A 144,179-nucleotide genomic window follows, 5' to 3' on the forward strand; every position below is an offset into this window, starting at 1 on the left:
AAGGATTAAGTTGAAATATATATTCGAAATGACTTGTCAACATTGCAAACCAATCGGTTAAACCCTTGATAAAGGACGTCTCACTGTATATTTTGGTGTGTATCGTGATTGTACTTTTGTAATATCTTGATGTTAGACTACTGTATCGAATAAACGCTTTATACTGATTACCTTGGTTTATCGCTAGTGGAACCAATACACACGCAATAATTGCAGCTTTTAGACATGATCGAATGTGCGCAATAAATTGTCACACGTCTTGCGGACACGTGGGAGATGACTTTCGCTTTCGATTCATGGATGATCCAATCACACAAATATACATGCGCTTCCAATTTTCGGTACGCACTAATAATTCAAAGTACATACTTACATCGTAATGCAACGTAAAATCTATATGACAGAGTATGTGCAACATCATACAAGAAACATGTTCTTAAGTACAAGGTGTTACATACACATATTAAACTGTCAGAGTGCACACCCATAACCGTGTTAATTACGTTTCATTTTTTGTCAAGGTTGGAAGTCACAGACTTCACTACATCGGTGAAGAGGACGACAGAATGCTACATCCTATTGTTGTCATTTCAGGTACTGAGATTTACCGGAAGTATTGACTGACGATGACCAATCACTTCCTGGATTTTGTGAACAGGCTAACGTGAACATCAATTGCATGGACATTGACTATCAGGTAACCATCGAAACGATACCAGTCCATGCTTTATTTGAGGGGACAATCCGAATGGACCACGTCAACAACGGAGAACAGCGTTATGATGTGAGCCAGGATATTAATATCCGGAAGTATTGCTACTGCAAGGACATTATTTCGAAGTGAATGACAAGAGGCGACTCATTGCGCCCTCATGTGACAATATTTAACTGTATTGCCACGTGTTACATAGCGTTTTATGGCGATTGCAATGAGCTCTATAGATAAAATGTGTACATAGAAAAGAGTACTGAAGAAATCTATATAACTCATGAGTTTAAAAAGTATTCACTTCGATCAAATTACACTTAAAATACAATATAAAACAACAGGAGGACTTTAATTACTTCGTGTAAACTGTTTCCATATTTTAGAATGAATTGGATTATGTCTAAACGTTGTAAAAGACATAGGGAGGCATCCCGCTATAAATAGTGATTTATTTATCACGGTTTTCAAAAATGTTATGAATGATGATTTTTACAAAACATGGTATCACGAACCGCATCAAAGGTACAGATGGGCTATGAAATAAGTATTTAATTTGTTTCTTTTTAACAATTATTGCGTATAGTACTATAAATTATAACCGTAGCGATCTATGTTATCCATTGTATGACATATCTTGCTATACACATACATCTTTCTAGTCAGTGACGTTCTTTTGTATATCATTAATTTGCTCACGCATTTACAACCTTGAACACAGATGAATTGCCTCTGTTTTGTGTAACATTTTCCAGGGCTCGGCTGACTTCTACGCACACTTTTGCGAGAACACGCCCAACTTGTAACTCGCGATCGATGTTGAAGTAACAGTTAACAGAACTTCGAGTAATGGCCAACGTACATTATTCGTTTAGTTGAACGTTCACATTTAGTAACTCGAACTTTGAATAACAGTTAACCGACCTTCGAGTTGAGGGCAACTGTTTTAGACGTAGGTTTGTTGTTTTGTTTAACGTTCAATTTCAATAACTAAAATTTACCTGAACGGGATATGGGCTACATACAACGTGGTTTTAGCAAAAGTCGGCGTGGTTTCTTACATATGGGAGTGGTCATTTTTGTCATATTAATAAATAGATATTCATGCAACAACTTGCCGTTTTTTTTACAAATAAGCTTAGAACAATTTAATTTCGGACTCAATTACTCCGAGTAGTGTAGGAATGGTCATATCATATATATAGGACAGGAACAGTAGTTTTGATCCGTAAAAACAAAAGTATGTTCATAATACAACGCTAGGTGTAAGCCAGAACATTAGTTGTATCATCTGTCACCGTGACGCCATTAGTTTCAGCGTGCCGTAATTTTGCGGTATTTTACGGGGTATTTTCATCCTACCATATTAAGAAATGCGAATTCCCAATATGGAATGATTACGCGCGTAAGCGTTCTCTAATAACAAAAACAAACGTGGCTGCCACCAGAGTTTGAACGAATTCAACACAAAGAAGTTCGCTGATTCTGTTCTAAACATGTTGGATTTCGGCATTCCCATGATGTATCGTTGGAAGAAAAAGACGTATAATAATAAGGTTATTACGAGGATACCTCAAAATATGCACGAAGACAGTACAACGGATCTATCAACCGACGCGTTCTGTCTCATAGAATTATTAGTATTGGAAAAACACCAAACTTATTATGAAATTCGTACGCTTGATTTAATATGAAAACCCAAACAGTCCCATTATTACACTTGTGCACAGTTCAAACTTAATTAAATTATGAATGATGTCGTCTTTCATTTCATGTGACACATTGCTCAGTAACTTATATATATCGTAGTTGAAATAAAGACTCACAGTCGTTCCTCTGTGTTCGATGTAATTAAATATGAATTAGCAGCTTGATTGATGGGTTCAGAACTGTTTAGCTTTGGATTGATGTGCTTAACCAACTTGGTTTCGGCAATACAAAAGAGACAGCTGGGTCTTTTAGCTGTTTGGGGTTTTCAACTTTCCGATAACCGACAGTTTCCAAGAGATGAGAACAGTCCCCGGTGTCTTCTATTTTTTTCGCAAGCCCATAAGTCATTTTCTGTCGCCATTTTTGTGATACTTCTTTCGAGTTTCGTTTAGTTTCCCACGCATAGTATGGGCTATTGGAACCATCGGTGTAGTTCGTGTTCTCCTTTATCCATCTTATTACATTATCATGGACATCTGTGCCCAGAAAGTTGAAGATTGTGTCTGCCGCCTTGATTGGATTTTCTGCCATGTCTTCATATCTGACTGCCATGTAGTTCTCTTTTGGTAACCATTTTGCATGATTGCTCACAAGAACGTTACGTAACATCGTAGAGCAGTATAAACTTAGCCTCTGTGACAGTGCATCGTCGAAGTGCTTCTCTTCTAGTTGAATGTCGATATCTTCCTTTTTTATCAGCGATGCATACTGTTTTAGATGAACAGGAATAACCGACGCGATGACGCCCCTCGGGTCTCTGATTAAGTTAACCACCTTAAGATTTACAGTAGAGTTCATCATGAGGTGAAACCATGGATAAATGTCGTAGATACGTATCACCTTGGCAACAACACCCTTAAAAGAACGACAGGATTCGGACGCCATTGATGGCGACATTGGTGAACATTTAGCATAAATTTTAGCTTGGTCGCTCCATCCGGAGCAGTATTTTTCATTGACCCATGCCGGGACAACATTTCTTCTAGCTAACGGTGCGACAGGATTAAACAGATTGTCCAGTAATGGTTTAGAAAAAGGCGACGTGAAATCACAGTTGTATATGTCTGTTAGCATTTGCACTCCGTTTACGGTCAGCATTGGGTCGTAATCCTTTAAACGTAGTCCTTTAGGAGGCTCGAAAATGTACAAATAATCCGGGTGTTGTCGGAACATTTCACCGAGAAAAGAGGACCCCGTGCGCATACTCGCCATCAATAATACATTGACTCTCGCCTTCGCCTGGGACTGGATGTTCCATTTAGATATGAAGTTGTTTAGCTTAGAATTGGCAGAAATAATGGATTGGTTCATATGCTGCAATTCTTCATATGTATTAGAGATATTGGCCAGTATGTTAACCAGTAGTTGCTCGTTAAGTTGTTGCCTGCTGCCAATAACGTCCAGCTTATGACCATTACTTTGATGATTTGCTATCAACAGCGCCCGGATGTGTTTTATAGTGTCGTTCAATCCTTTCAGCTCGTCAGAATATGTCGGTACGTCGACCGTATCATAAAGCTGTTTACGGCGGGGTAAGAACATATCTTCATGGCGATCCCCTTGCGCGGCAGCTGTCAGTGTACTGTCTTTCTTGCTCAAAAAACTAGTGGTTGGCCAGCCGAACACAATGATTAGTAAGACATTTATAACTGCGAGTAACGCCAATATAACTGTTAAGTTTTTACGTCTCATTACGTCCACGTCGTTAATGATTCAATCGTCAAGCTGACAACAAGTAGTAGTGCAATATGGCGGACGAGCCCTAAAACTGACGACACACGTAAACTCTGCACTTCCTTATAGCGATGTGTCTTTATACCTAGGTGTTACACTATAGTAAGCATGAGTTGTCTGCGCAGCATAATACAGCGATGCGACAAAAAAAACACTAGGCAATGTGTTGTACCACCTTATCCAAGCTTCACAATACATACACCATGCAGCGATATAGTACCGAGGAAAAACGCCTGGGATGGTCACGGTTCAAAAATCACCAGGTTGAAAACACTTCTTTACATCACCAACACGCACACAACCAGGGTGAAATGTACCGGAGTGTGGACTGTGTAGGAAATGGGAAGGAGAATGCTCTTCTAAACCGCCTGATTCAATCCATGTTGATACAAATGCTGTAGTAGTTCTAATTCGCCGCGGCTCATAAGAATGGTGTGCTATTTCGGGCAGTACGGTCAAATATACTGGTTACCATTCAATCGACGGCGAACATTAAAACAAGGCAATTATTCCATTTCCGGTAAAGCAACAGGTACGGCTTCAGATCATTCCATTATCTGCTGAAAAAAAATGTGCGTCATTCGGTAGAGTTGATTAGCATTAACACATTTTTGTTTTCGAGGGGGGTGTGGTGATGGTGGTAGGGGTCACGCACGCTGCAAAGCTTGTCATTATCAATCAATCACACTTAGGAATGGAATATTTGCGTTACCACTATCGATGTCGATAAGCACTATTCATACTCACTGGTCTGCCTTGTTATAGTAGGTACCGCCTTGTAATATAATCATGACGGTCCAAGGGTCCGCGTTTGAATGAGGGCCGATACTAACATTCGGTCGTCCACGGTCCACTATACACACATGTCAATATCACTCGGCCCAGCCAACGATCAGGGCTACCTTCAACAAAAACAGACAGACTGGCTGACTGACTGAATGGATGAATGAACTTTAATTAATTAATGAGTTCCCTGTGCGACGTTGTTGTGTCCCGTGTGGGACGACTAAACTATTGTGTTGCATAATGGCTGAATTGTGTACGAGTCAAAGTCCTCTTCCAAACATCATGATAAGGCTGTAAACCATTCAGTTCCCCCCCCCGAAGTCTACGTTATTCAACCGTGGGATGAAAAATTAATGTTGTGATGCAGCTTAGTTTAAGTGCAGTCTATAAATACATGCATATTCTTTTACATATAACAAAGGATTTATAAGATAGGGGTATGTAACTGGTATGATATTATGTGATGAATGATCTTAATACCAAGTCATGCGCACTTCGAGATAATCACAAATCACAAGACATGCGCACTAGAAACATTAACCAATACAAAGATTAGTCTGACGACAAACTGATCAGAAAAAAAATACGCGGGTTTACATCGTGTGAATATATATATATAAATTTATTACACAACATGTATATATTTGCCAATTTAAAGATTGTATATTATTAACTGAAAACAACCACTTTGAAAAGGTTATACCCCGGGCGATTGTATCACGAGGGCGTTCTCTCGGACTCATGGTCATACCTCCGATGCTATGTAATAATGACGTCATTTTCTTGTTACGCTCTGCTCATCAATTAATGACGTCATTTTCTTGTTACGCTCCAGCATCTACCCTCTTACAAAGATGTAAATCTGTTTTTATTGTTCTAGTGTTAAATGCAGCATGTTAACGCATGCGTCATCATCGTGGCTAATAATATGCCGGTGACATTAAAGCGCGGTGGGCGTCGCGCAGCGCGTGTAAGAATTTCATGTAAGTAAATAATGTATTTTACACGCGTTGTATGCGTCGCTATGAGTCCCATATTAAACAGGACGCGGCACGACGACTGCCGCCCTTTAATATTCATCAACGATATTGTTCAGACATGTTGCAGAAGTTGCAAGTTGACATTTTGAACCCGGGTTCGTCTCTCAGTAGAGATAATAGATATGTTTGTATTCAGTTATTAGTGACAAATCTAATTATTGTCCATAGGAGAATGTATTCAGGTTACAACCGAGCAGAGACAAGGCGCCGAGTAATTACAGTACAGTGTTTCATTGTTTATTATCGAAAACGTGTGAACACTCAAATTCTTTATCGATCGCTTAGCAACCAGCAACCCTTCGATAGCTCAGTTGGTAGAGCGGAGGACTGTAGTGGTCATGTGCTGTTATCCTTAGGTCGCTGGTTCGAATCCGGCTCGAAGGATGCGATTAATTTTGTTGCATGGGGTAATTGATTTTGAGCAGTTTTATGTATCTACGTCGATTTATAGAGAGCAAACAGAGCTCCCATTCAACTTCAACATTCAAACAAATGAAACAGGTTTTCATCGAATAAACATTTGTTGGACAAGCGGTGGCGCTGTTTGGGTTCAGCCGCATGCGTGCAACGTGGAGCTAAAAATAGATCACTTAGCTTATTGTGATCTATTCTTAGCTCCATGCATGTACACATCGACTATAAATGGGATAGGAGCTATTTCTCAAATCGCAATTATTCAACTGGACCGCTGAATAGATTACACCATATTGTCGGGTCTGTGGGTTAGTAGGAAACATTTTTGACGCTTGAAACTCAAAATTGTAACCCGAAACTGAATGTTTTAGTTCCATAATTACAACAAAACGAAATGTATGACGAAATGCAAACGCAGATTAAAAAATAAGTGAAACATTTGTCTTCATAGTTTATTGCTATTGTAAATAAGGGCATTAATGGATAGGGATGAGTCATTTGAATCCCGGGGGGCAAAACACTGCTGCTTCCTTGTTGTTCAACAACCGCCACATTGTGGAATCTACGAAATCGGCGTTACCGAGCGGCAGTTCATCAGTTGATTTCAATTTCAATAGCACCCGATAAACAACGTTCAATATCTGTCCTTCCCGCGATTACAAATGGGCCAACGCATATATTTTCGACGAGTGAGCAATCAGTTGGTAACCCTTCGATAGCTCAGTTGGTAGAGCGGAGGACTGTAGTAGGCAACAGCTGTTAGTTATCCTTAGGTCGCTGGTTCGAATCCGGCTCGAAGGACGCTTTTTGTTTGTACATCCCGGTCTGGTATTAACACATAATGATATACAAAACCTCATGAATTCATCTTCGCCTGAGGGATCCGATAACGCATAGACCTTAAGGTAGACTGGCAAAGTCGGGACTTCTTTTTTTGTTTTTCAAAAAGAAAAAAAATAATTGTTCTTTTAGTCCTTTTAGCCTGATCGCGAAAACTAAACTGACCGCTAATACTTTCGCTGTCGACACGTTAGTTTTCGCGATCACGTTAAAAAGGCTAAATTGTATTTTTTTTTTTGTAAAACAAAAAAGAAGTCCCGACTTTGCCAGTCTAAACTTAAGGTCTACTGATAACGTAACCGGGTCACTGTGTCATGTTTATAATGAACCAAAGTTCAATCAAAGGCACAATATATCTCAAACACGTGCATAGTTGATTTTCTGGTGGTAATGGTATCAGCACCGCTATGGTATTGGGAAGTTTTGTTACGTGAACGATGACTATTCAAAATCCCACTGAAATGTACATGTGTTTCGATTTTTATTTTTTATATCCGGATTGACCACAGTAGCCCGAGGTCGATAAATATGTAGCAGTAATCTTCCCACGTAAACGTGTATCTAGAACGGTTGTCTTTTTCTTCAATACAGCGGTATATATATTTCAACATTTCAGAGATCTCAGTTTTTAAAAATGCACATTACCTTCTACCTAGTCCATGTATTTCAAATTGTCAGTCTTTATTTATTCCAGGGTGATTTTGGCTAATTGCCGACAATGATTACTTATCCGATTTGATGAGAACAATTCTGCTGACTTCCACATGTTTGCCTTCCCACCCAAACACTCGTCTCCGTTTGAAAGACGCATGTCATTAAAAAGATGCGTGGCATTAGACGGATACGTGGCGTTTGATAGAGACAAGACGAAATTGTTTATGTCAAAGTGTTTACATTTATTTATTTATTTATTTATTTATTTATTTATTTATTTATTTATTTATTTATTTATTTATTTATTTATTTATTTATTTATTTATTTATTTATTTATTTATTTATTTATTCATTTATTTATTTATTTATTTATTTATTTTTTGATGTAAATCAGATTCATCAAAATTTCATGTCATATGCAGTGGATACAAATCGAAGCAAAATGGACAGATGCAGAGGCCTAGAGACCTGGCTGATAAAGGATAGAGAAAAAAATAAAATAATTACTTACAGAACGTAGATGTCTATTTAGTGTCAGAATATTCACGTCTCAATAAAAACGTTTACCGGGCCGCATTGAAAGTCTCGTCTGTTTTCGCGTCATTGTTATTGTTGTGTTTGGCGGAGAGCGCCATCATGAGTCTGTAATATGCTTGAGGTCAAAGGTGAATTGTTATATTTCACGTGGTGAAAGCACGTTGTTAAACCAGTTCCAGAAACGGTGAGTATAAACACAGTTCCAGAAGGGACTGTGGCATGAACGGATGCATATCCCTTAGTTTCGGATAATACTATTCGTACAGTTAAATTAACTAATTTATAGGATGTCTGCCAGTGTTATGAGCAGTCGGAACTCCAGTCTAGGATGTTTCAGTTGACATCAACTACACAGTAGTAATACTAGGCTGAGATAATATATAGTATACATGTCTGTGAATATGGAGAACTAGGCTGCCGTGAAGTCCCAATATGAATATTCGTACAACCCCACACTTGTCTGAGCTACAACATCTATGTACGAAGGGTTACAACTAAACCAATCCCACTCTGTTCAATGGCCGATATTTACATTGGAACTTATCACCAATATTGAGGTTATTGAAAGCATGTGTACATTAGCTTTTTTCATCAATTCAATTAACAAAAACTATTATAACAGAATTGTACCTGAGTGAAATTCATAAATAGTAATTCTCATAATCACTCCGTCTATATGTCTTGACTTTTTATTATTTTATTAATCGTTCACCCTTGAGGTGTGACACCATTAAAATGGACTACCAAACAATAATATATTAAAATGTCCACTAAAAGAAACAATCAAAATGAATTTAAATTGGATAGAAAATGTAAAAAACGTGGAGTACTGGTACCTCAGCTTCATGAATAGCCATGTACATGTAATAACATAATTACACAAGTGAAAATAAAACTAATAAACACTGAGTCATGGGAAGAACAAATGAACGACTGTAACCATGGTAACAAAAAAACAACAAACCTTAGAACATACAGATTATTTTGAATTTGAAAATTAATTAATGAATTATTTTGGATTAAGAAAAATATTGGCACAGATCTAGAAGCAGTACCTACACACGAATTGGTGACGTCATAAAATACATGACCTTCAATCGGGGTCGTTTCCTCGGTATATACGAATTGGTATATACAAATTACAATAAAGATACTTAAGACATTACACATAAGGTAAAACAAATCACGTGACAATATAATGATAATAACGGTAATAAATCCTAGCTTAACAGTTGAACAGAACGCTCATATAGTCAGTCGGGTGACGCCGAGGGTCACGAACTGTGTTGCAAAATGGCCGTGTGGTTGAAACTGGGTCATGGCGTGACGGGTGAGGAAGACATCATTAAACACTCAAAATCACAATAAAACGGGGAAGTGGTTGCATATTACGGCGTAGCCAACATGGGAAATAAAAAAACGCCCAATACAAACGACATGGGTTCGAATCACACTAGATACACACTCACCAGAACCGAAGCAATCAGAAACCAGCAATCGTTTTGGCTTTTCCGTTCAACTCATCGGAACACTGGAGTAGTTAGAAAAGTGAACACCACTTAACGACCAACGTCGTGGCGTGGTACACAAGCGTGCCATCAAAATAAAACAATATTAGCTTGAAAAGACAGTGGGTTCGAGTCCCGCTCAGAGCTACCGTAAAAACGTAAATCAAATAAACTGAAATCTCTCAAACCGTAAACAAGTAAACAAAGAACGTCGCAAAAAAATAATAAACCTCACAAAACTCCACTATACAGAACTGAATGAATAAATAATAAAATAACTAACGTCTTAAACTGGACGACGCGCAATTTGTTCAACAGTTTCCAGATTGTGACAAGAGATAAACAAGACCCAAGTCAAGGTAAGTTTTGTTAAAGTGTCGATGGCGTCCCCTATATTACGAAAACAATTCAGGCAACAGACGAATATCTTCTGTGGTGTTGTTGAATTTATACTGTGTCTGCGGAATTGTTGATTGAGGGTTCGAAGCCAGCAGTTAACATTTTGTTAGAAAGTTTCACAATTATATCCAATGATACCAGTATATTTATTTCATTATTTTAACAACTTGCAATGGTGGAAGTTGGTCAAACACGAGTTCTTACACCTAAATAAGTATCAAATATTTGTCGACACATTTATTCTCTCAACCTTGTAGAGGTGGAAATTAATTAAACAACAGGTATTTACTCACAAATATAATGGTCAATATTTGTCCATACATTCATTCTGTCAATTTAAGAACTTGTAATTGTTGGAATTAATCAAATGAGAGTTGTCTACACCAAAATAAGTTTCAAATACTTGTCCACACATTTATTCTCTCAATTTAACAACTTGTAATTTGTGGAAGTAAATTAAATGCGACTTTTCTACACCAAAATAAGTCTAAAATATTTGTCCACACATTTAGTCTCTCAATTTAACAACTTGTAATTGTGGGAATTAATCAAACGCGAGTTGTTTACACCAAAATAAGTCTCAAATATTAGTCCATACATTTATTCTCTCAATTTAACAACTTGTAATGGTGTAAAATAATTAAACGAGAGTTGTCTACACCAAAATAAGTCTAAAATATTTGTCCGCACATTTATTCTCTCAATTTAACAACGTGTAATGGTGTAAAATAATTAAACGAGAGCTGTCTACACCAAAATAAGTCTAAAATATTTGTCCGCACATTTGTTCTCTCAATTTAACAACTTCTAATGGTGTAAAATAATTAAACGAGAGCTGTCTACACCAAAATAAGTCTAAAATATTTGCCCGCACATTTATTCTCTCAATTTAACAACTTGTAATGGTGTAAAATAATTAAACGAGAGCTGTCTACACCAAAATAAGTCTAAAATATTTGTCCGCACATTTAGTCTCTCAATTTAACAACTTGTAATTGTGGGAATTAATCAAACGAGAGCTGTCTACACCAAAATAAGTCTAAAATATTTGTCCATACATTTATTCTCTCAATTTAACAACTTGTAATGGTGTAAAATAATTAAACGAGAGCTGTCTACACCAAAATAAGTCTAAAATATTTGTCCGCACATTTATTCTCTCAATTTAACAACATGTAATTGTGGGAATTAATCAAACGAGAGATGTCTACATAAAAATAAGTCTAAAATATTTGTCCGCACATTTATTCTTTCAATTTAACAACCTGTAATTGTGGGAATTAATCAAACGTGAGTTGTTTACATCAAACTAAGTATTAAATATTTGTTGAGACATTTATTCTCTCAATTTAACAACTTGTAATGGTGTAAAATAATTAAACGAGAGTTGTCTACACCAAAATTAATCTCAAATATTTGTCCACACGTTTATTGTCACAATTTAACCACTTGTTAATAGTGGAAATTACTTAAACGCGACTTGTTTAATCAGTTGACATCAATGCAACTTACCCGCAGACAGTGCACAACAGAGTATCATTATTGAGCAATTATAAACAGGAACGTGTCTTGGCATTAGGGTTAGGGTCGGGTCAGGTATGGGCAACGGAATTATTAACAGGAACATTATATAACAGGAACGTGTCTTGGCATTAGGGTTAGGGTCGGGTCAGGTATGGGCAACGCAAATGGCAAAAACCCAATTGGCAAGATGTACACTAACGGGTTATGGCATGCATATAGTTTAGACAAGTAAAAACACCAAATTGGCAATTTTTTGGACAATTGTAACTCAATAATAGAAATATGTTGTATTTCTATATATATACACACTATATAGTCTTATCAAATGCAAACACATCCAGTCAATCCATTGTGGTCTTGTGGGTCAGTTCTCTACATAGTGATCAGGAGGACCTGGGTTCAATTCCCTTGCTTGCCCATCTTTTTCTCGCAAACACCATTTGGCAATAAAGCTAAATATGACAACAAATTATTTAATTTGCATGACAACCCACATAGCTCAGTTGATTTGTACTATGTCAGCAATGTGAGCGATCGCTGGTTCGAATCCAGTATGTTTAGTTAGATTTTTGAATGCTAGTGAAGACAGTGCTCCTATGAATAGGACTTAAATCCTAACTCCTGTGTGAAGACACTCGTGGTACAGTGGACAAGACAGTGCGCTGGAAACTCAAAGATCGCAAGTTCGAATCACGGATTGGACACTCCTACAAAAGACATGAAAGACGTTAAAAACATAAACAGCGGATTCAAAAACTCAAGTCAGGAAAACAGAACACAAGAATACTACCCCACATGGAAGCCAGTCGAAGTCGTCGAAGAACGAACACAGTCGAAGAACGAACACAGTTGACAGCTGTAGGTCACGTGCAACAACAAACACGAGGAGCAAGGCTGCTCTCCAAATGGGTCCCTTCTTTTGTATTGACCCCCTAAGGATTGCTAATCCCCCTTTCTAACTCTTCCCCCAAAAATAATATATCGCCCCTTTTAAAATGTATTGACCCACAAATTAATGAATATTCATGAGCACAGAAACTGCTACGTCATGAATAAATTAGCATAATTTTTAAAAAAATTGCATAAAGTGTAGGTACTCCTTCTGGAGCTCTGCCAAAATATTATATAAATTTCAGCTAAGTTTCAACATGGAAGTAGAATTAGATAGATGAAGTAAACCCAAAATTGACGATGGCAAAACATTACATATTAGATTGTGTTTATTTCAAAAACACCTGCTCTATTACATTTCATAAAAATTATGTTAAAAAGTTTGTCAGTTTCTAGATACCAGAATTATAATTAAGCACTAAGCATATCTAGGTCTTGAAAATGTTTGCATGCTAGATCTAATATATATGCTCTAGAAATTGCTCTCCTAATAACCGTATGCTATTAAAATCTCTTCAATTGGCCTGAATTAGGGGACTTAATGGGTGATGGGTGAGTGCAATGTGACGTCATTTTCTTCAATTTAATATCCTGATTATCAAATGAATTTTTCCTGAAAGGTTTTTACCCCCCCCTATCATTGAATTGATCATTTTAAATAATTAATAATTAGTTTTTTTCACGTTGACAACCATAACTAAAAACATGCATGAACAAAAAAATATAACGACTATTCTTTTCCTCATAAATACCATAAGTAAGTAAATTATTATAGTGACCTGCAGCTCAGAGAACTGCCCAGCCCAGTTGACTTTAAGTCACCTTAAATAATAATGATTACATTTACAAATAAAGGTTATGAAAGAGAGCTTGAAATAATATATCAACAATACAATCGTGTAGTTCATTAAATTCAGACGTACAACAAATTTCTTCGTTTGTAAATAATTTTCTGTTGTATGAACTAGTAAATGTTTTATTTATTTTTTTCTGAATTTGCTTTACAGCTTCTAAAATGAAACGCAAGTCTGGAGCCCAAGAGAAAGCACGGAAGAGACTGCCAACTAATGTTGAGAGTGCTTCAGATGGTCCAGTGAATGAAACCCCACCACTGTCAGATGGCAGCCATCTTGATTCAAGAGTAGGGAGCCATCTTGATTTCATATCCGAGAATTATCGTGATACTGATTCAAATACTATTGACTCTGCAACAGATGGACATTTTAACTTTTCATCTCAAGCACTGTTACTGGAATCTATAATTTCTCCGGTGAAATTAGAGAATTTTTTCCAAGACTACTGGGAGAAGAAACCTCTAATACTACATGGGGAGGGTTCCAAGCGAACTGCATACTTCAAAGAGTTGTTTTCAATGAAGCAACTGCGGGTTATCTCAAAGAAAAATTCTGTTCGTTTTGTGGAAGATGTAAACTGTTGTCGATATGTAAATGGAAAGAGGGAATCATTGAATGAAGATGGTGATGCTACCGTAGAAAAAATAAACAGAATTTTCAGCGGGCTGAAGGGCACTTTGCAGTTTCACCAACCACAGAGATTTCAGGTGCAGTTTTTACCTTATACACTGTAATACATTGTAATATTTTGAAGACCTATTGTCACCTATTATGTAAATTAGTAAAATTTTAAAAAATGTTAAGCGGAGGAAACACCATGTAGACAGAATTTTATTTTATTTTTCAACTTCTGACATTATTATTATAATTTAATAATTGTTTTAATACAGATATTAGAAATGATTTTCAACTTATGAAATTATTACATAAACATGAGTAATCTGCATGAAACTTTTTCTTTTTGGTAAGTAGGGCTACTCAAAGAATATGTTTTTCCTAGCCTCAGTATGTAACCAAATTGAAAATTGATTCATTTTGTTTTTTTTATCAGGATGAATTATGGAAAATTCAAAGTAACTTGGAGTCATTATTCGGTTGTTTAGTTGGAGCTAATGTTTACATCACTCCAGCAGAGTCGCAAGGGTTAGCCCCACACCATGATGATGTAGAGGTAAGTAACGGGGTAAATTTTGACCCCCCCTTCAAATTGTTGTTCGACTTTGTAGATGTTGATGCCTTGATCACTTAAATACCAAGTCAAGAATTTACGAATGTATAATTAATCATATTTGGGACATGTGATTGACACTTTGAAACAAAAGATGTTGTTTCTTTCATTGTAATAGTTTTTGGTATATTTATATTTTGTAAATCTTGCTTACCGGTATTACTATGTTAAGCCAACCTTGCATCAAATCCATAACAATTGAACATTTTGGGCATTATTCAATCATGACCCTTCTTCGAATTTTTTTAAATTAAGGACTTGTGTGTATGTGTGTTACTTTTGTGACAATAGTTCTTTTTGTTTGTTTTAGGTGTTTATTTTTCAGTTGGAAGGTGAAAAGCATTGGAGACTTTACAAGCCGTCATTGGATCTACCTCGAGATTACAGTAGAGATCTGAGTCAGAGTGAGATTGGTGATCCAACGCATGATTTCATACTTAAGGTATACATTTTTGTATTTTTCACATTCTACTTATGTTGAGGATTCCGTATGTCTAAAAATGCCACAGGAAAGTTTAAATTATGAAGGAAATAATTGACTATTCTGAAAGACATTCAGTTGGGATATTTAGGCAATCTGCTCCAACAGCCTCCATGAATTTTGAGCCCAGTACATTTTTTGATGTGAAATCTAAAAAAAAAATATATTTTTATGATCCTGAAACTTGCTGTAACACTATACAGTCTGGTATATGATTGTTTTAAAAGTAAACTAAGCCAGCTTAAAGCCTAATTATGCTCAGACCACGCTTACTAAAAAAGACGGTTAGGAAACAAACCACGTTCTCTTCATTGGATGCGTGTCGCGGGTAAACATTTGAAATAAAAGACGCACTAGTCTGTGATAAAGATAGGCTAATCATTAACATAAAATGTAGACAAGGAAATCACGCAAATATGACGTCATTTTTCCCAGAGTTCATTGCAATCAACAACTGCACACCTTTTATTGTTTATCTGTGCATGGAGCTAAAAAAAGAAGGAGAGTGAACTCCCTTTGATGCTCTTGTTACCATGACTACTGCCGACTATTTGGTCAACAGATAACACTTGACGGGTTTATGGGGGGATTAGTAGACGTGAATATTTAATAAGTCATGATCAGACGTTCTCGGATGAGTTCGGTCGTTATTACAAAGCAGGGTGAGGCACGAAAAAAACTTTAAAATGACTCAAGTAGGAAAAAAAACATGGCCAGAATTACACAGTAACTTTTAAATTGGTGATGTTTAATACACAAGTAATTGTGATGGAATCAATGTAGTAGGGAACAAAGTATCGTTAACTTCCAACTCGCCACAATGTAACTATCCCCCTATCCCTTAATATGAGCTGTCAACACAAATCAAAGCAACGCAACACACGCAACCGGTTTGGCCGTGATATGCCGCTATTGGCACCTACCCTCGCATGACGTAGAAGAGGTCAGTTTACTATTTAACTAGATTTCGGCGTCCGCAGGGAAAGATTTTACGAAAAAAATAGAATTTACCGAAGCTCAAATTTAACGCGTCGTTTATCCAAAACACGTGTTGTCTATGAGGGCCCACACAGGAAGTAGGACAGATGAACAGAAATTAAAAACGTGATTGTGAATTTGGCCATGGGAGCTCGAACTTCAATTCAAGCTTGTTGGAAAGTACATGGAAAATACTATATATCGGTGGTAATTTTATCGTCTGCCGCCAAGTATTTTATTTTAAAATCAAATTTTTGTGAGCAATGTTTTCGACATTACGACATTGTAATAACTTGCTGAAAACCTGTCCGATTTCCATGACTCAAACGCAGACCTGTAGAACTGACGACACTCTTCGGTAATTACCGCTACGCGCATGTTCACCGACCTTTAATGTCAACTGCGCAGAACAAAAATGATCGTTACACCTCAGGAAGGCAGTGACGGCAGCCGGCAGAAGTCATCGACATGAAAGGCGTGTAAACACAAAAGAATAATCAGCTTAAAACAAAAGACTCAAGTAGGATTAAAACCAGTTCAGTCTCCTTCTTTTTTTAGCTCCATGATCTGTGTCGATGCTTTAAGTTACTAAAGTGCAAGTTGTTCCGGTGAATCCTGACAAAACCTCTCGCTCAGTTTAAACTCTCAATACAAATTTGCCTGTCTTGTATGGCATTTTTGTTTCTAAAGAACAAGATCAGCAGAAAACTGAAATAAATCAACCAACAACACATGATCAGAAAGAAAGTCGTCAAAGAAACATACAAATGTTTATATTTCAGCCATGCAAAAGTTTTAATGAGGAGCCATGAAACGACATACATTTTGTTTGAAATAAACAAAATATGTGATATGATAACTGAAATGACCCATCCATGGTCTACAAAATGCATGTAAGCACACAAAATATGCAACAACAGGCAGTTCCAATGAAATTAAGAATGGTTAAAAAGGGTTTGAAAAATTGATTTGCCGAAGAGACTGCTAGAAAGTTGTACCAAGAATTTATTGTAGCATTGTCAAAAACCGTATTTAACGGCACGTATTTATTGCAACATAAAAATTTGCCAAAAAACTGAAACAAGGACAGACAAGAGCAATTAAACAGGCGTTTTATGAAGCTGACGGAAAATTTTAATAGACTTAAATAAAATGGCTGATACAGTGACACGAAAGTACAACAGAATTTACTTCAATAATCCCCCGAATCACAGACAACTGTCATAAGTACGCACAGTAGTATACTAAAAATATATTTGGTAGTATTTTTTATAATATAATGTATTTTAAAATAATGACTTTGGGGTTAGAATTTTCGTCACTTTTTCTTCTGGGACCCAAGCTTACTTTCATGACAACAGTGGAAACGATAAATGATGATTCTCGATTCTGAATGTTATCACAGTCGCAAAGAGTACTCATCCGAAATGTGCATATAGATCTTCGTAGAGCTTGTGCATTAAACGTGAATGTTCTATCGAAAACAAGCTAAAAATTTCAAATTCGTGGGAATCAAGTGATCGACGCAAGAAAGAAACAAAATGGTGGGTCTTGAAATCTCAAGTGATAGAGGGCATACACAGCAACACGCATCCTTGAGGGATTAGGCAGATTCACAATTAACAATAGCATTTCCTAACCGTCTTTTTTAGTAACCGTGCTCAGGTTATTACAAGAATTTAAATTACATGTACTGTAAACCATTTTATTTTCATCACTAGTGATTTTTCACGATTTGATAATACAAGATCATTCACTATGATTTTGGGCATATGATTATCATTGTGAGAACCACAGCTGTCATTAAATGTCAAAATGGCTTTGCTTGTCAACACAAAACATGATTTCCTCATATTTGCGAGTTCTGGTAAAAGTTCAAATTTTTTGCTAATGTGTGAGATGTACTTTTACTTTAAAATAAATAAATTTAGACACGTTTCGATCTCAACCAAAAACATTCAAAAACCTTTTCTTGGCTGGTATTCTGTGATTATTACCTGGTTTTGCAATGAACTGATATAATCCCAACATTTTTTTCTCCTGAAAATGGAACTTTTGCTGAAATTAAACCAAATCCATCATTGTGCATGCCTTGAATTTTTAGTCCCCGTTCGGACGCAGTCCGAAAACGGGGACTTATGTTTTGACCTCCGTGTGTCCGTGCGTGCGTCTGTGCGTGCGTCCGAACCTGTATCTTAGAAATGCCTGGATCAATCACAATCAAACTTCACACATCCATCATACATGATATTATACATATGCACGTCAATTTGTTTCACGATCTGATTCAAGATGGCTGAATGGCGGCCATTTTTGTGCTAAAAATCATCAAAATCAAGCATTTCTCGGCTGTTTACAGATGGATTTTGTTCAAAATTGGTATATACATTAGACATTTTAGGACCTTGATGCACATCATTTTGTTTTACGATCTGATTAAAGATGGCCGAATGGCGGCCATTTTTGAGCTAAAAAATCCAAAAAATCAACCATTTCTCGGCTGTTTACAGATGGATTTTGTTCAAACTTGGTATATACATTACACATTATGGGACCTTGATGCAAATAATTTTGTTTTTCAGATAAGATTCAAAATGGGCGACTAGCGGCCATTTTGTTATAATGAATGTGGTTCTTGTGCCATATCTCTGACTTGCTTTCACTGATTATGTTCAGATTTTAAATATTCATTATACATCATGTCATAGATAGACAGATATATTGGTGTGACAGTCCTATTCAAAATGGCCAAATGGTGGCCTTTTTTGTGCTTAACAATCATCAAATATCAAGCATTTCTGGCATTTATAGATGGATTTCGTTCAAACTTGGTACATATATTAGACAATGCAGGTTTCTGATGCACATCATTTATTTTTCAGATCGGATTAAAAATGGCTGTCTGGCGGCCATTTTGTTTTAATTAATTGGCTTCTAGACCCATATCTCCGACTTGTTCTGACTGATAACATTTTCAAATTTTAAATATTCATTATACATCATGTCATAGATAAACAGATATATTGGTTTGACTATCCTATTCAAAATGGCCGAATGGTGGTCATTTTTGTGCTAAAAAATCATCAAATATCAAGCATTTATGGGTGGATTTCGTTCAAACTTGGTACATACATAGACATTACGGGTTCCTGATGGATTCAAAATGGCTGACTGGCAGCCATTTTCTTTTAATGATTGGGCTTCTAGAGCCATATCTCTTAAATGCTTTGACTTATTATATTTAAATTTTATATATTCGTTGTACGTCATGTTATATACATTGTATATACATGTATTTAAAATGGCTGATTTTGAATGCTGTTCCAGAGCAATATCTCTCAATATGGACAAGTACATGTTTGACGATCAGATACAAATGTCAATCATTTTAATGTTAAAAAATCATATTCCTGACATATATTACTATAAACAAAACTATATATCTTAAATTTGATAACTAACGGGGACTGTGCCATGCATGGCTTGTTATTGATTATTTTGAGCGACGAGATTAAAATTCTGACATGAGCTTGTCAACATGGAGCAGGTTTACCACAGTCTGTAACTATCGGACCGTAAACTCAAAAGTACCTTTATTAGTGTATACAATTAATCTGATCTGTTTTATTTTACATCATGTTGTAAAATATGAATGTGATAATAAATTGGTATTATTTAATAATCATGAGATAAAATGCCAGCAAAAAAGAAATGTTTTCTTTTTTTTTAAATTCATGAGGATTTTCTGTACAATTATCTGTGTTCCTATTTTCAAAGCATCCCATGTTATAACTTAATTTTCCCAATAGACAATTTCCCGTGTACAGCAATATCCTGTGTTACATGTATGCATGAAATTAAATGTAAAAACAGGACCAACAAAAGTTATAGCATAGCATTGTAGTGACGTCAAAACATGGTGTGCGATTTGACAAACGCTGAAACTATTTTTTGGGTATTTCCAAACTCTATTTAATAATACGCTATACCCACTTGATGTTGGTGTTGGTCAAGTGATTGTATATCAATGCAATATTCCTCCTGAATCCATATTGTAATAGGAATTTTGACATCGAGCTATAAAAAAGAGAAATTCATGTGCAAAATCAAAGCATTATAAACCAGGTTATTCATGCATTATATGAAATCTCTCAGTGCATTGAAAATCAATTATTAGGAAAGGTTTTATCACACATTTCAAACAAAGCTATAAAACAAGACTTCTGGGGGGGGGGGGTATAGTAATTTATTATAATCCAAATGGTGCGGTGGAACGCTTATTTTATTTTGGAAATTAATTAATGTACAATTTTATTTCTGAAGCCTGGTGACGTGATGTATTTCCCACGTGGTACGATACATCAAGCAGACACTTTATCATCAAGTACTCATTCCACCCACATCACTATGAGTACTTACCAGCACAAGTAAGTAATTAAAATGATTGTGTTACTACAAATTATTATACATCTGTCACTGTAACGCCATAAGTTACAGCGTGTCGTAATTTTGCGATATTGCATTGGGTATACTGTAGAATACTTTATTTTCGCTTGGAATTTATTTTCGCTATTTTCGCTGAAGGGATGATTCCGTGAAAATAAAATCCAGCGAATATACTTTTTTTCCTATATTTCACATTAAACTCATCAAAAATCAGTGAAAATAAATTCCAGCGAAAATAAAGTATTCCACAGTATTCATTCTACCATATTAAGAAATGCGAATTCCAAATATGGAATGATTACGTGCGTAAGCATCCTCTAATAATAAAAATAAACATGGCTGCCACCAGAGTTTGACCGGACTCCACACAAAGAAGTTTTTTGGGTTTCAGCATTCCCATGACGTGTCCTTGGGAGGAAAAGATGTATAATAATAAGGTTATTACGAAGATTCAGCAAAGTATGCACTCAGACAGTACACTGTCGCATTGACCTCCATTGCGTGTCGGTAGATACTCCCGTTGTACTGTCTTAGTGCATACTTTTTGGTATCCTCGTAATAACCTTATAGTATGCACAAAAACAGAAAAGCAAGAGTTATCAACTCTCGCTGTCTGAAATCTTTGAAATACATTTTAATCCTTTCGTAAAAAAATCAATCAATCAATTCCACTGAATGCTGCCACCAATGGCTGTTATTTATTTTTCAGTACTTGGGGGGGACTTGTTATCAATCCCACTGCATGCTGCCACCAATGGCTGTTATTTATTTTTCAGTACTTGGGGAGACTTGTTATCCGTAATGATGCCAAATCTACTGGAGAAGGAAATGGATAAAAATAAAGAATTTAGGCGAGGAATTCCTGGAACTCTCATCACACAGGTAGATTGCATCATATCCATATCAGTGTCAAGTTTCTGATGTAACAAACAAACTCGTACACATGATGCTGTCATTAATGTTTGTTTCTTCCAGTGGTAAAATTGAAACAAATTTTATAATTATTTCTAATGAAATTAACAAGTCTCATAAAATATAATCTGATTGACTTTCATATGTGTATCTTCAAAACTAAAAAAAAAAACTAATTTAAAACTATTTTAAATTTGTCTACCTACGTTCAGCTGTTCATCAGCTTGACATGCTTTCTCCACCCTCTGATCAGGCATGCTTTTGAATTGCCTCGAACAAATGATATCAACAAATTTTGTTACAGGGAATATCAAAACCAAATGGTGAACATCTCAAAATGTTATTGCACCAATTAGCTGAGAGTATTGAGTCATGTGATGATTCTTCAGCCAATGAAATGAAACTGGATTTTATTAGCAATCGTCTGCCACCCTATCATAAAAACACAGAAGAATTACAGTCTCCAAAACGTAAGATTCTTTAAATTCTTTCTGATTTTGTTATTGCCTTTTAAGCTCTGTTATAATTGATGTAGAATTGACTGACAAACAAATCAAGATTCCAGCTTGATATTATTTTTATTCTTACATGTTTTTAGTCTCAGTTCAGACAGGGATTTAATATAGATTTAACTCTTTGTGTCTGTTCGTGCCCACCTCTGTCTTGGACATGTCTTGCCCAATCACATTCATACTTCATGCATGCACTTTTGTTTCACGGACGGTCTGTTTCAAGTTGGCCGAGTAGCGGCCATTTAAATGCTAAAATTCTAAATCAAGCTGTCGGGTACAGATGGATGTTGTACATACATGTATCTTGGACATAATGATACATTGATGCAAGTCATTTTGTTTTTTAGATCGGATTGAAAATGGCCAATGGCAGCTATTTTTTTTTTACCAAATCCTGTTCAAGAGCCATATATCTGACATGCCTTGACCAATCAAAACTCTGAATCTTCAGATTTTTTGAGTGTGAATTGTAATATAATAGCTTGGGACATACGATTACAACACTCATATAAGATACCCAATAATAAAGCATTGCTATAACTTTCATCAGCACCAATGCCCAGTAATAAATCATCAGTGAGGTTGAGATTTCCTGACCATACTCTGATTATTAATGGAAATCCAAACGATGAAGATGATTCTGACGAGGAGGAAGATGATGAGGATGATGGGGAAGATGAAGAATGCGTTTATGTTTATCACTCTTTACAAAACAATAGAAGGTGTCATATGATGTCAGCAGAAAAAACAAAGGTAAGATAATCATAAAAATTCACAATGTTGTAATTATAAGGCAGCAGGTTTGAAATGATCACAGATCTTTGACTGATTTGACAATATTTTATTTAGTATGGATTACGGACAATGCATGACGCAAATTTCATCTGGAAATTCTGCAGTGTGTTCTCGCAATAACAGGTTTAGTCATTTTTACAAGGTTCGCGATTTTTTGTTGTCACATGGTACTTATGTAAACAATGACTATCCAGTTTGTGCAAACTTGTCTCTCTATACTTAGGCTTTTGGATCATATACGCTAAATTACGGTTCTGAATGAAACAACAGACAGAGAATACTTTATTCAAAAACGTCATCAAACCCTTCTCGCTACCTTAATTGACTTTTCGATTGGGCGTGTTATTTCTAATTTGGTAGTAAAGTAACTGTACCTATTTGAAAGTTTACCTCGGTACATGTATATTTTTTTTTTGTATGATCCCATCTCCTATCATTGTGCATCTTCCATAATGCATACAAACCATAAATCACATTTGTTGTTAACTGAATCATTAAAATATTATTTATTATAACCATAGAAACGCCTGTAATTTACCTAAGCCAGATACATTACTAATAGAAAAAATACTGTATTGATGTTCAGTCACAATGTGATGTAAAACATAGTAAACAGTTTTTTATTATGTTTTGTTACTTCTGGTATACTTATTATAAATGTTTTCTTGCAGCCAACTGGTTTAAAATTCAGTATGGATCATATTGAGGCTTTGCAACAGTTGAAGACTGCAGGCAATCAATACATAAAAGTAAAACAGATCAAACTTCAAGACAAACCGAGGAAGGACATGTTGCTCTCATTGTGGTCTGAAGGGTTACTGCAGTGCAAGGAATGATGTCATTGTTTTATAAAGTCTGAATATTTGAATTTAAAAATTATGAACAGCATTTCATAGCATTTTAATTATGAATATTTAATAACGCATTGATTGCCAGTCAATTTTGTCACAATTGACAAATCAAAGTGGCAGAAATTCTGATGTACACTTTCACCTATAGCCAATTAGAAATAATGTCCATTAGGCCCAAATGTAAAACAAGAAATTGTCGGGGAAAAAAAAAATCATTAAAATGTGCAATGTGATACATTCGAATTTCATTTGAAAAAGGTGTGCCACACATATGATGTAATGGCGCCATCAATTGATCAGATTGTGTTATTAATACAAGATCGTAAGTGGTCTTTATGTATAAGTTATGAGATACTGTAAAATGACTACTTTTCACTGGGTTTAAATTTCACTGATTTACCATTTCAGGCATATTCAGTGGGTTTTAAATTCACTGTTTCGTCATTTAGATAATGTGTTCTATACTAAATTTTACATATTCACTGGGTTTTAATTTAGCGCATTTTCCAGTCAGCGAAAAAATGCTAAATTAAAACCCAGTGAATAATTACCCCCTTTACAGTATTTATATCATGGATTACCCTCATAAAACATTACATGCATCCCTAAATAATAAACTATTCATTTGTATATCTCATTACCACAAAATGAAGTGGTTTATTGTAGGTACCTGCATGTGTGGTATCGTATTTATCATCAATGTTAGTGGTGGCAATATTATTCAGTTTATTGTTTTTAAAATCTGCAAAATGAATTAAGCTGTGCCCCACCCCAGATTTTGCATGTATGTGAATCAATGAACATAAATTCTATACAATATTATGTATTCTACTGTGTCCATTTTATTCATGAGTGTTCTTGTAAAAATAGAATAAATATTTTCATATTGCACATCATGTGTGTGTACTTAATCACAATTGTTCTTAGCTGCAAATGGGTTTGAGTTGAGAGAAAACTCTTCTCTTCCCATCATGGTTACATAGATCAGTGGAACAGAATATTAGTAGGGGGAAATAGAAATTTTGTGGCTTCCTTATATCGGCAGCCAATTGCCTCTTAAGATCTAAAGTCGTATTTGAAATTTTATTAAAATACTTCAGTCTGCAGCAGCTACTTGTATATCATAATGGGAAATTTATTGAAATATAATATCTTTGACGAATCGTTCAGTGTACATTTTAATACATGTACGTGTTGTGTGTTGACTGAGTATATATACTGGGGGGGGGTGTATATATCTTGCATGACAAATCGTTCTCAACAGTGACAGGTAATAACTGACTTCCTGCCTTTGATATCGTAACATGGTTTTATCGCTGTGTGTGTGTTCTCATGAAGAACAACTAACTCTGAGTTTTTTTGACCATTCGGGTGGCCTGTCTGCATAACCTGTCGGCTCCATGTCCAACTGTTCAGTGTAAGGAGCTTGTAAAATTTCCAACAACTTTTGAACTTCTGAAAAGTCGTTATCTTCAGCTTTTCGTATTGCCGATTCAGCCATCCAGTTTCGTAAAATGTATTTCGGGTTTACATCTGCAAAATAGCAAGCAAAAAATGTCAATTGTTAGAAGGGTAAGGTGCAGTATTCCTGTTACGGAGACTTGGAAACTCCCTAAGCCTACACTAGTAGGTAACATAGCCCTGCAAGATGAGGAAATCCAGACAGTTGGGGCATTTTGTGATTTATAACAAGTGGTAATATGGATAAGGACAATGTTCCAGGGCGACAAGCGTGTTCTACTACACTTAGTTATGCTCATTAATTTAACTGGGATGTACAAGCTAAATGCTGAAAAATTATTAAAGATATGCCTGGTAGAAAAATTAGAAGAATTCAGCCATTCATTGAAACATGTATGGATGCATCACATTTGAATACATTCCTTTATTTATGTCAGACGCGGCAATAGTTTAGCATGTGAAAAAAGATGTATAGTAATAAGGTTATCGTGAGAATAACGCAAAGTACGTACTCAGGCATTGCATATACTCGCAGGATTAAAACCCAATAGATATGGATGATATATCTTACTAACAAACATCAAACCTCTACAGTGTCATCTGTTGATTCAAAGTATAGACTAGATATTGTGTGCACGTGTGGCATTTCCACTATTTTTATAACTTCAATATTCTACTGCTGAGGGAGATCATTTTGTTAAAACAATGAAAATGCTCTAACAATATATTCTCTCTAAAGTTTCTTACTGTTCATGCGTTTCATTCTTTTTACATCTGTATCGTCTTCACTTGTGATTCTCTCATAGTACAATTGCAGCCAATTATTCCACTTTTCATGTAGCTGTAATGTTTTCAAAGCCCACAGGGCATCAGGAACATTGTTATTTTGAATATGTTGAAATGTTAGGTTTCCAAGATGTCTGAAGGTCATCGTGAAATCAGTTCTGGTGTCTTCCATCATCTAGCACAAAATAAATTAAAAAAAATAAATTGCTGCTACAAAGCTGACAGAATTTAGAATTTAATAATTTAATTGTACGCAACTGTATAACCTCACTGTAATGTACTACCTTCAATAATAACCCAATTATATATTCATCTTTGTCATCGGTACTAAGGAATCCAAGTTTGCCTCGAAAAATCTCCATAAATCTTGTCTTGTATATATCGATGTAGCCCTGAAGAATCACCTCTGACCTAATAAAAACCAAAAATAATCCATAGATTAATTGCTATCATGCTTTTCCGACCGAAATAACGTTGAAACCGCTAAAAGTATTCATCATTAATTGCAAATGAAATTTACTGCTATCTATATAGGTGTTCATATATTGTACGAAAAAGGGTACATCAAAACATTGGCCAAGAACTATTGACACAACAAACCCATTTCAGGCCTGGGGTTTTTATTGGCCGATGGCATAGCAATGATATATTACGTTATGTATTAAATTTGATCAAAATCTGCTTTATACAGGCTAAGTGACATAATTAATATGCAAAGTAGCTACTTAATATGCACAGACATAGCCCCAAAACTAATTATGTCTTCGTATTACCCCCAAGGGTACCTATATACTAAATATGATCTAAATCCGCTAAGAAGTTCTGAAATTTTGCTCACACACAAAACTCGGTTTGCACACATGGGAGCTAAAAATGAAAGGAATTGGTTTTTTGTGTTGATTGTAGAAATATATGATGCGGGTGACTGTAAATTGCTAAGATCACAAACAAAGACTCCCAAGCGAAGGCCTGTCTGTGTAAGTTTGACAATGAGTACGTAGCACAATAGCTTACAAAAAGATATTAGATTTCATAGTTTTTAGGGTATTAAAACTAATACAATTTTAACTCATCAAAATTACACTTACAGCTGCTTTTGTTTATTGTTCCATAATGGCCACAATGCGGCTCTCAACCTGTTCATATTAAAATGTCCAATGTCCGGTTGGTTTTCATAGCTGTACATGCCCTCGTCATCAGATGTGTTAGGAATAAAGCTCGGATTGTAGTCGTCAAGGAAACCAAATGGCCCATAGTCAATAGTGATGGAGAGTAAACTAAAATTATCTGTGTTCATCACTCCTGGAAAAGAAACGAAATATGTCAACAAGTAGCCTATGGAGAAATAAAATTTTATGAGAATATTTTAAAAAACACTTAATTTAATTTTTTCCTACCAAAATTTCGATACATCATTTTAGAGCTTTTTTGTGTTAATTTTGGATAGATTTATGAAAGGTTACAAAAGTTTACAGCCAAATTTTAAATTTTGTTAACAATTTTCACAGTTTCATAATTTAAGTTAAATCATGATGATGAAATTTTATAAAAGTGTCTTTAATGAGAGTATTGGGCTTATTATGAATTTGTACACATTGTGAGGAAAACATCAAAGGTTTGTCAGCATTCTGCATTGTTATGAGTTTTTGCAGCCTGCAGTAGTTCAGATCAGAAGCAAATCATTTTGAATCCATGTGCATTGGAACACTATTAAAAGAGAAAAAAATTCAAAAAGCAAATCAAACAAAAAATCAATTACCCTTATAAGCAATTGCCAGCACCCACACATGCTACAAAGTATCAAAATTTGAACATTTATTATATATATTCCAAATATATCACACAACACTAGCTAGACCGCAGTAAGGCTCTATATGTATGCTCTGACAGCATAACTTTAACGATCATAGTAATTACAGAAATGCCTGTCTTCTAAAATTAAAACTGTTTTCATGAGTTAATTGATAAAAAAAAACCTCACCATGAGCAAAACCAACCGACATCCATCGTGCCATCAGGTCTGCTGTTTGAGACACAATCTCAGAGAATAACGATAAATATTTATTCTCATCGGAAATATCAATGGAAGGAAAGTAATTCTCAATCACAAAGTCTGTTAATCTCCTGAAAGACAGAAAACATTGTACATTGGTTGAATGTATTCTTGATGGTTGAATCCAACAGCAAGTCTAACCCAAAAAATTAATGTTCCTGATCAGAATGCGCACTACCAAAAAAACAATTATTTTCTTTTTCTTATTTCACCACTGCACAGCGCGCTCTGTTGAATTGCAAAATGAACCTGTAAAAAATGTGAACATGTGCTTAATTCCAACTTATGTTTTTCATAGTCACAGATGCGTGTTCAACAATACAATGTTTAATGTGAAGTAAATGTTTCAACATCAAAATGTTATCGTCGTAAAGTGCTTCTTCCATGCTGAGTTTATTTTTCAATAATAATTACTAATTTGCTGATTAAAAAAGAAATTATATTCAAAGATCATACCGTAGCATTGGTGAACATCTTCAGTGTCGTGATTGCCAATCAGTGAGATTCTTGTATTGTCATTAACATATTTAAATGAGTTATGATAATTTGAACAACTTTTAGCTGGCACCATCCAGCAATCTTATTGGTTAAACTGTTTATGACTGCTATTTTTTTTAGAACCAAATTAAGGTCTTAACTAATTTTTCCTGACTCCTAAATTAGTATATATTATGATGCATAATCTCCATGCATTTGTGTATGAATGTCATTTCATGTAGATATGGTTTTGCACCAGCAGCCCATTGAATACCATATCTTTACTACCCAAACCCCTTGCATATTTTTATGAATTTCTGTAATATCTTGATAAACTTATGGAAAAAATTATGAGGATTGATTCTGGGCCAAAAAATTGACTTTAAAATACAAAGGACTAATGGCAGTTAGATAACTATTATGAAAAACAATTAACATTCTTATACAGTAGAATTACAAACATACCGTAGTAATTTAATTTCACGTTTCATAGCAAGTATTTCAAGTGAACCAATCCTGAACCAGCTTTTAGCCAATCGTAGCACAACTGCAGCCTTCTCTGTTTTAGCATGTCCATCATAAAACTGATCTCTCCATACAGGATCACCACTGACAATGACACTACAGTAATAGGAATGTACAGAACATCACAATCAATGAAATGACATTGCCATTACATAGCACATTTACATTTCAAATATGGAAAATTGATTTTGTGGCAAAATACCTTGAAATGCATAACATATATTTATTTTTCTATGAGCTAATTATATAGTGCAACATCTCCACATCAACAAGCCATTATAAAAATGGAGGTTAATGACCAAATTATTACACTCCATCGGATCGACTGAAATCCAACAAGGAAAGCTTTTTGGGGCTAGGAAATACTCATGGGAATACTAAAAGTATTAATGAAGCTTGATACCACAGATAGATTTGAATCAGGAATCATTTAATTGAGTGTCTTTAATATAACTTGTTACACAGTAAAAAATAAGTGGTCACTCAAGTGGATTCATTAGAGATAAGGTAGTCAAATCATGACAAAGTGTGCCCTCTAGTGACCAGTAATGAAAATCTTTTTATGTCACATTCATGACTGACTGTGGTTAGTACACAGTCTCTCTACTAGTAGATTGCCTGTAGTTAGTACACATAATATAATTTCAACAAATTTTTATTAAAATATCATATTAAAGACCTACATGGTTAACGATGCAATGTTTATATTGTTCGCCATGCTGTGTATTTCACAGATGACTAGCACAGAATAGTAGAGGGGGCACAACTCCTCAAGATACAAAACAATAGTCACCAAATATATCCCTGAAATAACGTCAAAAAATAGTTATGCTAGTACATGTGTACTATAGAATATAAATATCTTCCTTATATATCACAAAAACTTTTATTTAAATGTAGAATGATTATTTTTCGTACCCAAATTTTGAAATCTACCCCAATTTACCCTTTTTTAGATTATTTTTCCAAAAAAAGACAACCTGTTATAAAATAACATATTTTTAACTAATTTAAAGCATCCTTTCATTGTTCTAATTTTATTCATCTAAAATTAATAAAAATGTCACCTAAATAGAGTGTTTTGAAAGATACAGGTATACAGTTACTAACTCATGAATATTCATGATCTATTCAATATGCACGACTCTAATCATACCTGAGAGCTCTGCTTGTTGGAATACCTAGATGGTACATAGCTTCACTACACAGAAATTCTCTTATAGAGGATCTCAACACTGCTCGGCCATCACCTCGTCTGGAGTACGGAGTCAGTCCTGAACCTTTCAACTGCAGTTCCCATCGGTCCCCATTCCTGAGTGAAAAGTAAAAGTCTATTATGAAAATGGGATTTCCAGGTTTCAATGTCATCTCGTGTGGAGCAAATTTAGTGTTTTCAGAATCATGTGATAAAAGACACTTCGAAAATGATTCTGTTTTAGGGTACAGATGTTTCACAGTTTTATTTTTCTCGTTAAATTTTCAATATTTATTACTCAGTAAACGTATTTTATTAGGTATTTTAAGGCTTCCTGTAAAAACAAATTTTCACTAGAAGGTCACATAAGCAGTAAGAAATACTTGACAGGAATAAACATCAAAACAAAATCAAACTTGACTTCAATATATTAATGTCTGGATGAATGGCTGAATAATAATATACCATATTTGTTCTATTAAAAGCACATTTCAATTAGAAACACACTATACATTTTATTTATTGTACCATGAAACGTGATGTAATTTGACCATATACACAAGTATATGGTGCTACTAATAGAGTAAATATGGTGACTAGAAACTATTTAATTTTCATCATCACTTCAATGTATAATTTATTAATATTAATGTTGCACTCTGAAATAATCATATAATATATATGTGCTGATAGTAAAAATCTGCTAAATTAAATCCAAATCGTTGTTTTGCTGCTAATTTCTATGCACTTAAAACCCAGTGAGATTCCTCAAAACATCAAAATAGTGAAATTAAATGTCACAAATAAATGGTTCAACAGTAGCTTTATTGGGTCTTGGAACAGGGATTTGGTTGATTTTTTTCCTCCATATATATATAAATTATATATGAATATTATTGGTGAATAACATAAAATAAACAGTTTTTTTCAAAGCATCAATTTTCTTAAATTAGTCTGGATGCTATTTTTCATATTTTATGAATTATGTGTTACCTGTTAACATATTCTCCCAGTAAATGTGCTCTCCCATCACCCAACTGGTCAGACCATTCACCAAACTAAAATTAAAGATGAGAAACATATGGTATAAAATGTACAGACAATGAGCTGATCAAATACAGAACTTGGAATACTGGTACTGTATAGTTTTTAGCTGAGAAATCAGATGTAGTTTTAAATGTTTTACTGTAAAATCAACAATTATTCACTGGCTATATTTTCGCTAAAATCTGCTTAACAAAATCCATGTGGGACATGTAGAATTAACATGATTAATCTGACAATTGTAATCCATTGAATTAGGATTCAATATGAGAATAGTGAAATTGATTACCGAATATTTTAAACAAATGAGAACATTATTACCACTTTGTTTGATGAGAATTGACCCTATACATACTGCATAATACATGTGACCCCCTAGGCAGATATGAAACAACTACCGGGACTATAGTTATAGAATTTAATACAGGGGTAGTATGAAATACAGATATGACAAAATAAGCATAAACAAATTGCACAGAGTTTAGTCTGTGACTACGAAAGATCCCTATAACCGCATAAAATCTTTTTGTTTCCTTGAAAACTCCACAGTCGCAAAAGTGACCAAACTTGATTTTTCAAGTTCCACTGTGGCTCAAGATCGCTGCAAACATCAGTTCTTTTAGAGTGCAGAAGATGCAAAAACATTCACCTCAATTTGACTGACTACATGATAATGACAGTGTCTCCTGTCCTTACCTGGTGACCGCCATACCTATGAGATATAGGTATAGAACCTGGAAGTATAGTGTTACCGCTTACAAACGCTAGGAAGTGTTCAGTTTCACTGACCGACTTATCTAGGTCCAGAACATTCTCTAGTAAATCAGAAGAGACTGCTACAAGCTTGACCGGAGTTTGCAATGGAGTCGGAAGAACTTTGGAAAATAAAACATTTTTAACTTGTCTCACATAATTCCTTTCTTCCAGTTCAACTTCAAAATTATCTATTCAGTAAAAATGATAAAACATATTATTATACATCTGACATTGAAAACAATGGAATTTTACCCGTCCGTAAAACACCATAGACGTGTTAAAATGTTTTACAGATCCTTATTTGGTAATTGTACATCATGTCTATGTCACATCCAAACACTTTCCTTTGTATATATCAAACGCTGAAGCTATATAACTTCTAACGAATATAGTTTCCTGTCACTGAACACAAACGTTCACACATCGCAAAATGACTTTTCATTGCTTTTTCAGACTGTCATTAAATTATTACCAATAACAGGTAAAATATCACAATAATACCACAACGTATGCACTCAGACAGTACAGTAAAGCATTGATCCCCGCTATGTGTCAATAGTCAATATGATCCCGTACTGCCTTTGCGTATACCTTGCCATATTTTCATAATAACCTCATAATATTTTTTTTCATTTTATACATTTTTTGTTTGGGGAAGGGATAGGTTTCAGTTTACTCTAAAAACAGTTTGTTTTCACACATTTACGTGCATATAGTGTTCACATCTGTTTTTGTGTGTCCCTTTATATATGTCGCTGTAAGAGAAAAATTCAGATGTAAACAAACATGTTACAATGATCTGAAGATGCTTATAAATACGGAAGTGGGGTATCAGCAGATTATTACTGGTGTTACTATTACGCAATACTTACGCCGGCTTCAAACAGGTTTAAACACACTATGCCAATGTAAAGGGACTTAAAGATTGTCTAAACCCTCTTGCAAGGAAACAGCATTGGCAACCTTTTGCATAGGGTATTGTGCATTGGTGTCTTTAACTGAATTTGAGTGCCACAGTCAACTGTATTTATATTTATCGTATTTCAAAGTATGTATGCATGTATGTAAATCAGTTTAAGTTGTTATATTAACCTGTATATGATGTTAAATTCGAAAGTTTATATTATGTACATGTATAATATTGACATTTTACACGACCCAAAATTGATAACTCTCATTGCTCAACACAAAAGAAATATATGGTGAACTGACCATTGCCAAGGCTATGAGTCAGCACCATTGTGTGCATCATCCGGTGATCATTATGTTTATGTCTCTTATAAAAAATACAGGTGTGAAATAAAGATTAGGGGATTCTTATCTTTTTAATTAACTGGTGCATTAATTTACACCAACGTAACTTTTTATAGTGAGAATATTGTATAAGTTTCCCTAATTCATTTCACTTTTTAGATTGAGCATTAATTCAATTGGTTTCAAGTTCACAAATTTGCCAGAGAAACAATTAATTATATTATAATTTTACATATTTGAGTGGATTTAATTTCATTTAAAAATTAAATGTAGTAAATAATTAATGCATTTACAGTATTTTAATCACTGAGAAACTTCAATGATGCAATTTGCATGTCCAAATTATGAACATGTACAGTTACAAAGATGCATGTTTCTCATTCGCTATTGGGATGATGTTGTTTTAGGTGTTACAGGTGTCAATTTAACATGGGCTATACCACTTGTTGTGGGGATGGCAGCTTATGAATATATACTGTATCACTGTAGAATCGCTGTAGATGAGAGAATCTAGGATATTTGTGATTTCAAACAAGTTGAAGATGAAAACCATTTTGTGAAGTCATGCTAAAAATAGCATCACCATAAAATAAACATTGAAGCCGTGAAGTATGAACATAACTTGTTGGCAAAAGAAGAAAATGACAAATGTATTTTTACTATCTAAAAGAAAAATGTGTCACTCTTGCCAATTATTTTTTTAGTTTTGAACTGAATAGCGAAATCTACCAACCTAATTATTTCCATTTTATTGAATTTTGTTGTTGTTTATACCAGGGTTAATGATTTTTATTGTTGTTATGGGTAAAACTTGTCAAGTTCCCTAATCATGTGTAACCTTTTAAAATCCTCACAAAAGGGGTTTATGGGTTATCAATCAAAGTTTATAAAATTAGAACACATGAACACATGGATATCACAAAAGCTTAGGATCGCAACAAACACTGCAAAGCACATGCTATCGTTATACAAAATATGCCCTTGATAAAATTGGTTGAAACGGTGAACAAATCACCATTAATATTTGGGGGGTGTGCTAATCATACCTCTCATTGTACTAATGATAAAGTGATTGCTAGGTTGTTTACAAATGAATTTATAATTTATATTTGTCAGTCAGTTTAATATTGGCTTCCAAAAATATGGAAAATAAAATTAAATGTAAACCACCATGTCCGTCCAGCTGCCTGAACCATTTGGCATTTACTGTCCTACAAAAACGTTAACTGTAAAACAATTAGAGGTAAATAAACAAAGACTCGTAATGTACCCCAAGCCACCTTTGCCAGTTTGCTGTGGTGGAATTTATGATTACGTACCGAGCAGTCGACTGTCTGAAAACCCCCAGCTGTCCAGGGAAGCGATCAAATCGTGTCTATGAAACGCACTGTACCAAATTTGATTCCGACTACACTTCTTCTCTTCGATTTCGACATCTGCTTCGCATTGAGAAAAGTCACCGTTTGTCTCTTTTGAAATGCATGTACAGTTCAAAATTGCCGCAAATATCACTAACTTCCGCGTTATTACAGTCCGAGAGAGCGCCATGTTCAGGTCAAGGGTCGCGTTAGCTCATCACGTGATTTCTAAAATACATAATAAAATAGTATTTTCTCGGATGGATCGTGTAGCTCCATATGGGAGTGTAGACAATACGGGCGAATCACACTGTTTTGTTTAGATTTATATGTCCAGGGAATGTTATAAAAATTGTTATTTATTAATTTATTTACATGTGTATTTAAAAATTTAGAAGCCATTATTAGTAGATGCGAGCCACACCTGTGCACAAAATACTAGTCCGATGGTCGTGATTTTGTAAGGAACAAGTCAACTTAAAATAAAACCACTTTTTGAAATTCGTATTTTTTTCACGTTTTGGAATGCATGTGATACTTGTCCAATATAAGCTTTGTGGTATCAAATGAAAAGAACGGCCGCTTACTGCGGAATATTTATGTATACACTGACACGTACGGGTGAATTTTGAAATACTGTGTTCAATCACACATGAATAAGGACAATGTATTCGAAAAGGAGGGGGCAGTTCGGAGGCAGCTGACCCGAATTTCTTGCAAATACCGCAATTGTTGTAGTTGTTAGGCTATAAACAAAATATATCTGATAAAACCGCCTTGTGTTGAATGATGTCGTCAAAACTAATACTGTAAAATACTTTATTTTCGCTTGGAATTAATTTTCGCTATTTTCGATAAAGGAATGATTCAGTGAAAATAAAGTCCAGCGCATATATATTTTTTCCTATATTCGATTCAACTTGTCAACAATCAGTGAAAATAAATTCCACACAAAACACCCAAAAAGTCATTTCAGCTAAAATAAAGTATTTTACAGTATAGGGCAACATAGAAACCGTATGCGGCGTCTAACTGTGTCCTCGTCTAAATGTGGGGATGAGAATTCACTCTACAAGAATGGTAGGCACAATCTCTTATTGTGTTTCAATCTTGAATACATATCAAAACAATGGCTGAAATACGAAATAGTGCAGTGTTCGTGACTTGAAAAGTGATTATCTACGATGGCCGATACGGTTCATCACTATTCAAAATTCCGATTTCAAATTTCGTAATTCAAAACTCATCATTCAAAATTCAGAATTCAAACATTTTGTAATTATCCGTAAGAGGGCGCTTCACTAGCACACATGTGACTGATAGCGTTGCATTCACGCAGTGAAAGCCCGGAGTGCAAGCTTTACAGATCTACTAAAGGAGGAGTGCCACGCTAAAATATAACGTGAATTTAACAAAATTGGTAAGTAACTATAAGGTTTTCTTGTTCTACACTGTTTTCGGTATAAATCATGTTATGACAGTCGTCTGCTTGTGTACCATAAGCAACATTTCGTGAGAGTCAATCAGATTGCAGTAAAATGCTATCTGACAAAGTCGGATATTCTAAATAAGTGTATGTTAGGTTTTTGAGTGTGGGACGGGCCGGAGGGACGGAGGTGTCAGGTTTCGGCAGTGAGGTGAATTGCTGAAATCATAAGCTGTGAGTGGCAAAGTTGCCAACTCTAACGGATTAGGCGTGAAACTGGTAAATCAAAATACCTCAAACTTAAACCCTTAAATTCAACAAAAGTTTGTTTATTATGATATATAGCGCTACACACTACTTTATCTTGGTCCTAATCAGTAACATTGAAACAGTCTTCAAATTGAAACATTTTCTTCGCCTGCCCCCCCCCCCCCCACACACACACACAATGATTTTTAGGCATTTGACTTTCATGGTATGTTTGGGGTTTCACAGATATTTGTTTTTAGAAAACTTGGTAACTATGGGGTGATCATAACTACAGTACACATATAGCATAACATGTGGCTTCAATATCGCGTCATTGTTGCATACTTGTAGCTTTATTGTGGCATCAAATTCATTGCTCTACAAAGTACGCAATACTACATGCCAGAATTATGTTGCAGTGAACAGTGACTTGATACAAACGTGACAATGATGCCATTTTGAAGCCATGAATATGCGAAATGTGGCAACAGGTTATGCTATATGTGTACTGTACAGGTCACTTTCACTGTGACTTATGGGACATTTGATCAATATTTCCAAAATTGTATAGTGGTAAATTATTCATATTTTTGGAGCATGCCCAGAATCCTATTGTGACAATAGGACATTTACGGACCAGGTTATTTGATAGAGTCCACTGATTATGTGAATGCTATCTCAGTTCAAGGAATGTGGTTTTGGTTTTTAGCCAATTCACAAGCTAGTAGGTTTAGCTCAGCAGGAATACTAATTTTGAGAAAAATAACTCTTTCTGTTTCTAATATTATCAAGTTTTTCTGTGTGACCGATAGAACAAAACAACGTGACTGATGGAACGCTATCCCCACAAAATCATAAAAATGCTATCTCTTCCAATTTGCTGAATTTTGTACTAAATCATTGCACACAAATTTATAATTAATACATTTATAGGCGTTAACATTTAATTCAATCAGACAAGATTAGTAAATGTAGAAATGTAGAAAAACCATGACTACTAAAGACTTTACTGTCAACTGTCCTATTTAGGGGAAAAAAGTATGAAAAATAACTTGATTTTGTTCTTACTGTACCAAATTATGTCTTTTTCTCATTATAAGATTATGATTTGCCTGACTGATTAGTTTAAAGCATTTAATTTGTTATTAGCCATCAGTTGCATTAAGTGTCATATCATGCTAGTTTTCTGATTCATATTCTTTTTTTTTATCTTTTCTCTCTTTTAAGAACATTGCCATTTCTTCTTCCCCTCCTAGTGCCTATGGTATTGTGGCTGTTTTTTTCTTACATTCTTTATGTTTTTGACTCCCATGTGCGAAGCACAAAATGGGAGTCTTTGCAGTTAGTGTGTCTGTATGTGTGTATGTGTGTATGTGTGTATGTGTGTGTGTACGTGTGTATGTGTGTCCGACTGTTCCACTGCTATCTCAAGAACCATACATCGGTTTTTGATGAAACTTGGTGCATAGATGCTCTGGGCCAATGCGCAGATTTGATTAGGTTTTGGTAAAAATCCATGCTCGTTAATTACCTAATTTGCACTGTTATTGATTGAACATTGAATTGGTTCACATAGAGGAATACTCAAATTTAAAAGAAAGCCTTGCTGTTGTAGTTTGAATTACTTATTGTTAACCATTTGTACTATTAGTTGTTTTCTAATAAATCATTTTGTTACAATATCTGTTTGTTGTTATATATGTATATACAATGCAAACAGTGCCTGCAACTTGTCTTATCAACCTATATAATCTCAGTTTAAAAGTTCCATGGAGACTGTTTTTACTGTCATTGCATTATTGAGAGAGAGAGTTATGTTTTGATGCGAATAATAGACTATTCAGTGGATTTATTTTAAATATTGTGTCTTAATTACACTAGATGTCGTGGTATTCTTTAATTTGTTCGACTAATGTTAAATATAGTATTAAGGCATCCTCAACATTTGTGGGCATTTTCACTCCCGGAACCAAAGTATCAATCAACTCTAAACATTCAGGTGAGCAACCGTATAGTGAAGGATATGTGGGTATATTTCCTTCAGGGTGGCCACGTCATCATTATCAATTGGTACTTTATAATCACAACATCCAACTGTTTCAGGTTGAAAGTACAATACATCTGGCTTGCCACTTAAACTCTCAGCATTCTTCTTGCAGGTAATGTGATGGATGTTCCACAATGATGCCACTTTTTCCATCTCTTTACGCAGTATATCCATAAAGCAAAATCGTAGACATTCTACATGTACTAGGTCATTTTTATCAAACATCCCTTTGTCCTGAAGGTCTTTAAACAGACGTATCCACCAATCAGCCCCCTGCCTACGTAATATACTCCACCAGGCTTTAATACGCTGATTGGGTGTGCTTTTTTCACCTGACAGAGAATCAGTTGAATTATACTGAAAATATATTTGCATCTGTTCTAGCGTACTGTTTTCGGTTCCATAGTCAGCTCTTATGACACGAGGCACATGTCCAAAGTGATCGATGTAAGTCAGGAAATAAGAAGCGATAACTGTAGGATCATTGTTTGTGGATGCTACTTCAAGCCATAAGATCCTATGGCTAAATCCACAAATACCACCATGAATACAGAAACCATACGGTTTTAACTTATCATAACCATCAATGTGCCATGAAAAATTCGGTCCAGGATTCACATATTCTCGCCTGAGCAACCGATGTTTTTTTCTTCGAACTACACCTTCTGGATCACATATCCTCATGGCTTGCATTACAGTATCTCTGCTCACTTTCATACCGTGGTCATGAACTAGTCTCTTCCACATTGATCTATATCCCAGACACTCGGAGCTTCCGTTTTGTTCAGCTCGAATTGCTTCTATTATGTCACCCATTGATGCTGCATTATTCCCATGTCTTCTAACCATTCCATTGCGATGTAGAATTCTCTTAAGTTGGGATATACCCAACACAAAACCATGATTCAGAAATAAGGCATTTATTATTTCTTCATGTGTGTAACTAAGGGAGAAATACCAATAAATTAGATAATTTCTATCTTGTGGGTGATGTCCCAAAGCTGGAGTGTATTATAGCAGTCTCTGGGATAAATAGAAAGAAAAAACATCTAGATTATAAATCAAGTATCGTTGGTATTAGTAGTAGTATCAAGGTTATGAGAGAAAATGCTACTAGTTAAAAACATTAACATACAACATGATATCCAAAAACATTGATTCAAAGACTATTCTTCTCTATAGTCTTTGATTGATTACTAGTATGAAATAAATGAAAAAATACTTACCCACGCCATGAGGACCTGGATAAAATGGTTGTTCTTCTTACTTCTTATCACTTTTGAATATTGAATTATGCATTTTGAATAATGAGTTTTGAATGACGAATTTTGAATTACGAAATTTGAAATCAGAATTTTGAATAGTGATGAACCGTATCGGCCATCGTAATTATCACCAATATTAAATCGTTTTTTTATTTTATTTAAGTCAATTAATGTTTAATTAAGTAATCTTTCAAATGCAAAAGAATGGATTTATTACCCAACACGTTTCTGTAGAGAGAAGTTCAGACAGTCAATTGACCAAGTACACACAATTATGATCAAATATATAAGTTAATTTATTAATATTTCTTTCAACATAATAACCACGACACAATAATGTAAATGTATTAAAATCTGTGTTCCCTTCGGATGTATGAAGTATTTTTCGTAGCAATATATAAAGATACAATCTTGTGGACGAGATTTTGACTGGGGATCACTTTCACGCCTAATAGGATGCTCGAGGGATCGGCCATCGCTCCAATTGGTGAGGTCTAATAAATGGACAATGGCTACACCTGAAAAATCTAGTAGGGGTCGGTCTTAATAGCTGGAGATGATCGTCACCGTGACGTAGGCGCAACTGGTGGATTGGCCATGGCTGTATAATCGGTACATGTAAGAAGCCCATTTTACTTTTACGGTACGGTACATGTCACCGTTTCGCGAGGTCATTTTTACGCATATTGCGAGAAGATCACAAACACACTTCTAAATATAAATGAGTGAGTATGTGAGAAAAAAAAAACTAGTTAGCCGCCATCCAAGGTGTTTGAAGTGGGCGCTGGTATTACCAGATTATGCGCGTTTGTGATTAATAGGTCAATAACCCCATCATTACTCTTTCCGTAATCAATTTACTATTCCCCTTAGTTACCGACAGAAGTCTACGTATGCTGCGTAGTCCAGTGTTTACATTAGTTGAATCATCACCGTATATTATCATCACATGGTTATACGTTGTATACATTTGTCTTATAAACTCATGGGTTGTTTCACACAATTTCTAAAAACAGATAAATATACTGAGTATTTACAAGTATAAACAGCATGCAGATACCGTTCAAACGCATAAATCCACTCAACAGGAAATCACAGCTAAAAAAGTTTGAAATAAAAATGCAATTTACATTACATGAGACAATTTGCATAACTTATTCACGCGAGACTTCAGTACAAATGCGCCATTAAAAGATTAATCGTCAGTTAGTCATTTGACCTTTGACCTTCAGAACTTGGCACTTGAAGATGAGTTTCAAATTATTGAAGAATACTTGTCTTAATTTTCATGCAGCTTGTTCTTCTTGCATTTGCATATCCTGCATACTCTCCTTGAATGTGTAATGTTCCATTTCTGTTGACTCTACATTCTTGGCTTCCAAACGTCTGATATGTAAATGACCTTTGCGACAGCTAAGAACACAAATTGTCACTATGATCGCTATGGTAACAAGAATAAGAATGATTCCAACAGCAACAATAACGATGACAACGAGTGGAAATTGCTTTTTGTCCTCTGAACTAATCACTGACACCGCCGTTGATGGCGCTAATGATGACCCAGTCGCATCCACCTCGGGTCGAACTATTAACATACTGGTAGCGTTCAACCTCGTAAACCCGTAATCCGCGAAGCAGGTTATTACATATTCGCCAGCACTTTTGCTGTTTTCCGCAACAGTTACTTCGAGGGATACGTTTCCGTGTCTAAGTTTGGTTTCAAAATCCCAATAATGAATTGGTAAATTATTAATAACCCATTCAAACCGTAGAACATCGGGACCACCTGTTGTCTCACAAGTAAATATCGTAGATTGCTTTGTGGAGTTAATCATTGCACTTACTGCGTTGATATTTATTACTGGCGATTCGTACACGTTGAACGGGCCTAAAGTGCAACGCCGTGTTACAGTTATTCTTGGGTGCGTCATTTCACATGTAAATTGCATTCCATTATATTGTCGATTCACAACCAACGCATAACTCAAACTCGCAGTGTCGTCATCAACTGTCAAAGCAACTTTCGAATTATTGGGGTTAGTACCATTGCCTTCCAACCAGTACATTGCTACCATTGGGACACCCGAATCGGACTTACACAGTAGTTCCAACGACATTCCTTCAAAGAATTCGTTCTGGCTTTGCTGACTATTACTTACGGAACACACGGGATACCGTTCCCTGGGAGTCACATAGATATGAACTTCAGCGATCGATGATTCGGTGATAACTATGTTTGCATCGGTAATGATCTTACACTGATATACACCAGTGTCCATACGGGCAGTCTCGAACCCTATGTCAGCAATGTACAAATTATATGACGTAGTAGCTGACGTAGTAATACTGTACCGTGCATCCACGATGCCGGAATCGCCAGTTGCATACAACACGTAGCTATTATCGCTTATCTTCTTGTCATTTTTAAACCACGATACGTGATATTCACCTAAGCCGTCGACCTTGCATACCAAGTACACGCTTGTAGACGACTCCTCACCGTACTCAAATGTATGCGTGAACGATGGAGTTGGTCCAGACACTATTGAGGTACATTCCACGACACAGAGGTACGCTGAGATCAACGTGCATATTAGTATCAACATCGCTGTAATGAGCGTTAGCAATCAGATCGGGCGCTGTGGTAGAAATGTCGCTCGTTTACAGGCACAGAACTCGAAAGGTACTTCACGCTCCATTGATATACTTTCTTGTTCCGGGTTATCTTTTGTATTTATTCATGAAGATTAAAATAACTACAAAGAATGTATCCTTTGTGTGTCGATGACTGGCCGGTCACAACTGGTGCATTGCATTCGGGTGACGTACCTTTTCATTCAATAACGTAACATACTTTGCATTCTTTAAATACTTACTTATAAAATCGTCCGATAACCTGATTTTGGAAAGTTAAAATAAAGATACTTTCGGAGCTTGGTGCATGCGAGTTTGACGTGCGTTTCTATGTAACAAATTGCGACAATTGTTTTCATACCGCAACGATATATGTTCTGTCATGACATACTGTGTAAGTTTGTACTACCACAGACCTACTACCTTCCATGTACAGACTAATAATAGTACTACTAGTCTACGGTCCCAGTGCAGAGGTGACATCATTGTACCACGATATCGGCGATATCGGCGTCGTGATGAAAACATGTCTAGAAGGGTATAACAATGCTTTAATGTAATTACAGCACGGACTTTATCGCATCACGATTTGAAAAAAAAAAATGAAATTAACGAAAAATCTAACAAATGCAATTGACGTCCCGTTAAATTCTAACCAAAACTACCGTGACGCCAAACTAAGTTAATGACCGTTGTTGGCGCTGTTGTATTTTAACATCGCGTTTTTCACATAATTATACAAACATATTAATATTGAAAGCTTTATCACTCCTTAATACATGTGCGAATTTTTCATGAATATTTAGGCGGAGCCAACAACAATTAAGAGAGAAGCTTTTTTAAGCTCACTGTCATTTCTCAATCACTGCAGCAGCGAAAGTTTCTCAGTCTCCTCTTGGTCATGTGATTATTATTTCACTTTTTTTCTCTATGTTGATTAGTAATTGCCACGTATAATGACAACGTTCAGCATGTTAATTCCCCTGAACAAACAATTCAAATCAGTCATTGCCAAGTTAGCTATAGCTACGCACATAGAGCTCCATGCTACAAACAACGCTCAAAATGACTCACTGAACGAAACCAACACTGTTCTGTAAACATGCAATATAACGTTCGTAGTTAGAAAAACTGGAAAAATTTGAAATGAAGCAGAGCATCATGGGTATTTTATAGTTTATTGACTATAAAATGACGAGTGGCTATGCCACTTGGAAATCCATCCACCATACAATTTTTAACACACATAATGCAAAGTACATTCACATTTCCAAAATGTAATGGTTTGAGTGTTTTGGAAGAATCAATATGAATTTTAGTTTTCTGTGACTATTAAAATGGGTATTTTTGTTTACGTTTGAGCTTAACTCCAACCCAAAGTCAAAGACATAAAGAATTCCGCATTTTGCTCTGTTTTTGGAATAAGTTGGTGTTTACGTGACTTTTTTTTTTCGTTGTTCTATGGACATGTCCCCTTTTCCCTACATGAATACAATGTTGTATTCGTGGTGGAAAGTCATTCGATGAACATTTCAGAAGATTATACTTAGTGAATGACTTGTTAGTTTGTTCACGGTATCACATTGCCATTGAGATTCACGGTGTGCCACTCAAATGTATATGCTCTATACAAAACTAACTATCATTAACTAACAGGAGAAACCCGCGCCATATCTTCTACGGGGAATCACAAGTATGAGGATTGACCTGGGCGCGACTTACTGTCGATGACTACTTTGATACCTCCCATTCATCTAAAAATACCACATTAAAGCTTGGTAACGTCTCAGTTTTTACTCGTTGATCTGCGCAATAGTCAAATTCGCCATTTTTATTTATATCGTTATATGAAACCCAACGAGTGGGAGACGAAACATTTGTGTTTGTGGTGTACAGGACTTAAACGACAAATACAGTTAATAATGTATTAACCGCTATTAGTTGTCGCTCAATACATTTTTTTCACCGCTTTCAGACGTGTGGTTTGTTAGCGGATAATGTCGAATAAAAGGCCCCTCTTTAATTTGTGGAATTTCTATACGACAATCGAATACGATGAAGGATATTGAAGGAGCAGTATGCCCGTACGTGTATACACTTGTACACGTAAACGGGAACATCACAATTTCGCAATCGTATTTATCAAACATGAAGTTGTTAATAATTTATAGTGAAAACAATAACCCTGAACTGAGAACCAGTCTAAAGCTTTGAGGCGATTGGCAAAAAACCTACGTCATGGTTAAACTGGGGCGGGGGCACGAAATTGTGCATAGGGGGGCGAGATCTGCTCACCGACTTTGCGCCGAAGGCGCGACCTTACTAGGGGGTCCGGGCATGCTCTCCGTTAACAAAATTAAATCTAGACTCTGAAACGCTATTTCCTGTATATTGAGGGGCAAATTTTGCTGACACAAAAGGTTTCAGCTTGATTTTGGAGGGGCGGCACCCCAACATTTTTTTTCGAGGGGGCTACCCTCCTAGTAATGAAAACGTTAAAAACGAAAACTATTTTTTTTTTTCGAATTTATTTCGAATAGTGAAGTACTAACTTTATTAGTCGGTCAGATCCTTAGGGAAACCCCGAATCGTATATGACGACATGTAGTTACTTGCCGGCACGGCCTACCATTTACATTCGACGTTTTACTGAACATTCCGATAATTGAACTTGTCTGTGGACCTATTTCATGTACTGATCATGTCGAAATGGAAAAGTGTGTTCAAGTTTGGTAAAGTACGGGGTCGAGATCGGCGCGCCCCAGACCCGGACTTAGAACCAGAAGCAGCGGGGAACGGGAATGGCGCTGTTGACAACGCAAGTATGGTTCGTAACGTTATCGGTGAATTACAGAAAAGACTCACGGTGTCAACCATACTGCCACACGTCTGCCAACATATGCCTTATTTGAAAGGTGAGTGATACAAAGTATGTCGAATATTTTGTACCAGTTCCAGTGGTTGGACAAAGAAAAAAACACACACGATGACGTACCTAATTTGCAATGTGTGTTTCGTGACCTGTGTAAACAGTGCTGGTTTCGTTTTTCACAGGCTCAGGGTTGTTATAATAAAAATATTTATTAGACGCATAAAATCTTTAGGAAAGGATAAAAAAGGTCTTACCAAAAGAAAATTAAAAACTATATTCTAAAAAAAAATCTAATTCTTAAAATATATAACATCAGAGGTACATTACTTTGGGTTTGCAACGCACATAGTACTGTATGGTGACATCATGCCTATGACTGATGCTACTCCCTTCTGACACGACATAGGCGGTTTATAATAAAACAATAAAACATGTATTACCACATTGATAGTGAAAGAATGTAATACATCGAAAATGTACAGAAAATATAGTTATCGTAATTCGCCATATTGTGAACAGCTATTTTGATCCACCTGGACATCCCAGTATCCGAGTTACCTCGGGCATGCGCATTCGCATTTGAGTTGCAACGCTTATGCGAGAGCGAGATTGAAACGGGATCTTGGTATCGTGTCACCGTAGCTGCAAACCCCAAGTAATTCACCTCTGATAACATATTAAAAACAAGCAGCCTCTCGGCTGAGATAGCTCCGCTGTTAGTAATGCACATTTCAATTAAAGAACAGAAAATATCATTAGAAAATGAACAATATGCATAGTATCAATGCAATGGGACTTGCTGTTTTCAACAAGAATTCAAAAATATCATTTTTCACCATAAATGATTGCGGTTTTTAACAAGAAGTTGAAAATAACACTTTTTACCAAAAATGACAAAAATATTCATCAAAATTAGAGAATTTAAGATATCATTACAAAATGAACAAATCTGAGAGAGGTCCACATGTAGTACCTATATATGTAATATCAAAGCAATTGGATTTGCGGTTTTTAACAAGAAGTTGAAAATATCACTTTTTACAAAAAATGACAAAAATATTCACCAAAATTAGAGAATTAAAGATATCATTACAAAATGAACAAATCTGAGAGAGGTCTACATATAGTACCTACATATGTAATATCAAAACAATTGAACTTGCGGTTTTTAACAAGAAGTCGAAAATATCACTTTTTACCAAAAATGACAAAAATATTCACCAAAATTAGAGAATTGAAGATATCATGAAATGAACAAATTTGAGAGTGGTCCATATGTAGTACCTATATATGTAATATCAAAGCAATCGGATTTGCGGTTTTTAACAAGAAGTTGAAAATATCACTTTTTACCAAAAATGACAAAAATATTCATCAAAATTAGAGAATTGAAGATATCATCATGAAATGAACAAATTTGAGAATGGTCCATATGTAGTACCTATATATGTAATATCAAAGCAATTGGACTTGTGGTTTTTAAAAGAAGTCGAAAATATCACTTTTTACCAAAAATGACAAAAACATTCACCAAAATTAGAGAATTTAAGATATCATTACAAAATGAACAAATCTGAGAGAGGTCCACGTGTAGTACCTATATATGTAATATCAAAACAATCGGACTTGCGGTTTTTAACAAGAAGTTGAAAATATCACTTTTTACAAAAAATGACAAAAATATTCACCAAAATTAGAGAATTAAAGATATCATTACAAAATGAACAAATCTGAGAGAGGTCTACATGTAGTACCTACATATGTAATATCAAAGCAATTGAACTTGCAGTTTTTAACAAGAAGTCGAAAATATCACTTTTTACCAAAAATGACAAAAATATTCACCAAAATTAGAGAATTGAAGATATCATTACAAAATCAACAAATCTGAGAGAGATCCACATGTTGTACCTATATAGGTAATATCAAAGCAATTGGACTTGCGGTTTTTAACAAGAAGTCGAAAATATCACTTTTTACTAAAAATGACAAAATATTCACCAAAATTAGAGAATTGAAGATATGATCATGAAATGAACAAATCTGAGAGAGGTCTACCCAAGGTACATACATATACACCAAGTATCAAAGCATTCAGGCTTGTAGTTTTCAAGAAGAAGTCAAATAAGTAAAACATTGACACGGACGACGGACGACGGACGCCGGACAACGGACGACGGACGACAGACGCCGGACGACGACGGACAATCACTCATATGATAAGCTCCGCTCGACAAAGTCGACATCGGAGCTAAAAATATGAATAAACTAAAAAATAAACCCTAACCAATGGTGAATACAGAGTAGTAAACAATCTCTAATCTCTAATACACTGATAGTTGTTGCTGTTTTGTTTCATAGCTGGGTTTTGAGAAAACAGCTAAGGCTGGTGCTAGTGTAAGTTTTGGTTTCTTTTGTCAACATTTTGAATTTATTTTGTGCAGACAGGAATACTTCGTCACTATGATGAATGTAACCTAGACATCTCATAACAAAATGTTGCTCATTGTTATAGGTGGATGGCTTGTTAGGTTGAATATACGGAAAGTAGTTGTACTGGGAAGGTAGTGCACTGGAATTGCCGTACACGCACCATTCAGTTACAAAGACACCAGTTGTATAATATACTAGTAACCAGGTACTTACTGTAACTACAATCGTTACCGTATACCCCCGCTTATTTTTTTATGGCGCTGTTCAATACTTCTTATGCCGCGAATTCATAACTTACGGCTCGAAGGATACAATGCGTTTCATATCGAATGTGGAATTAAATAATATAAGCGAATGGTACAGCCAGAATTGTGTACATATATAAGGTACATTTAGACATAGTTATGCAAAGCAAATGTATTCTATTGTCATTATTCAAATAAATCGTCAACATTTAAAAATTGTCATTAATCCTGGCTTATCTTACACTTTTGCCTACCGCCCTTGGTTCAACCATTAGTCTCAATACTTTGCATGCGTTGTCATGACTGCATACGGACTCCATCACTGAGGGCGTCACCTGTAGCATCGTCATGACAACACCAATGCAGCTTGGTCACACCTGGCTTCGCGCAGATAAGTTAGCACGGGAGGTCAAAGATGGTGCTCTCCGGATAATTTTGTAGCTAATACACACAATTAGCAGACAATCAAGATCCCAATGGACTTGAAACATGTACATTTATGTGGCAAGATTATGTACTAAGCCATTAAATCCACTTTCATAATAATATGCGATTTAACTCACACCCAACAGGGAATAAGCTCCGACCATACCTTCTGTTACAGTGTATTGCAGGCAGTTCTGTCGAAATAGAGAAGGGATTCCCAATAAATGTTGCATCTCCCATTAAGATCGCAAACTAGGCCATAAAAAGGAAAGTTTCATCAATCCTATATTCCATTAAGTTAGTCATATATAATCACGAATACATTAACTTCTAATTTACGGAATCTATTAGAAACTAATTGTGTCGCCATCTCCACAAGGTTAAGTGAAATGTACGTTACACTTGAACTGTTTGCCGATTAATTACGCCATGTTCTATAAACATGACTGATGTGCCATGTCATAATTTGGTTATCCAACATTGTATAGAATATGATAAATGCGTGTTAAAAACGATGCTCCAAGAACTGATGTTATTTGAAAAGATCGGGTTAGGTTCGTAATTTTTGTGGTGAAATGTACGTTACCCTACAAATGGTAAATGTGTACCGTATGTATTTAGATTTCTGATGGGATAAGACGAGCACAAATCTACAAAAAAAACATCGCCACACATTTTGTTGAGTATAGTGCGCATTTTTTATTGAAACGTACAATATTTATGCGTGTTCAGTAGCTAAATGTATTACCGATACTCTTAGTTATTTTTATTTTTGAGGTAATTATTCTCCGTGTTTTGATGGTGTGCTATTAATGGTTCACGTTTTATTCAGTACAAAGTAAGCAAAAAAAGCTGAAAATACTGGTTCAGACGTGCCCAGCCAGTCGAAAGGAATGAACAGAACAAGCAATAGACACGCTTGTTAGGAGATTTAGGTCAATAGCAAGATTAAGAACGTGATCCAGTCTATCTTATACACACCACTTTTATATTGCAGGTTCCTAAATTTTATTGACCATAACTATAATTGAAATATACGTTTCATATTCAGTAGATACACATATTAATAAAGCATTGTATTCCTGAATAAGCATGGTCATTACTTTCATGTCACACGTGTTCAGCCTGAGTAAATAACGTTTCCTTTATCACAATATTTTACGGTTGTGCTCATGCCACAGTCCTGGCGCGTTTCAACCCTTCGGGATATTTTACTATAATAGGACGTGTCTACATCGCGCGTTAAAATTTGCATATAACATTAGCGCGTAACAAAGATTGTGATAAAGGAAAGAGTTATTTTGATGGCTTATATCATGAAACAATACCTCATACTTAATCTGCAATATACACAAATCTATTACAGAGAAAATTTGCTGACTTCAATTAAAATTCTTCATTTATGACACTTTTATTTTATCAGAAAAATATGAATATAGAACTATGTATTTAAACTTTGAATTTTTCATTGTACCACGGTTACTAAAAAAGACGGCTAGGAAACGCCATTGTTAAAAGGTGTGAATTTGCCTAATCCCTCAAGGATGAGTGTCGCGCTGTGTATGCCCTCTATTGCTTGAGATTTCAAGGCCCACCATTTTGTTTCATTTTTGTGTCGATCACTTGATGTCCCGCGAATTTGAAATTTTAAGCTCGTTTTCGATAGAATATCCACGTTTAGTGCACAAGCTCCACGAAAAACTACACGTACATTTCGGATGAGTACTCTTTGTGACTATGATAACATTCACAATCGAGAATCGTCATTTATCGTTTTCACTGTTGTCCTGAAAGTAAACTTGGGTCCCGGAAGAAAAAGTGACGAAAATTCTAACCCCTAAGTCATTATTTTAAAATACATTATATTATAAAAAATACAACCAATTATATTTATAGTATACTACTGTGCGTACTTATGACGGTTGTATGCGATTTGGGGGCTTATTAGAGTAAATTTTATCGTTTTGCTTTCGCGTCACTGTATCAGCCATTTTGTTTAAAGTCTTAACACTTTTTTTGTAGACGCCGTAGAAATCGTTGAAAATGTATTCAACATTTTTCGCCATTTTTCATGTTGCAATATTCAGCGTGCCGTTAAATGCGGTTTTAGTCAACGCTACAATTTTTGAACACATTGAACTGTCGGTACAACTTTCTAGCAGTCTCTTCGCCAAATCAATTTTTCGAACCCTTTTTAACCGTTCTTAATTTCATTGGAACTGCCTGTTGCTGCATATTTGGTCTGCTTACATGCATTTTGTAGAGCATGAGCGGGTCATTTCAGTTATCTTATCGCATATTTTGTTTATTTCCAACAAAATGTATGTGGTATCATGGCTCCTCATTAAAACTTTTGCAAGGCTGAAATATAAACACTTATATGGTTTCTTTGACGTCTTTTTTTCGGATCTTGTTTTGTTGGTTTTTTTATTTCAGTTTTCTGCCGATCTTGTTCTTTAGAAACGAAAATGCCATACAAGACAGGCAAATTTGTATTGAGTTTAAACTGAGCGACAGGTTTAGTCAGGATTCACTGGAACAACTTACACTTTAGTATTACTGAAAGTATCGACACAGACACAATAAAATGGCGTGCAGTTGATTGCAATGAACTCTGGGGAGAATGACGTCATATTTGCGTGATTTCCTGTCTACATTTTATGTTAATGATTTATCACAGATTAGTACGTCTTTTGTTTCAAATGTTTACCCGCGACACGCATCCAATGAAAAGAACATGGTTCGTTTCCTAACCGTCTTTTTTTAGTAACCGTGATTGTACACAAAATGAAGTTTGTAATAAAAACACTAACAACTTTTTTTCTGTGTGGATTTATGCAACTTTATTTGTACAGTATGAGAATGATTCTGTTGCTAAGTGGTGATATAGAAGGCAGTGCTGGTCCTACTTCAAACTGTGAAATAACGGGTCAAGATAAATTTGTGATTGCAGGTTATGCTCATTAAGGTTCACTTGAATATTTAGGTATCACCTCTGGAGTCAGTACATATTTGACAAACAGTCTTATAACCTTGGTATATTCAATGATTATGGATACTGTTAATGTCAGTACTGCTAGCAGTATGACTATTGATAACATACTAGAGACATATTGTATTTAATACTTATCTTAAGTCATTCCAGTATGTATTTACAGGTTGCTTGCTGATTTAAATAACTGCATTTCATTCGGATCAAATCATTCTGGGTGGCTTTCTGAAGTTGACTTTGATCTTGTCACTGCGTTTCAGACATTGGACAATACATTGCAAAATGTTTTGAAAGTACTCGTACTTGATCAGTGCACTGTAAACCATTTTTTTGTTTTTCTTATTTGTCATACTCAGTATGTACACTGTTTTGATATTTCACCACGCAAATATATTTATTAAATATTGTCAAGACCAGGTTTGGTACATAAGGATTAATTTGATCAGTTTGAACGGGAACTGTGTCATTTTCAATGACTTGTTCTCTCCGTTTTTGTTATTTTGTATTATTAAATCACTATTTACAGACAAGAGTAACTTATATTTTTGCCGATGTTTTAATCTATTACATACGTGTAGTCTCAACCCCATATATGCTGTTCTAGAGCAATTGACCTGGAACGCTTATTTTGTTTCGAATTGACAATTGAACCTTCTTATTTTTTTTTTGGTGAGAGCGCATTTATCGAGCAGTTTCAGGGCATGGGCCGGGATACATAAGGTCGGGTTATACATATATTGTCCATAATTTGAAACGTGTCATCCCCTTTTTTTCAGATAAAGTCCATTTAATTCAAAGCAGCTTAAATCAAGGAAACAGTAACGCTGTGGTAGTTCTAATTGAAAGTGTTTTATCTGTATCTGAGACAGAACCTGGTTGGTTCCAGGCATTTATAAATATACTGAACGATGCAGGTTAGTATTATAGTTATGAAGTTGTTGATTTTTGTGCAAATTTCGTGCTGCACTGAACGAAAGTGCAGGAAACTCTAATGATGACGTTATGAATTAACAGAAAATCAACACTACAATTATCTAATTACACAAATGAATTTATGACAGGCTATGGAGATGTTGCGGACTGTCTCATAGGAAACCCTTGCCATCCTGTTGACGACGGTATGAGAGACGACATGGTATATGCTGTTCGCCAGCATGCATTTCAGCTGTCCGATGTAATCCCAAGCCAAATTATTCCAGACATGGGCGATCATCTTGATGACACAGTCTTAGAAGAAATTCAACAAGTTGAACGTCGACATGGCAATTCCATGGCCATGCAAATTCTGCTGAACCATCTCTGCAGAAGCCGAACCGAATGCTTATTCCGTTTTTTACATTGCCTGGAAGAAAATGGACATTCTTACGTAGCTTCACTGATACAGCAATGCTTGAAATCGCAGTCGAAGGAATTTGCGCAAGTGGATGATGCTGCGAACGAGGACGAATATAAGGCAAGAATACGAGTGACTGCACCATTACTTGAACGATTGATTATCAAACCATGGATTATTGTGAGGCATCTTTCGTTTCTTCAACGTAAGTATTGTTGCTTCGAATTGAAACTTACCTAAAAAAAATGAATAATATATTCAAACAGCATTAACAAATCTGTATACACACCCACTTACAGAATTAGTCAAGCTTAATGCGCTGTGGTCGCTCAGCTATGCCGTGTTCAATATAAGTTCGAAAGCATGTGGTACGACACCCTTGCGTGCTTACATTTTGTGCAAAAATGATTTGTACACACATAGCATACGTGACATGTCATGGTGCAATATTCACATCATCATGTTATATAATGCATCACCATTAAGTACAAAATTGTTGAAATAAGGCAATATAGTTAATTTGAAGATTTTTGTCAATCGAAAGTAAACCTTTTCTCATAGTTAAATTACTATTCATTTATTTTTGCCTTACAGCTGATTTCGCCGAAAAATTGCATGCCTTGGATAGAAGTGGGAATGATGAAGTATCTGTGAAGAGGTTTATAAGTGAATTGTTGAAAGCGGAAGATTCATATACTGGGTGGTTTAATCAATTAACATCAGCCTTACGAGAAGAAGGTACCATAATTTTGCTTAATATCGTTCTACAGAAAGGTATTAGTTTAGTCATAGCAATCTATATGTTATGGTATCTCTTATACAATGCATATATCCATAAACTGTACATGTGGTCACATTGGTGTCAACGTGAAATATATTTCTATCTGCTGCTGATCACTTAAAATACAAACAAAGAAATATACGTATGTAAAATTGTTATATTTTGCTGAGGCATTTAGATCTTTTATACAAATGCTGTACGAACACTATTTTCTGTAATTCAGCTTTGTGTCACAATTGCATTCCTCCTGTGTTCTGCAAATATTACCCCCTCACACCCCCTGTAAACATCAAAATAGCTTTGAATTTTGTACAGTTTATGCGCAATTCTATCCAACAATTCCGAAATCGAATTTAGAAGACTATTTGAAATGATAGTTAAACACCATAACTCAGATAATTCAGTATCCGTTGCCAAATCAGCTGATTGTGTCATTTTTATGGTGATCGTACTAATCAATGAGGGGTGTTCTGTCTCTGATACTAAGTTGCTATGCTAGTTAATGTACAACCAACATAACACAATAAGGTATGTATTAACTAGCGGTAAGTCATTTTCTTTTACACCAATTTGATCACGGGTTATGAATATATAGTTATAAAGGCGAAAATAACATATATTGCTATGTTTTAACCAGTACCTTTCATTTAAACGAGATATACACTCCATACTTCATAAGTCTACTACATCCAAACATAATGGTCAGTATCAAAAATCGGATCAATCAATATGAACCATTCGTTATTTAAAAAAATGGATCAGTTTTAAAAGACCTGTGTCGAAAATTCTTAAACCGCGCCACACTTTTTATTCACTGGGTGCGTCAAATTAATTACTTCATAGGTTATGAATATTTAGCTGATATGCTTGAGGGTAAACCGGTTCCAGATATGGACCAGTATGGTCAGCTATTAAGTATATTTGCAGTACGTCTAAACGACATCAATCCAGATGAAATCTTGACACACATGGGAACACATCTAACAGAGACTGACCGGGAAGAGATACATTCACACCAGAATAACTATGGAGCAAAATACGCCGCTGTCACTCTCATTGACAGGGTATGGCGACGGGGTTATCGTTGTTTTTGTAGATTTGTAAATGCTCTTCGTGATATTGGACGTGAGGATCTTGCCGTTGACATTGATCCTAAACTGTTTTGCTCACATCGAGGTAAGATCATAGTTTCATTAAACATTTTGTATTTCATTACTAGAAGTCATAATATTTAATGTTCTAGACGCTTTAAGATTGTCACGCATACACCCATAACGCCCTTGGCGGACACCCACCCTCTCGGGCGGCAATTCGTTAAATAATTTGTAGTTGACGACTCGAAATGTGATACTTGTGTAAGTCACAGAACAGTTTTGTTGATCAGGGTGTGCCTGTAAATTAATTCGGCAACGAATTTGAAAGTAACTATTGTGGTTTGGAATGACGTGCGATTTTTAGAATGTTTGCATTAATGTGAATGCAGCGTTTTAAACTACCATTGTAAATGTGCTCAGCTCCAGTCAGTATGAATGTTCTCTACCTTCGCAATCTGAGTGCGTTTCTGGACGATAAAACGTCACACAGATAATAAATTGCACAACATTGTGTTAAAGACACGTGTGTAGTGATTTAGAAATAAAGTATAATATACGGCCTTGACATTCATTAAATATGTAACACTCTGATGTTAACGTTTACTTTTATATATAGACATTGACGATTCACACACCGAAGTGATGGATGAGAAGAAATCTTTGTCTGTGCAGAGCTTTTGTTCTTCAGATGAAAACAATGAAAGTCCTTGTGCTGAAAATAATACAGATACCTCCACTGCACATGCTTCCATCTATACTGGTAAGACTATTTAAAGAGTAATAACAACGAATCTTGAGCAAAAACTATTTTATTTAGGATGAAAGGAAATATTGGAGGTTCGTTTTTAAATCAAAAACTATAGGAAATTCATTAAGGAGAAATAGTATTGATTGATCCAATTCAACCAATTTTTATTGATTCACACAATTCAACTAGAGTGTTTAGCAACACTGGTCGAGTTCATTGGCGATGATATAGTTGCTAAATCTCACAATGAAGTAGTTGCTCTACATGCACAGTTGGTCTTATCTTGTCTTGGGTTATCTGAGAAGTACATCAATGTAAACATTTTTGTACTGAGATCAGCCGGCTAAGAAAGTTTTTTTTTATGATTAATGCTTAATAATCAAATGTACATAATTACATAATTAATGAAAAAGTTTATGTGAATTTTTATATTGCCCCTAGTAAAAATCACAAGTCATGTCAATTATCTCTATAGATGAGCTACCAATTCCATTGTACATCGGACCAATCAATGCGAATGTTGTTCAGCATTCACTATTAGAAGTAAGAGGCGCAGCATGCAGAGAATTGCCTACTCAAACGTTTAGGTATTGTCTATTAAATTATTATTACGTAGTTTATCACAAATTTAATATTGCTACAGAACTGGTGCTTAATATTTGTATGAATTGGTACAAAAAAGCGTACATTCTTGACTTTAGAGATTACCTTGCGTTTAACATAATTGTCAGCATATGATTCTAAACGTATATTTAGTTTACGCCGTTCCGAGGAAATCTGTTTGTTCAACAACATCTGAACTGTTAATTATATTTAAGGTTGCAGAGTTTTGTTCAAAGAGACTATACCAGACCATACGCAAATGAAAATAATTTCAATGTAGACATTTCTCATATGTATGCATCAAATGAAGCCCACGTTTCTTCTGAAGTGAAACATCTCAATATTACTGATGACGGAAAGAATGGAATGGGCATTTTGAAAACGTGTTTGGTTTATGAGTACAGCAAAGTAATGAAAGCTACCAATGAATTTGATGTTATGAACATTATGCATAAAGGCCAGTTTGGTGCCATATTCCACGGTACAATGTTTGGCCAGATATTTGGAATGTTGAGAATAACAAGTGAAGAAGTCAACTCAGAGGTATGCCGTATAATGTAGGATCGTAATGATCTAAATGAATTCGTGATTAAATTTTAGTGAATGAACATTATCAATATCCGAACAAACCAGAACTTCAAAGTGAATGATCATCTCTGTTCATGTGGATCATTTCCTTATTTACATATGCCGCAACCTGCTTTTTGATATGACCTACGTGGTCATTCACGTCCCGATTTTTGGCTAACTACCATTATCATTCACACATTTATTTTCGATTGTCCAACATCTCAAATAGCCATGGCAGCTTATTTATTATATCTCCAGTACGACTTTTGAGCAATCGGTCGACTTATATGGTCATGCATTGAATTTATGGGGGTCGTTCATTTATTGTTTTTGCGTCACTCTGTCTTCGCTTATTTGCTTCTATGATCACCATTATTTGTGGGATATTGTTTTAATGAAATGATCGATGCATCGATGATCGATAGGAATGCAATAAGCGCGCTGATTTGTATGACAAGTTGAGCGAATGGCGTAATGCTTATACTTAACAATATGCTAGCGTACAACAACTCTCCTCTCTTTGAAATTTTAGGGAGAGGTAGTTATATTGTACGAGAATGAAATATCCGCACTAATGATGTAAGTATTTAATGTATATTTTATTGAAGTTACTAATTTAGGGAGAGGAACTCCGGGGAGCTACTTTATCTTCCGCAGGAGCACCGTGCTACATATACAACATTATGCAAGAATATTCATGAGCTGAATGTTCAGTGCGGCGCCTCCTTTTCGCAAGCAGGGTAGACTGATTGAAAAACCGTTGTTTTATTCCACAATAACGGTATTTGCAATAAAATAGGACAACTTAATGTTTTTACATTTATCCGAGCTGATAATGAAATTAAAGGTATTACAATTTCAACTCATAAATTTACTAGAGAAATACAAATTTCTCAGGTAGCTGATGATGATGATGATGATGATGATGATGATGATGATGATGATGATGAATTTCTTATAATTTTTGTTTTCAAATACAAACGTCTGGTAGTCATTCTTTCTATAAATTAACTAATTGAACCTGTTCGTATTCTTGCAGAACAAATGACGTTTACCGGGTTATCTCAATAAAAGCTAATTAAATCAGGCAAATCGGCAGAGTTGTCCGGAAACCGCTGGTTTGATTTCGATCACCTCCCTTATTATGACAAGGCTATATTATGAAACTATAATATATAGTATTTAGCTGATTTGCGGATCCAAGAAGCCAATAACTGACAGGTCACACGTACATCGTTATGGTCTCCTGTACTTTATAAACCTGTTCATCGGAAGTTATTGTTCAAATATTAACTGTTATCTTGTCTATTAACGCTATTTTCTGGCGACAAAGAAGAAAGTTTGTGACATTCAAGTTGTTGAGGGGTGTAAGCGTACTCACTTAGTCACTGGCTTACCTAATTACTTAATCACTCTCAATATCGGACAATGAAAAGTGTTTATCTGAATGTTAGGAGAACATGACGCTTGTAACCATGACCATATATTGGTCTAAAAGTTTAAAATGTTCACTATGTCATATTCTATTTTGTAGGTTTCGTCACCCCAGCATAATTATGCTACAAGGCAGTGCTTTTAGTGGTAACGATGCTGTGCTGATTTATGAATACTTATCTGTTGGAACCTTTGCAGACTGGCTTCATTCGTCTGTTCAGGTTGGAGATTTTAATTTTTATATAATTATTATCATCTTTCATTCTGATGAAGGCATTATTTTTTCCCTGGAACTCAAAGTGGGACAAAATTAACGTCACTAATATAACTGATGCACATTCCAGAACAATTTGTTATTTGTGAACAATTATTGTGATATCAACAATCAACAATACATTGTCGACGTGTTCATACATTCTAGCATCGTTTACTGCAATTTTTTTCCCCATAAGTAATGTGAGATAGTATGTGTGCCAATATCTTTTTTACTGAATAACGAACAATATTTGGAATCCTTTTGAGAGAAACAAGTTATGTTTACGTTTGCTTGTTCTCCTTCACTTTTTTCCCAACTAAATAGTATGTTACGCCCTAATATTGCATTTTTCTGAATCTGTGGATGGTATCAATTTTGGAAGCCAATAGAACTGTTGTAAAGTCTTATTTACAATATGTCCGACTGTACTATATATAGTATTGTGTTGATTTAGTGTTGACAGTTGTTTATGGATAATTCAGAAACATTACCTACAATACGATTTAGGCAATTTGTGCAGTGAAATTGTTTAAACAAATATGCTTCACGATCACATGTTAAAATTATTCTAACTAGAATCCATGCGTGTTCAGTCTATAATTCATATATTGTCGCGAAGAATGCAATTTAAACACAGTATGCAGGACTTATATGCTAACCACTGCATCTACCAATCGATTCAACTGGCAACCTTCCGATATGCCAATCTCAAATTCCAATGCCTGACAACAATATTGTCAACAGTTGCTCCATAACCAGTTGAGAAAGCTGATTGGAACAGCGGTTAGCATCTCAATCATGTATATTGAACGTTATTTAACTTTAATCATTTATTGATACTTTGGTCGTTTGTATTTAAATATATTGTGGGTGATAATATTCACTTTTATTCTAGGTATGAATAAGTTTTAGAATTTCCTAATCACCATATGCACTATATGTGTGAAGGTTGATTTGTAAATGCTCACCTTAAACAATATGTCGTACGACCTATCATAGTATAAACAATAACACATGTTATATTCGACAGGATCCTTTGGTGAGATGTTATGAATCGTTGGCAGTATTGACTGGTGTTGCTAGTGCGCTATCGTATTTGCATAATGTTTTACAGTTTCCATTTATCCATGGGAGTGTGAACTCGTAAGTAAACTCTAGAATGAAACATATCATTATATTCACAGCGATACTGAATTCGTCCACATTGCATGTAACTTGAGTGAGCCAGATGATAAATTTATTGAACCAATCTGCAAATATTTACTGTGTTTTTGCCAATTTAAATTGTCACAAATGCTGACTAAATATAAATCTTGTCCAATCCACAAAGAATTGATTTTAACACTTGTAACAAACGTGTCATATAAAATGGTCAGTCCACGAAAATATCATAAATTTTCCAGTCGGTGAAATATTTTAGTTGTTCAATAGTTGCCAATTAATCTGTGAATGTTTGATCTATTTTCATTTTTTTTAAAGAATATGTCTGTAATTTTGACCAATCACATGTCGTATTTTTTACGTATTTGAATCGCCCTAAGTCGAAATGATATCTGCTCATCTCAAGTAAAAATACATTCATGTCTAACCACTTCTTGTACGGCACTATATACAACAGACTTTGTTGGTAGTGTCAAATATTACGTTTCCGTAGATTACATGTGTACACCGATCCATGTTCTCATAATTCCACTGATTTACAAGCTATGGCAATTTACAAAAAGAAATTTCACCCCCAAGTAACAAAGTACAGTACATTTTTAAGAATTTGAAGTTTCCATTCAAAATATAGTATCTTGTATCACATGCAAATATATGCATTATTCATTTTGGCGTTTCTTGTCACTACCAAAACAGCTACCATATCCTGCTTGGGGATAATCTTAAACCGAAATTGTTTGGATTTTGGTGCTCCCACTACTGCCTGGGCAGCCGATGCATAAACGTCGTTGATATGAATATGATAGAGAAATATCAATATAAAGCATTTATGCCTGGTGGGTTAGTGCCTTCGTTTATTCACAGTCCACGAATAGACATATATGGTCTTAGAGCAGTAAGTCATTACTATATAATTGTCTTCATTATGATGTTATCTGTGCTTGCACTTTATAATATTTTGAAGACTTCCTATCGATACATGGTTGGCAACTATAAAGAAATATACTCGCCGACATCAGGTGGATAAAAAGTGTACTTCCAGTAACACTGTACTCTATTTTCTCCCCTCTTCTGGGTCATGTACGATAATTTGCGATTTTACATGAAACCCGAATAATGTGTTTTTTTTCTATTGTGAGATCTAAAAGATATAACCATACTATGCTATGTATGGATACACTCGATTCAACAAAATAACACAAATATTTTGTCGCATTATTTTTTTTCATAAATTTGACTAATAGACCATGATTTACTTTTGCACACTATATTGTGTTTATAGTAATAATAATTATATGCACACATTCAGAATTTGTGTTGTTGTAGATAATGTATGATGTACTCTGTGGGAGGACAGACACGATATCCGAGGCCCCGGGATCTGAGGTAGGTTTGATTTTCATCATAAGAAAACAATCTCTCACATCTAGAGTATACGGTATACTAGCGATTAATACATAACCTAAGCAGGCGCTCACTTCACTGTGGCAAAGTAACTGTCCCTCAAAAGACGGCTCGAAGTAACTAGTAATGAACACGGACCTATAGTAAATAGACGACCATGCGAAGGCCGAATATGTGACGTCACAGACAATCACGCGCAAATATAACGTTCTGTGTTAGTGCATACTTTACGTAACAACGTGTCTGAAGTTTAACACCGTGGAAGGGTGAATAAGGCCAAAAAAACGTATGCTGTCCTCAAGACGGAAAATTGAATTATTAGGTCGGTCGGTCGGTTTTTTTTTTTGTTTTTTTTTTCAAATTCGTGAAAACTAAGGCTATCGAAAATAGCCGAGGTATATGGGAATCAATCAAACGCATGCTAGATATTAAACACAAAAATCAAAGTGTTTCTTTCAGTCTGTTGTATTTAAATACAGATCAACCCGAGGTTCATAGTCGCAATTTATCCCCCCCCCCGGCGACCCTAGGGATCAAACGACGGTCCGGGATCGTTAATTTTTAGAGGAAACACTTTTTTACTGCTTAAAATGATGAGTTTTTAATATTTGAGCCTATTTAAAAAACCGCGATCCGATATTTCATATTTTTTGGTCGGTCGCTGAGGGCCACAAAACATTTTTTTTGGCCTAATGTATTGGGATTACATTTTGGAGATATGTCCGCCATCTTGGAATATCACGACATTCGCATTTCATATAAGGCACGGAAATTAAAATAAAAAATTTCAGTAAAATATTTCCCAAAAATACGATGTGTAAGAAATAACTCTTCGGAAAAGTATACAATTTAAGGTTCCATTGAAACAATTAACTCCGATACACGAATGAAATGACACTTCTTTATCTACACATTATTTGTTAATTTTCTCGTATTACTATGTAAAGAATATTATATAAGATATGCTGCTGTAATTCATATCTATTTACAGAATAGATGTAATATTGTGACATTTATTTTAATGCAAATAATGAACATGGCTGTTTTTGCCAGGAAACTATTTTTGAGGATTTTGTGTCGCAACCTTATGAAAACTTAAAAAGACAAATGAAGCTGAATACAAGTAAGTGGCCCGAAGATATAGTGAGAGGTTTGTATGGACTGATCTGGAAATGTTTGCAGCAGTGCATTGGTGATAAACAAGAAAATATACAAGAGGTAATTTATCTTGACAATTTATTATCTCAAATTCATAAAATTGTCTGTATTATCACATTGATTGACTTGAGTAAATATTCACTGAGAGTCATTAATATTCAGAATTATCATATGATTAGTGTGGCCATCTGATTGGCTGAAGAAATTTCTTACAACTGGCACAAGAAGCCAGAGTCTCAGTCCTGGTGCTGAATGGCATGTGTATGAGAACACTACATGACACTATATATGTACACATACTAGTTAATGTACAGCAACATTAACTTATAGCAGAGCGTGACAAAATGTGACCTCGTATGTCATGCTGTAAAACTTGACTTCTTAGTACTAGATTTCTATAAGTATCGTGTCCTGCAGCGCAGTGTATTAAGGAGTAATACTAAGTGTACTGGTGCTTTATTACTCGAAAAACGTGCGATAAATGTGTCCGTTCTACTTAACAGATTCACGAATGTCTGGAACGTCTAACAAGGAGAAGATCGGATACCTCTGAGATGGCGGGGATGTTCAACGTGGCAGCTCAAACTGCTTTCCATGTATTATAGAAAAATTCACCATGGACATCTTTTTATATAATCATTACATTTGATTGTCTACAAAACGAATATTTTCTGGTCTTCTGCGCATGTCTGATAGGTACCTCACTCAGTTATGACCAGCAAAATAATCGCCCAACGTATTAGTTTTATTGTTATATTGTAGTTGCTGTACAAGATAATTGTTTTATAAACCATGACCCGTATGTAATACTTAGTTAAGTAATTATTTGTAATAATTAGTTTTATCGAATTCTATCAATTATGAAAAACATATTATAACCAAATTTCATATAATATCTATATTTATGTAAGTATATTTTGCATTTTGTATTTAAAAAAGTGTCAGATACTACATATCTATGTGTGAATTAATCAGTTGAATGATTGGTTCCCGCGCGTGTACGAGTGTACGATCTATGACTGTGTCTGCGCATCTGTATTCCTGGAATTGTTTCCACCATGCGACAATATGGAAACTAAAATAAATCAGATATGATAAAACATTGTAAAAGACTTTTGAAAATATTTCAATTTGTTTATTCACTCTATAAAACAGTTGGTATTCTACAACATGTTACACCAAATAGCCTGGCAATTCAAAGTTTGTTTATGTCGTGCCCCTGTAAACAATTCCATGTAAACAATTATAATACTCAGTTATAAATGTGTTCTTTCAGACACGTATCTTTTTCTGACTTATTCTATATCTCTGCTTGTCATTCGCCCTCAAGCGTAAACCACAGTGATGCTATTGTTCGAACCGCCAATTACATGTCTTGTTTAATACATTTCATCACATTGATTTCTCATACCCCGCAGCCCAGTGAAATGTTCCATGTCAATTATAATTTCCCTTCAATTGTCACCGTGGTAAATCGTTTGTACAGCCAACATGACTGGCTGATACAGTGGGCGCCTACTCCAACTAAAATCGCCCATACGGGACCCGAAAGCCGATCAAGAACCTGAATGCAGAAAACGCGGTTGTATATTTTCTCGTCATTGAACCAACTTGCATTTTGTAATGAAAATAATTTGTAAACATGTCGGGCAAGCAACCGAAGTAAACATAAAGCCACCACTCGAAAAAACTGTAGGGAACTGGGACTAATTGTGAATGGAAATGTTTGAACTTGCATTCGAATTTTTAGATAGAAAATAAGTCGATGGTCTCCCGTCCCGGAGATTGTGCGTACACACGCACCCGGAAGTTGTTTTACCACGTGTTGTCGTCTGAAAAAATGATAACATTGTTTAATAAGTACCACATTGGTACTTAGTTCCTGTGGTATGGCGTGTTAATTATGTTATATATGAACGTGCGTTTTATCGAAGAAAGGAAGTTCTGACAGAAGGAAGTCCCCTGTCCAGTAACTGTCCCTTCGATTTCTGCGGGTACCACAAATTCCCACTCAAATATTATTTAGGATATGTCGATTGCTTTGAGCTCCCCAGGCCCCGCAATTTAATAAATTATCGCAACGGTTACAAATGTTTAGAAACGATGCAACGTTTTGCGCAATGTTTCCTTCCTTATCGGGACGTGGGTATTTGCCACTATTTTGGTACCGTGTCAATAATGAGCGGCCTAGGAGGTGGCAGTAAAGCCTATTGAATACTACTAATGAGCAAGCGGACAATAACTACTTCGACAATAAAGACCGCCACTAGTAACCAAAAAAACTTACAGCTTATTTGGACATTGGTGGATTGTAAAAGTATCAACGTTTAGCATGAAAATAAAATAAACTAAAGGTGTGTTCCAAATTAAATGTTTCTTGAAAATGGATTTGATGACAAAAATTCTTTAACAGTAAAATTGCACACAAATTATACTTCACCATAGGAATAGTACCAAAATAGTAGCACATATAATTTAGTTGTCGGGAACTGCTATACTTCACTATAGGGATGGTACCAAAATAGTAGCACATATAATTTAGTTGTCGGGAACTGCTATACTTCACTATAGGGATGGCACCAACATAGTCGCACATATAATTTAGTTGTCGGGAACTGTTATACTTCACTAAAGGGATGGTACCAAAATAGTAGCACATATAATTTAGTTGGCGGGAACTGCTATTATACTTTACTACAGGGATGGTACCAAAATAGTGGCAAATATAAATTAGTTGTCGGGAACTTCGGGAACTGTTATACTTCACTATAGGGATGGCACCAAAATAGTAGCACATATATTTTAGTTGGCAGGAACTGCTATACTTCACTTTAGGGATGGTACCAAAATAGTAGCACATATAATTTAGTTGGCAGGAACTGCTACACTTCACTATAGGGATGGTACCAAAATAGTAGCACATATAATTTAGTTGGCAGGAACTGCTATACTTCACTATAGGGATGGTACCAAAATAGTAGCACATATAATTTAGTTGGCAGGAACTGTTATACTTCACTATAGGGATGGTACCAAAATAGTAGCACATATAATTTAGTTGGCAGGAACTGCTACACTTCACTATAGGGATGGTACCAAAATAGTAGCACATATAATTTAGTTGGCAGGAACTGCTATACTTCACTATAGGGATAGTACCAAAATAGTAGCACATATAATTTTGTTGTCGGGACTGTTATACTTCACTATAGGGATGGTACCAAAATAGTAGCACATATAATTTAGTTGGCAGGAACTGCTACACTTCACTATAGGGATGGTACCAAAATAGTAGGACATATAATTTTGTTGTCGGGGACTGCTATACTTCACTATGGGGATGGTACCAAAATAGTAGCACATATAATTTAGTTGGCAGGAACTGCTATACTTTACTATAGGGATGGTACCAAAATAGTAGCACATATAATTTAGTTGGCAGGAACTGCTATACTTTACTATAGGGATAGTACCAAAATAGTAGCACATATAATTTAGTTGGCAGGAACTGCTACACTTCACTATAGGGATGGTACCAAAATAGTAGCACATATAATTTAGTTGGCAGGAACTGCTATACTTCACTATAGGGATGGTACCAAAATAGTAGCACATATAATTTAGTTGGCAGGAACTGCTATACTTTACTATAGGGATGGTACCAAAATAGTAGCACATATAATTTAGTTTGCAGGAACTGCTATACTTTACTATGGGGATGGTACCAAAATAGTAGCACATATAATTTAGTTGTCGGGTACTGCTATACTTTACTATAGGGATGGTACCAAAATAGTAGCACATATAATTTAGTTGGCAGGAACTGCTATACTTTACTATAGGGATGGTACCAAAATAGTAGCACATATAATTTAGTTGGCAGGAACTGCTATACTTTACTATAGGGATGGTACCAAAATAGTAGCACATATAATTTAGTTGTCGGGAACTGCTATACTTTACTATAGGGATGGTACCAAAATTGTAGCACATATAATTTAGTTGGCAGGAACTGCTATACTTTACTATAGGGATGGTACCAAAATAGTAGCACATATAATTTAGTTGTCGGGAACTGCTATACTTCACTATAGGGATGGTACCAAAATAGTAGCACATATAATTTAGTTGGCAGGAACTGCTATACTTCACTATAGGGATGGTACCAAAATAGTAGCACATATAATTTAGTTGTCGGGAACTGCTATACTTCACTATAGGGATGGTACCAAAATAGTGGCACATATAATTTAGTTGTCGGGAACTGCTATACTTTACTATAGGGATGGTACCAAAATAGTAGCACATATAATTTAGTTGTCGGGGACTGCTATACTTTACTATAGGGATAGTACCAAAATAGTATTATTCTGTGGACGGGGTCTGTTATTATTCGATATAGGATTGGAACCAAAATAGTGGCATGTATTATTCTGTTGTCGGTATCTGTTATTATTCGATATAGGAATGGTACAAAATAGTGGCATGTATTATTCTGTTGTCTGTATCTGTTATTATTCGATATAGGATTGGTACAAAAATAGTGGCATGTATTATTCTGTTGTCGGGATCTGTTAACATTCGATATAGGAATGGTACAAAAATAGTGGCATGTATTATTCTGTTGTCGGGATCTGTTATTATTCGATATAGGATTGGTACAAAAATAGTGGCATGCAATATTCTGTTGTCGGGATCTGTTATTATTCGATATAGGAATGGTACAAAAATAGTGGCATGTATTATTCTGTTGTCGGGATCTGTTATTATTCGATATAGGAATGGTACAAAAATAGTGGCATGTATTATTCTGTTGTCGTGAACTGTTATTATTCGATATAGGAATGGTACAAAAATAGTGGCATGTATTATTCTGTTGTCGGGATCTGTTATTATTCGATATAGGAATGGTACAAAAATAGTGGCATGTATTATTCTGTTGTCGTGAACTGTTATTATTCGATATAGGAATGGTACAAAAATAGTGGCATGTATTATTCTGTTGTCGGGATCTGTTATTATTCGATATAGGAATGGTACAAAAATAGTGGCATGTAATATTCTGTTGTCGGGATCTGTTATTATTCGATATAGGAATGGTACAAAAATAGTGGCATGTATTATTCTGTTGTCGGGATCTGTTATTATTCGATATAGGATTGGTACAAAAATAGTGGCATGTAATATTGTGTTGTCGGGATCTGTTATTATTCGATATAGGAATGGTACAAAAATAGTGGCATGTATTATTCTGTTGTCGGGATCTGTTATTATTCGATATAGGAATGGTACAAAAATAGTGGCATGTATTATTCTGTTGTCGGTATCTGTTATTATTCGATATATGATTGGTACAAAAATAGTGGCATGTATTATTCTGTTGTCGGGATCTGCTATTATTTAATATACGATTGGTACGAAAATAGTGGCATGTATTATTCTCTTTCAATATACGAAAGGTTCCAACATAGGAGTGTGCATTCTTTTGTTGTCACATGACCCCTAACAATTTTTAATTCCCTTTGTTAATGTACTGATCATTGCATTATCAGATTCCCGGGGAATTATTCGAAATTTTGCATAGTGAAGCCATACCTACCTTGCCAAAACCAATGTATTGTATGTATGTTCAATGGGTACAAAGTATACCCTGGTGGTGGCTGAACTGCGGGAGTTCAAGCCCATTAGTGACCCTCAAGTAAATCCCAAAATGGGGAAAGGGGCGCAGCTAAATAATTATCTATTCAAAATTACAGGCACATATATGAACATATAAACTGAAAAACGAGATTGGAATGTGAAACACGGCATTGCGCGTTGTGTTGGCCACACTGTTTCTAATCCCTGCCAGGTGGGCTTCAGCTCAATTTCCCACTCTTTATCTCCTCCACTAGCTGGCTAGTTTGTGGGATTTGTCCACCCATGTTTTGTAATATATGCTAATACAGTTGTGTTGTCGCAATGGATGTGAACTGTTTTATTCTATACTTCATCTAGAAAGCAATCTAATGCCCCCCCCCCAACATATTAGGTATGTTTATGTGGAGCTGTGCTTTGCAAGGGAGCCACTCCCCATTCTATTTTCAAGGCGTCCATGACCAGTGTTATAGCCGCAGTTGATGGAGCAATCTGTTATCTCCGTCTTATGTTGGTTAAGTCCATCCACTTGATGGCAGTCAAGCTTTGTGGGGTCCATGATATTTCTCATGTGGCGATCCACACAACTGGAGTGTGTGGACCTGGACGAGCATACCTTTGAGAGCTGATTGAGGCACAAGGCCTCTCATGGATGAAGCCATTTCCAAAAAGCTCAATAATTGTCTGAGCTGTGCGTGCATGCAAAAAGTGTGGCTGCCGGGTCTCTCAACCTGAAACACTCCCAAGAATACATTCCCGGAAATACTAAATGTGGGATATGATTGTTTGAAGGATGTGTGCTAAAATTACTGCTCTTGTATCAACCAGATATTGATAAAATGAATTCACATTGTTGGCCTGCTGTGCAGCCACAAAACTGGCAGTGCCATTAATTTTGGGAAAAAAAACTGTGAGGCTACAATGGGCAAACATTGAACTAATATCTTGAATCAAATGTTTGAGTGATATCAGGAAATCCCCTGATGTACACAGCAGTGTACCTCTGCTGGGGTCACCATCACATAAAATGCTCTGAGAGAATATACTGATTCAGTTGGCTTGGGTCTATATTGTTCTTTATTGTTCACCAAAAATATGGGGGAATAACAGGCACTGCACTGCTGCCATTTGCCAATAATTCTCTCACTTCCTGGAAAATCATGCCTACCATTACTCGTGGCAGAGCCATTGACACTGGTGATGGAGTCAACTGAAGCTTTTTGGCCAACTTGATCTTGTAGCTGTGCTTGACTTCTGAAAGGTCCTACAGGGTCATTGTGGTAGTTTGCTACGGTAACGGAACAATTTAACGTCACAGGAAATAAGGGTTGGGAAACAAAATGAATCCTTTAATTCATACCACTGAAAACACCTGACCCCAACCACATCCACCTCAACAATCATTTCCTTGGTTGATATGTTTGTTCCTGTATTCCCCTCGACCAGACTGTCATTATTGGGCATTCTGACCCTATGAATGAGATTATTGTTCGTGTGTATCTGTCTTCAGTTTATCATATTTAGAACACATATTATATTGGTGCATCTATGCCTAGCATCATTGGTTCTGGCAATATGTTTGACTGCTGCCTCTGTTGAGGCCCTCAAAATGGCAAACTACCTAGGCAGAACTGGGCTAAACTAATTCCTTATATTTGGTCCCATTGAATCAAAATAGTTTTGCAGGCCCCTGTTCAGTGAATATCCTTTTACCATAAATACAACATTCTGGGTGATGTTAGCCATGTAAAAAAAGGGACACGTTACGATCAGCAAATTCTTGTATTGTCCATTGAGTGCCAGCTTAAAGCCAGAGACTGCAGCAAGCACTTGGTAAATCAGAAAAATGCAACTTATGTGGAAATTAAAATTTATTTAACATGGTGCCCAAGGTTAGACATTCTTCCTTGCAAAAGAATGGTACATCTGGGCCCACCAACAGTACTGGATCATATGATACAGGGTCCCCTTTACAATCTGGTTTGTCACCAGAAATACAGTACTGATGTTCCCACTTGTAATCAAATGGTGCTTTGGCGTGGTGTGGAATTTGCAACCCTACCTAATATCCCTGCCCTCTGCTCGACGAATGAATCAACAGCAGGTGGCAGTGGTATAACAGTGGATCTACACTGAGGTTATTGTACCATCTCAGTCACCTCATATACTTATCTATCCCAAGAATTTTTCTATTTGGGCTACATTTTTTGAGTAGACTTGACTCATCAGAAAATATAGAACTAAACTAAAGGGCACTGGACCCCCACACATGATCAATTTTATTGTCATATTGGATGATCCCATGTTTAAACCAAATTTGAAAGAATCCCATACACACGACCAAGATCTGGTTCCAGGACAATGTATATATCGGTATATACATATTGATATATACCGGTATATCACAAGATGTTTGATGCATGTGTACAGTTAGAATGTTAGCAGTCCTGGCATGTTAACGATGCAGCTGGAGATGTACGCTTGTACACACACACAAAGATCAATCCCAATCAGTTCCCATTTTTGAACAAAACAATGTGACATAACAACCCACTATGTATGATGCTCATATCAAGTTTGTTGTGATCTGCCTTTACACTGCTGGGAAATTAGTGTGACCATGCCAACCACAATTAGTGTACACCATGAACCTAGGTCAAACTGTAAGCCCCTAATTTGTGCTACACATGAACAGTTGTTTTTAAATTATTAGACATAAATCATAGAGATCAAAGCTTTATGCTTCAATCAAGTTTAAATTTTTAAAGCAAACATTTTGTAGAATATAAACACAACACAATGTGGTATTGCAAGAAGCAGAAATAATATATTTTTGTCTTGTAGTTGTACAAACTATATTATTTGCCCAATTGAAGAATCTAACACTGCAATTTCAAATATTATAGAATTTTCCATAGTACTGAGCAATTTAATATATAGCATGTTTGAAAATAAACAATGCACCATCTTACTTATCATCTCACTCATTTGGAAAATATTGAGAGTTCAAATATTATAATTGTTGACAATATGCATAATGCTGACATGATCACATGCTTTACTACAAAGTGACCAACACTGACAAGGGTCCAGAAGAGAAACATTATTTCTAAATTAAGTATAAATTTATAATCACACTTTAATTCTTGTTGTTATACTGTATGGTACCTTTGTAATACAGTTTTATAATATTTTTGTTATTATCATTATAACAAAATACACCATAGAGTCACAAAATAATCAGAAAACTGAAAAAGTGGTATACAAATACAATTACTAAAAAGTCATAAATCATTGTTACAGGTACTGAAGCCATTGATACCATATTCTTTCATTTCTCTGTATAGTATTTCCAAGTTTCCTACAATAATAAAAAAAAAATTGTTAAAATATCTATCAAAATACAAAGCTTGTATGTTATGCTAATTTATCCCAGTACAGGGCCTAAGGGTTATCGGTAACAAGTCTTCCATTAGTAGTTAGTGTAGTGAGTCAGGTCAGGGAATTAATATTAATACCGGTAGTACCCAGTCCTAATTATAGGTAACAAATGACTCATTGGTCATTTGTGCAGTGAGTTAGATCAGGTTCTCTGGGATTAATAAAACCCAGTCCTCATTAACAAATGCCAGAACAGAGCCCAAGGGATTAATAATACCCAGTATTAGTATAAGTAACAAAAGTCTGATTTGTACATGAAGTTAGTGCAGTGAGTCAGGTTAGGTTCCCTGGGTATAATAATGTCCAGTCCTAGATATAGGTAACAAAAGTCCCATTGCTAGTTAATGCAGTGAGTTAGGTCAGGTTCCCTGGGTATAATAATGCCTAGTCCTAGATATAGGTAACAAAAGTCCCATTGCTAGTTAGTGCAGTGAGTTAGGTCAGGTTCCCTGTGTATAATAATGCCTAGTCCTAGATATAGGTAACGAAAGTCCCATTGCTAGTTAATGCAGTGAGTTAGGTCAGGTTCCCTGGGTATAATAATGCCTAGTCCTAGATATAGGTAACGAAAGTCCCATTGCTAGTTAATGCAGTGAGTTAGGTCAGGTTCCCTGGGTATAATAATGCCTAGTCCTAGATATAGGTAACGAAAGTCCCATTGCTAGTTAATGCAGTGAGTTAGGTCAGATTCCCTGGGTATAATAATGCCCAGTCCTAGATATAGGTAACAAAAGTTCCATTGCTAGTTAGTACAGTGAGTTAGGTCAGGTCCTCTGGGATTAATAATACCCAGTATTAGTTATAAGTAACAAAAGTTTCATTGCTAGTTAGTGCAGTGACTTAGGTCAGGTTCTCTGGGAATAATAATACCCAGTCCTGGTTATAGATAACAAATGACCCATTGGTAGTTAGTGCACTGAGTCAAGTCAGGTCCTCTGAAACTAATATACCCAGTTCTAGTTATGTGTCCCATTGGTCATCAGTGCAATGATTATGGCCATGGCCTCAGGATTAATACATGTAAAACCCAGTTCTAGTTATAGATAACAAATGTCTCATTGCTTGTTAGTGTAGTGATTCAGGTCAGGGCCTCAGGATTAAAAAAAATCAGTCCAAGTTCAGTGTTCTCCCCAGACCCCAAGTCAAACACTGTATCTAATTTGCATAATTTTCCCATTGAATATTGTGATACAATAACTGTGTTAGTATAAAATTAGTTAAAATCTATCTACAATTAATTAAAGACGAGACAGTCTGATATTTTATATCATTTTACTCCATTGTCTTTTATGTATTTATCAAGTCAAATAAAGTTTGAAATAGAACAGCAAAACAAGCAGCCTATCGGCTGAGATAGCTCCGCTGTTAGCAAGGCACATTTCAATTAAAGAACTGAGGATATCATATAAGAAAATGAACAATATGTATGGTATGTATAGCAATCGGACTTGCTGTTTCAACAAGAATTCAAAAATATCACTTTTTACTAAAAATGACAAAAATATTCATCAAAATTAGATAATTGAAGATATCATCATGAAATGAACAAATCTGAGGGAGGTTTACCTGAGGTACATATATGTATAGTATCAAAGCAATCAGACTTGCGGTTTTTAACAAGAAGTCGAAAATATCACCTTTTATCAAAAATTACAAAAATATTGACTAAAATTAGAAAATTAAAGATATCATCACAAAATGAACAAATCTGAGAGAGATCCATATGTAGTACTTATATATATATATAATAGCAAAGCAATCAGACTTGCTGTTTTCAACAAGAAGTCGAAAATATCACTTTTTACCAAAAACTACAAAAATATTCATCAAAACTAGAGAATTAAAGATATCATCACAAAATGAACAAATCTGAGAGAGGTCCAGGTGTAGTACCTATATATGTAATATCAAAGCAATTGGACTTGCGGTTTTTAACAAGAAGTTGAAAATATCACTTTTTACCAAAAATGACAAAAATATTTACATGTACCAAAATTAGAGAATTGAAGATATCATTACAAAATGAACAAATCTGAGAGAGGTCCACATGTAGTACTTATATATATATACATGTAATAGCAAAGCAATCAGACTTGCTGTTTTCAACAAGAAGTCGAAAATATCACTTTTTACCAAAAACTACAAAAATATTCATCAAAACTAGAGAATTAAAGATATCATCACAAAATGAACAAATCTGAGAGAGGTCCAGGTGTATTACCTATATATGTAATATCAAAGCAATTGGACTTGCGGTTTTAAACAAGAAGTCGAAAATATCACTTTTTACCAAAAATATTCACCAAAATTAGAGAATTTAAGATATCATTATGAAATGAACAAATCTGAGAGAGATCCACATATAGTACCTATATATGTAATATCAAAGCAATCGGAATAGCGGTTTTTAACAAGAAGTCGAAAATATCACTTTTTACCAAAAATAACAAAAAAATTCACCAAAATTAGAGAATTTTAGGTTTTGACAGTCTGCTATGCACCATTCCACTAATGCCTAGCTGTGTCGACTTTGTCGACAGCGGAGCTAAAAAGCAATAGAAATAGTTAATATGTTATAGCCAGTCAGTAAATATATTGTTATCCATGGAGATAACTGTTTATCATTATTTCGTGTCAAGTACAGTCAGTTTTAGTGCCCATGTCACTGTCGGTTTCAAAATAGGATGAAAATAATAAATCAATAATGACAAAATTTCAAACTAAAGTCAACGATTTTTCATTGATCTATACCTTATGTGTAATGCTATGATTACCCTAACTTTGTCCGCTAAACCGTAACATTCTTGCATTGAACAAATTTAGAATGTTTTGTTAATTAAAATCAGGGTTTTTTCTTGAAAAAAACTGCAAGAGGGAGCACTGCAATTCAGCGGCACCACCAAGTAGGGGAGATGGGGTTTTCCCTATCAGGGTGTGGAGCATTCTCTGGCTTCCTTTGGGCCAAAATTTCTGTCAGACAGGTCAAAGTTGAAGACTGAAGCCACTTGTGATGCCTTGTCATTCAGAATTTTGTGGTTGCCAGAAAATCTGCCCCCGAGGGTAAGGGGCACATGGCCATGGCATGAGGGCGATGCACCCCTGTTTCTTGTTTAAAAAAATTCCTGAAAATGATTCATTGGCGATTGATTATCTTAGAACCACTAATAAACAGACTGGCAATCCAGGTATTTCTTTTGATCTAACGTGTGTCTCGAGTTAATGTTTTAATCTTAGAAAGAACTGGGGATGATAAAAAAAAATGTCCACAAAGTCATGTGATAACATACGACTTTGTGAGGAACTATGGTGTTTCAACAGGAAGTGATGCAAAAGGTCAGACCGAAGTTTCATATTTTATCTTACATTTTGCCCTGATGTATCATATTTTTCAAGAGTTTTTTAATACATGATCAGCGAAATACAGTAACATAATACCAGCTCTGTTGTAGACATGGCGACGTCAACTATCCTAGAAAAATCGACTAACTATCAGAAAAAATATTATGGTAAAAGTCGTTCATTTTTCTTTATTATACATTCAAGAACATTACTATAAAGATGGTTTATACATTCAAATAATCATTACTTTCCTAAAATATGGTCAATTTTGGCTACAAAATATATTATTTGGCAAATCAACTTAAAACTCAACTCGCCATTCGGCAAAATTTGGCAAAGCATGAGCCACCAGCGTAGCCGAGACACACAACCATTGGGCAGATGGACACCTCCAAACAACAGTGTTGACAGTCATTTTTTTTTCTTTGCCGACGCCTGCAGTTGAATAATTTTTGCTTCGATTTATGTACAGTTTTATTTTTAATGGGACCTAATTTCACTTGTTTTTTTTTTGAATTAAAGTACAAACTGCAAATAATAGCAGTGTACCAAATCAGTATATTTTTCGGACATATGCAGCATTTGTGATTTGTGAGACTTGTTTTGTCACATTGTTGCTGTTACGTGCAATGGGCAAATTATTAATATTCTAGTATTTGATTTGGATTTAGAGGGACCACACCCTTGAAAGAACATCTCACAGGGTCACATCACTGTACCATTACGCTTTAGAGGTGTGGAGAGAACACTGTTGTTATACATGTAGGTAAAAATGTCCAATTTGTTGTTAGTGCAGTGAGTCAGGTTAGGTTCTAGGGGAATAATAATACCTTATTATTAGTTTTATAGTTAGTGCAGTGAGTCGGGTCAGGTCGTCTTCGATTACCAGGTAATAATACCTAGTCCTACCGGTCACTGGTAGTATACCGTAGTGGTTGTCGCATCAGACTCATGATTTGTAGACCCAAGTTCAAATCCTACTAAGGCTGAACACAGAAAGCCCAATTCCACTGGCCAAGATTTATTCACTAACGAATGCGACTTTGGGGGAACTTTGATTAAGGTCGGATAGCGCATTAAATTGCCATTTGATAGGAAAATGGCCGCACAGCCCTGTCATGTAGTCCCAAACTTGAATATGACTTCTGTGGCAAAAATGCACTATGTGTCAGCACTTGCAATTTGCACATAAAAAAAAGTCAGGAGAGACAACAGTGACATTCAATGTCCGGAACTGTTGCCTGGCACAAAAAAATTATTAAAAATAATAATAATACCTAGTCCTAATTATGAGTAACAAATATCTTATGGGTTGTTAGTGCAGTGAGTCAGGTTAGGTTCTGAGGTAATAATTATACCTTATTATTTTTTTCATAGTTAAGACAGTGATTCATAATATCCAGTTTTAGTTATACATGTACATGTATAGGGAAGAAATGTGTTATATACATGTATAGGGAAGAACTGTGTTAACTCCATATTTGATTTTGCAAAAAGTTGTGAGATAGAAAATTGAACTGTAGATGGCATTTGGGGGGCTCACATCTTTTCCATAGAGCCCTCCGTTAAAATAAGCTTTTTACCTCTCCTGTTTTCAAGCAACGTGCAAGTTATTTTTAAAAATTTTATGGTTATATTGTTCAGTTCAATTTTCAATCCCACAATTCTTTGCAAAATCCAATATTGAGTTAACACATTTCTTCCCTATAGGAAGCCATTATCCCATTGATCATTAGTGCAGTGAGTCAGGACAACATTGTTAGATACAAATAGATTGAATGGTAAACTTTTGATTTTCAAAGGATTTTTTTTAGTAATATTATTTATTCACTTATGGAACATGTATAAATGATTGTTTAAACATTCATCTATCACAGCAAGTATTTGGAAATGAAATTAAGAAAGCATTTCTGTGAATTCATGGCGTCCCAAAATTCAGTAGGAATTCCAAGTGGTTACTCACATTCTGGAGCTACATTTATATCCACAATGCAGCAATAATAAAGATGGTTTTTGTATTGTAAAACTTACTAAACAAATTAAAATGTAATACAAAGATTGAAATAACCATGTAATAATTGTATGTCTTTTCTAAATGACTATAGTATTGCCTAGGCTGTTTTATAGCTGTGGAATCATAGCCCTATGTTGCCGACCGCATTATTTACGTGACTGACTCTGGCCGGCCCATAGGGCTATGGGGCCTTGTGCGACTGAATACCGGTTAAAATCCACATGCCAAATTTGGTCGTCGCGAAAATCACATTTTAAGACCTTCGAAAGTACTCACTATGTTTATTTACTTCCAAACAATGACCAGAACCTATTTGCGCTGTGAAATGATGACGGTGGTCATAAAAAATTGACTTTATTTACCGTACACCGAGTCGCAGGAAAATAACAAGACGAAAGACGCCATTTTGTATTCCAGAGTTTATAGCAAATTACGCGAGACCTATAATTTTGTACCACGTGACCGAAATCAGTAGATAAATTGCGTTTATGCAACTAGTTTCTATTATTAAACAAAAATCATACAATTATAAATACTGTATGTGATTGCTTTCTTGGAACAATTAGAATAACGGGAAGAGTGAGTTTTATTCTTCCACCACTGTATCACATGACCGCCAAACGAGATTACATTTATTCTGTGCTCGGGAGTGTGGGATGTCAATGGCTGCCGTTTTCTCGTAATTTGCTTGGTTTCTGCGGTAATTGTAAAATATCACAAATTATTGCTTATTTATAAACACAAATTGCAAACAAAAGTTTGTATGTTATTCATCCAGCAATCAATTCACAATAAAGGTACGTCACACCATAGTAATCGAAAGCAAAAGCGATTTAATTTACGTATGCCAGATTTCTGTTATTAAACTGTGATAGATCCCGTAGCTCTATGTTCGACGTACAACTACAAAATTAAAAAAAAAGACGTCGAAATAAAATTGTTAGGGCAAAATTCGATTGTAGGTCGCACCAAAGAGCTACGGAACCGCAGCTAGCTGTTTTATTGACTATTGACACACCTTTGTCATTTACGCAAGTGTATATTATACAAATTGTTCTATCTCGTCATGTTATAGAGAAAAAATATGATAAAATAAGAAAGTGACTGACATGTTTTATACAAGAATATCATTCAGGTTATAGGTATAAATTACTAATATCAAGACCTCATTAATTACTTAAATCTTGCGTATTAAAACATTTTAATTTCAAGAAAATAAATAGCTGCTAAAATATAAAAATTTCCAGAATGGATGCTACAACTTGACAACACCAGCGAATTCTGTCATCATATACGGAATATTTTACAGAAATGCATCTCAATTGGAAGAAACACAAAACGGAAAAATAGCATATCGCTCGGTGGCTCTGTTGTTGTCCGCCTGCTCAACGTCCGCATATAGATTATTTAAATTCAAGCTGGACATGTACATGAAGTTTAAACTATCACTTTCTGGATCAGATGAACTATATACATGTCTATAAATTACTGTTTTGAGAAATCGATGCACATTCGAAATTGGAATTGAACACAACATGATGATGATGATAGAATCAAATGGACGACTCGAGACGCCGCAGCAGTCTGAGCAGGCACACTAAACAAGTCATAGTGCGATAGCTAGCTAGTAAATATCAATATTAGTATTGAATCGTCATATACTTACCTAGCAGCTTCGCCGAACAGTTTCGATGCACTAACACCATTTCAATCGGCGACGGATATGCTATGCAATTGATTTTTAAAAGTACGACAGTTGAATTGAGCTCCGCGATATGGCTGTTAGTACAGCCGATTGTAATACCCCCTAAGTTAGCGTCACTGTGTCTGCGTCAAAAAGATGACAATTCGGTCTGAAAAGATGCGCAAGTAAAGAAAACTTAAATTAAACATAACAAATTACTCCAAATTATACACAAACTGTCCAGAATTATTCAGAATTATGAGATTTATTGACTTGTGAAGAAAAATAATAACAAAGAGCAAGAGAACGTTGGTTTTAATTTTCGCGGGTACCAAAATAGTGGCAAATACCAAAATAGTGGCTTAACAGACGTGTATAAATCAAAACTATTTGCACGCAGATCAATGTGAGTAAACGATGCCTCGAAACCTGAATGGAAGTATAGCATTTCTTGAACTGTTAATTTATTTAGCGGAGGAGTTAATACATGTATTTTTGAACATTTCCTGTTACAGTTTGTAGGCCCGGGGATTACATGGTCCCGCCGTCATTAGATTGTCATCGTATATTGTCATATGAATCAAAAACACCGATGTCTTGGAGGCTGACTTTCAATAGATCACAGATTGGGGCTCAGTTTCTAGTTTCTTTCTATTGTATGTATTATAAATTCTAATTGATCTTTTAATTTGAGTGGGATTATAAGACAAAATATTAATACCACTTGAACAGATTTTTTGTTACTTAGGGACTCTGACTCGGTTCCTTTATTCGTATTATTATGACAGTAAATTGGAATGATATGAAAGTGCACGTGTTGCATGTAATATTGAGGTTTTAACGGTTAAAGATTGTCCAAGAGATTGAATGGAGAACTTGTTGCGATCTGTTGAAATATTCCCATTAACATACCATTTATATTCATATTTATATGGACAATGCAATACGCACATTCACGTCTCAGTGTTTGCAAATGCAAAAAGTCGTGTTTCGACCAATCGACAAATTATTGACCTTTGATCCTTTCGAAAAGAAAAACTATTTTCTTGCGACGTAGTTTTCGACAAAGGTCATTAAGACGTCCGCCCGCTGGATACGTACGCGTACAACGTGTGACATTTTAATAATAGGATGATTGTATGACTTGTATCAATATAAATGTGGTTGCCGTTAGCAACTAAGTTAATTTGAATATAACACATTCAGATTATGAAGCCACAGATAACAATTTTAGTCACTATCTTTTATTCACTGGGTTATAATTTTGCATTCATGACACAGGAGTTCGATTAGTGTGTTTGAAACATGGCAGAATTATAAATAAATCTCAAACATATATTCTTCGCCCATAATCCCGAAGCTACATGCATATGATGCGATTTGCGTCGATGGGTGCGCACTTTACTACTACAGACAAGTTTCAATTGATTGCACAGCGTAAAACCTACAAAATAATATTCATGAGTACTCTAAAGTAGAAATAATTGCTTGTATCTTCTAGTCTATTTTTTAAGTTGTTGTTTTAATGTTCAGTGTCTGTATAAATATACTTGTTTTTCCTTCGAATATTTGCGGAAACATCTGGAGTAAATGGAATTTTATATTTCCGCATGATTATATGGTTTTGAATAGATAAGACATATCCTCGTCTGTGGTTTCAAAGTGTTAAGCTATATAATTCACGATTTTACGTTGACTATTTGTAGCTGATTTTATAAGTTACATTGGTTTGGTTTCCAGATTATATACATTTAACTCATTGCATGTAAGAATTCAATTACAAGTTTGTTTGTTTTTTGTTTGTTTTTTCAATTACAAGTTTATATATTAACTAAAACAAGACATCCGTGTATCTTAAACTCGACTGATGTCGTATTGTTGAGCAATAAAGGAATTGAGAATAGGGATGGATACTGTACATTTAACAGCTTCCAAGTTCTGCGTATGTCACTTTCTCTGCATCTTGCAATCGCCTGTCCGAGCCGTCACGCTTCACTGTCCCGCAGAGTTGGTGATCAAGCTCAGCATACATCAGTCCCTCAACGTTAGCCGTGGAATTTTCTTCCTCAAACTTCGAGATGTCTTCTTCGCTCTTGCATACTAACGAAGCTGCCCGTGGCGGTAAATTCTGGTACATGGGCTCCTTGTTATTGTCACGTGTCTTGGATGTGTTGACTCTTGCTTTATTTACCTGAGCATAAATAACTTCAACGGGGTCTTTCGCTGCAATGTTCTCTTTACATCTCATTTGTAGCTCGGTTTTTAATGTAGGTGGAAGTCTCATCTGTGCAGAGGTTGTTTGCTGGTTGTGGATGATAGGTTCATACTGATGCGGTGATGTGGTTGTTTTCAATCTACACTCTTCATAACTAGAATCTATTCCCGCCGCGGATAGTTCGTTCATTTCATGTGATGTGTCTTCCGATTTGTGGTTTCCGATTTTACTATCATGACGACAAGTACGCCACAGAAATACGCTTAGAAGAATGATGCAGATTACGAGAAGCCCAACAGCGCTGTAAATAATGATATGCAGAACAGGGAATGACTTCGTAAATACAGGGAGTTTGTACGTTGATGTGTGCGATAACGAGATAACTGTCGTAGAGATATTTGTTCTTGGAGTCTGCAGAATAGTTTGTAATCCACTTATTTTAATGTTTGCGGTTACTGACCCAACTTTGTAACAGTTTCTTGCCCTACATGTCACGCCCATGCCATTGTTTGTTTCTGTCACATTGTTTACTGTGAACAGATGGTTGTTGTTATTCATGTTTGGTTGTGCTGCGATTCGTCCATTGACAATCCAAGTATATTCAGTTATTTCTGGGTTTGCACGGGCTGAGCAATTAAACGTGACAGATTCACCTGGGAGCAGCTCAGGATATTGAGGGGTAATCGACATTATTGGCGAAAAGTGGACATTTATAGGTCCAACGGTACATCTCATGTCGTTTAAGTAGGTGAAACTTCGCACCATGCAAATTATAGTTGCGCCATCGTCGCTTGCAGTCAGTGTCCACATGTTCTGGATATTTGGACTATCGGAATGTGGCTGTGACCCATTAACGGTTGTGTTATTCTTCCACCATAATAGCTGAACATGTCCAGTGTCACTGGATCCAGTTAATAAACAGTTAGTAGTGAGTTTATCACCTTCTGAATAAAAAGGCAAGAGCTCTGGATGACACTCCAATGAATTAACTTTTAAATTTGCTTTCGTTGATGTTAAAATAACGTCCCCTCTCCAAGTTACCTCACAGTAATATTTACCTGCATCTGAAAGCTTTGTATTTCTAATCTCGAGTTTAAAGATGTAACCATCATCACCTATAACTGAGTACCGTGAAACGTCAGCTTGATTGTCTAAATTATGGAGCATTGTGTAATTTTCTGACAATTGTTCGACATGGCTATTCCGTATTCGTAACCAGTTCACAGTGAATACTGACTCACCTGAATCATCGAGACTACACTCCAGTAATGTAGTGTGTTCTTCAATAGTCTTACTGTTTATTGGTTGGTTAGCGAATGCAGGGAATTCGATTACGTTGAGCGTAGCATCTCTGTTATCAACCACATAACCATAAGTATCGTATAGAGCACATTCATACTTTCCTGCATCAGTGTTGTTAACCCGGTAGATCTCAAGACCACATTGCGTGTCTGTTCGTATGAAGTGGTGTTTACTGTCTTCATACACATAGGCACCGTCATGCAACCAGTAAATCCAATAATCTCCACGGCGGTTCTTGGGCAGCAACTGTACATTAACGCGACATTCAAACGTAACATCTCTGCCTTCGATTGTTTCTGTATCCCTTGGTGGTTTTACTATTTTGGCTCCATTGATAACGTAAACCCGTGTACTGAATATCAATACAAGTAGTGGTACAAACCTGAACACCATTGTCGTTGACATCAATATCCTAGCTCGTCAGGTCTTAGTAATGAAAGAGCGGTCACAGGATGTACACTTACTAGAGAATCAACCCTCATTACCGCTGATACCGTATCATATTAACATTTATGTATCATATGCATTCGGGAAATATACTGACTTATAGTAAAATATAATTCATTATCATACATGCAAATGTGTTATCCACAGATTTCTATCGTTATAAATGCGAAAATATCTCGTTTCTACAGTGTTTCAAATATCAGTCATGTGATTGGTGTTATTTTATATTTTCAATCTGCGGTCGGCACTACTTTTACGATTGTCACGAAAACAGAACACCTGCTGGGCAGTGTTAATAAACCTCCCAAATTCGGGCAGTCTCACTCACGTACGAGCAGCAATGTACCTCGCGAGACTTATAGTGTCGACAGCATGGGTCCGATGGAAGTCTCTGCTTTCCCTCCTTCAGATTTCACCGCTATTCTCAACACATCTGTACCATAATCATATGATATCAAATCACTATTCCCTGAGTTGACAAATGATGGCGGGACATTTGATGTCATTATCTCTATCATTTTCAACCCAATCAAAAATCTTGTGCGTGTACGTCATTATGTTATTTGTGACTCTTCTACTCATACGCTTCATGAATAAAAACACTACCGCGATAAAATTTATCCTGGGTCGCTCTGTATATCCTAGTCTGGATTTAACTTATAAAAAGCAACCAAAATGAATTAAAGGGTGACAGTCGTCGTGCCGCGTCTTGTTCGATATGGACTCATAGCGACGTATACAAGGCGTGTAAAATACATTGTTTATTTACACGAAATTCGAACACGCGCTGCACGACGACAACAGCGCTTTAAGTTGCAATATAGTTGATATATACACAAACACACAGAATGAATTGTACATGTAATATTGTGTGTGTTAAAAACCAGAATATGCGACTTTGTGGCTCATATTATTGGTATACGAGTATGAATATGGCTTGCAAATTATATGTTATCATTCTTTCGTTGCACACGGTACGCGGTTACAAATGTCCCTATGAATTATATTAGTCGCATTATCCAAGTTGGCTACAAATTACTATAAATAAGTTAAAGATTGTGGGTCTATTTATTATTCATCGAATCCCAAAATGATACTGAATGAGTAAACACATATAGGTAATATGGTAATATTACCGGTTATATGACTATGAGGTTTTTACGAGGATACCTCAAAGTATGTACGAAGACAGTACAGCTGGAGTATCGACCGACGCGCGTCGGAGGTCGATGTGCGACGTAATGTCTGAGTGCATACTTTGAGGTATCCTCGTAATAACCAAATTATTATACATCTTTTCCCTCCAAGGATACACCATGGGAATGCCGGAATCCAAAATGTTTAGAACAGAATCAGCGAACTTCTTTGTGTGGAGTCCGGGTAAACCCCTGGTGGCAGCCATGTTTGTTTTACTAGATGACGCTTACGCGCGTAGTCATTCCATATTTGGATTTCGCATTTCCTAATATGGTAGGATAAAAATACCCGTAAAATATCACAAAATTACGGCTCGCTGTAACTTATTGCGTTACGATGACAGATGTATAATAATATGTGATAATAGCATGCAAGTAACTAGAAATGAGTTATGAAACAGGGGTTGTCCATTAGAAACTGGGTGTGATGATAGTCTGCTCAGAAAAAAAAAACTCAGAAAAAAAAGCTAGTGAGAAATTAATATTCATAGATGTAAAACGCAGTCTGAATAAAACGAAAATGTAGCACAAACTAAGTGAAGGAAAAACAATTTTCCATCTCTCCCTCTCTGAGTGAATATTAGAATTAGTTACCATGCTTAAAAATAGTTAATATCATTATAATAGAGAATACATTTTATAAATAAAGCTGCACTCATGATGCACTTTAGTTACTTGTGTCTTCTTGAATAACTTGAATAAGAGTAATTCCATTTCCCAATGAATAACACAAAGTATTTAATGGTTTTCATTTTATTGAATACGTATACATAGGCTACAATTTGACAATTTGAGATCACATATATTCATATCATGAACATTATTATCCCATCTCCTGCGATCACGTGCGTTTGATAATGAAATTGTCTACAGCCATAAATAGTTCACACGAAATATACGAATGTTCCGAATATTTGAACTTGAATTATAACTGATATTGCCTCTTCCCCAGTCCATCAAAGATGATAAGGGCTTATACTATGCAAGTTTGCTATTCAAATTTGCCAGAAACTTAAATCCAGTTTTTATCGACAATCTTTGACAAACTTAGACAATTTTACAGTTAAATTGAATAAAATGAAATTTACAAACGAAATTTAAATGCAAATGAGATGCAAAATAAATTCTAGATTAGTTTAAATGCAGCGTTATTACGAATTGCGTTACTTTATGATCAGCTTTTGATGTTAAATTCATAATTTGTGTCATTTTGAATATTTAGGAATTAAAACTCCAGTCATATGGACGATTAGAAAAAAAAAGTCACGTGAAATATTTGTAAGATTGTTATATATTTTTGTGTGTTGGTATAAAGTATATGTGCTAGAATAAATATTCTTGAAAGCCTGATAAACATGAAGATATATCTCGTACTATTATAATAAATAGTATCATACAAAAGATTTGAAAACGATTCTCTGATCGATAATGTGCAAACCATTTGAGATTATATGCGATTTGTTCTTGTTAGTCACTAGACTCACTTTTGTAGATAAACTTAAATATTACCAAAAACAAGGCCTATTCTGGGATGCTTAAATCTGAAACTATCTGACACACGGAGAGTGGCTAATTTGCATAATCAGCAGTGTGATTTCCGCCAACATTTATAATAGGTTATAATACTCACGGATTATTTGTAATGGAAAAATGTTATCTGTAATGAATATATGTGAGGTACAATACTTTCGCTACTGCCAAGAATAAATGCAATTCGAATTGCTTTGAGATAAAACAATAGACAAATACATTGGTGTGGAATTATGGAAACAAATCTGAAAAAAAAATTACATTACGAGGAAATCCATCAATTAAGAAATGGAAATATACACATGTGTGAACATTTCTTAATTTACAATATTTATCGAATCCTGACCAAACCAATCAATTTGGCATGCAGTGATTCAAGAATTAGTTTGAAGCCTGATGACGTGCTTAACCCATAATATTGTATTTTTAAATAAAGCACCTTAGTACTCCAGGTATATGAAAAATACAGATTCACTTAGCCCCATGTACTATTTTGAAACCAATAAAGGCAATAATTACACTCATAACTCAATAACTTCCATCATGTAAATACATTCAAGATGACTACATGCTCGATTAAATCGCCGAACCCGCCTGTACCTTTGACGTTTTAATGGTCCTATACACTATCCAAAAAAAATTTCATCTGACCGGCATTTGACTAATCTCTACAAAAAGACACGAGATATGGAATAAAACAGTATCTGAAATAGCAGTATGATATTCTGAGGTCTCGTTGGCCAGATGAGTTCTCAATATGGTGCAAGTCCACCAATTTCGAAATCAGATGATTTTCGCTTAAACTTACCCTCAAATTAAATGTAAGACTTAGTTATTCAAATTTACATACCTTAACTTATAAAATACAGCGTACAATATTTCTGATTCTAGTAATTCACGCCCTCTTCTGGACATTTTCACAAAACACTGACAAGAATCGCTATCATGTAAAATTATTAGACATTGTTCATAATGTACATTACTGTCAATAATTAACCTGTAGGGTCATGATACCCACCTCAACAATTATAGAATGAAAAAAACCCAGTCATGATAAGCAACGTAATATTAGGCAAGAAAATTAATGTTCCGCACATCACACTCGCCCCAAAACATAGAGGGCGACACACACCTTTCTTAGAAAATAACAGTTCCATAGTATTATATAGTAAATGTGTGATCGATGCGAGACTGGTGTCAACTCGCCACTGAATTGGTGGGTAGGTACCGGTTGTGTAGTGAAAATAAATTCATATGTGGAAGTACAATACGTTGCAATCAATAATGTGTCGACTAACTAAAACTTGTAGGCATTCAATTTAAAGGGCGGTTGTCGTCGCGCCATGCATGCACGAGATATATGGGTCTCATATAAACAATGATGGCGACTTTGACTGTTGTGCAGATCAACGAGTACACACTGGGACGTTTCCATGCTTTAAATTAGGTATTTTTTCAGGTAATTGGAAGGTATCAAAGGAGTCGCGGTAATTAGTGCAAATCGCGGCGCCCACATCAAACCTCATACTCGTGATTTCCATTAGAAGAGCGCATTGGATTGTGGGAAAATCAATGTTTATCAACACAAATGTCGCACATGCGCAGCGCGACGACTGCCGCCCTTTAAATAGATTCGTCTGTCTCTAATTAACGAGCATGTCAATTTTCTATTAGGTTGATATACAGATTTGTCGACCCGAACAGAGCATTGTTGACCGAAGTGAATCTCTTCAAAAATGACTATCACAATTAAGATTGTTGTATGTATCAACTAGCTACAGGCGACAGTTTGACATTGCGGAAGCCGCGACGTTTACACATTGACGCGCGCACAGACAATCAAAGAAAGCTTAGAAATAACTCCCGTGTGCTGAAGGTACTTGAGGCATGGCTTATCCCTAGTCATCTGCATGTGTATATACCAGGTTTTATTGAAGTCTGTTTTATAGTTCTTGAGAAAAAGTCGAAATGTTTAAAATTGGATAATTAATATGCATATTGGGCAATTCTTATGCACAGGATTTCAATCAAAACTAATCAGTACTGCGCATTATCCCAGAGTATCTATGTACCAAATTTTCATTGAAATCTGTTTCATTGTACATGAGAAGCAAATGAAAATACTTAAAATTAGCTAATTAATATTTAAGTTAGGTTATTGATATGCATGAAATTTCAACCAAAACTAATCAGGTCTGTGCATTATCCAGGAGAAACTCTATGTTTCATTGAAATTTGTTGGATAGTGCATTAGAAACAAGTGAAAATGCATAAATGTGGTATTAGTATGCAAACTACGTAATTATAATGCACAGATTTTAACGAAACACTGATCAGGTCTTCGCATTATCCCAGACCATATATGTACCACGTTTTATTGAAATCTGTTTAATAGTACATGAGAAGCAAGTGAAAATGCTTAAAATTTGCTAATTAATATGCAAATTGGGTAATTAATATTAAAATCTGTTATTCAAATATCAGTGGAACAGACACACACACACAGCACACTAACCACAAAGACTCCCATTGCGTGGACACTTTTCTGGGGGCCACTCGGACCTATATAAAACGCAATATAACAGCGCATTTCCGGTTACATAAACGATTTAATGAAATCAACATGTATGTACGATACACGAAAAAGTAATTAAAATTAGCACTAAACCTCGGTACGACGTCAACACATTTTGGAATACCGTGCGAAATGTAAGTTATCAGCACTGGCTAATTACTTTGTGCGGCGATTACAGTCGACCGACCGATATCATTTTGTTGTTCGATCATTATTTTCCGTTTACAAGTATTGACATGGAACATAACTCATCCCAAGTAATGCAAATTGAAATAATGTTACAGTTCTTCGATCTGTTTACAAATGGAAGGCGATTCTCCGAGAAAACACCGACAATCCTCAACGATGAATCGGAGATTATAACGTCTGCGTAATATACAAATATATCGACCACAAAATGCGCGAATCTGATTGGATGACAGGGCTATGAGGTATAATAATATCATATCATATCATATCATAATGTATATCTTCTATATGTATTCAAACATACTTAGTTTCCGTATAATTAGTAGTTTTCTTCGTCTTGCGTTAAAATACTGTGTATAATGTCATTATGTATAATACATTGCGTGTAAATAACATCCTTCGTGGGAGTATTCTGTGAATACGAGTTCAGCTGATAAGAACACGTCGTCAATCCGCCAATTCTCGTGTTATACTAGTCTCCTGGCGTATTTCATTTTACAGAATATGATAAAATGCGGTGATATATCGTAAAACTATTGTTGCAGATCATTACAGTAACAACAGTATGTAGTCCCGTCTTGAATTAACATATGAAATTATGTTTTAGTCCTAAAATGAATACTCGATTTCATTTTGAATATGATTTGCATTTAAGTACATTTACGATTAAAATTTTGTTGTATTTTGAATTCACATTAGCAAGTTGAATTCCCAGCTATTTGCAAATTGAATAGCATTTCGTTGTAATGCTGGCCACGTCAGTCGTTATGCAACGGAAGCATACTAGTGATCAAAGATTTACTGGCGCCCAGGGTAAGCGAGAAGGCTCGATATGAAAATATAAATTTAGGTACTAATTGAATACATACTGGAAATTGAAAATTCAAAATATAAGTCAGTTTGTAAATAATATTTAAAAGCAACGTAAAATGAAATTAAATTCCGTACTAAACATCTAAAATTAGAAAGATTGCAAATTAGAAATGATACTAGATTTTGGCCGGTCTTGGAAATGGTATGCCAACTTAAAGCGGGGGAGTCGTCACCTGCCCATCGTCTGATGGCCATAGCGTGTCATTGTTTACAAACAAACGTCTACCCATGAGCCTTTGCGTTTTTAGCGTGCGTTGTTATCGTCGATTTATTTAGTATGCAATGTTGTCCTCTCTTAGAAAGCTCTGTATCATGTATACCAACTAGATATCATCGGAAATATCATTGGCCAATCTGAGTGTAAAATCCGAGAGCCTGGTAATTCCAGTTAACAGCGTTTCAGTTCAGCGTACGATACTTTATCGTCATTTTGAAGTGGCAGCGATGTCGACTGATCGTCAAGCTCAAGTTCGGCATACACTAAACCATCGTCATTGTTAGATTCCGTATTTTGAGAATCTGGGTCATTGAGGCGATTTGGTAATTGGGGTAAATTTTCGTAGCGGGCGCTGTTCAAGTCCGAGTTACTGGCTGTTCTTGCCTGGCGTTCCCCGACCGTGGCATACGTGACGGTGTTAGGTTCAGTGCTTTCATTTAAAGACAGCCGTTCATCATCTACTTCAACGTTGTTTACGCCCCGTTCCCTTTCCAATAATATGTGGTCGTTTTCAGCCCGATCCGTTGTTTCGTTCATATATGAAAATGTCCGCCGTTGACCATGTTTCTTTTCTTTGCAAAAGTGTGACTTTTTCCGCCAAATGACAACGACAGAAATGACGGTAATAACAACAGCCACAAGTGATGTTATACAGTAAATAACGATGTAAACGGAACCTGAGGATGATGTGACTATTTCCTCGTGTTTGGATACGAGTTTGGTCGTGGGGTTTGACGTTGCTATGGAAATGAAATACCTGGAGGTCGTAACTTGAATTACAGTGATCGGACCAATCATACATACTTGTTCTTCAATTGCGGGATGTTTCATGACACATATTATAACATCACCGTTGTTCTCAGAAGTTAGTTTCCACTCTCGTCGAATGTATGACGCATTGTGGGATGTGGGAGTTACTGACATTGGCGCGTTTCCTTTATTACGCCAAGACAATCTCGTTTCCGCATCTCCCGTATTTCGACACTCCGTGATAAGATACTCGCCTTCCATATAGTAATTTGACATAGGATTCTGTGAGCAACTTGGTTTGGAAAGGATTTTCAAATTCGTTTTTCCGGAGACCGTAATTAATGCACCGCCACTTTGATAAACGCATGCACACTGGTATTGTCCGCTATATTCCACTGTTGATGTGTTTATGATTAGATCGAATACACCATTGCCATTCCCTTCAATTGAATACCGCGGTCCTTTAAATATATCGTAGTTTTTTGCGATTTTGATCTTGTCACGGTTCCAGTAAATGTCGAATTTATTTGCGTCAAAGTTAGCGAGCGTATACGTTAAAACTACAGTTTCGCCTTCCACGGTTATGACGTCAGAAGGAATCTTCCGGAAATAAGGTTTCAAGATTACATTCACATTTCCTGTCCGTGATGTAGCAACATATTCACCATTTATGTATACCAAGCAACTATAGTTACCCGAATCAGATAGTTCAAGGTCAGTAATTTGAAGATCGTATCGTAAAATACCATTCAATTCATATCTCAAGTTGTCGAAGCTGATCTGACGAGTATTGTTGTACCAGTACACCTGTACATTGGTTAGACGGGAACTAAGCGTGCACGGAATTGTTAATGAGTCTCCTTCAAACAGTGTCACGTCGTGTGGTTCATATAGAAATGTTAGCCCGTAAGTAGCCACGAAGGTTGTAAAAATTGTGACTGAATATAACACAAGAGTTTGAACACCGACTAGTTTCATGGCTGGACGAGGCAATCTGCGAATGAACTGACCAAGTAAACGAAAGCGAAGACGCACTTCCGGAGTGGTTACAAAATACTTGGCTATACTTAGAAACCCGTCAGTGACATGCTTGACCCGATGTTTGACCTATAACCCCGCGATTAACAATAAGAGCTATTATAGTATCAATATGATATAGAGTGAATTGTTTGTCACAATTCTGGAAAATATGAACTATGTTCTTTTCGTATTGTACTTTGATTGGTTTGAACTCAGACTACTGTAGAAGTCTGAAGTTTGAATACACTAGATACATTATTTATATGTTATATCAGGTCACCTGATATATACTTATATATACAACTATTATATAAACATAAACATAATGTTGCGCGACCAGGTATATACTGTAGAAGACTTTATTTTAGCTGGAATTAATTTTCACTGAAAAGGCTTTTTGGGTGTTTTGTATGGAATTTATTTTCACTCATTCTGATGAGTTGAATGTGAAATATAGGAAAAAAAGTATACTCTCTGGATTTTATTGTCACTGAAGCATACCTTCCGCAAAAATAGCGAAAATAAATTCCAAGCGAAAATAAAGTATTCTACAGTATATACGTATACACGCAACTAGGAAGTATGCGACGAATATATATCTCAGTGTCTATCATAATTGTACAATGTTTATTGCGGGTCACACTCCAGTTTTCGCCTTCATATTATACAAACTGAATAAATGTGGTACTGCAGTGTGTTGACCGTAATTATGAATTCAAATTCAAGTCTCTCAAAAATGTTGCCTTTACTCAGTCTTGGCGAGCCATTTTTAAAATGTCCCAAATGTGATGTGTAATTGAAATTGTATTTTAGTTGATATGTCGCTTGTAAATTCATTCACAATATTAAAATAAATAGATTGAAGTAAATTAAAATTAGATCTCTAAGTTGGTCCGTTATTTCATTGGTCGGTGAGTGGAAATCTCGGACTGATTCATCGAGTATATGGGCGTGTTAACACGGCAAGTGGCAGTTGCATGATATGCCATACCTGCGTCAATATGTGAGGTATGCACGGTTTGGCAAATGGAATTTCAAACATGTATAGCAGAGAAGCATGTTAATGGAAGTTTAGTGAAGCAATAGCACTTTTACTTTTTCAGTACGCATGGCGTTCGGTGTACGGAGAGAACAAACGGAAGTTAAGGACAAGTAGTACTGATGTGTGGGCGTGTGGGTGTGTGTGTTTACTCGCTCGAATACCCTGTTAACGAGCAAAAAGGCATACATATTCTGATCATTTTATGATGATATATACCTTGCTTACGTCATCTAAACACTGCTTGTTGTGTGTTCAGACCTTTTTTGTGTTACAAAATTTAATAAACTGTGACACATCGAAGTAAGCTATGATAAAACCACTTTCCCGGAAGTCGAAGATATGTCGTTTCGCATGCGCGCGCATGTCAGATATTACTAGTATGCTTGATATGAAGCTTCTAGCTATATAGGTGTACCAATCGACGTCACAAAAATAAAATTCCATTCTATCGAATAACATCAGACTGACATGTTTGTACTTTCTGCTATGACGAAACAGGCGTATTTCTGCACCCCAATCTCGGTACTCCCGGAAAATTGGTCTACACGCGGCGTTTAGTGTAAAAGGACGCGATTTCACATTGACTTAAACCGGACGCATGACCAAAAGTATCATCATGTACGAGTAGCGAATGCGTATTTGTTTTTATTGCTCACATAAACTTGTGTTATTAAATATGGCGGGTAGACGAGGTTTCCTGCTTTCATTTTTTATTATTAACTGTTAAAATTATTTACACGACTTTACGCTTATACTACGGTCATAAGAATGTCCAAACAAGTACTTTTATACCACACTCTGAGAGCGTTAAGAGATGACTTTCTAAAGCCACATCAAAACTGACAAATGTAGACGTGGAGAAAAATGGTTTAAATAAAAACACAATTAACTTTACTACTACAGTTGGCAAACTTACACAGCGAAATAAATTCGTTTCCTACAAAATTAAAACTGATGTTTCAGGTGGTCATTATCTATAACCAAGGGAATAAAAGTTATCAACTAGTTCGGTATTTTGACTGCACAATTGCATTTTCTGGATACGATGCAATCTATTGCTACTAGAGAAGTATGACAGTTTGTCCTGTTAATTGGCATGTAGCTCTCTAAAACGAATATGTTTACGTACACCCTTAATGGAGGGCGCTATGATACACGTGACATCGGCATAACATAAGTTGTTGACAATGCATGCTCCAGCTTGACATCCACCAGACTGCTAACCATTTAAATCGACACTCATCCATTTAATAATTTATACAATACAATATATTTATTATGTTCTATAGACCACTGTTTCAAAAGTACAATATTACATATACAATATACAATAGTTGAGGGTACACAATACATGTATATACAGAACAAAATAATTAATTTACTCTCAGAAGAGCGTCTCGTTTCTTAAACGCGAGGTAAACAAATTGAGCTGTATTACGTATAGTGGCAACTCTGGTACAACTCATGAACTCGATGAAAATTTACCAGGATAAAAATCAGTGCGATAATGCGACCTTGAACTCGGTTGACCTAGCTCACCCCTAGCAGCATGATTTTTAACGTTACATGTAAATATTATAAGGTGACAAAGTATGACATTAATTTTCGTTTATTGTCTTTGTTAGCTGCAGCGAAATCAAATTTAGAGCTTAACTTTTTTGAATAGTTCATTAAAGGCTAATGAGTTATCTGAATGTCTCACATTTTCATACACAGTATTCTGATAACTTGTAAATACTTGTATCATTTTGGATAAAGTAAATATTACATTAGGATATCCGATACACAAGTTACAAAACTATATTAATATTTTATTATGGTTCAGTTGGTAAAAAAATATGACGCATAAATCGCTGTAGGCTAACTGTGAAAATGCACGTTAATGTTATACACTTTTGCCGTCACTATACTCATATCCAAATTTTGCATTTTTATGGTCGTACTGCGATCTGCTTTTAACGTGCATTTGCTGAATATACACCATACTGTAAAGGGGGTAATTATTCACTGGGTTTTAATTTTAATTTCGCTGACTGGAAAATGTGCCAAATTAAAACCCAGTGAATATGTAAAATTGAGCATAGAACACATTATCTAAATGCTAAATTAGTAAAATTTAAACCCAGTGAAAATTAGTCATTTTACAGTACTTAAATATATCATAAGTAAATTTACCATTATAATGACTGCTACTATAGTTGGTCGTGAAATCAGTATTAAGAGAGAGAGGTTTATCTTTTGAAATATAATCACATTTGCATTGAAGTACAATTAAATTCATGACAGGGTTGTATATGACCAGCTAATTTTCATTCTCCAACACTGTGTTATTGGAACCCAAGGAGCTTCAAGGTGACGTACATATTACATCGACTTTTATCCGTCATGATGTGTATCCATTTTAGGTCATGGTTGGATTGCTTTAAAACACGCTCATAATTTCAGCTCGTCTTTATAGTGTACTTTTTACCAAGCGTCTAAAAGTAGTATAGTAGTCCGATCGTTCAGGAATAAAACACACGTGTTGTTATATATGCAATTGTCAGTTATAAGTTTCACCACGTGATGAGTCTTCAGTTTATAACAATATAATTAAATTACTAAGGATAAATAGTCATGCTCGTTCATCGTTGTTCATCCAATAGCATGGATTCTGTGTTGCCGAACACACTGAATTATGCGATCACCTTCCGGGTTTGAGGCATAGTGCTTATTTGCTTCCTATTCCAATGAATTGAACTTGTTTACACCCTGATCCGTAGTTCTATTTTGATTTGAAGTGCTCGATGCTGAACCTGTTTCTCTTTTGGCAACAGTGCGGTCTTCTCCTTCTCCCCGGGGCCTCCGTCGACAGACGAACACAACAGCAGCAATGGTAATCACAGCAGGTACAACTGCAGCTACACAGTATACAACGATGTAAATAGTAGGTGATGTGTCCGATGTACTCTCGTGTTCCGTGGTAGCGGGGTTTGACGTTGCTATGGAATATAAGTATGTTGATGTTGTGGATTGAATGACAGTGACCGGACCAATCGTACATGCTTCGTAATCTTGTATTCTAGGGTGTTTCATGACGCATATTATGACATCACCGTCATTCTCATAAGTCAGTTTCCATTTTTGGCGAATATATGATGTATTGCGCGATACAGGGGTTACAGGGAGAGATACGTTTTTTATAACCCAAAACAAACTCGCGTTCACATCGCCCGTATTTCGGCACTCCGTGGTAAGGTCATCGCCTTTCGTAAATAAATTCGATGCGGGTTTCTGTGAGCAACTTGGTTTGGAAAGAATTTTCAAAATACCTTTTCTGGAAACCGTTTTCAATGCATTATGACCTCGATAAACGCATGCGCACTGATATTTCCCTTCGTTTTCCATTGTTGATGTAGTTATGTTTAAATTGAATACACCATTGCCATTTTCTTCGATTAAATATCCAGTCAAAACATCGTAGTTTGTTGCGACGTTGACATCGTCACGATACCAGAAAAAGTCGAATTTTTCAGAGTCGCACTGGGCGAGAGTGCACGTTAAAATCACTGATTCACCCTCCACGGTTGTGACATCAGTGGGGGATTCAAGAACATAAGGTTTATCGATTACATTAACATATCCTGTTTTAGAATTACCAGCATATCGATTATTGATGTAAACCACGCACTGGTAATTACCAGAATCAGTTAATTCTAGGTTAGTAATGTGAAGATCGTAATGTGGTATATCATGGGTCCATTTATATCTTTTCTTACCGTATTTGAGTTGACCATCGTTATACAACCAGAATACCCATACTCCTTTTTTATCGGTTAATAAATCCGGACCAAGAGTACATGGAAGTGTTAATGAGTCTCCTTCAAATACTGTCGTGTCATGTGGTTCATCGAGAAATGTTTGTCCGTAAGTAGCGACGATAGTAGCAAAGATTGAAAGTAAACAAACGATAGTTTCAGCGCTGACTACCTGCATGGCTGGAAGAGGCGATCTGCGTCTGAGTGATGCAGCTCTGTATATATCGATTTCAAACGGATGTAAATTGCAGAAAATAAATGTACAATTTTAGACATACCAAATTGGTCCAGACCTGCCCCATTAGCTATAGAACGCAACTTAGAGTTGTCAGTTCCAATATCAGGAGCTGATCTGATTGCCTGCCGTAATTTAGTCACCTCGAGGTTGTGCGGTTTTCGTCTGAGTGACGTCACAACCGAGGCGCATCGGGGGTTTCACCGCCCCTTGCCATAGTACGCACTGTCCCTGCACTGATTTCTGTAATAACGCGCACTACTGGCTGTGTTAGGTTAAAATGTCCCTCCGCTGCCTTATGCGTATTTTTATACATGGAGCTCGACAATTGCTTCTTTTCAAACCCAATACAATCTGGGGCACAATCCGACCAAGGAACAGACAAGCGACATTTACTTCGATTTAGATTTGCATCACAATGAACTGATACTGATAGGTTGTCAAACTTCCCTGAGAAATATTCGTTGCCATGGATATATAGCCGTATCAGCGGCGGCATACAATCGTCATAGTGAGGTCATTTCATTGAATGTATTGAAATGGTGAAGTTATTAAAGTGTACCTAACCATATTAGTGAATCATCCACATTGAGTATAACAAAATTAATTAAGCTATTATAATAAATGCAACTGTAATAGTGAAGCTTTTATAATAATGAATTATAACAGTAATAATATATGAAGCGATCACACTGAACATAAGTGTGTAAAATCATATAATAACACACGTTATGCCACGTTAATATAATTTTTCCCTTGTTTTCGTAGCGGGACGATTTGTGCAACTGTTACTTTCTTGTGTAGACTTTGTAGTTTTAAATAGGATTTTACCGAACTCGACTATCACAAAATATTCTTGAAAACAAAAAACGTAACACTGGCATTATCTTAATGAAAAAAAAAATATTGAGAGCGACGATACCAGTGTTAATTTTCTGAAGTAAAACACGCGTTTTAAAATATGCCAGGCGATTTAATAACTTCAAGTGAACCAAGTTGACCCGAAAATTTGTGACGTCATATGGCATACCCATCGGTACTATTGCCAAATGTATAATTTGGGGCCATTGTTTGTTCTATCCAATACGCGTTACTTGTAATCACTGCACAAAGCACATTTGCACATAACAGAATCGAAGCGTACCTGTGGCATACTATAGCACAAAGCGCAAAGATCTACGACGAATGGATTTGTTTGTAAACGGCGAAGATCGAAGAGTTCGAGCAGCACTAGTAGTTACAATAATAAAAACATTCATAACGACCTTGTTCGAGTTTGCCAGAAATATAAACAGTAATAAAATATAGCTGCAGTTTATCAACTGAGTGCACTCAAGTCAGATCAAATCATTGAAATCATTGGTATGTGCATACTAGAATGTAAAACATTAAAAATGTCAGTTGAGCAACGAGTTTGGCAATAAAATTGACTGCCAAACCAATCATCAATTGTTTAAATCAATTTGATAAACCAAATATCAGATATAAATATCATTTGGTACAGAATATAATGAGATTCTTGAACGACTCGCCTTTTCTCAATTAAATCAATATTTCTCATTTCATTTACTTTTAAATCATGTTGTTGTTTCACTGACATTAGGCTTCGTATGTCATCAAAACGACTTATGCAAAAGAGAATAAAATAAAACTTGCATAATTTTAATTTTCTGGATTTAATTGCATCACGGCGATTTGAATTACAGTGAGTAACTAATGATGTATGTGTATATATCGACGGTAGTTAATACTTCGAGAAATTAAGACATTCGCAAGTTTATTATAATGCAAATTGAAGCATTGTGTACAAGCATTTTATTTTCTGTGATAGCTCCATCCATCCATCCATCCAATATGACCAATTTTCTTGAAAACTAAACATTATTAATATAACACATCCATGATGCGTATTCTTAATGCGTTTAGCCACAAATTGGTTGTCATATTAACTAATACAAATACCTCGGGGCGTTATTTGATTATAGTATATTCAATTTGGTGGGAATATTGTGTTTTCGCTTCGATTGGTGGAAGTCTGAAATGTCGAAAGTAAACTGATAACATAATCTGGTTAATATAATTTTTGCCCACAAGGTAATCGTCATATTTACTAGCTCTAGGTATTTTGCTAGTGACAAACAATAATACAAGCCGGTAGGCTGATTGGCGATCCGCTCCGCTCAAAAAACAAACATGTTTTCGGCTTTTGCCATGGTAGGACATGAACGTGAACCTAACGTGGGTTTATAACTAAAACCGGCCCCAAATACGGAGTTCACAAAGAGCATTACGTCTTCCGAAGTCACTTCACCCACGTTATTTTATCTTTGAAAGAATTTTGAGTGTTTGTCTGCATTGCCAGTGTGCATGCAATACATAAAGTACATTATTCTGGTCTGTGTTGGATCGATTGAGAACTGGTTGTACTGACTAACAGAGTCACTCAGTGAGAAACTTGTTATCTAATATGCTTTGCCGTCTATTTCGTGTTTTTTTTTTCCAAACTCCCTGCCCTCTTTCCATCATTATTTTATGTGACCTGATCTCACATTCACTGTCCTTGTGATTAGCTGTGCCTCGTAATTAACATAATGTTATATACATTTTTATGTTAATTATATTTAATAGTAGATATTAAGCACATCGTGAAATACCACGTGAATTATTATAGCCAAATCAGTTGTTTCAATTGGATTGGAATAAAACGTTCAGTAAATATTTTATAAATTAGTATTATCAACGATTTTATTAGTTCAAGTGAAAAAATAGAAATAGGTTTTCTATTAATTACACAATTTTTACTGTACCACCATTTTTGGACGTTATTCTCATGATACTACTCTCAGTACAACAAAGGCATTCGGCCAGTAGAAATCTTAAGTTTAAATTATGAAATATATAAATATATAAAGATGAAGGGAATGTCTTAGTTGCGTCGTGAGTAAACCAATTGAATATAATGCGATTAAAATATTATGTTTTTGTTATCATATTGGAATTTTGATGTCGCTTCTTCAGATATACAGTCAGGCCATGTAGTTAGTAGATTTCCTGGCTTTAATATGACCCTAATCATTACGCACATCCTTATACGCAGGGGTTAGCACACAAATCAAAACCTCGCCCAACTTTGAGATGTTTTGATTATAGTTAATTAACGATTTAAATCGTAATTTTAAACCAATATTTAATTAGTTTTATTTATTTATTTATTTATTTATTTATTTATTTATTTATTTATTTATTTATTTATTTATTTATTTATTTATTTATTTATTTATTTATTTATTTATTTATTTATTTATTTATTTATTTATTTATTTATTTATTTATTTATTTATTTATTTATTTATTTATTTATTTATTTATTTATTTATTTATTTATTTATTTATTTATTTATTTATTTATGTTTTTCTCGGGGTACTCACGGCCCCGTAGAGAGGTACTTGCATTGCAGATTTGTACCATTAGTTGGCTATTTTGAGATCCCGAATGATCCACCATGATTATTTATTTGGGGATAGATGTGATTAAATTTATTACCTCTTGTCGTATGGGGGCGACAGCCGCACATTGAACAGTGAAAACTATAGACAACGTGATCAGAAAGCGATTAAAAGCTAGACATGTGGTGGTATTTAATTGGAGATAAGATACACCAACCATCATACCTGAGTATCAGTCGTGTTCGTTTTCGTTTGATGGTTATTCTTTCCTCCTCTGATGAAATACAATACATAAAAATGTGACGTATCTGAAACAGAATCAAACATACTTAGTCATCAATGAAGTTAAAACTTGTATTTTATCTGAAGTTCATAAACAGAGAAGAAAAGGGGTAATATTTAGAATTAGGAATGTTTTAAAGTTTGTTTTTTTCATTTTCTTTTCATATTTAATATATTCATATATATAGAAAACTGCATGCATTTTTCCAGGAACCAAATGTTGGCACATTCATGAAAATAAAAATGTACAGACAAGACACCGAAATAATTGCATTGGTCATATTTATCAAGCCACCCCGATGATTTCAAATGGTCGCTCCCTAAAATTCTGGAAAATTCTACATATGTAAACAGAGGTGGTAAAAATGCTAGTTGACCAGAAATTCATTTCTGGTTATTTGGATACTATGATCATAAATGTATTCCATGTTACAAAACAAAACAAGTGTTTATACAGTTGTAGTACAATAAAGGTAAATTTGGCTCAGTTTTGTTTTCATAGATTAACAATATGCTGCCCATGATGTATAACACAATGCTTACTGTGTACAAAGGTTACTTCACTATAAGAACTGTTATCAAGTTCACCACATACTTCACATGTTGATGATACAATGCAATGTAGACAACTAATTAGACAAGATATACTTATCAGTAAATGACATCACTGTACCATTTGATTGGACACTGATGGATGTTTATCATGGTGGAGACTGGTACCTGTGTAGATTGCAACATATGTACATCGTCCGACAAAGCAGTGACACGATCATCTGTTTTGAGATCTGAAATTACTTACTGTTAAAGTGAAAGAATGCGTCACAAGAGATTTATTCGCCTAGACGTACAGTAAGAAGAAATACAAGAAGGAAATGGACAAGGTAGGGGAAGAGCAAGAAGTGTTTCATGTTGCTACGCTGCTTTGTGCGCGATATTTCAGTGCTTAGCTTTTGAACTGAAAATGTTTATTTTTGTATTGCAGGCATTTAAGTCGTCTTTGAAAGTTTAAAACTGTTTGTAAAATAGGAGAAACGTTTTTTTATATGATTACATATAAGTAGTACTTTTATTTTAAGATATCTTGGGATCCATACGTAGATTACAAAACATCTCAGGCGTCAGTATAGGAAATCTATTCAATGTGGTAAAACTACAGCTAACGTTCAAACTCTCGAACGACTTGTTACGAAATCACCCCCTTCAATCACAGAAACGATTCGCGCGCGCATGGCAGACTAGCAATTAACCATAAAACAAAAACTTTGTATATTGTTGACATACAATCGTTAGAAACTAAATTTTAAAAAAAGAAATTTTTCGAAATATGCAGATGCTTATTAGTTAAAACTATGATATGCTTATCAAAATGACAACGGTGATTCATTTGAAGCCATTTCATCTCCGATCCTACACTGCTTTCAGAGAGTTTTTTTCGTCGAATATTATTTAAAAACTAATTACTCTAAATATTTTGCTATCACCGCCCGTTTACGAATGTTATAACTATAGCCATTTGTTTTATTATATACAACAAACGAATCTCTAAATTGTGACCTACGCAGACTTTTCTAATTTGTTTCATATATAATTTTCTAACAAAACGATAAAATTGTTATGAAAGCAGGTGTATAATGTAAAAACAATGTCGCTATCACCGAAGGTCAAATTCCATCACATCCACCCTTAACTGGGGCATTGTGGACAAACTGATTAGTTATTTATAGCTCCGAACTTAGACAGGTTATCGATAACTAGGGCAGCTGGATATCTTGACGTATTTTATTAACTGACTCCAATTTTTGAACTAAAATCCCGATATTGGAAACAGAATCATAACGTTAAAATTGTAAGATGCCGTGTCGAAATTGGGGATATCAAGACCATGGTCTTTCGGTGATGTAGTTTTGTGTCGCATTGGGAGTGGTGTGGTTATGGTTTCAGTCCAGCGTCATCGGAATGTAATTACAGCTCAGTTGGTAACGGTATGGTGGTGAGATATGAACAATGATACAATACAGACCATAGTTTAAATTTTCGAGTCTGTAATTGGGTCCAGAAATGACAGTATGAGTTGATACTATGTATCTTCAATCCGAACAATACTAAATGAATAAATAAATAAATAAAGGTATTTCTTTTTTTCATTCATTCTTGCATTTGTTTTTTTGTTCTTTTATTTTGAACGGTCAGTTTCTATTATTGATTGATTGATTGATTTATTGATTGATTGATTGATTGATTTATTGATTTATTTATTTATTTATTTATTTATTTATTTATTTATTTATTTATTTATTTATTTATTTATTTATTTATTTATTTATTTATTTATTTATTTATTTATTTATTTATTTATTTATTTATTTATTTATTTATTTATTTATTTATTTATTTATTCAGAAAGTTTCCGAGAAGAGTGATAATGCTCGTCAATTACTAGCTGCATTACGGCCTGTGGATGACCAAGCGAACGGCTATGTACGTCACTTCATTGTCACGTGTTCGTGTTATACATTGCAGATGACATCATTTACTGCAATATTATTTACTATACAGTGAACTATACAAAGTAGTTGATTTGCATATATACATATTTCTAAAAAATGTAAATAGCGATCAGCTCTCATTCAAACATTTAATAGTGATTGGCTCAAGAGCTGGACATTGTCTGTGTGTCCATAATGTGTGCGCATGCCTACGCGCGACACAGCAACAGTGACGTCCACTTATTTAAAATGAGGCGCTTGCTGATTGGATAACGTCAAATTAACTCATTATTATTAATTAGAGCTAACGACCATGTCACTATACTATTTCTGGATTGGTCAATTTAAATTAAAACATTTATTTTTATTTATAAAAATGTATATTTATAAAATGTTTATAACAAGCCCAGCTTTATGTTCTTCACTGTACACATAACTCTTAAATATATTGCAATGTATATAGTACTGTGTTAAGAATATTGAAATGGGTTATGGTTGTACATTTGAATGAATGTACATATAATGTAATATCTTTATCTTGATCTAATAAAACACGATTTATATTCATATTTCAGTACAACTTTACATCATTACCCTATGCTGCATGCGATGAAATTACAAATACAGTAGAATTTTTAAGAAACTCACCAGCCGTTGTAAAGTCTACCTCTTCAGTAAGTATAAACACTTGCTAGTGCTATGTATCCGTAACCAAACTGTACCTGTGTAAAACGTCGATATATTGGCTAAAATATTGTCACGTTCATGTTGGAATTTACAACATTTCGGAATTTTAACATTTTAACAATTTTAAATCTCATGAATTAAACTTAAAATCGATTAATTAAACAATTTGCCCAGCAAAATACTTGGCTGTAAAAGAATGTTATTACTGAAAATAGTGATACTGTATAGCCACGGTGGACTGGTCACGCATTGCATGCTGGTCAGCAATTAGAATACAAGTTTACATTAATGCATGACAATGTAAATCTCTGTAAATCTCATTCGATACCGACTTCTGACATGGCTAAAACCAATGTCGAGTTATAATTTAGTATCAGTTGTAATTTTGATTGATGACATGATATCAACGTGACTTTCACTACATATGAATGCAATAAAGTTCCAGCAGTTCCGTCGTTTCACATACAAATCTATATGTTAAAAATAAAAACGTATTGCATGCTGGTTAGCAATTAGAATACAAGTTTACATTATCGTGTGACAATGTAAATCTATGTCGTCATGAAAAAACTCTAATTTTGATAATAAAGATTTGTAATACTTGTGAGAAATCACAATGTTACTGTCCTGTATTACACTTCTCGACCTTGGTGGATGACATATTGGTGGTCAAATGCATTGGATTGTTCAAATCCAGTACATTTTGTCATTTCATTATTATTATTTTTTACAAGACTGTGTATGAAGCCGCCAAGAACAATGATATTGATGGTGTAAGAAAATTACTAGCTGCAGGACGACCAGTGGATGAACAAGATGTTACTAATGTATGTAACATAATTGTAATAACTGTTGTATTCGATATTGTCATATGTCATTAATTAATTATATGTAGAATATAGGTTGCACACTTGTTTACGTATTGCGCGCGTGCGCAGTAACTATAGTTGGCAAAAAACTGGTGGTTCGCACCCCGGAGATAAAATAACGGCGTTGCGCACAACTTCTCGTTGCGCCGCGTCCTGTTCGATATGGGACTCACAGCGACGTACACAGCGCGTACACGTGTAAAATACATTGTTTGTTTACATGAAATGCGAACACGCACTGCGCGACGACCATCGTCCTTTAAATATTCGTTTACGTGTTTCTGCTGATAAAAATGAGGGCGCTTGTCATTCGATACCGACTTAGTCTGACATGACTGAAATTAATGTCGACTTATAATTTAGTATCAGTTGTAATTTTGATTGATGACATGATATCAACGCGACTTTCACTACATATGAATGCAATAAAGTTCCGGCAGTTCCGTCGTTTCACATACCAATCTATATGATGATAATAATAACAAGGGTATACTATGACCCGATTTATGGAAATGACCTAGTTATAACAGAAAATATACTACATCTCATGAATTAAACTTAAAATCGAAATTCTATCTCGAGATTTTAGCTCAGCATCTTGATTTTATGTCTAATTCATGGACATTTGAAGTCGATAGTCTGTAAAATATCGCACCACACTGTTGTGTTTCGATGAGGTGTTCACGCATAGAGCCAGAAATAATTAAACAATTTGTCGAAAATGCCCAGCAAAATACTTGGTTGTGAAAGAATGTTATCACTGAAAATAGTGGCACTGTATAGCCACGGTAGACTGGTCACGCATTGCATGCTGGTTAGCAATTAAAATATAAGTTTATATTATCGTGTGACAATGTAAATCTATGTCGTCATGAAAAAACTTTAATTTTGATAATAAAGATTTGTAATACTTGTTAGAAATCACAATGTTACTGTCCCGTATTACACTTCTCGACCTTGGTGGTTGACATATTGATGGTCAAATGCATTGGATTGTTCAAATCCAGTAAATTTTGTCATTTCATTATTATTATTTTTACAAGACTGTGTATGAAGCCGCCAAGAACAATGATATTGATGATGTAAGGAAATTACTAGCTGCAGGACGACCAGTAGATGAACGAGATGTTACTAATGTATGTAACATAATTGTAATAACTTTTGTATTCGATATTGTCATATGTCATTAATTAATTATATGTAGAATATAGACCGCGTGCGCAGTAACTAGTTGGCAAAAACCGGTTTTTCGCACCCGAAGATAAAATAACGGCGTTGCCCACAGCTTCTCATCGCGCCGCGCCCTGTTCGATGTGGGACTCCTAGTGACGTACAGAATGCGTTAGGCTGTCAATAGTCGGTCATACCTAATATTATTCTGTTATTATTAATAAATATTGTGTATAAACATAATAAGCGTGAATAAATTGCGAACGCCAGGACAGGAAGTATGGAGTACCGTTAAGCACAACCGACTGTCCGGTGTTGCAATTCACTGGTAAGAATTCTTACCAGATCCTGGCACTTTCATATGCAAATGATAGTCGCGCAGATATCTATCATTTTATCGTGACCAATCGTGAAAAGGTCAGGGATGGCTGGCTACGAGGATCGCCCACGACTTACGTGATGTTTGTTTTGACTCTACTATGCGCGGTCGCGACACTTTCCACAGCAGTTTTGATATCATGTCACAAACAAATCTTGACGTGAACAACCAACGCATTCAGGGAGTAATTTAGAATAAATTTGCATGCATTATGTTAATATATTTTTTTTCGTGACGTCTGCATCAACTATGAATTATTCATATCAACTACAAACCTGCAAACGAGGACAGTCTCGTAGGACTAAAGTCCCTCGCCTGAAATGGTTCGCATTTCCAATCAAACGCCTTTGAAGTTCGAATGTCTAGGAAACGCAATTACATTAGGTCCGAGGACTGTCGACAGTATAACAATGCGTGTAAAATACATTGTTTGTTTCCATGAAATTCGAACACGCACTGCGCGACGACCACCGCTCTTTAAATATTCGTTCACGTGTTTCCGCTGATAAAAACGAGGGCGCTTGTCATTCGATACCGACTTCTGACATGGCTAAAACCAATGTCGAGTTATAATTTAGTATCAGTTGTAATTTTGATTGATGACATGATATCAACGTGACTTTCACTACATATGAATGCAATAAAGTTCCGGCAGTTCCGTCGTTTCACATACAAATCTATATGTTAAAAATAAAAACGTATTGCATGCTGGTTAGCAATTAGAATACAAGTTTACATTATCGTGTGACAATGTAAATCTATGTCGTCATGAAAAAACTTTAATTTTGATAATAAAGATTTGTAATACTTGTTAGAAATCACAATGTTACTGTCCCGTATTACACTTCTCGACCTTGGTGGTTGACATATTGATGGTCAAATGCATTGGATTGTTCAGATCCAGTACATTTTGTCATTTCATTATTATTATTTTTTACAAGACTGTGTATGAAGCTGCCAAGAACAATGATATTGATGGTGTAAGAAAATTACTAGCTGCAGGACGACCAGTAGATGAACGAGATGTTACTAATGTATGTAACATAATTGTAATAACTTTTGTATTCGATATTGTCATATGTCATTAATTAATTATATGCAGAATATAGGTTGCACACTTGTTTACGTATTGCGCGCGTGCGCAGTAACTAGTTGGCAAAAACCGGTTGTTCGCACCCGAAGATAAAATAACGGCGTTGCGCACAGTTTCTCGCTGCGCCGCGTCCGTTTCGATATGGGACTCATAGCGACGTACACAACGCGTGCACGTGTAAATTACATTGTTTGTTTACATGAAATTCGAACACGCACTGCGCGACGACCATCGTCTTTTAAATATTCGTTTACGTGTTTCCGCTGATAAAAACGAGGGCGCTTGTCATTCGATACCGACTTCTGACATGGCTGAAATCAATGTCGAGTTATAATTTAATATCAGTTGTAATTTTGATTGATGACATGATATCAACGCGACATTCACTACATATGAATGCAATAAAGTTCCAGCAGTTCCGTCGTTTCACATACCAATCTATATGTTGATGATCACTGTGACCCGATTTATGGAAATGACTTAGTCATAATAGAAGATATACTACAAAAAGTATCACTTGGTGAACTCCACTGTTGAGATGAATACTAATTATACATTTAATTTTATACATTGTCTTGAAAAAAGCCATTGCTACAGAACATTTTCTGATTTTTTTATTAATCATTTTCTTGTAAAGGATTTTTTTTTAAAAGGGTAATTATTCTATTAGTAATACAACTCATAATGAATACATTTATATTTCAGTTTAACTTTACTGCATTACATTATGCTGCACGTGATGGGTATACAAATATTGTAGAAGTGTTGCTTAAGGCAAGTGCAGATGTAAATTCTACAACTACAGTGAGTATAAATATTAAAATATATATCTATAATCAGAGGTACATTACTTGGGGTTTGCATCTACGGTGACATGATACCAAGATCCAGTTTCAATCTCGCTCTCGCATAAGCGTTCCAACCCAGAAAAATGTGAATGCGCATGCCCGAGGTAACTAGGATACTGGGATGTCCAGGTGGATCAAAATAGCTGCTCACGATATGACGGATTACGATAACTATATTTTCTGTACATTTTCGATGTATTACATTTTTTCACTGTGAATGTGATTATTTATGTTTTATTATTTTATTACAAACCTCCTATGTCATGTCAGATGGTCGTAGAACCAGTCTCGCTTTCTCCGAGATGAGACTTGAATGGGATCTTGGCATGATGTCATCATACAGTACTATGCGCGTTGCAAACCCAAAGTAATGTACCTCTGCTATAATGTATAGGGGAATATACTGTAGGTAATAGGATATATATCTGTTTTGTAGCATTCGTTCCTATAAACAGTTGAATATATCTATTATACAGTATATTATATTTCTCTATTGGGAGAGAATATATTCCTCTATTGGGTAGAATATATCCCTCTATTGGGTAGAATATATCCCTCTATTGGGTAGAATATATCCTTCTATTGGGTAGAATTATCCCTCTATTGGGTAGAATATATCCCTCTATTGGGTAGAATATATCCCTCTATTGTGTAGGATATATCCCTCTATAGGGTAGAATTTATTCCTCTATTGGGTAAAATATATCCCTCTATTGTGTAGGATATATCCCTTTATAGGGTAGAATTTATTCCTCTATTGGGTAAAATATATCCCTCTACTGCCTTTGTATACTGATAACTCACAGCGAAGTACTGACATTGCATATTGACCTTTTTGTTTTGCAGGATCTGTGGACTCCATTATATGTGGCAACACTGAATCAGCGTACACAGGTGGTAGAGATGTTGCTAAATAATCGTGCCAATGTGAATACAGCCGACAATGTGAGTAAAATTATGTTTGTGCGAATGTGTGTTTCGCTGGCTTCCAGCATCGATCCACTGAAAACTGTGAAAACATTTAAATTTCTGTTCTACGTATCGGGCATAAATTATTGGATTTTGCAAAGGATAGATAGAGCGTTTCGGGAAGGGGTTTCGTAATACTGCAATATCACAACGTCTATTCAGTCTGCTACGATCAGCTTGACCACCCAGCCTCAGAGAGATCGTGGGTTCAGTTGCCCTGGTCGGCTGCCCACTCAGCAACGCTCGGGTCATTCGGAAGGGATTTGAAACTGACGGCTCTGTGTATTTATTGAATTTAAATTTTTTTGTGACAGTCTTTGGTTGAACAGGTCACGAGGGCTTGTCAACTGAATCTACGGGGTTCGCCGTTAGTTGACAAGCCACCGTGTACTAACTGGCTGCCTTCTAATAATAAAGATCAAATCGTGTACAACAGTGAGGAACAGATTTACATTCGCTGCAAATTTAAAGAGAGTGTAACGGGATTCCTGCTCTATATGTGGAGCGGCCACTCCCTATGATCGAAGTACTGACGTCAGGTATATCAAAGGAAGAACAATTTAATAATAATACCAATACTAATTACCGCCCTCTCGTGACGTGATTTGCCATGGCATTTGGGAGAAATGACAAGAACGACAACTAAAACAAGTATTTTTCTTCTGAATAAATCCGTTTTTCTTGATATGAGTTGAATTCAGGTCAGGTAAATTTAGTTTGATTTATTGAGATCTGTTTCGACTAATAAGCTGCTGAAACCAAACCGGTTTGAAAGTCGCTGATGTTTGTAATATGGTATGCATGTTTTCGCTTTGGAAAATTGGTGGCGGCCATCTTTGATTTCATTCATAACTACACCAGTTCACTTTCATGCTAGTAAAGACAATTTGATATAATACTTGAACATGTCGAACTAAACCCTGTCAATACCTCGCCGTCGTTACGCACATTTACGTAATATAGAATGTATAGGTACACACACGGTTTTGATCGCGCCACAGTTTTGAGCCCTATTTTCACAGTCGAGCCGATCTTTTTAACCAATAATTTTAAGATTTTAGCCATTTTAGGGGGAAAATGGGCCATTTTTAAAATAAAAAACACAAATTTTCAGGCCAAAGGCGTTTGGTTCCAGTTTTCAACTTGCTTCGGACCACTTCCACCCCAAATCAAAGTGAGTACCCCCCCGGTTGTGTATTTATATATTTATACATTCTTGATGTAATTTATAATACTCTATTCTCTCACAGGGTTGTATCACTTCATTACATATCGCTGCGGAGAATGGAAACACGTCTATACTGGGAAAGTTATTAAATAGAGGCGCTAATGTCAATGCTGTTGATATGGTGAGTGAACCATATGTGTTGTTTAATATGTACACATAATTATAGTATTTAAACAGTACTCTTACTAGAATGACTGCAAGTACTATCGACACGACAGACATATTCCATTCATAATTTTTGTAGATATTTATAAACTTCACAATTCAATGAAACGCGAGATTTATATTGGCTGACGGAATAGCATTGGAACAATTTGAAATGACGCCATTGCACCAACCTCTCGTTGATTGGCTGGTTAGATTAAACTGCTATTGCATTTTACATTTTTTTAAATAAAAATGAAGGGTCTGTTGTGTCGATAATACCAGTTTAAATATGAACCCAGTACGCATGCAGCGAACTGTCAGAAAACACATACAGACGTATTCAATAACTATTGTGCAATCAGAATAATGTTGAAGGACCTGATCATGTACTAGACTTCCTCAGGTGCGGTACAATCTTGTCTTTTATCGCCTCTATGCGTTTAACATGTTGAGCACTAAATTGAGGATAATCATTAGAAACTAGATAACGATGGCAGGATTTTAAAAAAATGCACAGGAATAAATCATGAAAACGATTCTTGCAGAGATCAATTATAAAGATTCACCATAGAGAAACAAATATTTCAGACAATGCATATCGTCCCACCCAAAGTTTTTAATGGTTCATCCCGAAATCGAATCAATCGTGATCAGCGCAATAGTCTTGTTGTATCCGGCACCTCTAAAGTTGAAATATAAATATGATAAGATTCTCATTGCTTCTTCAGATCAAGAACACCCCTCTACATAATGCAGCAGAGAAAGGACATACACCTACAGTGGCCATGTTACTCAAAAACAATGCTGAGGTCAATCTTCGTAATAACGTGAGTAAACTGGATGTGTTGTTTGTAAGGCCAGGAAAAAACAAGTCTGTTTCTTGCTTCATGTAAATTTTAAAATAAGGCGGCGAGGCGATTTATTTGATTAGTGAGCTAAAATGGGGGAAATTTGAGACAAGTGCGAGTACAAGCGCATTTTGGAATGCTTTAGAAGGCGCATAGTTCAAAATGATGCGCGCGGAAACGAGAAACAGAGATATTTTTTTTTTCTAAGCCTAAACATGTAGAGTGTTTATTCATGCTAATGTAATGTAGTATTTTTCTAAGTAGCTGTAACTATAACTATAACTAAGACTATAACGTGAACATGAACGATCATAGTACTGCGTCTTCTTTGTCATGGCACCCATGTGACATGTACGTTACATTCATTATTTATTTATTTTCACCAAATTGAAATGTGTGCTGTGTGATGATTGGGTCGCTTCCATTACAACTGCATTGCTTTATGGGTGTTGATTGTGACGTCATGAATTTATCAGGACTGGCAAACAAATTTCTGTTGACCACAAACTGCAACATTTGAGTCGAATTGAATGACATGAAGGAAGTTTCGTGATGCAGACATTAAATATTCCCGATGTTAAGAAGTGACAAAGAAAACCAATCCACTGGGTGTCATAGCACTTAAAGCCTTCTCGTCGATAATTGTCATCCAGCGTGCGTTCGATTATATTGTAAACAAACAAATAGTGCATTTCATACGCGTTGAATACGTTGCATGGAACCTATTAAATATTGGCATCTCATTACACCATATTTAAAGATGTTATAGAAATAAAATTCTACATTTATATATTTCAGGTCAATAAGACACCACTGACACTTGCTATTGAACATAAGAACGTTGATACAGTGCGAGTATTGGTTATTGATATTCTAAGTGACACAAACAAGGTAAAAGACGAGTTAATTGACCTAGTTTGAATGAGAATATGTGTGAAATTTTAACTAATATATTGACATATGTGACTTTGTGCTACAATCGGAAAAGGGACAAGCAGACTCGTACATTGAACCTTACATTGACTCATTGACGCTTTGCGCTACAGTCGAACAAGGGACACACTGACTCGTACATTGAACCTCACATTGACCTATTGAGGTTTTGCGCTACAGTCGGACAAATGACAAGCAGACTGTACACTGGACCTCACATTGACCTATTGAGGTTTTGCGCTACAGTCGGACAACGGACAAGCAGACTGTACATTGGCCCTCCCATTGACCTATTGAGGTTTTGCGCTACAGTCGGACAAGGGACACATTGACTCGTACATTGGACCTCACAGTGACCTATTGAGGTTTTGTGCTACAGTCGGACAAGGAACAAGCAGACTGTACATTGGACCTCACATTGACCTATTGAGGTTTTGTGCTACAGTCGGACAAGGAACAAGCAGACTGTACATTGGACCTCACAGTGACCTATTGAGGTTTTGCGCTACAGTCGGACAAGGGACACATTGACTCGTACATTGGACCTCACAGTGACCTATTGAGGTTTTGCGCTACAGTCGGACAAGGAACAAGCAGACTCTACATTGGACCTCACATTGACCTATTGAGGTTTTGCGCTACAGTCGGACAAGGGACACATTGACTCGTACATTGGACCTCACATTGACCTATTGAGGTTTTGCGCTACAGTCGGACAACGGACAAGCAGACTCTACATTGGACCTCACATTGACCTATTGAGGTTTTGCGCTACAGTCGGACAAGGGACACATTGACTCGTACATTGGACCTCACATTGACCTATTGAGGTTTTGTGCTACAGTCGGACAAGGGACACATTGACTCGTACATTGGACCTCACAGTGACCTATTGAGGTTTTGTGCTACAGTCGGACAAGGGACAAGCATCGCACTCTGCGTTCCGCTCAACCCACTTCAGACGATTTAAGTACAATACTTGATGGAGGTAGTGGAGAATTAATAAATCATATCGTAATTATTATACCAGATATTGTTATTGTGGGCATTAAGTTAACAATTTTGAATAAAAAAAGGTGACATTGAAAATTCCAGTATACATTGTCATATAGGATTAGTAATTTGATTTTTCTTATCTGTAGACTGAAGATAAAGTACTTGAAGATATTCTCAATATACCAAAGGTATGTCAGTGCATTATATTATGTATATCAGTGAATTATCTTACGTGTTGTTAATATATATTTAAATTCCATGCTTTCCTAACAAGTCAATGGCTCAATGCATCATGGTTGGGGTATAATGTTCTGTCCATCCGTTCATCCATCCACCCAACCATTCATCCAACCGTCCATCCATTCATCCATAGAAAAACCATAGAAAAAGTGACGATTTATACTAATACACCCTTAAATATGTGAGGTTTTATTGGACACTCATTCTGAACTTGTATGTTTGTATCCCTTTACAGGAAATTCTTACATCGATCAGTGTAGCTACATACCAGAAGGAAGGCCTTGATAAAGGAATTCTTAACCTAGAAAATTCAACCGCCAAGGACACCCTTAAGCAGCTGTACAAGAAACACTATATAGTATCAGTGACAATATTTAGGGATACTAATGCAGCAAAAAAATTGAGTATATTTAAGAGTCGTGAAATCTATAACTTGTCCATCACTGGGGTGGATATGAAAAAGATTGGCCATCTAAAAGTTGCTAATAGTCTATTTATGTTTAGAGTTGAATCATTAGATTCCCAGAATGTAATGTCATGGCTTATGCCAACAGTTAAGCATTTCATATGTATGAAGGTTACAATACCAGCACCATGGGATATAGAGTTCAGTGGACCCCTTAACACACTCAAAATAAGTGACTGCACATTTGCATGGACTACCAAATCACAAGATAGACATATTAACATCAAATGTCAGCGACTAACACGTCTGTACTTATACAACAATGGCTTAACACACATACAGGAAGATATTGGTTTGATTCCGGGATTATCAGTATTTGATATACATAATAATAACATACGTCGACTTCCCCCATCTCTCACTGAACACATCTATACACACTTTCACATTGAGGGAAATAAGCTTGTTAACATACCAGTTGATATTGTACAAAATGGAACAAAGTCTATACTGTCTTACTTGAAGGAATTTTATGGTACGAATACAGTCCAAAATGAGCTTGTAAAAGTGGTTGTTGTTGGTCATGAAGGTGCTGGTAAAACAGCACTGGTTAAAGCCCTGGGAGGCAAAGCTGTTGATGTCACCAAAACAGACGGAATTGAAATTTCAGAGTTGTGCTTCAAGAAGGAGAATATCAAATTGCGGGTATTTGATTTTGCTGGGGATGTCGACTTTCTTGAGTCACATTCCTTATTCATAACCGATGACACATTATTCATCCTTGTCTTCGATCTTAGTAAGTTTGGTTTTTCTTCACGGTCACATGGTCTTCATGAGATAGGCAGAGTATTATTGTGGTTAAAGAACATATTTGGCCATGCTCCGAATTCATGTTGTATTTTAGCAGGCACTCATGCAGATGCAACTATGTTGAATACAGACGTTCTAGAAGTTATTTGGGGAAAGTTTCTGTCCATGTTTTCTTTAGCCATGTTTGAACACCAGGAATATAATCAAAGCAACCTTTATTCAAATTGCCTTATCTGTCAACCTCTGCTTTCACCACGGAGGAAAAGTATGCATGATGGTTTGGCTGGTTTTGTAGATGTGTCAGGTTTGGCAAATGTTGAAGCTGTAGAATGTGACAATAAATTGTGTTTTCCTCATATTGTTGGCTACTATGAAGTTAGCAGTGTCACCTCCTTTCCCAAACAATTTCATTCAAGAAAAAATGCAAGTATGAATCAGCTTGAGGAGGCTATTAAAAAGGTCGCGAAAGAAATGCTAGAGATGCAACCATATATCCCTCAACTGTGGGACACATTTCGGAAGAAGCTTCAGTTACTGAAAAGCACACCAGGGAGTAATCCAGTCATGATGTTTGAAGAGTATAAACACATTGCTTCAGAGATTGGCATTGTATCTCATGGAGCACTAATGCATGTCACCAGCTTTCTGAGAAGTCAAGGTGATATTGTATATAGAAGTACACCTGAATCGACTAAGTCTGGGAAAATAGTCATTCTTGATCCACAATGGCTGGCAAACCAACTCAAGACACTGGTGTCTTACAATTCGACATGGATAGATGAACATGGAATCCTACAGAAAGAACAATTACAGAAGGCTTGGGAACACATTGACATAACACACCGTGATTACTTACTTGGTCTGTTCACCGAGTTAGATGTGTGTGTTCCTCTGAAGAGGAGATTTCAGGGAAAAAACAGTGATATCAACACAGATGAGATTCTATTCCCATGTAAATTACCTGTAGGCCAACCCGGAATGGAAGATTGGTATCCTGTTCCCAAAGATGGCGATTTACAGGCTAGTTACAGCTATAAATTCAATGTATTACCTCCAGTTTTATTCTGCGATGTCATAGTTCAGGCTTTACAATTTGGCGAGATTCTTCCTAAACCTAAGCCTAAGCTTTTCAGGAATAATCTTGTATACTCCGTACAAACTGAATATATGTTATGCAAGCGATGTAAGAATTCCAATTCAAACAGCAATAATAATGAAGTATCCATCCATGGTGTTCGTTTTGAGTTACTCTATCAAACAAATACTATTGCAGTCACTGTTAGAGGTAAACGACCTTGCTGCGTTCTCGAAGATTTCAACAACGTAATGCAGTCTGTCTTTAATTCTCCTTCTCTTAATGGTGTCTCAGCTGACCAATTCTCCCCTTGTCCATTTTGCATATGCAAACGCATGCCACATACCGGTCATATGGAAATGGTGAATGAGTCCTTTAGGTGCACAGAGCACAATGAACACATGTTTCACAACAGAGAAGATATGTTGATTTGTAAAGGACTGCAAATCACACCTAGTCCAACCAAAGCTCTCATGAATGTGATAAATGACATTCATTGTCCAAGTCAGTTTGTAGTATTAGCTGTTAACATGGGAAACAAGTCTCCTCTTAGAGTCTTGGCATCACGTGTGCTTTCTCATTTATGCGATGGTTATGCTGCCCATTTACTTTGTGAATATCCCGACTGTCCACATTTCTTAGATTCCCCTGGATATAGAATTTATAATGTGAATAATTTTGTGAAGAAGTATGGTTCGCATATTGTGAAAGTTCTAGGCTTAATCCACAAAATTGGTAGTGCTGTTTCTCTGGTTTTACCAAGTCATTTGCACGCATCTGTTACTGAAGCAGCCAGCATTGGTGGAACACTCTTGAACGATTTTTTGGAAGATTTCCAAGATCAGTGTCCAGAAATATCCAAAACAGTGAAGCAGCCTGCATACAAGTCACTTGATGAACTGAAGAAGAAAACAACATCACTAAGCCGTAGAGAGTTTTCACGTTTTCTTGGCAAGGCCGACGAAGATGGTCAATTTGGTAACTTATTACCTATACATCACGGAGAACATGTGTTATGGTGTTGTGAGGAGCATGCCAGGTTTCTAGAGAAAGTGTAAGACATTTCACAGCATGAACCAAATCGACGTTTAGAAAACAATATCAGCATGAATGCATGACATTTGAAGGGCGTACACTACACTAATTACACATACATGTGTCTGCAACAATAACCACATTCTAACTTCATAATACAGATTTATATTTATATATGTGGCCAGGATGAAATATATTGCTGAAGTCATTAACACAAACAAATTACAGATAAGCTTTGGCCATCTATACTGAAAAACAAACATAAACATCAACACAGTTCCAGTAACTACAGTACACACCTGAGAAATGAAATTCAAACAAACAAACATGCGTATAAGCCACTAGGTATAATTGATGAATTACACAAGTCATGTTATGTCTTGAATTTTTAACGAACCATGCAGAAATACCAATAGTAAACCTTTATAATCATCGCCCACATTGACAAGACGGTAATGTGCAAGTCGAATATCGAACATCATAAATAACGTATACAACTATGCAGTTACTGTTCGAATGAACTTTATTTAGTTAGCTATGACTCAATACGTGAGTATTTATTTTAGTATCTAAACTAAAATATACTTCACCACTTTACAACAATAACATACACAAATTGTATAGACGAGATTCGAGTAATAGCGCCATCATTAGTTTTCTGTGCGAGAATTGGGGGGGGGGTTATTGCTCATTAAAATATTATCCAATTGATCACTATTGTATATTGAGCTTTATTTTTAATATTTCATAGTCTAACATAATCTTGTAATTTATTAATTTTATGTTTTGTAAACCAAACCATTTAATCCCAAGATATATCTTCATACACTGACGGATTACTTTAGACTAGTTTCTAAGCCATTTGTGTGATGCTACGTGTGACATATTCAATTGTCAATTATTTAACTGTATCACATGAACAGTAGCTTATTTTAAGAAATTGTTAAAAATATTTAGTATCATTTACGATCTTATTATGAATATCATAAATGAATTATTAATATAGTATTTTTAATATTCATATATTGGTAATTGGACCAATGGCATTATAAATATTACCTATTACAAATTCCTTGTCACTCGTCATGCTATAGTTTATTCATGAACTGAGACTATGCTGAATATAATAACGCGGTTCACCGTGAAAATGTAAAACCACGTTCATTTGGAGAATTCACAAACAAACAGACAGCAGCAAAACACAATGAGGTAAATTGTATAAATTAATTGGGTCAAATATAACGTGTACAGGAAAACCTAATAACATATAAATGAAAGACAAGCTACTTATATATCTTTGAGAATATTCGATCTTCACATGCAATGACATTTTAAATATAAATATTGTAAGAATTAAATAAAGCCAATTTGTGAAAAAAGTGATAGTGAGAATACTTTTCGAAAAATTGTAAACAGTAATGCAAACGTTGTCAGTGAAATAAAAGACTCAACGTGACAGTGAATTGTTCAGTACGTCTTGTTTACTTTATGTATGTATCATGATAAAAAGAGGAGTATGTCCACGATCTTGTTTGGACCTGCGTTGAGCCTGATTCTTGATCGTCACTATTTGTTATGCTTACCAATATATGTCTCTATGGCAACGATCCAGTTATATTCGGAATAAATATTCTCATTTACAATGATGAACGCCCGGATCTATTTACTTTTAGGTTGGTGCATGTCGGGTAATTCGGGAGGAATTTATTATCTGTATAATAAGTCGCTTTCGAAGGTAGAGACGCAGTTAGCGAATTTGAATATGAGCATGCGCAGTTTTGACACTGACGACAAGCCCAGTGTTCTGAGGCTTTTGATTTTGTTTTTACCGGTAATAGTGATCGTGGAGGGCGTTATAAGTGTGCAGTCGATAAACTACTGTCAATTTTCACAGTGTATATAATCTTTTCCGGGGTCGAAGATCATATTTCAGTAATAAAGATCAATATTGTATAACATAATCTAAATATGATGACAAGGTCTTATTGAAGTCTTGATGTCTGTAACTCGAATAATTCAGCATCTCATCAATGTGTATCTCATGCTTCACGAAATTCTTAAATTGCTAGAATCACGTTGGATAGAGCATGACACAACGTTGAAACAACATGAGTGTCGATCATATTTATAAAAACATCAATCCAATGAATACAATAACTTGATCAATATATATATATATATATATATATATATATATATATATATATATATATATATATATATATATATATATATATATATATATATATATATATATATATATATGTAAATAGCGCCCTCATGGTGGATAAAACAAGCCTTTCAGTTATGTAACAATTTTCTTTCAATATGTTCTCTTTAATAATGTTCTCACAGACACAGTTTCATAAGTATTGTCTCCGACGTAGAAGAAATACCGAACAGTATTATTATCTGTATATTCAAATTATTGTTTCTCACCTGCTCACTTCTCTTTCTCTATATTTCACCACCTCTCGTTATACTTCCGCCGGGTAAAGAGGGCGTTCACCAGCACCCGGTATCATGTATGTATTCCATTGCCATTGCCGGGCTGCACGTTCTCGGTGCAACTAAATATTTCGGCGCCGTAATCGCCAATATAAGTCAGTGTTGTATAAATAATGATCGTTGTTCCAAGATGCACTAAACAAGAAGTCAAGACTCATTGCATGATTTACAATTATATTTAAATATTGAACTAGAGGAAAGAACCATGGGAACCATGTTACATTCTTAACAAATCCTACTCCACAACCGGTATCGTTATTGGCTGGCAAATGTTGAGTGCGCGTAATCCAGTGCATTGTCAATGACATGCGTGTTGCCTCCGTTCGGGTCAGTCGTGTATATGCAAATTACGATTCTAGTCTGTGCACAATGACGACTGTGTCACAGAAATGAATCATTCCATTACCCTACTGCTGGTACATTGAACTAAATACGAATCTGAATGCGGCACACTTGTGCTGAACCTTCGGTGAGAGCAAATTGTGTGACAAATTGGAGAATGCCATTAAACAAATTTAAAGGTACATTTATTTGTTTTACCTTCCAATACTTCGTATAGGTTGATACGCTAGTGATGCACAGTGAATACTACAAATACTGGTAGTTAGTCGCAGTTAGTAGTAATTCCTCTGCTAGAAATCTTGGTGGTATTTAACAAGATAATCTGCACCAACAACTCCGAAAGAACATATGTATAAGTGTATACATTCAAACTCGTTTCAACCAAATCAATGTTAATTTAATAGGATCAATAAGTGGCTGTTTTCAGCAATAATCGTCATTCAGTTTCTAAGATAAGTGGTGTAATTGTGCAGGCGTAACACTCAAATCACTTAACAAAGAAAATCGTGTGAAAACTACAATTGTAATACAACTATCATTTTAACTATATCAATGATTCATAGCTACTCATTTTATAGTTTTAACCCTCTGGTTATTTTCTGGACTTCCAATCCCAAGGATATTTCCGTCAATGTCTTTGATAATAATTTACTTAACAAACCTTTGCTTTGTGACCTCATAATCTCCTGTCGATGATTGTGTTGCAAGACCATTCTGCTCATCGCCCTTGGTCATTGTATGCAATTCACTGGAAAGATTATTTATAGTCCTTTATAACAAGATAGTTGTAATAAATATACGGCGTCTACTTATTTGCATAATTATTTAAATTAAAAAATACTCGCAGTAGGCGGACACTGGTCGCATTCAAAGCTATTGGTTATTCATGTTTGATACGTGGATCCAGCAATGCATTGCCAGTGTAATTTATGACTAATGTAAAAAAAAATTGTAAAAATACACTACACTGCGCAACTCATATTTAAGTCAGAAATTACAACCGGCCTATGATTGCATAAGTGCTTTAATATCTAAATTCATATAACTTATGACAAAGAAAATCTTGGCTTTAACACTTAGTACTATGTCCAATTTGTAGAATAGTATATGTTTCACTTTGATAAAAGCCGGTGAACTTGTCATGACAGAAGATCTTCCTTGCGAGATAAAATATCATTACAAAATATATTTCTAACGCAATAAAATATATAGACATCTGATAAAAAATATAGACATCTGATAACATCTGCATTTACATTTGAAATTTAACTTGCAATGAACATAGAAGCGTAAATTCAAAATAATAACATGTAGATGGCTAGCTAGGTTATTGCGAAACTGACTGATCATATTGAAATGCGGGTCGTCTGCATAGTTAGTATAACTGCAAAATAAAACAATGTTGTGCCCTTTGCACACGTCTACCGTTCATATTATGTAGACGTTGAGCTGATACGCGGAATCTCGCATAGAAATATTCATCGAATAGTGCGTGGCAATGATCACATGTACTAGACGCTTATAAGTTTTGTAGTTTGGTGTCTTCTATACTTGCATAAGACCTTGTATGAGTTTAGGAAAACGAAAGTGCGAATGTCCAGGCTGCAATTCACTAATTCATTAAAAGGGGGGATTAACTAGACCTCACTCGGAGGTGTAAAACAAAAATGATGTAATGTCACTCCCACATTATTTAAAGCTCGGTGGTCGTCGTGCAGCGCGTGTTCGAATTTCATGTAAAATAAACAATGTATTTTACACGCGTTGTATACGTCGCTATGAGTCCCATATCGAACAGGACGCGACACGACGACTGCCAATCGTTTTGGCTCCGCTGTCGACAAAGTCGACACAGCGGAGCTATTCATATTACTGATTGTCCGTCGTCGTCCGTCGTCCGTCGTCGTCAACTTTTCAACTTCTTCTTCGAAACTGCAAGTCAGAATGTTTTCAAATTTGATATGCAAGTACCTTGGATTGTTCTTTCTCAGATTTGTTCATTTCACGGTAAAAAGTGATATTTTCGACTTCATGTTAAAAACCACAAGTCCGATTGCTTTGATATCACATATATATATGTACTACATATGAACCTCTCTCAGATTTGTTCATTTCGTTATGATATCTTCAATTCACTAATTTTGATGAATATTTTTGTAATTTTTGGTAAAAAGTGATATTTTTTTGGATTCCTGTTAAAAACCTCAAATCTGATTGCTTTGATATGTCATTGAAATGTTGGTTAAGAACAAGCACAAAAAACAAATGCTACAGTTCATAAGGTCCGATGGAAAAATCACTCATGGGCCAAGTCAATGCAAGAAATTACTGGTAAAAAAGAAGTGGGTAACTTTTGGAATGCAAATAAAAATAACATTTAAGAAATGTATAAACGTGTAGAGACTGACTATGAGTCGAAGTAGAAACAAATATATAAATACAGATGTGACAGGGGAACTGAATAAAGTAAGAACATATAATTTGTTCAAACGAAATTTAAAATTAGGGAGTATATAATAAAAATATTATGGTATTAAGGATGGTGGAGAATAATAAGTGACAATCGCTTATTGATTGAGAAAGGCAGGCATATAAGGCCAAAGGTTAAAGTTGAACAGATGATCTGTACAAGATGCAACACAGATTCAATTGAGGATGAATTCCATTATTTTATCAAATGCCCACAACATAGTACAAGAAAGTATAGTAATGTGATACAGTATTTATCAATTCACTGTTTTTTTCAAGCCCTCTTGTTAAACTGTTTTAATATGTTTTTTGTCTGTTTATGTATTTATGTAATGTTATTTAATTATAAATTTGATTATGTTCTACTAAAAATAATGTCAATATTACATTATTATTATTATTATTATTATTATTATTATTATTATTGAACAAACGTAATTCCGAAAACGTTTTGGGCAAGTAGTACCAAATATGTTATCAAACATTATCAATCAGAGAAAGATAAACTAACCAGGGCAATTAGATATATCGATAATATATTGAAACTAATGTATTGAAACTGCAACAAGTGTTGCAATCAGGGTGAAATACAAAAAGTAGAATTTCAAACTGACAAATAAAATACAATAGCAAATTTAAATTAAAGTTTCAAAAAGTTGATACGGAGTGTCGTGTATGATATATTTTGCTTTTATAGTTGATGTTATAGCCACTGAAAAGGACCGAGAACTATAACGACGACTGAAAAACGTGATTAGGAATTCATTGTACCCGATTAACAGCATCTCTATAATTGTCGCATATTTCAATATCTGGATTATTCAATGAGTCTGTCTGCTTATTATTGTATCTAACGAAATTGTTCAAAAGTTCATCATTAGTGTTAGTGTGATTGTGTCTGGAATACCACGAATAGGCTATAACTATCAATAGAAGCAATATGACCACGCCCATGGCGATCAAAATGTAAACAGTAATTCCCACTTGTTTATTGTGTATGCGTCCTGCTGTTGTAGTTTCTTGTGACGATGCTGATGCAAGTGACAGGTAAGTTCTGGTTAACATTTCGTGTGGCTCTGTGCTATCCTGGACCATCGACGTTGTGATTTGAGCTGATCTAGATGTTCGAGAGTAACTATGTGTTCGGTCGAAATGAGTAGATGTTGTCTTGGTGGTTGCTCTGTACGTGTTGTATACCGTGGGTATCATTGTGGAGGGCGGATACAATATGTTTACTGTAGCCACGGCAGTATAACTACCAGCTTCATTCATAACAGTACAACTGACAACTTTCTTGTCATCCCCGACTTCAACAGGAAATCTAAGATGTTGATGCTGTTGTGTAAACCTCCCACTCGACGTCTGGGAGATCACCTCTCCGTTGAATCGCCACACGTATGCCTGTACATCCGATGTCGAGTTGCAGAAGAAATCGGCTATCTCATCAAGCTCGATATTCAGCTGTTCCGGTTCTATGTACGCAACAGGAGGTATAACAATGTCAAAAGGACCAACCGTGCACGATCTTGGCTCGGAATACAACATGTGATGTAGGGTGCAAGTGAATTGTGTTTCTTTGTCATCTCCACTGGGTTGCCAAGTGAACGAAGCATACACCAAGAATGAAGTGTTCGTCAGGTCTGATGGTCTTAGCAGGTGTTCGTCGTACCATGTTAATGTTGCAGGTGGCTCACCCATATAGGCGTAACAAGTGATTGTTACGGCTATGTCTATAGTAACTGTGGTTGCGGCTGGATACGATACGCAGATTGGATACGTTGATGGTGGTACTGGTATCTTCACTGTTAAAAAAGCGTGTGACGAGTAAATTGGGCTGCCGAATCCCGATGCATCAACGATGGCGCACTGGTAATCTCCTGCATCGATCACGTTCACTGGCATGATCTGTAAATTGTACTGACCGACCTCTGAGTCCCCTGTGATACTAGTCCGAGTCTGGTCGAGATATTGGGAGTGGCTCTCTTGGCTGTAGATCACCTCGTCTTCCGTTACGATGAAACCATTCTTAACCCAAGATACTTTCTGGGTAGACTGCTTGTTTTCAACCGTGCACCTTAACGTTACGAGCTGTCCTTCGTAGACCAATCCACTAATCGGCTCTACAGTGAAAGTCTGACACGAAACACTAACAGAAAAAATAACTAATATAATTTCCAGGGTATCCATAAGTGAATTAAAATTAAGTTCCTTTTTCGGAGGCATTTCAAAACAGGAGTAGAGCTGCTCAAGTCAAGGTGTGCGCCTTCTCTTCGGTCGATAGGGTACTACTAATTTTGGTGAAAACACTTTGTCTTTGGCTTTTCTGCTAAGATAAACTGTTCTTTTATAGCTCTCCTTTGGGATGTCTCGCATTAGTAGCTTCATTGTGTTGGTGTTCAACTAAAGGTATGACAACATAAATCATGTCAGTCGTTCAGCGCAGTCCAGTTGAGTAAAACAATGAAGGTCATGCGAGTATCAGTCTGTTGCAGCGACGACCAAGTTACTTAACCTACATAATCGCCTGACTTTCATTTCGTATAAATTTATTAGCAAGGATGATATTTTACGTCTGTGCGTCTGGAGCGAGTTATGAAAACATATGTCTCATGCTTGCGTAGTTATTGCATTTGCTGTTTAGTGCGCCCTGTCCCTATATAAAGCATGCCATCTAATGGTTGAGGTGAATATAATATCAGGTTATTACGAGGATACCTCAAAGTATGCACAAGACAGTACAGCTGGAGTATCGACCGACGCGCAGCAAAATACCGCACAATTACGGCACGCTGTACCGTATGGCGTTACGGTGACAGATGTATAATAATAAATAATAACATGCAGGATAAATAATAAAATGCAGGATTCTAAAAATATTAGAAGGCTACTTGACAATTTTTTGAACTCGTGACTCGTTCACTAATTTATCTGTAATTGTGTGGTCGCTTATTTTGACCTAACTTGCACTACAAACATTCAAATTCCTGACTGTGTACTTTCCAGTTGCATAGTCAGTTAACTCCATAGTCACAATCAGAACTATAAATACAAGGGTTTACTGGCGTAAATGTTTCAGATAAAGGCGGTTTTACGACTCCTGTTCCAGTTCATAGGATAACTTCAATACACTTCTAAACCTGTGTTAGCGTTATTAGATTCAGGTGCCCAGCGGAGCGTTATGTATCCCCTTTCAATACCTCACGTATCAATCCGCATACTTCACAGTAAGATTATGTTATGTATTGTTCTTCGATGGATTGCGGTTTCTATTCCGTACAATATTTGGTTTGCATAAAAAATTACAAATAATGAGTTTGCTCTACGGGGGTTGGTGAACCATGTTATTTTTTTTATTTTTATTTTTCGTTTGGCTGCCTCATAATAATACAAATTCATTGATGTTTCTATGACATTACAACTTTAAACGTTATGCGAAGTGCATGTTACCAAAATTATATATGCATTATTGCACCATGCCTCACTCAGCCGTTATCTGCGTGCGCTGAAAGGCAGATGCAATTCACATAATGAGTTCATCGATCGGACGCATATAACGAACATTGCAGACAACAACGAAACTTTTCTCTACTGTCACTGATGCATAATATTTATGTTCGCAGCGTTGTCAAAATAGCAAATTCACTCCGTATTCGCATTTTTTTCGTTTAATTATGGGGTGATCTGTGTAAACTACGCCCTGACCACTAAATTTTCATATTTTGATGAGAACGTTCAATTTCATGTTATATTGTGAATGTATTTGAATCTGCTGATAACGTCACAGCATAATTATAGTAGAGTAGTAGTAAACTGTATTATGAGTATACCCTCAGAAATACAATGTATTGCTATATGGTAGGTTAATATTTATATTTAATTCTATGTTACTTAATTTTACTTTAACAAGAGTATTGGCACTTGATTAATTGACCTTTTAGACTGGTTTGTTTCATCTTCTGGGATATTGAATACGAATTCTGGATTTAAGACACCTGCACAATTGTTAATATTATAACTAATTCCAATACTTTAACAAGAATATTGGCACGTGATTAAACATTGAATTATTACAAACAAGGTATTCATATAAATGCGATAAAAAGGTAAAACACATTTATACATGGCAAGTATATCTGTATAATTTAAATCTATTTTATATATAGTGGAAAGTATTCAAAAGTTATGTATTCCTGCTCGAAATATACATAAACTATTCACAATACAACGTTACATCATATTCATCTTTACCAATGTTACTCAGTTTAACATGTTAGTTTAAAAATTGTATTGTTAAAAATTGTACTTTCCATTGATTGTCCACAGAACAAACATGAACAACAGCGTGTGGTCATATGCTTAATTTGCAAGCGGTGTATTTAAATTTTGTGAATCACGTCGATGGCATCAGTAGCTTGATATTCTGTGGGGAGAGACAGCGTAATCCATGATGTTTTCAAAACAAGACTTCTGCAAGTCAAAAACGTGAACGTTTCATGCTACTTCCTCTTAGGCTGTGTCTTTATATTTATAGGCATACATGTAAGCAAATTTACATTTGAATAGTTCTCTATATCTGTTCTATTGTATTCCGTGTATTGGTTCAAGATTATTCCTAAATTATTATTATTAGTAGTAGTACTTTTATTACTAGTGAACAATAATGCGACCTGTTTCAAATGCAATGCCTCACTTCAGAGACTCCCTAGTGACCTAACACTTTGTTTTATGGTAATGTCGTATTCGTATAGTTGTAAATTGCGAAGTACTTCAACAAAACTTAACAGAACAGAAGATAAGAATACAAATATTTTCATCTCAGCTTGATTCAAATCAATCAAAGATTAGTGTTATGAACCCTTCCAAATCTCAAGTCTGTCTTGCTATTATTATTCATGGATCTCTGTATCAGATGTTGGATTCAAAGGAAGTATCCGTTGTTGCATGTAGATCAGTGTAAATATGGCTATGTCCAAGTGTCTCTTCACCAGTGCTCCATGAGTCAGAACTCGAGTCATTTTGTGTTTGACTGTATGTATAGTCAACTCCATTGTTTCGAAGGAACTGGTCAGACAGGGTTCTGCTGTGATGGTTTTCTTGCACCAGATGTGCTGTATTATCTATTGCCACACTCACTGATTGGTCGACGAGAGACGACTCTGTGCTGCATGTACTTACAGCAGAGTCATGCCTCAATAAAGATGACCTGGCTGGCACATCAGGCAAAATGTCAACATTGCTTGTACTAGGCACTACATCTGATGTTGTGTTTGTGCTCCCTACTTTCAGCAACATATTTGGTATTGCATAGAGGTCATCGATATCAACTGTAGTCGTTGTTACTTCTTCTTCATTTTCTTCCTCAATCGTACTCAAATATTCAGAGTCAAAATCGCTTTCATCTTCAGATGTTCTTAGATGTTGAGCGCATAATCCAAATTCAGTTTGATATACCGGATTGTGATAAACCTGATTATTGAAGTAATCCACTTCTAGCTGTAGATCATCTATGTCACTCTCTTGTAGGGAATGGTGTTCTTTTGCCTTCGCTCCTCGCCGATTTCGTTTCAGTTTTACAGTGACGTAACATATGACAATTATAGTAGCTAATCCAAGAACAGCAAATACAATTGAAATTGGGTGAATTAAAATATTATTCCAATCATCAGACTGATTTGTCTCGTCTTCTGGATTTGAGATATTGAATACGAATTCTGAAGTGGGAACTGTTTTCATCGTGCTGGTTGGATGTTTGGTGGAATATAGTCTGGGTGGTGTTGCTGAAAACAAATGGTTTTGACTTGGGGAATTCTTTGTTTGAGTAGAGAGTTGCGTTGTGTGTTGATGTTTTAACGTTGATTCTGATATAGTCGTATGACTGCTAACATCTGACGATAGATATCCACTGGGAGAGGGAAAGGTATAAGTACTCCCCAGTATTCTTGATTGCTCTTTTGTTATGTGTGTTTGGGATGTTGAGCGGTTTATCAATCGCCTGGTGAATCTGTGTGTAGAGTTTTCAGGAGTGGCTATTCCGACAGTGCTATCATATATGATTGTATTTTTTGTTTCAGATATAGTTCTCAAATTAGATGTGTGTTGAATGCTTGCGGTGTGGGTTACATTAATGTCACCCACTGTGAGATACATAGGATTGGTTCGAGGAGATGATGTAGACGAGTTGTCATTGGTAGTATTTTTAGTTGTTTCTACCTCATTAGTTGTTGTTGAACGAGGTATTGAATGTTGACTTGTGAACGTCAATGGCGGACGCTCGCTGATTGAAGCGTTTGAGGTCGCTGTTGGTGATACACGGGATGGGGTTCGGGGTGATGTGATATGTGATGACGTTGGATTATTGATCAAATTCACTATCAAGGCAACTGACGCCGACCCATTGCCATGGATATTTTCGGCAACGCACAGTATGGCGTGCAACATATCACCCTGGTGAAAATTATTTATAGTTAACTTGGAGGTACTTTGCATGTGTTCAATTCCGAACCTTCCACCATGTGTTATTTGAAATGATCCCTCTTTACCTGTGTAGAACCATCTGTAGCGGGTCACTGCTGGATTGGCCTCAGCAGAACAAACAATTGATTTATTTTCATTTCTGTAAAGTATATACAAACTAGTCGGTAACACTACTACTGATGGTCGGTACTGGATGTCGAAAGGTCCCAAAAAACACTCTTTGGTGACGTCTGCAGATAACACACACTTGATTGTTTTTCCTTCATCGCTTCTTAGAGCTTGCCAAGTAAGAACACTTTCGTGCACATTCCCGTTTGATGATTCGTACACGTACGTATACCCTTCCAAATTATCCGTGCTCCACATTGGTGATGTATTGTAAGCTTTACAACTCATTATTGTTACATCCATAGGTTTGTGTGGCGGTTCTGAAACCATAGAACAATTTGGCATAATGCCGGTGCTTTTGATGGTTAAGGATGCGGGCCGAGACCACTGATATACTCCTCGAGTGCTTAGCACACCGCACCTATATGTACCGGCATCATCTTTAGAGACGTATATCAATTCTAAATCATATACTCCTCTTTCTGGATTCCACGATATATGTATATCGTTTTCTGTTCCCAATTTGAACTCGTTATATGTAATGATAAGAGAATTTTTCTCCCACAAAAGAGTGTAATTCACGATCCGCGTATCAACGGAACAGGTGAGAATCACGTAATCGCGTTCAACTGCTTGGGTGTCGATTGGCTCCTTGGTGAAAATTGGCATAACTACCACCATGGCCCCTTCGGATTTATGATACATATCGCCTGTGGGCACACCACACCTATATACACCGCTGTCGTTCATGAAAGTAGTCGAGAAGTATAATTCATAATAGTCATCCTTAATGGTGGCAGTTTTTACTCCATCATCATATGGTTCATGAACGTCATAATTTATCGCTATAACTTCATTCGGATCTTTCATCCAAAACAATGGTTGCCCAAGTTGTCGGTTCTGTACATTACATGTGAGCAGAAGTTCCTCGCCTTCAAAAATTGTTTCATTGTCTGGGTGCTTTGAAAACGATAGTATCGTTAGATTGGCAGCATCACTCCAGATGGTGCTATCGTTTATTGGATCATATCCACATCTGTACAGACCGGTGTCATTGGTCGTTACGTAGCTGAATTCCAAATTGTACACTCCCTGGCTGTAGTTGCCACTAATAGTGACTCGTTCTGAGTTCTCTAATAACGGATTGGTGTAACTGTGTATAGTGAGAAACATTCCGAAGTCCCTCTGCCATACAAGTAGATCATCTGGTTCTACAGTGTTGACGCTACAAGGGAGTACTACAGCTTCACCCTCAAAGACCAATGTGTCTATAGGTTCGCTGGTGAATGTACGTTGTGTAAACACCATAGATGGAATTAAGGTCCATGTAATCCACGTTAGTAAATCCATAACTGGCATAATAGTATTCCTGATCAAATAACTCATCCAACCACGATCTGCGTTATTCTAGAATGAATAAATAATTGTATGTGACAGTCGCCCTATTTCCTCGTTCCGGGACAAGAAAACAACCCAGCAGCCCATAATACTGGCGAATTTGAAAAACAAATTAAGAAAAACGGTACAAAAGAACTCATTATAAGGGAGAATTGTTGTGCAAACAATGGTCCGTGTAGAGACGTGACTTCGCACAGGTTGTTTCATAATGTTATTTACCACACAGTAAATACAATTATGTTAGCAAGTATAAATCTGAATTGCCAAATATATATGATACTGTAGGTGAGATATGGCAGAATACTTGACAATAACGTAGTCATTTCTGGTGCAGATACCAACAACTATGACTGCGTGTTACTTACCAATGCTTGATCGCTGGCTACGACATATACAGTACATGCACCATTCTTGTAGTCAAAGTATAAAACTTGGTTTTACTAACCGTTGTATGTCCATTAACAGTTAGGCAGTTCCAGTCGCACTTTACCTTCCCACGCAGTTCATGTGTGAGATGGAATGGCGTAAAAACCCATAAATAACAGCTTTGTCTTCATTGTTGTTGATTGGGGGAAGCGACACACGTGTCAAAGTTCATATTTTATGTATGCATTCTCACTTAAGGGCTACGTATAATTCTAACTGAGTGTAGGCATTGACAAGTAATGTATTGTTGGGCATCGTTTCGATGTTTTCACTCTAACATTTTATCGTTCTGTTCCCATGCATGACGCAACATCGTGTATATATTTAGCACAGTTAATGTGTGGTGACATCGGTGAGATGCCACATTCACTGGCGCCTCTATTCATTGTGTATAATGTCTCGGTCTATCGGGTTACAATTCGAAGCGCTACTCGGGTCAGTGATTACGTGATTAGAAAACCAAGCAGTGTAATACCAGGGTATTTAACACCCCAAATAAAAGAAACTTGCAACTGGGGTATGTTTATAAATATCACATTGTCTCCGATTAATACATTGGAGCATGGAATGAGCTTTACATATTTGTGTCTGAGAGAGTGTCACGTAACAGCATAGTGTATATGGAAGATGAAAAATACATGCCGTCTATATAACAGTACAAAAACTTTTGTTGACATATTTCAATTCAGTGTGTACGGTTCTTAATACTTTTTGTCCAATAATGACGATGGGTAAAATACTATAGTTCTGATTGTTTGCAAGTGATGTTGATGTTGGCATAAGTGATGATAGTAAATATAAATTCTGTTTAAATGTCCGTCCTCTATACACATGTAAATGATCTATCAGGTATAAAAGAATGAAGTATAAAGTTCTACTCAATTAAGCACGCACAAATTGCCAACTATTACCTTATATTAGGAATTATTTTCAATACAAAACGTGATTTTGTGTGGCTTCACCATTTGCCTGTTTTTCCCATGAACAAGTTACAAAATACTTACTATATTATTTAAGTAACGTAATTGAAACACGGATCACTACTTTCGTAGCATACTCAATTAGAGGACGTAATGACGATGGTCTCATTTGGGGTCGAAGATAGTAAGACGATGATGAGTTAGAGATTGTATCGGCGTGTAATCGACTACCATAGTGTCACTCTTAACAACATCATGTGAAACATCAGTATTAAAAATAAAAAATGTATCAATTGAAATTCTCATAATTTCAAGTGAGAGAAATGGAAGACAATACAATAGACATACTCAATACAATATTTGGAAAACAACATTATTTATACTCATTTAACATGAGCAAACATTCAACATACATATGGAATGACCGTTCTTTGATATCACGTGACTGGGGCATTTATATCTTTGTAATGTTGTAATGCACATACGATACTCATAGGATTTCATTTATGATATTGTCATGGTAACTAATATTGATATACATAGTCAAATTAAGCTTGTTGTCATGTGTTAAAGCGGGGAGTCGTCGCCTGCGCATGCGCCAGATGGCCATAGCGTGTCATTGTTTACAAATAAGCGTCTACCCATGAGCCTTTGCATTTTTAGCGTGTGTTGTTATCTTGGGACTCAATTCCCGCGCGTGCGCAGGTGGCGACCCTCCCGCTTTAATATCTTTCCACAAATTCGATACTCGATAGCGTCACTAACGTGACGCCCCCTCCCAATGTTGAATATGTCTCATGCTTTTAGGTCTTCTAAAGAAAAATTGTTTCGCGAGAATTCACAGTCTGCGTCCTCAGAGACTCAATCCGTCAAAGTGCATTTATATCAGCATTTCAGAAATTTTCATTTTCATTTCATGGAATTGAAAATCAGTGTTTATGGTAATTTATTCATATCTCACTTCATTTTTCCTGAATGTAAGAAAACATAGATAAAGTTTTTTCATCTATCTAACGAGCTAGACGTACCGACTGCCATGGAATCGTGAAAAGGAGTGGAATGAAAATGAATCTGTCGTCTTCACTTGATGTGCATCCTTATACATAAAAATGTTCCGATTATGCATCATTTTTGTGATTTCTACATGATAGTTTATTATAATAGTTCTGAATAACTTATTTTATAAAACATAAACTGTCAGTTCTTCTAAATGGCATTAATTGCACGATATAGACGAAATGTATTAAACAGAAATAAAGTCGATGCTTTCTGAATACTGAAATTATGAATGAATTTCACTGAAAACTAAATATTGTATCAATGAAAAGTATTAATTTTAACCTTACGTGTACTCATGCTATATACATATATTAAACAAAATTGTGTTTAGTTTTGTTTACATTCTGTCTTACAGTGTATACTGTGATTCTGTATATTAATACAACCTTGTTCTGTAGTGATCAAAATTACACATTCACTGTCTAAATATAGACGATGTCTTAATCTGATTATGCGTGCGGTAAAACGTGTTTTTAGTTGCCGTCAATTTTAAAATAAGAACCACCGGATAATATTTAAATGGTTCATCGTTGATCGTAGGCCGAGTAATAATGTAGATTGAATAAAACTAGATTTGTTAAGGCAGAAGCCTACTCACAACTTTTCAGGAGATTTAGTTACAAATTGCATGACATTGTTCCTTGGTTTAAATACAGTCATGGAATTATAGCTACATTGTAACACAAAAAGCCTTTTTTATAGTGTAAAAAAATTACCAAATATTTTTTCGGAAATTGTTCTTTTTAGAAAAGGTTCATAGAACACATTGTTAAAGCTAATTATTGCAACAACAAAAAACTCCATCAGCCACGATATATACTTGTTTCACTCTATGTAACCAGCCCATATATATAGTATAGATCTCAACCATAGACACAACTGTTACAGTAAATTCGATAATTCATTTCACAATGGTGACATTCTGGGTACTCTCATTGATGAGTAGAATTATGCCTTAACATATGTTAATTACAAAGACCAGTAATTAATATGTATCAATTATAATTATTTACATACACCAAATTCGCCAAATATATTTCTTAATATGTTCAGCATCATGCGTCAGTGACAGCATATAACTTATTATCACACGCGCAAGCCAAGTTATTCATCTTTGAACAGAAACGCTTTCTATACCGTGTCCGTGTATATGTCATTCGTTCTGCAAAGACGGAATTATCTACACTGAGTCCAAGTGCACCAAATCAATAGAAATAATACGTGTTGACAGAAAAAATATAAAACGAAGATTTGGTTAATAAATATCAAAAATTATGTGTACTAGTGTCCCAGTGAGTCGCCACTTTACTGAAACAGTGCATCAAATATTCGGAAACACGTACAGGTATATTCTTCAAAACAAAATCTAAATAAATTCAGAAGGAACCAATACAAATAAATTATATTCATTGAAGAAACCGACAACTTGGCCTGAGTATGTGATAATAATAATACCATTTCCAAATATTTTTCTCCGTTCATCTGGAGAAAATAACGAAGAAAATATAAGGGAATAATAATATTAATATAATTGTCTGCATATAAGTTACTTAATGTATCTGCATATATTTACCACCACCGTCGATTAGATCGTCATCAGTACTTGACAAACTTGCCAGAGTGCCAATTTGCCTTTTGTATCACGGGTCTGTAACGGCCTCATCATCAGAGTCACACATGGATAAAGAAGAAGACTTGACTGGTAAGGGTGGTGGTTTAACTTCAGTCGGAGTAGCTTCGTTCGAATGACTATCAAAGAAGTCGTGTGTTGGGTTACGGGGCCTCGCTTTGAGTGATACTGAATATATGTCACCAACGTCTTCCACAGTATCTGGTACGTTTTGTGCTGAACACGTCTTATTATCACTATTTGTACTGTTAGTGTCTGTCCGCAATTCATGTATTGGATTCACGGCATCTGTTGTTGAATCACTATAATTCGGTTTGACTTGCTTGTCAACAGAGACGTACATATTCTCAACTTTCAATGGAGTAACATGGTCACTTGAAGTAGCTTTGTTCATATCAATGTCGATGACATCGTCTGCAACAACCATTTTGTTTTGCTCCGGTGAATACTTCCTATCATCGTCATTTTTCTGGTCTACGTCTGTCCAGGATTCGTAGATTGGATTCACTGCACCTACGTATGTATCTGGTGAATCACTCGCAGGCTTGAATATTATATCAAAGTAGGGTACTTCTTGCGAATTCTCTGTTTTCAATGGAGTAGCACGGTTTTCATTTTCGATGTATTCCGTCAACAGTGCGGTCTTGACTGGTACGGGCGGAGGTTCTACGTCGGTGGGTTCTACATCATCGACGACTTGGTTTGCTTTGGACTTGACCACGACTGCATACATATCATCAACGTTGTCGGCACTAACGGCTGTGATGTTTTCCAGTGAAACATTTTCATTATCACTACTCCTCTGTCCATCATTTCGTGTGTCATAAATTGGATTCACAATTGCAGTGTACTTCTGTGTGGTACCACTATCTCGATTGGACGGTATGTCAACATCACTAACGTCATTTGTTATAATGTCTGGTTCTGTGCTATGATTTCCTGTGTCTAGTATGGTATGAGGATCAACTCTGGTTGTAGAATGCACTTCGTCATTTTCATTATGGTTGTATTTATCATCTGAAACCAAATTATCACCATCTTCAAATAAAGAAAACGAATTGGTCGTTTGAGGTGGATTTTCGCCAGAAAAGGTAGGATTGTTAAATTGTACAGAATGACTTGTTTCCTTGCAGCGTTGCTCTTTTTGAGTTTTCGTATGGCGTTTGTGTCTAAAAGTCGCAACAATGCTGTAAACAATAGTAATAATAATTAAAAGTCCGAGAAACCCAAACGCGATCGAGATAATAAGAATCCGATTTTCATCAGACTCGCTTGTAAGATTAATTGCGATTTGTGATGAAGGATCAGTTGTATCACTAATGTCCGATGTTTGTTCTGTAAAAACGCCTGACTGGTTCGTAATAGTCTCCGTAGTACTGTGTGTTAGTGTGGGGCTCATGCGGTTCTCAGTGGTGTCATCGTCTTGAGGAGAAGAATGCGATGCAAGTGATATTTCAGTTGTGGAGCGCCCTCTCGTTGTAATGAAAGGTGAGACTGTATCAGCCAAGTTTGAAGAAACGATAAGCCGCGTTGAGTATGAGGGCGTTGGTCTGATAATGAGATTCACAATTAAACCAACGCCCGCTGACCCATTGCCAAGAATACTTTCTGCAACGCATTTGACCATATGTAGACGATCACTGTGTTGAAAACCATTGATAGTAAGTTTAGATCCCCCTGTGGTATTTTCAATCATGAATCTCTCACCAGATGAAATAGGGACACTCCTTCCATGGCCTGAAATGTACCATATGATTTTGGTCGCCGGAGGATTTGCATCAGCATAACATACGATTGATTTAATATCATCCACATTCGTTACATACACTGACCTCGGTGACACAGTTACTGATGGTTGATACTGAATGTCAAATGGTCCTAACGTGCATGTTTTGTTCATATTGGTATCAGGTGAATACATCACACATGTCAGAGTCGTGTTTTCATCGCCCATCTCAGCTTGCCATCTAAGGGTATTGTTGAGAATATCTTTGCTGGATGACACTATGGTACTAGTATACCCATTTACATGCTGTGTATTCCAAGTCACTGTCACGTTTGGTCGATTCCTTGCTATACAACTCAGTCGTGCAATGTCTTTAGGTCTGTCAGGTGGTCGTGATACAATCTCACAACGAGGCTCACTATAGACAGTCAGCAGTGCAATCCTTGACCAATAGTACACATCATTTCCTGTATTCACACCACATCTATACATACCAGTGTCGTCTTCAGTGGTTTTTACAAATTCTAAATTATATTCCCCGTTATCATGATGTCCAGATATATTCACATCAGTTATTGTACCATAAATGTATTCATTATATGTGAGGAATATGTCATTACTTTGCCATACAGTATAATAACTTGACAGCATGTTCTTTACAGTACACATTAATTTTCCAGGTTGGTTTTCGAATACGTTTGTGTCAGTAGGCTCAGTGATGAATTCTGGAGCTTCGACAATAACCACCTGAGTGCCATTAGATGTGTAGTTCATACCACTATTTGAAAGTACTCCACAACTGTACGTGCCACTGTCATTTATATAAGTATATGTAAAGTATAGCTTGTAATAACCATCAGTGATGTTTACGCTTATACGATTTTCTTCATTACGGACTTGGATATTATCACCAAATGCAATTATGTTATTATAATATTTCATCCAAAACAGTTCGTAATCTGGTGGTATATTCCGTAGACTACAAGAAAGCATCAACTCATTTTCTTCAATAACAGATATATGATCAATGTTATTGGATAATTGTAGAACGGTCATCTCAACAGATTGGCTCCAAATCGTAGTACCGTTCAAGAGGTGTGCCCCACATCTATACATTCCCGTGTCGTTGAATATGACGTAATTAAACATCAGGTTGTACACACCGAGACTGGAATTTCCGGATATCCCGAAACGATTACTCTCAGGCAAGTCGGAATTGACAAAATGATTGAAAGTAATTGGTTTCTGAAAATCCATCTGCCATTGTAGGTAATTCACAGATTCCATGTCATCAATGCTGCAATGAAGCGTTACACTGTCCCGATCCAAAGTTATCACGTCAGCAGGCTGGCTAGTGAATGTATTCGCAGCAATAATGGTTGAGGTCGCCATCCAAATAAACATTATGTGAAACTTTATATTGACGCGGCACATGATTATTCTAAAAGAAAAAATAGTTGACATTTTTCAATCAGATAAAAACGTAAGTATATCCAATAATAGGGTGAAACAATAAAAACATATTTTTTTCAAAAGCGGGGTCTCGTCTCAAATGATAAAGTGTTGTCGACAATAGTACTTGGGCTACATATTTGCAAAGCACTGGAGCATGGAAACTATTGTGCAATCAAGGAAGTAGGTTATATTTTATATGCGCCTTCCAAAATCGCCCGTCTCCACTCAGAATTAAATGATAGATATATAGAGAGAGAGGAAAAGATATTGATAGATATATTGCTATGGAAAAGCATGTAATATTGCCCTTACTTATGTGATTTTACGGTTTCAAACATTGTCATAGGTTAATGTTGCAAATGCTCCACCCAATGGTAAGGGAATATTTGTATAATGTCATATATACAGATAATGGTGTTGATGATATGTCTCGACAATTGAATGCATAAAAGAAGTCTCTTTCACTCACCGACAAGTTTGTAACAATGCTGAAACACTTTTACGTCAGTAGACCTCCATGAAAATATGGTACCATGGTTTATGCAAATAATCAATCACTTGCGTTGAGTGTGTACGTCTAGCTGGCGTTTATTGGACAATGAACCGACATAAAATGTCAGAGGTTACGTGGATCCTCTTTCACGAACAACTTGTTCGCCTAATCTGTATTCAAAGCGGCGAATAAACAAGACTTTTAGGATTGGTTTTTTCATGAGTAAATTAAACTTTGGCATTGTTGTACAATAATAAATTTCTCATATTATCCACAAAAAGTTCTAGATTTCATCCTACAATTTGCATGTATTGATAGTACATTATCAAATATGCAAATTAATATGGGTACGCTCCGTCTATTTAGGCTATTATAATTATACAGTCTGTAGTATTCTAGCCAATTGTTAGCTTCCAGTACATAGAATCGGGGCCAGAGATCTCATTGGGTGCAAGGTACTAAATGGTATAATACCTTGGTGTGGTTGTCTAAGTAGGAACACGAACTGGCCATTGTTGTGAATAATGCCAGCAACACGTCTGTGTGAAATAGAAAGTCTTAGAGTCAGTCTGAGGGCATTATCCTCACTACTGTTCAACAAACTTCGTAGGCGAGCTTACAATTATTAGTGGTTTCATCCGCGGGATGTTACTATGAAAAGCATAATATGAATGCAATTCCCTGATGGGTTCTGTCACCATTGCTAAACGAGTTTATTTTGCGATTCATTGAAAGTTTTTTTTATATGAGCAACGTATTTCAACAACAATGATTCCTCGGTTAGCATTCAGAACTGTGCGGTATATATGGGGGCATATAAAACATTCTGACTCATGATGAGTGGTTGTGCTAGTATCTTCCCTGGCATCGGAATAGCCTATGCTCGACAACTGTGATCAATTGCCCCTGGGTGGGGATGTTTACACCTTTCAGAATTGCCTGGTAGAAATCAATCCAACTGGAATGGATAATCAGCCAACTCGTAATACTGTATGTGTATTGAGCATGCGTGAATAATTTAGAATGAGGAAACAACACGAACTAATTTATGTTAGTGATTTTATTAACAATACTTCCTCGTAACAAAATATTTACATCAAATATGATTCACATAGTATTTGATATTACATTGGTAACAATCACACGTCATATTGGGTTCCATGACGTGTGTATGCCATAATAATGTGAAATATACAGGTGCTTTATCTCAATGCTTATCGGGTTGGTAAAAAATAACATAAAAAATGTGTTGTCTTTCGGTGGTAATTGTGTTTGTATGGATCGTTAAATTATATTCAAAACAATAATTTGGGTATTATTTTTATAGGATTTTGCTTATACAATGAAATCGAAATTAGGAAGATTTACTCAAAGTATCTTTCTGTATTTATTGATTTAAAATAAGATATTGCTTAAAAAATATGTTTCCTATATTCACATTTTTCAAATAGTCGACGGTAAACGAATCTAAAGTCTAACTTCATCATTAATTGTCATAATAATGCTAGTTACGATCATGTACATTTGATCAATCATTTTACAGTCTGGTCTGACTGTTGTCCGAACAATAGCTTTCAGCATATGCATGTGATGAAGGTTCTTCCTCCATCTGAAAATCGTCCAGTAATATTGTTGCAGTATTGGCATTAATCATAACCGATTCGCGCAATGGCAGGGTGTTCGCAACACTGTTCTGATTGGAGGTGGCGTTCGTTGGGGAGTCCTTTCTCGGCCGTGATGTGTTAGGTTTATTGTTGACTTTCTCTTCGTCAATGTTCTCATAAATATGTTTATAATTTCGCAAAAGTGATCGAGCATTAACAGCGGTCGATTCGTCGGTTTGTGAATCGATTTCAGGCTTCTGAGTCAAGTTTGTTTTCTCTAAATTGTGCGTAGCTTGTATGTTTTTCGATTTGAACGACTTGTCTGGTTTAGCATACAGCTCTTCGAAATTATGCGGGTGCTCTGTCTTAATTTGATCACTGCCTTCACTGCCGGCATCAGTGGAATTACTCCAATTCGCCGAATCGAAGTCGTCCTCTTCGTCCATTGCAATTATATTGCTGATGCCTGTCTTCATGTCAATGGCAGATTCAAGATCTGGGTTAGAAGTAGAGTCCAGAGACCGCAGCTTCCATTCGTCAATGACGCGTTCTTGAGGTGAGTATTCTTCATGGTGTTTCTTTCGACGATTGCGACGTACTGACACGACGATCATAGCGATGATAGCGGCGATGCCCAACAGAAAAAGTACGCCAAACACGATGGAAAGTAAAACGACCAGAAAAAGATTGTCGTCCCTTGCTGTCGTCTTTAGTTTATCACCGGCAGGTATCGGCGTACTGTTTGTAGATAACGTAAATTGTGACGTGGAGTCAATAGCATCCATAGTAGTGATCGATTGTTCTGTGGAGTCAACAGATCGAGTCGTTGAACTCTCAGTATTCAAGTGCGTCAATGGCGATGCGGTGACCTTTGTTGTGAGAGACTCCTCCGTGGTACTCGTGTCATGTACAGAAGTAGTTGAAATATACCGAGCTGTTGAATATTCAGTGGATGTAGTTAGTTTCGTGTTCTCAACAGACAGTACCGCCGTTTTCGACCAATAGTACACCCCATCATTCCCAGTGTCTATGCCGCATCTATACAGTCCGGAGTCATCCGCCGTGGTGTGAACAAATTCTAAGTTATATTCACCATTCTCGGGATTTCCAGATAAATGTATATTGTCCAGTGTCAAAACATTCAATACGTCGGAATCTTTCTGCCAGGCAATTGTGAAGTTCTCGATCTGGATGTCTATAGCGCACGTCAGAATCGCAGGTTCGTTTTCAAGCACTTGGGTGTCAAGTGGTTGCGCGACGAAATCTGGCATCTCCATGACAACAACCTCGGCGCCGTTAGACGGATAATACCTTCCTGTATCAGCCAGCACTCCACATCTGTATGTACCACTGTCGTTTAACCGCGTGTACGAGAAATGCAATTCATACTGACCGTCAATGACATAGGCGCTTGTACGGTTGTCGTCACTCCCGAGAAGAACGCGATCATCAATCGCCAAAACTTCATTGGGGTCTTTCAGCCAAACTGTTGCTTGTCCGGGCAGTTTATTATCTATGACACATGAAAGAGTCAACTCGTCATATTCGTAAATAGTTGCATTATTCGGGTGTTCGCTAAATTGTATAACGGCCAACTGGGCGGCTTGGCTCCATATGTAGGTATCGTTCGGCCGAACAAACCCACACTCGTACGTTCCCAAGTCGTTCGCCACTACGTAACTGAACTGCAAGTTGTACGTCCCTTGGCTGCCCAATCTTGATATGCTTACACGATTAGATTCCGATCCCTCTATGTCTTCGCTGATGTGGTCATTAAATGAGACGATTGTCTCTGAGTCCTTCCTCCAAGCGAGATTAGTGTCAGACTCTATTCCGCTAATGGTACAAGTAAATGTGACGCTTTCCCCTTCCAGCGCTACAATGTTTGTTGGTTCTTCGCTGATTGTCTGCACAAATACCCCTACTGGAATGATGAGCAAAATGAAACAGTGGAGCGTCATTCTGTGTTAATATAATCCAGCCGGTGTGTTGCTGTGAACTGTTCCCTTACTGAAGTCGATTTCACGTTTGTTCCTGAATGAAATGGTTTCAAACATGCCCTCTGCTATATAGCGTTTGATTCGAATCACGTGACGCAGGCAATTTCTATACAACGATTGTGTACAGAACGTGAATGAAAGTGTGGTATGCACTGTTTACAATCGGCTCTCAGTGATTCAATGATGACCTCATACTAAGTATGGGCGTGGATCTGCGTAAGTTTAAATATGGGTGTGGTGCGCGACAGTGATACCTTTGGGTGTGGTGCGACGTACCATGACCATGAGAGGGTGTACGTGTACTACGGCCCTAGTCACACGGAGAAAATTAGGTGTGTTTAATTTGTTCGGTAGTCATGGAGAAATGACTGGGCGGGCTATTGGGTGCGGTGCAACATGACTCCGAGGGGCGGGGTGTTATTTCCATGCAAGAGTGATGGTTCAGCCCAATGATGTGGCATGTCCCATAGGGGGGGGGTGATATGCGACAAGCTTCGGTCACGGCCACGAAAGGGTAGAATTGTAATGGAACACGTATTTAGTGAGCATGCGCAGGTTAACGTTATGACGTGGGCGATATATACATGTACATATATGGGTTCGTAACGATCGTTGAAGTGCTCTCATTTGTGTTGTCATGAAGAATTTCGCGAGTGAGCGCGAATTCTTTGACCGGAAAACACTCTTTGTGGCGTAATATACATAGCCCCGTTATTGTGGTGGCAAAACTACTGAATACACACATTTGTATATAGATTCACATGATGTCTTCCACAGGAGTTAGGTTGGTTTTGGTATGCATCTTAATTACTCCATTGTTTTAGTTACAAGTATACTTTTCAAACTGGGCAAGTCTTTGTTAAATTCCGCGCATGCGCAATTATGAAAGATGCGACAGTTGGTTGTAAGAATGCGTTCCGTAATCTATTGACTTTTTGTGTAATTTTGGCATTTTCCCGTTCTCTGCGACAATGTGGTACTGTGATCGTCGTCAGTCGACCCCCCCCCCCCCGTCGCACATCAATTTAGTTTAGTTTTCCCCGATGACTTTCGCTGTCCCACCGCACCCACCCGGAAAAAATGTTGAAACATTATGACAATCACTTGTAAACATCGTGATCTGAGTAAGCTCAAGATAATAAAAGGAAAGCTTCGGAAACTTGTCAACCAAGGATTGTGAGGCCTAGTGTCAAATGGTCAAATTCTCTATGTTTAATTTTCGCTTTCACCGCCGGATATGATGACCTCTGATCTCTTGTTTGAGTCCATTGTATGAGCGGCAGTGATTTATGTGCGGATCACCTAACATCGAACGCCCAAAGACGAGAGCCTTTGTTTTGTAGTGAGTCTTCCACTGAAAGCACTGACCCTCTATAGAGACTGCACTGAAAGCAACAATGGCTGTCATGCTTGGAGATCTCGTAGCTAATCTGGCATTTCATGTGATTATGTTTTTTTTTTTTTTCTGTGACGTAAACACTTTAAACATCCTATTTTACCCGCCAAAATAAAGTTTTGAAACACCATTTTGCACATTGTTATTTCTTTTTGTTTTTCCGTCAAATGTACATAAACTGTGGTACTCCGATAGTACTACGTTCTCATTTTATGATAGATCCTGAATGTAGTAGCAGAGGTGTTACCTTCATGCCCAACAACTTGAAGACAAAAGAATGTTGACACAATAGTGTGCTTTTCGCGTTATATCTCGTTTCTTTCACAACAGCAAGATACAGTGTTTCATTGTTGTTTCAATTCAGGCCAATCACGTACACACCCGAACTGGCACAATTAATGTCGCTTTAATTTCCCCGGGTTAAAGCGGGAGGGTCGTCACCTGCGCACGCGCGGGACTTGAGTCCCAAGCGACGATAACAACACACGCTAAAACGCAAAGGCTCATGGGTAGTCATTTGTTTGTAAACAATGACACGCTATGGCCATCTGACGCATGCTCTCGTCCGTATTTCACATTTAATACATGTATAAAGATGCGTGGTTATTTTGCAGTAGACTTTTTACGGGACGATGCGACATATTATTAAATTAAAGATTCCTCTTGTAATGATGATACTCAAGCCAAATTTACTCACAATGTATATATTTATTTACGTTTTATTAATTTTATTTTACCCCCATGCTTGGACCAAAAAGCAATGAGTACACTGCAATGGGGATCATGATACTAGGACGCCATTCACTCAACCCCAATACCGCGTGTTTGATGGGCGGGTTTAGGCAGAATGCCATAAGCGGGCGGCTGCGAAGAAGTAACTAACGACCTCGTTGGAGCGAGGAAAACTTATTAACCACTGTATCATTACTGTAATTTGTCGTATATAAATCATGTACACAAAGTGGGACCTGTGGGTGGTCAATCATGGTCATGTTTTATTGATCAGAGAAATTAATATTGCATATCACAAGACACGTTCGTTATTCCTTTGTGTCTTTGAGCCTTTTTACGATCCTCACGGTCAGCGCGAATCACTGCGTCCACGCCACAATGGACTCAGACGGAACACCGTAGCACTCTGATTAACATGATTAAGTCAGATTGAAATTACGATCAGCCTGTGATTGATAATGTTAGATCAACACCTGTTCGCTTACTCCTCACAGGCAGTAATCTTTGCATCGGCAGTTTTTAGATAGACAAACGAAAACAGTACCTTGCGCAATCGCTCTCGACTCGAAAAAAAAATTAAATAAAAATAGACCGTGGGAACAGTTTCTACTAGTAAGCGACTAGCGGTGTTTTGTGAGACGTTATCGCTTGACTTCAAAACAACTCGTGACAAAATGTTAAAGGGCAAGCAGGAAGAAATAAAACATCTCCAGTGACTTTGTTTCGGTGTACAGAGAATTAACTAGTCTAAGTACACGCCTCTCCGCCGCCCCCAGTCTTGTGATTGGTTGTTGACAAATGCTGAACAGGCCACGCCTCCAACGGTGTCATGCGTTCGGACTAACCGTTAGAAATTCCTAAATGGAGTCAATTTGTGTAGTTTTCTTGATTTATTCTGCAGATATCGGTAAAATGTAGGTAAGGCTTTGGCGAAATTCGAAGGAGCAACTAATATTCTTCAACCTGGTATTTTTTTTAGATTTTATTTTTTATTTCTTTCGTCTGTTCTTTCGAGTTTAAAAAATGTGAGCTGGCTGGAGCCTTCATCCCTTGTCTATTTCTTACACTAGATACCAGCCGATAACCCCCCCTCCCGCTCATAGAGACTCCGTATTACAGTTGATTATAGTTCCTGGGCTCCCTGTGCTTTAATCGTAGCTTAGCATGTTTATATTTAAAGGTCAATTCGCAATTTTGTTGCATTTGGACACGTGTACTTTGTGAAGGGCAGCTCACAACTGCATCCCTACAAAAGCTTTTACAACAACAAAAATGAACCGTGGGAATAACATGGGAAATTCAACAAATGTGTGGTAAGCTGTTTTTTTTACTCCAAAGTACGGCGACTTTAGTACGGAGTGCGGAGGAAAATATGGGTCAGGATAATTCTCGAATCGATGAATCTTAAATCACAATTCAAGAAATAATGAACGTAATGCAGAAGAATAATTATTCTGAAAAAAATAGTTTCAAAATGAAGGTGTACATCGAACTGCGCAGCCCGATTCCACACAAATGACAGAAATGTTTAAAAAGTAGCCATTAAGTATTGGTGATCCATATTTCATCTTGGATTAGTTTAATTCGTGATTCGTAAATAATCATAACCCTTAACCATACGACATTGGATTAGTTTGGTTAACTTAACGTTGCTCGCGATACACCGCGCTTCAAAATTCTGTATCTTCCTTCGAAAATTGCGCGCCATATCTCGAAACATACCATCATAGTGTGTTCTCCCATGCCGCGTGAAGATTAGACTTCAGCTCCAGAAACGTCGATATTTAATTCGCTGTGTGTACGGTGTCGGATATTATGCGCATATTTTCGAGAGAGTACAGAAATAATGGTGTATTTTGGCGACGACAAAATCAGTTGCAGCAGTAGATAGAGAGAAAGAATATTACCCAATAACAATGAATCATCTGGTAATGTAAACGAGTGATTGATATGACATGGCAGGAAAAATAAAAGCCAATAACATAATAATTTCACCAATTCCGACAAAGTATTCTTCCAGAGCACTCCCTTTTTGACGGACTACCGGGTTACGGGTAGAAGGAATCAGATTTGAAACCCAAATTCATGTCAACGAATTTAGCCATAATGGACCTGTATTAATATATAGACACTTTATAAACCTCGAA

At 36.1% G+C, this 144,179-nt stretch overlaps 8 protein-coding genes, 1 long non-coding RNA gene and 2 other non-coding genes across 12 annotated transcripts; 4 read left to right on the top strand and 7 right to left on the bottom strand.

Moving 5' to 3' along the window:
- Positions 1–2,366: 2,366 nt before the first annotated feature.
- Positions 2,367–4,333, bottom strand: LOC146736156 (carbohydrate sulfotransferase 1-like). The gene has a single exon (XM_085505717.1). It carries the CDS (start codon positions 4,106–4,108, stop codon positions 2,600–2,602), a length of 1,509 nt encoding a protein of 502 aa, XP_085361843.1. The 5' UTR covers positions 4,109–4,333; the 3' UTR covers positions 2,367–2,599.
- Positions 4,334–6,272: 1,939 nt separating this feature from the next.
- TRNAY-GUA (transfer RNA tyrosine (anticodon GUA)) lies at positions 6,273–6,360 on the top strand. Its single transcript is given in 2 exon segments — positions 6,273–6,309; positions 6,325–6,360. It is a non-coding gene; the product is annotated as a tRNA-Tyr (tRNA).
- A 739-nt stretch (positions 6,361–7,099) lies between these two features.
- On the top strand, positions 7,100–7,191 carry TRNAY-GUA (transfer RNA tyrosine (anticodon GUA)). The gene is given in 2 exon segments: positions 7,100–7,136; positions 7,156–7,191. It is a non-coding gene; the product is annotated as a tRNA-Tyr (tRNA).
- A 1,327-nt stretch (positions 7,192–8,518) lies between these two features.
- Positions 8,519–24,627, top strand: LOC100371564 (ribosomal oxygenase 2-like). Its single transcript, XM_002733900.4, has 9 exons — positions 8,519–8,606; positions 13,752–14,305; positions 14,650–14,769; positions 15,137–15,268; positions 20,609–20,712; positions 21,508–21,613; positions 21,948–22,113; positions 22,706–22,908; positions 23,622–24,627. Exons 2-9 carry the CDS (start codon positions 13,760–13,762, stop codon positions 23,784–23,786), a joined length of 1,542 nt encoding a protein of 513 aa, XP_002733946.2. The 5' UTR covers positions 8,519–8,606; positions 13,752–13,759; the 3' UTR covers positions 23,787–24,627.
- A 288-nt stretch (positions 24,628–24,915) lies between these two features.
- LOC100371716 (uncharacterized) lies at positions 24,916–34,911 on the bottom strand. The gene is made up of 10 exons (XM_002733901.4): positions 34,672–34,911; positions 32,039–32,286; positions 31,292–31,356; positions 30,260–30,415; positions 29,044–29,199; positions 28,030–28,172; positions 27,137–27,350; positions 26,333–26,459; positions 26,010–26,223; positions 24,916–25,334 (listed from the first exon to the last, which is right to left on the bottom strand). The coding sequence occupies exons 1-10, from the start codon at positions 34,898–34,900 to the stop codon at positions 25,132–25,134; spliced, it is 1,755 nt and encodes a 584-aa protein (XP_002733947.2). The 5' UTR covers positions 34,901–34,911; the 3' UTR covers positions 24,916–25,131.
- Positions 34,912–39,969: 5,058 nt separating this feature from the next.
- Positions 39,970–42,393, bottom strand: LOC146736157 (hemicentin-1-like). The gene has a single exon (XM_085505718.1). It carries the CDS (start codon positions 42,301–42,303, stop codon positions 40,984–40,986), a length of 1,320 nt encoding a protein of 439 aa, XP_085361844.1. The 5' UTR covers positions 42,304–42,393; the 3' UTR covers positions 39,970–40,983.
- A 2,531-nt stretch (positions 42,394–44,924) lies between these two features.
- LOC146736158 (uncharacterized) lies at positions 44,925–62,951 on the top strand. Of its 2 annotated transcripts, XM_085505715.1 has the most exons (15): positions 44,925–45,246; positions 52,076–52,213; positions 52,361–52,837; positions 53,227–53,370; positions 54,257–54,589; positions 55,124–55,267; positions 55,731–55,842; positions 56,074–56,401; positions 56,961–57,007; positions 57,963–58,083; positions 59,149–59,261; positions 59,976–60,174; positions 60,606–60,665; positions 61,737–61,901; positions 62,345–62,951. In XM_085505715.1, the coding sequence occupies exons 1-15, from the start codon at positions 45,033–45,035 to the stop codon at positions 62,444–62,446; spliced, it is 2,697 nt and encodes an 898-aa protein (XP_085361841.1). In that variant the 5' UTR covers positions 44,925–45,032; the 3' UTR covers positions 62,447–62,951. The 2 variants fall into 2 exon arrangements, 1 of the variants encoding a protein (XP_085361841.1); XR_014931005.1 differs by lacking the exons at positions 59,976–60,174; positions 62,345–62,951 and having other exon boundaries at positions 61,737–61,759.
- A 7,247-nt stretch (positions 62,952–70,198) lies between these two features.
- On the bottom strand, positions 70,199–78,080 carry LOC146736159 (uncharacterized). Its single transcript, XR_014931007.1, has 2 exons — positions 77,939–78,080; positions 70,199–70,839 (listed from the first exon to the last, which is right to left on the bottom strand). It is a non-coding gene; the product is annotated as an uncharacterized LOC146736159 (long non-coding RNA).
- Positions 78,081–79,184: 1,104 nt separating this feature from the next.
- Positions 79,185–81,866, bottom strand: LOC144350272 (uncharacterized). The gene has a single exon (XM_078008527.2). The coding sequence runs from the start codon at positions 81,864–81,866 to the stop codon at positions 79,878–79,880; it is 1,989 nt and encodes a 662-aa protein (XP_077864653.2). The 3' UTR covers positions 79,185–79,877.
- A 5,369-nt stretch (positions 81,867–87,235) lies between these two features.
- Positions 87,236–90,275, bottom strand: LOC146736160 (uncharacterized). Its single transcript, XM_085505716.1, has one exon. The coding sequence runs from the start codon at positions 90,226–90,228 to the stop codon at positions 88,672–88,674; it is 1,557 nt and encodes a 518-aa protein (XP_085361842.1). The 5' UTR covers positions 90,229–90,275; the 3' UTR covers positions 87,236–88,671.
- Positions 90,276–137,345: 47,070 nt separating this feature from the next.
- On the bottom strand, positions 137,346–139,973 carry LOC146736161 (uncharacterized). Its single transcript, XM_085505721.1, has one exon. It carries the CDS (start codon positions 139,863–139,865, stop codon positions 137,838–137,840), a length of 2,028 nt encoding a protein of 675 aa, XP_085361847.1. The 5' UTR covers positions 139,866–139,973; the 3' UTR covers positions 137,346–137,837.
- Positions 139,974–144,179: the final 4,206 nt, after the last annotated feature.

Source organism: Saccoglossus kowalevskii, chromosome 11, assembly GCF_978046115.1.
Source record: "Saccoglossus kowalevskii chromosome 11, keSacKowa6.1, whole genome shotgun sequence".
NCBI classification, from domain to species: domain Eukaryota; kingdom Metazoa; phylum Hemichordata; class Enteropneusta; family Harrimaniidae; genus Saccoglossus; species Saccoglossus kowalevskii.

What these genes read in the sequence shown, in the direction of transcription:
- LOC100371716 (XM_002733901.4), bottom strand. Translation starts at nt 34,900, where the DNA reads ATGGCGCTCTCTCGGACTGTAATAACGCGGAAGTTAGTGATATTTGCG. An exon ending in TTCAGACAGTCGACTGCTCG is followed by an intron (nt 32,287 to 34,671) that starts GTACGTAATCAT and finishes TTTACTGAATAG; the next exon opens with ATAATTTTGAAGTTGAACTG. An exon ending in CGTGAAATTAAATTACTACG is followed by an intron (nt 28,173 to 29,043) that starts GTATGTTTGTAA and finishes TCTGTCTTTCAG; the next exon opens with GAGATTAACAGACTTTGTGA.
- LOC146736158 (XM_085505715.1), top strand. Translation starts at nt 45,033, where the DNA reads ATGTCGAAATGGAAAAGTGTGTTCAAGTTTGGTAAAGTACGGGGTCGA. An exon ending in AAATATACTGAACGATGCAG is followed by an intron (nt 52,214 to 52,360) that starts GTTAGTATTATA and finishes AATTTATGACAG; the next exon opens with GCTATGGAGATGTTGCGGAC. An exon ending in ACTGTTTTGCTCACATCGAG is followed by an intron (nt 54,590 to 55,123) that starts GTAAGATCATAG and finishes TTTTATATATAG; the next exon opens with ACATTGACGATTCACACACC.
- LOC100371564 (XM_002733900.4), top strand. Translation starts at nt 13,760, where the DNA reads ATGAAACGCAAGTCTGGAGCCCAAGAGAAAGCACGGAAGAGACTGCCA. An exon ending in CGCATGATTTCATACTTAAG is followed by an intron (nt 15,269 to 20,608) that starts GTATACATTTTT and finishes TTATTTCTGAAG; the next exon opens with CCTGGTGACGTGATGTATTT. An exon ending in AGAATTACAGTCTCCAAAAC is followed by an intron (nt 22,114 to 22,705) that starts GTAAGATTCTTT and finishes AACTTTCATCAG; the next exon opens with CACCAATGCCCAGTAATAAA.
- LOC146736160 (XM_085505716.1), bottom strand. Translation starts at nt 90,228, where the DNA reads ATGAAACTAGTCGGTGTTCAAACTCTTGTGTTATATTCAGTCACAATT.
- LOC146736156 (XM_085505717.1), bottom strand. Translation starts at nt 4,108, where the DNA reads ATGAGACGTAAAAACTTAACAGTTATATTGGCGTTACTCGCAGTTATA.
- LOC146736161 (XM_085505721.1), bottom strand. Translation starts at nt 139,865, where the DNA reads ATGACGCTCCACTGTTTCATTTTGCTCATCATTCCAGTAGGGGTATTT.
- LOC146736157 (XM_085505718.1), bottom strand. Translation starts at nt 42,303, where the DNA reads ATGTTGATACTAATATGCACGTTGATCTCAGCGTACCTCTGTGTCGTG.
- LOC144350272 (XM_078008527.2), bottom strand. Translation starts at nt 81,866, where the DNA reads ATGGTGTTCAGGTTTGTACCACTACTTGTATTGATATTCAGTACACGG.